At 36.2% G+C, this 120,142-nt stretch overlaps 1 protein-coding gene, 1 long non-coding RNA gene and 1 pseudogene across 2 annotated transcripts; 2 read left to right on the top strand and 1 right to left on the bottom strand.

Annotated features, from left to right (window-relative positions):
• Positions 1–43,656: 43,656 nt before the first annotated feature.
• On the bottom strand, positions 43,657–46,178 carry LOC149072919 (uncharacterized). The gene is made up of 3 exons (XR_016194436.1): positions 46,070–46,178; positions 44,323–44,379; positions 43,657–43,756 (listed from the first exon to the last, which is right to left on the bottom strand). It is a non-coding gene; the product is annotated as an uncharacterized LOC149072919 (long non-coding RNA).
• An 11,798-nt stretch (positions 46,179–57,976) lies between these two features.
• On the top strand, positions 57,977–119,804 carry LOC149072917 (SIN3-HDAC complex-associated factor). Its single transcript, XM_089246169.1, has 6 exons — positions 57,977–58,109; positions 70,887–71,086; positions 83,704–83,942; positions 91,958–92,090; positions 104,330–104,567; positions 110,404–119,804. Exons 3-6 carry the CDS (start codon positions 83,715–83,717, stop codon positions 110,618–110,620), a joined length of 816 nt encoding a protein of 271 aa, XP_089102295.1. The 5' UTR covers positions 57,977–58,109; positions 70,887–71,086; positions 83,704–83,714; the 3' UTR covers positions 110,621–119,804.
• On the top strand, positions 69,922–70,040 carry LOC149072918 (5S ribosomal RNA; annotated as a pseudogene).
• Positions 119,805–120,142: the final 338 nt, after the last annotated feature.

Here is a 120,142-nt window from a genome sequence, read left to right as displayed (position 1 = left end):
GCAATCACGGTAAGTTATTGGGGGGTTTCGCGCGTCAACTCTGAAATGATTTCTTACATTAGTTCCGGATTTTCATCAGTTCTGGTATTTTTTCTTTCGTCAATTCTGAAATTTCCTTAATTCTGGGGTATTTTTTTTCCTTAGTGTGAACTCTGGAATTTCTCTAATTCTGGGGAATTTTTTGCTTAGTGATTTCTGAATTTTCATCAATTCTAGGATTTTTCCTTCTGTTAATTCTAAACTCTCATCAATTCTGGAAATTTTTTTCTTTGTAAGTTCTGGAATTTTTTCCCTTCGTAAATTCTGGAATTTCATCAATATTCTGGAATTTCCTTCCCTTCGTAAATTCTGAATTTTCATCAATTCTAGAATTTTCTTCCCTTCGTTAATTCTGAATTTTCATCAATTCTGGAATTTTTCTTCAGTAAATTTTGAATTTTCATCAATTCTGGAATTTTTCTTCAGTAAATTTTGAATTTTCATCAATTCTGGAGTAATATTTAACATCAATTCTGAATTATCATTAGTGCTGGAATTATTTCTTTCAATTAATTTTTAATTCATCAAATCTACAATTCAACATCAGTTCCGGGAATTGTTTCTCTCATTAATTTAAAATTACCTTCAGTGGTGAATTTTCATGAATTTTTGTGTTAACTTGCATTTAATTGCGTGTTCAAAATTGTTTGCATAGATATTTCTCAGCATACCTGTATATTCTGAAATAATGGATGCCGATTCCATTCCCAAAATAAATGAAATCGAGGCAGTGGGTTCTAAAACTTTTTGGTGTCCTTAAATTGTTGAGACGCACCTCGCGTCGCCAGGGGCGGCTTAAGCGAGGGTGTAAGGGGTGCGGCGCACCCGGGCGGCAGGTTTCAAGGGGCGGCAGCGTAGACTTTAGTCCAGTAAAAATTCACATCACGCTTTAGAGTCATACCTCGACGACGGAAATGTTGAGAAAATAAACAGGGCCTTTGACCGTAAATACCAGAAACAAGAATGTAAGCTATAGGGCAGGCTCGAGATTATGCGCCTCCTGCCTATTCCCTCCCCCATAGCTCTACATCCTGCCGCTGTGGTGATCGAGTGGTCATAGTGACGGACTCGCATCGTGGGGACCCGGGTTCGAGCCCCACCGTCACCACAGTGGTGGTCAGCTGAAGTTGGTTTTCTGTGGTTCCCAACTTCGTGGAGCAAATGCGAGCCGATCTCCCCGTTAAAAAGTCTCGCCACAGAGAGCAACAGTCCTACAAACAGTACAAATATTCAGTCACTACACATCACTCACTTCACTTCTGAGATATAGATGGCAACACTGAAAAATCGTACACAACACTAGATACGCACCCAAAACGGTTAGATACACGCACTTACACTTCCGGCACAACTTACAACTGCCTATGGCAATAGACCTGAGTTGTGCTCGGTTTCAAAAAAAAAAGAAAAAAAAGCTCTACATCCTGCGTCAGGGCCCCTAGGCTGGAATCTTTCGCGTGGCCCAAGCAAGACTTTCCACGGGGTCCCTTCTACAGTTAATTTACAGTGTGAAAAAAAAAGAAAAATTATAAGGATTTAGTCCCGGGCCCCAATTTGGTGCCCTGTCCGTCCTACCCTTGGGGGCCCATGCCCCTCCCTTATCCAAATTCCTAAAAAAAATACTTTTTTTTCGCCCTTTCATCTCGGATTTTGCGCCCCTCCAGAGCAGACAGAAAATATTTTCTTTGATTTTTTTCGGCCAATGGAATTTTTTTTTACCCATTCACCCTCGGATTTAGCACCCCTCTTGAGAGGCACCCCGTGCGGTCGCAATGGGTCGCATGGACAAGAGCCACCACCCCTGTACTCTATCACATGGGGCAAGTGTGCATTTTGGTTCCCTCACCCAGAATTTGTCCCACAATAGTCAAATAAAAGCAAAGGAAAAGTTTGGCTTCTCACTTGTCCGGTAACTGGAGTACCAGAAACTAATTTGAAAAATAAATTTTTTAATAAAAATAACCTCGTTATATATACACTATCTACCAATAAGTATTTGTACACCTATGCAAATGACGATATCTGCGGTCCTGAGATACGTCACGCCCTCCACCGGTATATATCGTGTAGGAAACAACATCGGCATTAGTCGCATGCAAGATGCCGCGCAGTTCGGAGTTCTCTGATTTCGAGAAAGGTATAATTATCGGGTATCACAAAAATGACCGAACCTTAAGGGACATATCTAGCGAGCTGAAGTACCCAAAATCGACAGTGGCCTATGTGATTAAGAAGTGGAAGGTGAGCTGTGATTGTCGGAATTTGCCCCGAGTCGGCAGACCAACGAAACTGGGAGATAGAGACCGACGGGTGCTGTCCAGAGAAATTTGGAAGAACCGCACCCAACCGATGGCCCTCATCCGCGAGGAGTTTCAACAGGCATCCGGGAGTATTGTTTCAATGAATACCATCCGTAAGGAAGCACATCTGATTGGTTTTCATGGTCGTGCTGCTGCCCATAAGCCTTTGATCACAAAGTCCAACCGCGTTGCTCGGTTAATGTGGTGCAAAGCACATCGAAATTGGACCGTAGATCAGTGGAAACGGATTCTTTGGAGCGACGAATCAAGGTTCACCCTCTACCGTTCGGATGGCAAGGTCTGGGTCTGGCGTCTGCCTGGAGAACGTCTCCTGCCAGAATGCATTGTGCCAACAGTCAAGTTCGGCGGAGGTGGAATTATGGTCTGGGGGTGTTTCTCCTGGTATGGACTGCGACCCTTGGTCCCCATTCATGGTAAGCTCAACGCCGATGCCTACTGCACTATTTTGGATGACAATGTGCTTCCTACGTTGTGGCAGTTTTACGGGGTGGACCCCTGTTACTTCCAGGACGACAATGTCAGCTGTCATACTGCGAGGTTAACCAAGGCTTCGTATGGTGCCAATGGGGTTCATCGAATGGACTGGCCTGCCCAGAGCCCAGACCTGAACCCTATCGAGAACCCCTGGGACGAGTTGGATCGCCGAATTAAGGGGTGCCCTACCCGTCCAAAATCGGTGAAGGAACTGACATGTCTTCTCCAAGTGGAGTGGAAGAAAATACCACTAGCCGTCACACAAGGACTTGTGGAAAGTATGCCCCGGAGGGTTCACGCTGTAATTGCCTCTCGTGGAGGCTCTACCAACTATTGATTTTGAATAAAGTTAGTTTTTCTTTTCTAGCACAGGTGTCCAAATACTTATTGGTAGATAGTGTACACCAACTTTACAGGATAAGTGATAATGGCTCACAAAAATAAGTGTTGTTTTAAGGATTAAATTATCTGGCATAATGGTAGAATAATTCTGGAACAAAAAAAACGAGGGACAAAAAGTTTTCTTCAAAAAACGGGACGTATGGTCCGCACATAGCAGGTAAACAATCGTGTGTGGCTTTCTTCTCAAAAAAAAAACCAAATCACGTTTATCTCGAGGTCCCCTTCACTGAAGTCCTGTCAGCCTCCTGCCAGGGTCGCCACTAAGGGCGGCGGCATATGAGGCTGCAAGTAAGCTCGAGCCGCCCCTGCACCTACCTCACTGTTTCTGCACCACGCCCCGCATGTGGTAAGGGCGGTTTTGGTTAAAGGGAAAGGGAAATTTAGTCACATGCCTTTTCATTCTAGATTATTATTTACCTTAAATCCATTATTACCTATTTGAGAATGCTATTCTGAGAGATCCATATCCCATATCTCTTAAGTGCTAATGCGGCCTTTATCTCATTAACTGTCCGTCGTAGAGGTATGGTTTCAATTTAAAAGATGCTAAACAGGAGTTCAAAAACTACCCTGTTCCAGTTTTGAGAGTAAAAATACAGTGTATAGCAAAATTAAAAAAAATCTAAATTTTTGTACAGTCCCCCTGTCCACCAACTTCCAATTAGAAAGTTGTTCTCTTCAGAGGCCAACAAAAAAAAATTCCACGTTCCCAAGTGCAATATTCGACGATATATTGCAATTCAAAAATCGGAGAAAAGTTCGGAAAGGACAGCATTAATGAGTGAAAGGAGCGTTTTGTCAGTCAGAATTTTCTGTTCTTTCGTAACTTTTCTCCGATTTTCGAATTCAAATATCTTAGAGAATATTGCACTTATAGAAACGTGTGTAATTTTCTTTTTTTTGGCCTCAGAAGATACAGGACAACAACTTTCCAATTAGTAGGACAGGGGGGATCGTATAAAAATTAGAAAGTTGTTGTTCTATCTCTCTTGAGGCCAACGAAAAAAAAAGTTCCGACGAAAAAGTGGGGCCGTATAAAAATTAAGATTTTTTATTTTATGACACACTGTATTTTCACTCTCAAAACTGGCACAGGGTAATTTTTGAATGCCTTTTGAACATTTTTCAGACTGGAATCGTACCTCTACGATGAACGGTTGATGAGATAAAGGCCGCATTAGCACTCACAGAACACCCTGTATACAAAATTTTATGGGTTAGTTGGTGAATCTGATATCCTAAAAGGCGTTTATTGATGCTCATTTAGATTGTTTCATTTTTAAGTGTTGAGAGGATTAATAATTGGCAAGATAAATATTGCAACATTATACATTTTTACCTTTTTTTTGATCAAACGTATCACGTTCTTGTATTATCAATTATTATCTGTGCCATAATTTTTTTTAATGTTTCCACGAAAATGTTGCATTTTTTCGGCAGTTGCGTAAATTTGTGTCTTTAATTCGTACCACATTTGTTCCAATTATTTCTGCCTTGAATTTAGGTCTGTCCTAAAGCAATGTGAGTCATTTTTCATGGATTTCTTTTGGAGGGCTGATTTTCTGCTTATGGAATTCGGTTCTATGTACACTGACAGAATCCTGTTGCTCGAACTCAGTAATTTGATGTTGATTCATTTGTTCGTTGTTTCGTTTCTAAGAATGTTGAAATTAATCATTGGAATTTCTGAGATAGATTCCTGTCAGTTACTTTTTGTGTTGCAAAACTGTACATTTTTACATGGTGATTATGATGAACGTATGAAACGTATCGTACATTGAAAAAATGTCTCGTAATTCGTGATATATATATATACAGGGTTATAATAATTAAAGTTCTCGTACTCTCTCTAGTTTCTCTCAAAAACTGCTCATGCGAATACGGCCAAATTTTTAGAATATCTTAATGAGATCATGGGAGAGATTTATGAAATGAAAAAAAAGTTCAATTTTTGACCACCAGGTGAAAAAATTGGCGCTTTTTTTTATTGCATTTTACATTTTCCCATGGTCCATATAGCGTATATACCAAGTTTCAATGGAATACGTCTACCAGAACGGACGCTACATAGGACTGAGTTGTCTCCGTATACTGACACTGCTCAGACCAATGTAGCACCCGTCAGTATACTGCACTACTCCGACCAATGTAGTGCCCGTTCCTGAGGATGTATTCCATTGTAACTTGGTATATACGCTATATGGTCCATGGGATAAAAAAAAATCAATAAAAAAGCTCCACTTTTTCACCTGGCGGTCAAAAATTTAACTATTTTTTTTTATTTAGCAAGTCTCTCTCCCATGGTCTCATTAAGATATCCTAAAAATTTGGCTGTATTCAGATAAGCAGTTTTTGAGAGAAACTACTCAGAGCACGGGAACTTTAATTATAATCACCCTGTACGTACACACTAGTGAATTTTTTTTACTCAGACGCGTTATATTTGTTTTTGTGATCTGTATTTTCTGTGCCGGAAATTTTAAAATGGTCCTTTGAAATTATTGTCATTTTTCGGCAATTGCTTTGTTGTAATTTTAAAATTTGTGTCTTTCCTTCCCACCATATTCATTGCAATTTTTCAGCCTCAAATTTATGTCTGTTCATGGGCATTGAGTTTAATTTTTTTATGGATTTCTTATTGAACAGATTTACCTGCTTATGGAATTCAATTCTATGTACACTAATAAAATTTTGAAGATTGGAAGATTGGATTCACTAATTTAACTTAAAAAAAGACATTTTATTATTTCCAATGTTGTTCGTTTTTTGTTGTTTCGTTTCTAAAAATGTTAAGCAGATTAATAACTGGATTTCGGAATTTCTGAATAATAGATAAATAATTATTGCAACTGTGTACATTCTTACCTTTTTTGATCAGGTTTGTAATATTCTTATGCGATCTGTATTTCTGCGCCGAAAATGTTAAAAATGGTCTTTCTTTGGCAGTCGCTATGTCATAATCTTTAAGTTAGTGTCTTTTCGTTCCAATTATTCTGACGCAAATTCATGTCTGTCTTTAAGCATTGTGCGTCATTTTTACGTATTTCTTGGAGAACAAATTACCTGCTTATGCGGTTCTATGTACACTGACAAAATATTGTTGATTGAACTCACCGATATAATACAAAAAGACGTTTATTCGTGTTTGTTTTTTTTTTATTTCGGCTGTTTCATTTTAAGAATTTTGATTTTCGATTTTGAAATCTCTGACTGATAAATACTGTAATTATTGCAACTTTTTGTACATTTTTACTTCTTTCAATCAGATGTGTCATTTTTTTTTTTACGATTTGTATTTTCTGTGCCGGAAATTTTTTAAATGGTCCTTTTCTTTGGCAGTTGCTATGCCGTAATCCTTAAATTTGTGACTTTCATTTGTACCACATTCGTTGCAATTATTCTGTCTCATATTCATGTCTGTTCTAAAGCACGGATTCGGATTTCTTTATGGGTTTCTTGGAGAAAAGTTTACCTATACTTAGGAATTTTATTCTAGTTACACTGACAAAATTTTGCTGCTCAAATTCACTGATATAGTAAAAAAGATGTTTATTCACGTCCGTTTTGGTTGTCTCATTTCTTAGAATGTCGAAAAGATTAATGAATGTATTTTTTGATTGGAATTTCTGAGTGATACATTCCTGATAGTATCGTTTGGACTCTGCCACACGAAGCTGGGCTGGAAGAGATCTCGGCAACGGGATAAGTCCAGTGGCAAAGTTCTGGCATTCATTCATGATAGTGTCGTTTAAATCGCAGAAAATTTTTACATTTTTACAGATTACTAGCCGTTTTGTTTTTATTTGATGCATCGTGACGTGTTCTTCTTTAAAATGTGTATTTTTCATCACATAACAAATTTTTAAAATGGTCCCCGTAACCTTCGTAAATTCTTGTCTTCTTTTTTCGTACAACATTCCTTGCAAATATATTACCGTAAATTCATATCTGTCTACCGCATTACGCCATATTCTTCAAATGTCGTATATCGCATTATGTTTTTCTGTGGTTCATCCAGTGGCGTCGGAGCCGGGGGTACAGTGGGTGCCTGAGCACCCACAGTATTCTGTACCGACGCCTCTGGGTTCATCTTACGTCCAACCTGTAGGATTTTGCATAATTTGTCTTTGCTAATTTTTTTGTCTTAATTTTCTCTCAGAAAAATGTATTAATGGAATGTTTTCGTCATTGTATTGCTGTTTGAAAATGGCTCTCGTGCCTGACAAGGTGATCAATAAGTTTCTATAGTATTTTTTTTTTTAGATCAGGTGTGCCGCAACTGCAAAATTTTACAACGCTTCAAGATTTTGCAGGAGTACCACGAAATGTTTAAAATTCTAATCTCATTCCCAAAGATGCCGAGAACGTGAAAATATTTGTGAATTTCTGTTTTAGTGGCAACATTTTTGCGGCATATGGGTTTTTGCACTCGTCTGGCATTATATGAAACCTGAGTAAATATCGAAATAGAGAAAGAACATGCAGCTATTTTCATTATCACGAAAACTTTGAACTTTTGGTTTATGTACTCTATAAGCTATTTGATTGCACCATATCAGACCCGACACATATGTTATAGGCTGCCTAATGATGAAAATATTCGTAGTCCGGTGCATTTTCCGTTTATCGCAGTTTACACAGATATTAGTTCTATATATTTTTCTCAGATTTGAGCAACTTAGCCGTTAGCGCATGTTTCACAGCACGCAGTTTTTGTTTCGCTCTTTGACGAGAGAATCAAGTGCATGCATATTACAACAGTATATGATCAAGCAGGTGTTTTAAACCTATTGGGTGGTCCCCGATTCAACATGATCTCTCTCTCATCGGACCTCCGTTCAAAACAAACTAACGGGCGCGAGGTGTTAAATATTCATAGAAGTAGCCGCAGGTGTTTAGACAGAGAACTGGACGCTAATATTCAATTGTGGTAGATTTCTCACGTTTAGCAATAATCGCATTTATTCCCGAATTTTTCCGCACAATCATATAGATTCTTTCTCTTAGTTATATGCATAATACGTAAAGAAGGAATAATACGAAATAGCTTTTTCGGGTGTGATCTGATTAATTCACACAAAAAAGTTTGAAAATATTCACTTTTTCTAATAAAATTTGATCCTAATATCGTGATATTTACTCTCAAAAAAAATATTTTGGCAACAAAAATTATACAGATTAGCTGCTATACGAATTTAAATTGTTTATTAAATTATTCAGCGCCATCTATTGTCGATCTTGTCGTTACCCATCTATGATTCACCCTCATACAAATACAAATACAACGCCACAACAGGCAAAATGCCCAACGAGGTGGGTGATGCCACCTCGTTGATACAAATGTATCGAATTTTTTTTTTCAAATACTTATGTAAATTGGTGCTGTTTGCATATTTTTAATTGGAACACTACATCAACATAGCAGTTGGAGTGGGTTTTTTTATATATATGTTCGCATATGTGATAAAATCTTTCTTAGCAAAGTTGAATAGTTATCGTGAATTTTATTTTCAGTTTCCTCAATTTGGTGGGATTTTATAAATTTTTCAACATGTTAAATTTTTCAGCAGATCTCAAAAAATGACACGGACAAGGAATCAACTCTTTCTAGATAAAAAAGTACTGTACTCATACAGCCGTGTTTTGCACTGAAATTACACTAAAAGATTTCATTTCTAAAATAATAAAAAACCGAGAAAAGAAATTGGTATAATGGGATTTTTTTTGGCCATGTATTTGTCAAGAATATCAAATATACACCGGACCTAGAGGGTTAATTCACACAAAAAGTTTGAAAACATTAACGTTTATTCGTGAATTTTTACCAATACTATGATATTCGCTTTCAAAAACAATATTTTAGCAAAAAAAATTACATATTACTTTTTATAATAATTTAAATTGCGCCATTTATTGTCGATCCTGTCGTTAAAACTTGTATTTCATCTATTTTATGGTACGATTAATTTTTTTTTAAGTTATTTTGAGCGTTGAAGTGATCAATTTGATAAGGATTTATGGAATCGTACACTAAAAATATTTTTTTTACGTGATAAAAATCACCAAAAAATCAAATTAAAGACGATATAAGACGTTCCTGTTCGTCAAACTTCCACGTAAAGTATCTAATAACGCAGCGAAGCTAACGCTAAAAACAACATTTCCCTCAGATAATTGTACAGAAGATAATCAAGAAAAATAATTGTACATTGGAGTCAAATTTACAATTTTAAAATTACTTTCGATTCAAGGTACTGTCACGTTATTTCCATAAACGTGTATAAATTTGAAATGGAGAAAATTCTACTAAAAAATGGAAATATTTGACGTTTTTTTTTTAACTTGATAGATCACAAAATAATCTTGTTTCTTCCACAAGAAATAATAATAATAAAATTGTTTTTTTTTCAAACAAAAATATTTCGTAGGAAAGATAGTATGTGTCAGCAACCGTTTGGGATTCTTGTTTTTATGGCAAAAGTACTGCTCTTGGTATTTGAAAAATTCAATTAAAAATTCAAGCTTTCCGACAACTTGAAGTTTTGTGGCAGACAAAAGGAAAAATGCAATGGTAATAATAATAAAAGATTAAATCTTCAGAGCGATGAATTTAAAGAATTAGTCAATTTCATTAAGATTAGTCTCTTTCCTTTTAAGAATGATGAATTCTCTTTTGTTTCTCGTTCTTATTTTATTCTTATTTGCCTTCACTTTAAATTAAAAGATCAAATAGCGCACCCACGTATGCAAATTTGATAAACAATCAAATATGTGACTCCTTATTTAAGACAAAAAGAAAACGGCAAAAAAATTAATAATAGGTGTTAAAATATTGCTTGTAAATAAGGCAGTCTTATATAGTGTATAAAATGTGGTTTTTTAGTAAAATATGACTGAATGGTCTGGTGTTAAAGACGTTCTGTTCGTCAGTTATGTTTGCGTGTTTTTGATATCTATTTTCTAATACGGATCAGGGTGATCTTAACCTATGGGTCTGAGACCCAGATATTTTCTGGGCTATATTTGGTCATGATTTCATACATTTTTAGGGAGAGGTCGCATTTAAAATTTGGATATTTATTGTTACGGAATGCACACCAGGAATGTGTTGAAAGATATCTCTCTACGAAAATATGAGCACTCTGAACAAAAATTAATGAATATTTGTAATTAACGAGAACTTTGAATTGGTAGAGAAAGAAATACATAATTCTCTTTAGAACTAATGAAAAATAATGTCAGAATTAATGAAAGGAATAAGTGAAAATGAATGAATGTGTGTGAAATAAATAAAAATGAATGAAATAAATAAATAAAAATGAATGAAATAAATAAATAAAAATGAATGAAATAAATAAATAAAAATGAATGAAATAAATAAATAAAAATGAATGAAATAAATAAATAAAAATGAATGAAATAAATAAATAAAAATGAATGAAATAAATAAATAAAAATGAATGAAATAAATAAATAAAAATGAATGAAATAAATAAATAAAAATGAATGAAATAAATAAATAAAAATGAATGAAATAAGAGAAAATTAATGAAAAGAAGTGAAAATTAATGAAAAGAAGTGAAAATTAATGAAAAGAAGTGAAAATTAATGAAAAGAAGTGAAAATTAATGAAAAGAAGTGTGAAATTAATGAAAAGAAGTGTGAAATTAATGAAAGAAATAAGTGAAAATTAATGAAAGAAATAAGTGAAAATTAATGAAAGAAATAAGTGAAAATTAATGAAAGAAATAAGTGAAAATTAATGAAAGAAATAAGTGAAAATTAATGAAAGAAATAAGTGAAAATTAATAAAAGAAATGACTGAAAAAATTTTTTGTCAAAAAATTTTTTTTAATAAACGAAAGTTCAGAATTTACCAAAAAAAATATATATAATTTCAGAATAAGTGCAAACTTTCAATAATTTAAGGCCTCATTTAATTCAAGCTCTAGTTCAGGCCCCGCTTGCCCACCCCTAAAGACACCACCGATTAGTCTCAAAAATTTCAAAACCAAAACATTTCCCCTATTGAGGAATATTCAAATACGCATTAGTGTATTCGAAATAGACCCATGGGTCGCAAAGTTGATCGTGCTGTTGATTTTGTGCCGCGGCTAAAAAAGATGAAGAACCCCTGGTATAAGTGAACCTCGATGACTCTTTTATAATCCTTAATACGAGTGATCTCAAATAACGTATCATAATTTCCTGCCTATAATCCGTGACGTCACATTTTCTATAGAGAAATGTTGGACCTTCTACTCACGCAAACATCTGTGCAAAATGGATATGTTTAAAAAATTATTTTTACTTTTTTAAAGAGATAGTTGCAAATCATTGTCGATGTGTCATCATCATCAACCATTTGCAATCCACTGCTGGATGTGAAGGTCTCCTCCAAATTTTTTCATTTTACTCTGTCTGATGCTTTTGCCATTTATTTATTTATACAATATTGTTGACCCAAGGCCTATACAAGAGAATGCGGTTGAGTGGGACATAGATATTGTTTGATATTCTGCAAAAAAACTAGTGACAGTCGGGGAGTTGACAATAGAACTGGGGAGTTTGTTCCATTCACCAATGATATGAGGAAAGAAGCTGTATTTAAAACAGTCAGTGGAAGCAAAAATTGGTTTTGTTTTAAGGGAATGGTCGAATCTTCTGGAGATTTAGAATGGATTGGCTAGAATACCGGAGGTATCAAAGTTCAGATGACCATGACAGATCTTAGAAAACAGGGTTATTTCAATTTTCAATTTCAAATTTATTTTACAATTTGTGTGAATACATGTTATATGATACTATTGGCAACCAAGGAGACGAAATGTCCCATACTGGTTGTTACAATGTCAGGGTATAGGTTTATAAAATATAGTTCAGTGAAATTATTTTCAGATATATGATAGGAAAAAAACAATACAAAAAGAAAGATAGTAGTTACGAATAAAAATAGTATAATTAACAGAAAATAAATAAAATATGTTAAAGATAAATAATAAAGGATATTCTCATGCAACGGTGGAGGTGCTACTGTATAAAAATTAAATATGAATAATATCAACACATGAATTTTTAATAGACTTAATATTGACCCCAAATACACAAAAGAAAAAAAAATATAAATAAAATGTTAATGATGCACATAATAAATATGGAGCCAGCACATGAATTTGTACAGGATTATGGAAGGTGATTTAAAGATATGATTTAATGATGTAGATTTAAGATACGAGTTAATCGAGAAATAAGACGAAGAGTAGCAAGGGAGAGGAGATCAAGTTCGTTCTTAAGTTCGGACACGGAGACAAAGGATGACCAGCAGTCGTGGGACGAGCAGAGTACGGGAGAGATGTAAATGTGGTAGCAGAGCAATCTGATATCCCAAGTGGAATGTTTGAGGTTTCGGCGGAGGAAGAAAAGTTTGTTGAGACATTTCTGGAAGACGTAATCAACATGTTTGTTCCAGGGTAGGTCAGCTGAGATCATGACGCCAAAGTGTTTAATTTCAGAAACTTGGGATATGCTTAAATTATCGATTGAGTAAAAGTATTCAAGAGGAAGTAATTTACGGGTAACTCTCATGAAAACTGTTTTTGAAATATTGATAGGCATCTTGCCATAGTGAACACCAGTCGGAGATAGAAGCCAGATTGTTTTGGAGAAGTTCTTGATCAGACTGTTGGTGAATGATGCGGTAGATAACGCAGTCATTAGCAAAGAATCTAGTGGTGCAGTTGAGGTTTGGGTGATCCCTCAAACCCTCAGCATTGAATATTTCTTTCGTGGGAAAGACTTCTCAGCTTCACTCCACAGTGCGTGGAATAAGGAAGGCAGGGTCGTGTCTCCAGAGGTGTAGATGGTAGATTTATCAACGGTTAAGAGCTTCACTTTCGGCTTTCTGTTGTGGAATCTTCATTTCTCACGCTGAAAAACCAAGGACTGTTGAGGTGAAGTTTAAAATATTAAATTACGATCAAATGAATTTTTACAAAATAAATTTTCAACGGATTTTTCTAGTGCGAGAAATGAAGATTCCGACAAAAAGTGGAAAGTGTGGTTTGTCGTTGAAAACCAAATTTGGGAAAAGTTTATCGGATCGTAATACCGTATCCCATCAAAAACATTCCGTGTAAAAAATGAAGCCAACTCTCGAGAATTTTCACCCGTAAAAAGTTGCGATATCTCATGTAGAGCCAAGTCTCTCTCATGCTGTTATTAATTAACTGTGATACTTTGATTCATAAATCACTCGACGGCTCCACACTTTTAATTGACGAACATTTTGGGATTTGGCAATTACGCAGCACATGTTAAACCTCACCATGTTAAGTAAAATCAAGTCAACGTTGAACACCGATATAATTTGTTATAGGCTCTTTCAAAAGCCGGTGGAATGGAAAAGTTTTGGGTAAATTTGGCCGATTGTAGCTAAAAAGGGTGTTTGCGGAATCGGTGATTACAGATTTCGACGATCAGGTGACAATTCGATTTTGTACTTCGCCAATATTTCAGCGCTTGTAGCTCGCCAGATATTCTGATAAAAATAGCGTCACCTTACGGGATTTTTTTTTGTTCTTTCCAAATATGTGCTCATTTTGTGTGTAGATTTTTTCGAAACTTCACAAATTTTGGTTTTTAAGACTTGGCGCATTTTCCTTCTATAATTCATTATCCACCATAATTCGAAAACGGTTAAAGAGAGAACAGGACGTTGCTAGGGTGTTTCATGTTACACGTGGGCTCGTCTATCACCCCTTTCGGCAGATTAGGTGGAGTTCACCTTGTATTATCAATGAAATTTATTTTTGAAATCTCGGGATTTTTTTCTGTCGTGATTTCGACCTTTTTGGAATTTTGGCCTGTCGAAATAATGACCGGAACCGGCTACAAGAGACTATTATGGATGCTCGAGTACCGACAGCACTGTAAGCTCCAACGAGACAGGGAAGTTCCTGATCAGAGTTATTTTACTTAATCAAAATCACGAAAAAAAAGTTGATGTCAACAGTGTGAATACTAATTTTTTTTTACAGGGACAGTGTATCAGGATTTATGTCAGTAGTTCTTAGTTCCCATTTTCATCAATCAATAATCTTTGTGGCCTCGAGGCTCATGGGAATAAATAAGAGGTTCGAGGTCAAGGGCCGTATCGAACTACTAGGGCCACGTGTTGAATACATATGCTGTAGATCTTAGGGAATCTTCAATTATCTCATCGTAACCCTTCTGAAAAAGAGTTCCCATATTGCTCTCTTTCCTAAACCAACACATTCCCATGTTATATCTGTAGCATCTACAGCCCCAATGTATGATATCGCCCACTTTTTGGGATACTGCTTTAGATAAGCCTTAGTATCCAAATTTCATCAATTGAGTTATTTAAATTTTTGATATTTTTTGTAATTGATAACTATTGACTCGTTGATGTCCATCCTTAATTGCTGATGACAGCTGAACTAGATCAGTGTTTCATGCCCTTTCTTGCCCCATGACCAGCTTTAAACAATATCGTTTTCTCAAGGCCCTTTCTTATTGAATTTATTTTTTCAGTAAATTTAAACTGAAAAATATTTTATAAATTAGGTCAGTCTTCAAACCCCTGGGGGTTTTTTTAGAGTTCAATTAGTTATCTCTTGCTCCGTTCTATCCAGGGATTTCTTAACACCAGGGGTTAAGGGGCAAGGGATGTTCTGAATAGCCCCGTACATTGCTGGAAGTAATTCCACTCATATATATACTTGCATTTTCACATACTGACTCGGAATGGGCTACGGAACTGGTTCTATGGGCGGTTTTGCAGAAGTCTGATTAAAAGCTTTATTTATTTACTTTTTTTTCATAGCTCTGTGCCCCCCCCCACCCCCACTCCTCGTAAACACCTCTCATTGCCCCATTGATTTTTTTAGTACGTAGTCGGTTAATTTGTCGCGCGTCAACTCATCGTAGCAAAATTTTGTTGCAGCGTCGATTCGTTGCGGTACTATTTTGTCGCAGCATCACTCATCGTAGTACAAACTTGTCGTAGCGTCAATTCGCCATGATGTCAATTTATCACAGCGTCAATTCGCCATGATGTCAATTTATCACAGCGTCAATTCGCCATGATGTCAATTTATCGCAGCGTCCATTCGCCGTGATGTCAATTTATCGCAGCGTCAACTCGTCGCAGTGTCAATTCGTCACGACGCCGATTCTTCGTGGTGCATGTTCCACGTGATCATATACTAAGGTTTTCTTTTTTTACCTATGCGTGAAATAAGAAACATGAAGAAAAGTGTTCACACACAGTTTTAATAAAAATAATTCTTTTCACGGGTCTAGGGGTTCTCTTTAGACCACTAGATCCCCCCCCCCCCCCCACCAAGACCACAAGGACTTCAGGTTAAGAACTACTGAACTAGAAGACTCGAATTTGTAGAACATGTACTATAGACAACACTCCTGAAGATATCCCTTCCATTGATAAAACACACACAAGGAAGGTTCGAATTTCTTCTCCATCAGTAGTTTGTGGATAAGAACTTTTCGCAGAAATCACATTAGAATAAATTACTCTGCACACGAAACAACATAAACACACATAAAAACGATAAAACGAAACTCTGGAATATTTTGTGCTGATTTTTAATTCTTTTTTAAAAAACCAATCGATCATTTTCATCATCCATTTAAGAACATTAAGGATTCCCAATGGGGGAAAAAAATATATTTAAAAAAAATTGGTAAACAGAGTTTGGAATTTACATTCATCCGAGCAATATGATAAAGTCTAAGAATTGACCTTACATCATTTCTCTCTCTCTCTCTCTCTCTCTCTACCCATTTTTTTTTCTCAGCCAGTGGCATGCCATGTAAGTTTGAGCAATACACCAGCGTACACGTACTCTAAAAAGTCAGTCAGCAATTGCTACGAAATGTCGACGTCAGCAGCCTTGTACATGTATTCCATCGAAATGGCGGGTTCCATTATGGTCACGCTGACCAACGACGTTCAGAAAAGAAAAGTCCAAAAGTCAAAACTACACGATGTTTATTATCAGTTTTTTTTTTATTACATAAAAAAATCTGGAATAAGAAATGACCAGGAGGGGGGGGGGGGAGGGAGAAAAATTGACCTAATGAGAAGAGGTCAAGACATCGTTATATCTTTCTCTTCCTTTCATATTATCCGCCATCCATAGATTAGAATTTTGCTTCATTTTTTTATAATCTCTTATTATCTACCATTTTCTTTTTTTTTTACTTAGACTTTGCACCTAGAAGTGAGTTTAATACACTGCATATCCGCTAGAGGTCGTCGGTTTAGCGCGGGGGTTCACTGACTGAGGAATGAAATACCTTTCTCACTGTTTTCAATACTATCAAGTCCACGAGAGGTGTTTCGTATCTTTTCTTTTCTCTTCTCAGTCCTTCTTCGTCGTCTACATAATAACTCTTAATTTAGCGATATGCTATCAATAGAACTGTGATCTTTCTAGAGTTACGCTTAAAAAAAAAAAATGATAATCGAGATTATAATGAATGATCTAGAAAGTTCATCTAGAACAAATCACTTCCGTTGCAGAAGCATTCATTTTGAAATAAAAGATAAACGTTGGTGTGAATGGTAAAGTACTGAAAGTCCAAGTCCATAACCAGAGTAGTGTTATACGTTGGCAGCATCTTCTGGGGTAGAGAAGTGCTCATTTTTTAGGTTCTTTCACTTTCGGTCTAAAGCAGTGTTTCCTCAGAGTGGGGTATCGCCAACCAGTGGCGTCAGAGCCGAGGGTGTTGTGGGTGCTAGAGCACCGACGGTAATTTGTGACACAGGTTCTGACATCAACACTCACAGAAATGATACAGAAATGAAACTTTTCCTGGAAATGATACAGAAATGAAACTTTTCCTGGAAATGATACAGAAATGAAACTTTTCCTGGAAATGATACAGAAATGAAACTTTTCCTGGAAATGATACAGAAATGAAACTTTTCCTGGAAATGATACAGAAATCAAACTTTTCCTGGAAATGATACAGAAATCAAACTTTTCCTGGAAATGATACAGAAATCAAACTTTTCCTGGAAATGATACAGAAATCAAACTTTTCCTGGAAATGATACAGAAATGAAACTTTTCCTGGAAATGATACAGAAATGAAACTTTTCCTGGAAATGATACAGAAATGAAACTTTTCCTGGAAATGATACAGAAATGAAACTTTTCCTCGAAATGCTCAAGACGAGTGCCCGCAGCTTCGAAACACGTCCGACACCACTGTCACCAACCTTCGATGAACTGGAGATATTAATTTGTGTGACTTTTTATGTTTTGAAGTAGTTTTTTTATAAGTGAAAATATATCCACTAAATTATTTTTGGGAGCCGCAGATAAACCAGATAATAAATTGGCTGCAGATAATGAATTGAGTCAAGAAGCCTCTGGCGACAAAAATTTGAGAACCAATGGTCTTTAAAATGAGATCAAGATGGTAGCACTATGTCTATTTTCAGCCGAGTTATTGAAGTTTAAAATTACTTCGACATAAACTGCTGCCCATTCGGGCGTGATTGCTTACCCACACCCCCGCACTGATTTTGAAGACGTTATCACGTCTAAAAAGGACAATTTCTTTAAAAGCGGGAAAAATCAAGTACATTTCGTTGGTTACACAATGGTGTGCAGTTCCAGACGGGCAAAAAAAACATGTTCATCCTCAAGCTCCTTGGCTAAAGCCCTCTCAACCACCCACCAGACGGAGCCGCTACTGGGGGAGGGGCAGAGGGGTCTGCTGCCCCGAGCACTATACTAGAGCGAAGCGCAAATTTCACCCTTTAACCTCTCTTTCAACATTACAAAGGGGCGCCAGAATGCGTTCTCGCCCGGGTGACCAAGCACCTAGTTGCGGCAATGACGAAATGTAGATTGCAAAGGGACCACGTAAACCAACTCTACTTGTTACGAGTTGTCCATAGCAGAGGAACCATAAGAACCATGAACCATAAACTATGGATCACGAGGTGTTCATTGCATAGGAACCACGAGAAACACACTCTATCGATCACAAGATGTACACAGAGGTGCCCCTCCCAAAATTTTTGAGAGGCGGGCTCAAATGGACTCAGCCCCCAGTTATTTGCGCCTATTTGAGTACGTAGCAGAAGGACCACAAGAACCATACTCTATCGATCACGAGGTACATATAGCAGAGGGGACCACGAGGAACGCTACTCTATCACGAAAATCATACCCGATCTATCACGAGATGTTCAATAAATAGCAAGGACCACGAGAACCATACTCTATCTATCATGAGATGCAATGCCGCAAATAGGGGGTGCAGACGGTTGTGGTGCGCCCCGAGCACCGGGCCAGAGGGGGCGCAAATTTCACCCTTCGACCTCTCTATAACATCAAAAGGGGGCACCAAAATGCGTGCTTGCCTCTGCTAACTCAAGCATCTAGTTGCGACCCTGCGATGGTTGTCTTTAAAGGGCGGCATATGAGGTTTTGCCCCTCCCCCCCCGGGTTGCAGGCGAGCTAGAGCGACCCCTGTAAGTGAAACTTATAAAAATATAAGATTGTTCTCTTGATTGAAAATCAGCTATTGTTATTTTCTGATATTTTTCTATATAACCTACCCTTAGAGTAGTCTACCTCTCATTTGATTTCTTATTATTATATTATGTAGAAGCGGCAACCGTGATTGCACATTAATGAAGGACGATGAATCTGCTAGGGATTTCATGGTCGCTTAAAACAAACAAGATTTAAAATCATGAAACATCATAAGAACATGAAAATGTTCTCGTGACAGCTCAATTTTGATGCAAAAAATAGTGCAAACCTAGTTTCAGACTAGTTTCACTGTTTTTTCACATCCTATATTGACCTACGTAGTATCAACGAAAATCTTTGATTCTCGAGCGTTTTTTTTTGCGTACCACCTGAAATATTTCTTTCCTAGAAAAGTAAGGATGACAGTGAAAAACGGAACAAAAAAAAAAAATGTCGGTTTATCTTAGCCAATTTGGCGTAGTAGCCCAGGTTGATAAGATACTTTCCTAATGCTAAAGGGTGTTTAGGGATTGCGAGTTCAATACCCGATTCATCCTAGTCAGAAAATTTTCTGAAGCAGGAGTACACCAGAAAAAAAAAATGGCGACAGCATGACAAAACCGAAAACGATTGCTACCACAGGCTCCCTCACTGAGTGGTTAGTGCACTAACCTCTCGGTGAGTATAAAAAGGCAAAAAAATGTCGAACACTGTAGTTCGGAATCGGCAATAAATTGTAAGTTCCGGTCTAATTAGCCCTCGTGTGCGAAAAATGACAGTGATGAGACAAAAATGATCAAATGATCTTAGCTAATTCTTGTTAATAATTCGTTTCAATCGATCACGCAATCCACGTGCATATTAGCCTCAATCCTATCCTTACACTGAATGATGGATTGTTTGCGAATGATCGTCGAAGTCATCAGTTTTAATGCGATATCAATGACGTACGCAGATATATACTATATTTGTGAGAATGCCCTTGGTCCGAATTAACCATTGAACAAACTAAACACGTGTTTAAGCATCGTGAGAAAAATGAGAACTTTGCTCATTTTATCAAACTATGGTCACTTAATGCACTCTGACCAGCTATAATTAAACGCGCCCGAGTGGTGGAGTAGTAAGATGTTCGTCTTACAGCATGAAAGTTAGCGTCAAAGTCCACGGGCCCGAAACCGGGGAAGAACATAAGAAACACGTTCTTTACCTACCGAGCCTAGGGAGACCACAGATAGATGGCGCCATCATTTCCCACCCAACTCCACTGGTTGGAAATTGCCGAAATAGCGGTATATGACCGGAGTTATGTGCGGTAAAGTAGCTATAACTAAACCTCGACCATTTTAGAGGCGATTACGAACATGTGAACAAACACAACCATAACCCAGCTGGGATTCGAACCCATACCCAGAAACAAGAAAGGACCTTGGTAAGTGAGGAAGGTACGGCCGCATCAAGCCGTAATTTTCGAGGATGCTATGAAACTAGGCTGACTAAAGGTAAGCAATCCAACGAATTTGTACGAGCTAGAAATCCTCCTACGCATTTCTACAGGTAAGCAATCCAACGCATTTCTACAGATAAGGAATCCAACACATTTCTACAGATAAGGAATCCAACACATTTCTACAGGAAAGAAATCTTCCTAATCATTGCTACAGGTAAGCAGTCCTATACATTTCTACGGGTAAGAAATTCTCTTATGTATTGCTACAGGTAAGAAATTCTCTTATGTATTGCTACAGGTAAGAAATTCTCTTATGTATTGCTACAGGTAAGAAATTCTCTTATGTATTGCTACAGGTAAGAAATTCTCTTATGTATTGCTACAGGTAAGAAATTCTCTTATGTATTGCTACAGGTAAGAAATTCTCTTATGTATTGCTACAGGTAAGAAATCCTAACCATTTCTACGGGTAAGCAATCCAACGTATTTCTAAGGGAAAGAAATCCTTCTCCGCATTGCTACAGGTTAGTAATCCAACGCATTTCTACTGGTAAGCAATCCAACGCATTTCTACTGGTAAGCAATCCAACGCATTTCTACGGTAAAAAATCCTCCTATGCATTTCTACGACAGTACAAACATAGTGCACGCTGTTTTGCGATTATGAAAGTCGACGCCGTTTCTGATTGGTTGAAACAACCCGAATTTCAGGTTTTTTTTCAATCAATCTGCAACGGCGCCAACTCGCAGAGTCGGTAAAAAGCGTGCACTATTGTGAAATTTTAAAATTCAAAAATTGTGAAATTTTAAAATTCAAAAATTGTGAAATTTTAAAATTCAAAAATTGTGAAATTTTAAAATTCAAAAATTGTGAAATTTTAAAATTCAAAAATTGTGAAATTTTAAAATTCAAAAATTGTGAAATTTCAGAATTCTGGAACCATGGCGTCTTTTCACCCACCTTGACATACTTGTCCATCCGAACACAAGCACGCTCACTACTACACATACATTACTCTCTTGTCTATGGGACCCCAGCCCTTATGGTGACTTATGGACCGAAATAGGGCCAGGCATCACCTTTAACTTCTAATTCTGGTTAAGACAATCATGGGCCCTCTGGCTAAGTGATTTTTCCGAGGCCCCGTGAGGAAAATGTACGTGATTACTCCACAAAATTTCAACCAGATCTTATTTTAGTGAGCCCCCTCCCCCCCCCCCCCTCGAGGCCGCTGGGTCGTGCCCGGTCAGACCCATGCGTTAACACGACACTGGTTCGTACCAGCTACCAGGGCTGTTTCGTCTCTTTGAAGTCGCGTTTTTTGCCGCTTTGGCTCAGTGGGCGTGGTCTCAGAGCTACCGCGTGACGTCACTGCTCAAGCACTTTTTTAGCAGACGGGCGACGGCAGCACACGAAACGTGCTCTTTTTTACATTTAGTTGCTTATTTACTGTTTCAAGTGAGGGATCTCTCGTTCGTGGTGTTGTCACAGATATGCGCGCGTGCTATTTTTATAATCTATAAGCTAAGAAATGGATTTAATCCAAGAAATAGTTTGTAAGAAATCATATCGCCTTGATATTAGCATTCAAAATAAAAATAATAATAACTTCAAACATTTTATATTAGGACCTTTTTTTCACATTTGTTTCCCATATTATTACGTTGCAGTAGTATTGGTAATAACGACGTCCAAGGCTTCTAAAAGCTGCAGCTAATTCAAATGAAAACAAAAAGATAATCAAAAATTATTATAAAGTTGAAAAGATAATTGAAATTGTGTGTCTCTCTCGAGTTCGCTTCCAATCAACCCAATTTGAATTAAATAACGTATGTGATTCAACTGAAATGAATCCGAGAAAAATATTGTCAGTGGAAGTTACCTCATAAGCAAATACCGAAATTTCTCGCCTTTAAGTGTTTAAAATGTTAAAAGAAAACCAATAAATATCGATATACTAATGACAAAATAATCGGAAAGATAATTTTGGAAATAATTCAGTGAAATGGGCAGTACAGAGATTGCAAACTATCGTAATTGAGAGGGTAGCAGCAAAGCGGGCGCACTCGGTTCTGTTTGAGCAATGACGTCACGCACGATGTCAGCTGGTATCAAGGCGCCTCGATAAGCTATTTAAAGCAGCTATAGCTGGTACCAGCTGCGGCGCGTCGTGGAACACAGTCCTTGTTATATAGCCCTGGGTTCGTACCCCAACGCATCGCTACAGGTATAAGCGATATTATACATTTCTACCTGCAATAAATCGTCCTACGCATTACTACAGGAAAGAAACCCTATACATTTCTACGGTAAGAAATGAAATGTTCCTAATCACATTGCTACAGGTAAGATATCCGGATAGGCATTAAAGACGACTCTCGCGATCCACAAAGGTTGAAGACCTCTAATTAAAGGCCTCTATAGGCCTCATTTCCCAGCCCTGGCATGTGCCCACAATGATTACATATAAATCTCTTTAGTAATGGATCTATTACTCTTCCTTTTACTGTATCTGCATTCCTCAGTTCTATGAAAGAAAAAAAAGGGGACATTATATCATGGGGCCCCAACAGGGGTATAGCTTGATAGGGCTCTTGTCCGGGGCACCCGAAAAATCCACATTTATGGTTTTTATTTAAAACATTTATCTGATATAATCACACTAAATTCATGCAAGTGCTGAGGCATTCAGATGAGAGGGGTTTTGCAAAAAAATCTCGCCTAGGAGGCCCACTCTAGTGCGTATTTGAAGTCCCTGAAATATTTATTACGATCAGTGGCGTATTTGCAGGGGGTCTTAGCGAACTATTTCCCATCGGCAAGTTCAGAGGGGCGGCAAATTTGAGGAATAAGTGACCAAGAAAATTAGTAGAATGGGAGAAGGGCAGCAAAACTTGTATGACCCTAAATAAGTCCTTCCCTACAAAGACAGTAAGGGACTAGGTCAGTGAGTGACCTAGAGTGTGTGCAAGCATGAGAATGATCAAAAGAGTGAGCTAGAGAGTGTGAAAGCATGTGAATTACCAAAAAATTGACAGAGTATGTATAAACGTGTAAGTGATCAAAAGAGTGACCTATAAGGCAAGTAACCATGTCAGTGAGCGACCAAAAGAGTGACCTAGAGCGTATGCAAGAATGTGAATGACATAGAGCTTGTGCAAGCATGTGAGTGACATAGAGCTTGTGCAAGCATGTGAGTGACCAAAACAGTGTGTAAATAAGCATTTGAGTGACCTAGTGTGTAAATAAGCATTTGAGTGACCTAGTGTGTAAGCATGTGAATTGCTAAAGAGAGTGTGTGATATGAGTGAGTGTGTGTGAGCATGGGAGTGACCAAACGAGTGACTTAGAGATACAGTTGTACTTGCAGGAGGCGGGGGAGACCAAGTGGGTCGTAGATCAGGGTGGCGAATTTAAGTAATAAGTGGTCAGAAAAATTAGACTAGAGTGGGAGAAGGGCGGCAAAGTTCGTGTAGTCCACAGGTGAGAAAACCATAAATGCTCCCCTGACTACGATTTGTAGTATTTTGGAAGATTTCAGTTATACAAGTCGACGCTCGTTACAACGACCCCACGTTATCCCGGCTATTCCATTATACACTATCTACCAATAAGTATTTGGACACCTGTGATAGAAAAGAAAAACTAACTTTATTCAAAATCAATAGTTGGTAGAGCCTCCACGAGAGGCAATTACAGCGTGAACCCTCCGGAGCATACTTTCCACAAGTCCTTGTGTGACGGCTAGTGGTATTTTCTTCCACTCGGCTTGGAGAAGACATGTCAGTTCCTTCACCGATTTTGGACGGGTAGGGCACCCCTTAATTCGGCGATCCAACTCGTCCCAGAGGTTCTCGATAGGGTTCAGGTCTGGGCTCTGGGCAGGCCAGTCCATTCGATGAACCCCATTGGCACCATACCAAGCCTTGGTTAACCTCGCAGTATGACAGCTGGCATTGTCGTCCTGGAAGTAACAGGGGTCCACCCCGTAAAACTGCCACAACGTAGGAAGCACATTGTCATCCAAAATAGTGCAGTAGGCATCGGCGTTGAGCTTACCATGAATGGGGACCAAGGGTCCCAGTCCTTACCAGGAGAAACACCCCCAGACCATAATTCCACCTCCGCCGAACTTGACTGTTGGCACAATGCATTCTGGCAGGAGACGTTCTCCAGGCAGACGCCAGACCCAGACCCTGCCATCCGAACGGTAGAGGGTGAAACTTGATTCGTCGCTCCAAAGAACCCGTTTCCACTGATCTACGGTCCAATTTCGATGTGCTTTGCACCACATTAACCGAGCAACGCGGTTGGACTTTGTGATCAAAGGCTTATGGGCAGCAGCACGACCATGAAAACCAATCAGATGTGCTTCCTTACGGATGGTATTCATTGAAACAATACTCCCGGATGCCTGTTGAAACTCCTCGCGGATGAGGGCCATCGGTTGAGTGCGGTTCTTCCGAATTTCTCTGGATAGCACCCGTCGGTCTCTATCTCCCAGTTTCGTTGGTCTGCCGACTCGGGGCAAATTCCGACAATCACATAGGCCACTGTCGATTTTGGGTACTTCAGCTCGCTAGATATGTCCCTTAAGGATCGGTCATTTTTGTGATACCCGATAATTATACCTTTCTTGAAATCAGAGAGCTCCGAACTGCGCGGCATCTTGCATGCGACTAATACAAATACAAATATACAAATACAAATACGACGCCGCAACAGGCAAATTGCCCAACGAGGTGGCTGACTTAAGAACATCATGGATCCCCGAGCCATTTTTTGGAGGCCCTACCTACTACTGCTACACCCCAAATGCACCCCCCTCCCCGCGGAACCCCCCAATGATGTTGTTTTGCTGCCCTTCTCCCATTCTACTAATTTTCTTGGTCACTTATTCCTCAAATTTGCCGCCCCTCTGAACTTGCCGATGGGAAATAGTTCGCTAAGACCCCCTGCAAATACGTCACTGATCGTAATAAATATTTCAGGGACTTCAAATACGCACTAGAGTGGGCCTCCTAGGCGAGATTTTTTTGCAAAACCCCTCTCATCTGAATGCCTCAGCACTTGCATGAATTTAGTGTGATTATATCAGATAAATGTTTTAAATAAAAACCATAAATGTGGATTTTTCGGGTGCCCCGGACAAGAGCCCTATCAAGCTATACCCCTGTTGGGGCCGATGTTGTTTCCTACACGATATATACCGGCGGAGGGCGTGACGTATCTCAGGACCGCAGATATCGTCATTTGCATAGGTGTCCAAATACTTATTGGTAGATAGTGTATATAAGCATAGGGGGGCAAATTCGGGGAGAGAGTAGTCAAGAAAATTAGACTAGAATGTGAGAAAAGCGCGAAAAATTCGTGTAGCCCGCTGGCGGCTAAACCATAAATACACCTCTGTCTGTTAGAATAGCATCTGCCCCGCTTGGAGGTAGCTTGCGTTCTTGTGCTCTGGGAATTTGGCCGGCGATTGGTCAAAGCATGTAAAAATTTGTTGGGGGAAAAAGCTCACGCACACAAACACACTCATGTCAATGAAGAGATATAAATTAAGGTGGGGGAACAAATCCAAAAAAAACGAAAAAATACCGTAAACACATGAAAAGGACAAAAGGGCGAATATTCTAAAATGTAGGAGGACGCTTGAAATGACGTCACAAAAAACCCCAAAGGAGGACGCCTGGTAACCCTAAACAGAACAAAAATACAGGGCAGTCGAATTTTTTTTTTCACCCTGAAACATATCTCTTCATTAATATGACAGTTTGTGCGTGCGTGCGACAGCAAATGCCGTGTACTGAAGTGAGGAGGGAAAGGGGTATTATCTCTTCCATTGAGAAATGAAGGAAATAGAATGCAAACAACATTGAATGCTGAAGTTATTCCTATGGCATATCGCCTCTGGCGAAAAAAGCAACGCTCTCGAAAGAAAAAGAAAACCTTCTGAGAATAGACTTGGCATAAGAAAAGCCCGCAATGCTCCAGGAAAAGCAATAAAACTGACCAGACGGTGAGAACAATAATATAAGCGAAAGGAAACGGATCAGTATTTGTTTTTTTTATATGTATGGTGGCCGGTTTTTTGGTCAGTATAGGGGAAAGTGCACTAAACTGGGGAAAGTGGTCACCAAGTATGTGCACAGGCGTCTTCCTTTCTGAGTTTTTGAATGTGGTGACCCTAATGAAAGGCTAGGGGTGCACGATAATGAAAGCTGGGAGGGGGCATGATGATGATGCCAAATTATATACACTAGATCAATCGACTCTGTTATTGAAGCTGCCCCCTCCCCCGTATCTCCACCCATGATTACTTGGGGAAAGATGGCGTGTCTGGTGCCCCATGTGTCAAACCAGAGAAATGTAATGTACCCCGAACATGGACCAACTCACGGGTAAAGTGCTAATATCCCAGAAGGGCGAGCCCGGGCAGCGTTATTCCATCCTAGACATAGGTTTTTTTACATGGAGTTATGCTCACTGGCTAAGATCATAATTATGTCACCAAAAGCGGGTTGGGGACGTAATTATGATCTTAGCCAGTGAGCTCTTTATTATTAGTCCCAGAAAGCGAGGGAAGCTGTGGTTTTCGTTGATGACTATAGCACCATCTGGATTGGTTCTCAACTAAAACCTGTTTATACTATTATAGTTATAGCGTGCAAGTTCTTGAAATATGGGTTCTGACTGTTACGCATTCAAATAGGCATTGTGTGTGAAAAATTGCCCAGTTCAAAACTCTTCTTTACGCTGCCAAATAAAACCGGCGATTATGCATAATCACCGGATTTATCACGTTTACCACATAATATCGTGGTATATGTGATAAATACAGTTATTATGCATAATAACAGGTTTAATGTATAATCGCCGGTCATTGTTAAGTTAAATTGTTAAGTTTTATAAATTTACCTAAATGTATCACTTTTGCCGGCTATTATGCATCATGATATAATAAATCGTTAAATGATAAACCGTTCTAAATTCATTTCATTTGATAAATTTCAAGTATTTATCAAATTAACCATGTACGCTTGCGTATTATGCCCCTCTGGTAAAATTAGTGTCTATCAAATTTACCGACGATGCTTGGGTATTATCCATAATCACCGCAAAAGAAATTATCAAACTTACGGAGACGATCTGCAAATAAATCGATTAGTTATACATTATAACCGATTTATTATATTTGCTGTACCATATTAATTATATACTAAAACATTTTGAGCCCCTTGCCTGTTTAGCCCCGCCTCCCCCTCTTAGTGACGTAATAGTGATCTCGGCCAATGAGCGTAACCTCATGTTAAAATCCTATGTACTGGATGGAATAACTTGCCCAGGCCTTGTCTGGTCTGACGGGGGGGGGGGGGGGTACAAATTTCATCATTTAACCTCCAATTTAACATAGGGTTACCTGACGTCTTCCTTATTGATGTCATTTCAAGCATCCTCCTACGTTTTAGAGAATTCGCATCGAGCTTATAAGCTCGATGAAAATTTGCCCTTTTGTCGTGTTCCTTTTTAGGTTGCTGGAATCAGGTAGGGTAGCCAGACATCCCCCAGTAGTAGGGTGACCGTACGTACCGTATTTGCCGGGGTAGTCCCGGTTTTTTCTGTTTTTCTGGTTGTCCCTACGTTTTTGCAAAAATGTCCCGTTTTTTCACGCTATTTGAACGAAGCTAACTTGACTTCTATTCTTTAAATTAATGATTAAAATTATCTTTCCAACTCAGAAATTACATTATGGTGATTACGACTACAAATAAGAATATTTGTTTCACACATTTGTCATGTTTTTTTAATTCACTGCAATTTGAAGTGGGGCTTCATTTTCCACTCTTGCCGACTGTGATTTTACCATGAGTTGGCGACTTTGCTTACTTTTTGGGATCATTTTTGGCGATTGTCAGCAATGTCCTGTATTTTCCTCTATTTCGAAACCCAATTTCACGTATTTTGCTCGAGCAGATATGGTCAGTCAATCTATTAGGAACGTATGTTCGCTTTTTTTTTAATGACATTTTAAACTTCCTCCTACGTTTCGGAAAATTGCCTTTTTGTCCTCCTTTTCCGATTTTCAAAATTATTTCCTTTTTTTTTCTGAAGAAACTTTTTTTTTTTCCATTATGAAACATATCTCTTCATTAATATGAGCGTTTTTATGCATTTTTTCCACACGCGTTTACCAACAGCTGCCCGAAATTCCTAGAATATTTTCTGTTTTTGCTTTTGTAACGGTTTTGTTTTAGTTGGGAAAAATCGTTGTGCGGCCGACTTCATTAATCTGTTTAGTGGCGCCATCTGTTGTTGAAATTCGGGAAAGTGACGTTATTAATGGTGCGCAGGCATTCTCCTTTTTCAGTTTTCAATACTGGTAACCCTAGAATCAGGTTTCTAGCTGGTTTTTTTTGTCATTATAGTGACGCTATCTATGAGACTTTTTGGATCACGTGATATTTCCCTCTTTCTTGAGAGACATACGAGGTAACCAATATGGCGACTTCCAATGCGACTCATAAAAGAAACAAATCTAAATTAAAGAAACATAGAAATAAATCATTTGTTTTCTTTTTAATGGGAGCTAGATATTTCGAAATGCTTTTTTAAGTTCAAGTTATCGATCTGCCTGTTTTTGTTTCAAAAAATGATTGATTAATGCTGCGGAATTTCTTCAATGTAATTTATATGGGCACATAATTAATTTCAAAACATCCTAAACTATATGGATTGATACAATTGGATAAGAAAATGCGGAGACATTAATATTCTCATTTTCGTGCTTGAGAAGATATAAATAAAAAGTTGAAATCAATGTTATTGCATGTATATCCACCACAAAAGTGGGTCTGACTCATTATTTTATATTTAATTTTTTGGTCTTCGTATATCTAAGCGCACTCAATATTTCGAAAACCAAAAATTCAATTCAATTTTTAAAATTATTTATGTGGCGGGAACCCCCCCCCCCCCCCCCCGCTAAATTTCCGCATTTCTATGCTAAAATCTGCAATTTTAACATTGAACTCTATGGGAATCATCTACTGTTTGTCCCTCAGAGCGATGCTGATGATGATTATGACGTCTATTCGAAAAGCCTCAGAAATTGGGAAAAATGACGTTACCGACGATGCGCGAGCAAGCGCCCACCTTTCTCAGTCTTCAAATCTGGTAATCCTAGTTTACAAAGGGGTTGCCCCGAGGTCCTTATGGTGTTGTTCTCCTGATTATGATCCATAGTCATTCGAACTGTTTTTTAAGACCAGAATTAGAGTTTTTCCCCCATTCCCAGCTCCGTGTGTGCTGACTGTGGGATTACAAACGGGCCGTGAAGGGCCTATGAAGAACGAAAGAAATTGTAGTGTAGTTGTGCGTGTGTATGTACAGTGGAAGAAAGAAGAGAAACAAACGTGACAAATATTGGGAGGAATGGTCCTGGTCGGTCACTGCTAAAAAAAAAAAAAAAAAAAAAAAAAAATTAAGCCCAGGGATTTGGTCGTGTAAAATGCCGTCACAACTCTTCTACCTACGGAGAAAGAAATCCAGCATACATGGCAATGGGCAGTGGTCAAGTACATGCGAATGCAATTTTTATTTGACAAGCTCCATTAAACATCATTCTACATTAAGCAGTCCATTGACATATTATACAAAAAATTTTCACAAGAAACCCTCAAAAAACCAGATCACAGAAGAAAGCAGGTCGCACAAATACACACCTCAAACCAGCTCAGTTCGCCAGTATGGAGAATTTTTTTTTTTTTTTTTTTTTGATTTTGATTTAAATGCGGTTAAATGCGGTTAGATATGGTTAAATAGGTGCCAAGTACAAGTTAAATAGGTGCCACAATCATAACAATCATATGCAATTATCAAAGGGTGAAAAAACATAAAGGAGAAAGATAAATATTAAAAAATAAATAGATGCCAAATTGTCAGAATTATGTACATAGTATTTTACTTTTTTTTTTTTTTTTTTTTATTATCTCTCATTCTCCCATTGGAGATGAAAGATTTGTTGAGGCCTACGATAGGCCTTCCTCCTTGCCGAAATACGTGGAGTTGGGTCACGATGGTAGTCAACAATGTCACGTATATGCTGGTACTCCGAATCAGCCATGTTGTCAAATTGTGTTTTATTGAGTTCTTTGATATATGAAAAAATATGAGGAATACCAAGGTCTTTTTGTATATTTTCGTTTTTAACAAACCATGGAGCTCTTACAAATCTTCTGAAGATTCTATTTTGTCCACGTTGAAGGATTTTTATATTATTTTTGTTGGCATGTGCCCATGCTGGTGAGGCGTAAGTTAGCGTTGGCCGAAGAATTGACTTGAAGAGTAAGACTTTATTTTTCATGGTTAGCTTTGCTTGTGGGAAGGTAATTTTATTGAGTGCACCCATGATATTGTTAGTCTTGTTGCGTGCATTTCTAATTTGGTGTATGAATGATAAGGTTTTGTCTAGAATGCAGCCGAGATATTTAACCTTTGAGACTGGACAGAGTGTTGTGTTGTTAATGTGAATTCTTCTATTCTGGGGAGTGTTTCGGCAGTGTGTGAACCAAGCAAACTTACATTTTTCTTGATTTAAAACTATGTCTGAGTCGGTGCACCAGTCCGTGATGTCATCGATTGTTTCTTGTAAGTTATTGACCGCTTGTGTTGCACTTCTATTGCCACACAATACCACAGCATCATCAGCAAATAGGGCTATTATTGCATTGGAAGGTGCCGGGATATCATTAATGTAAATTGAAAAGAGCTGTGGGCCCAACACACTTCCCTGTGGAACCGATGCACGTACTATTTTTTTTGACGAATCTTTTTCTCCGATTCTAACCTCAAATGTTCTCCCAACAAGATAGTTATAGAAAAAGATTATTATATAAGGTGGTAAGTTGCAGTCAATAAGTTTGACAAGTAGTGTTGGGTGATCGCACTTGTCAAATGCTTTGCAAATGTCTAAAAAGACCGCTGCAACGTAGTCTCTGTTGTTAAAATGACTCGTAATATATTCAGTTACTCTCATTAGCTGAGTAACACAAGAGTGATTTTTTCTGAATCCGTGTTGTTCAGGTCTTACCAGATTGAGCTCGGTGCTAATTTTTTCGAAGCGTATTAGAACAATTCGCTCAAATACCTTGCTGATGTTTGATAAAAGACTGATTGGCCTGTAAGAATTTGGCATCAATGGGTCTGTGCCTGTTTTGTGAATGGTTTTTACAACCGAGTGTTTCCAAGAAGTTGGAAAATAATTAGCAAAAAGTAATGCATTGAAAATGTTAGTGAGTGAAACAATAACTGATGTGGGAAGATTCTTTAGTGCAGAGTTGGAGACATGATCGACACCTGAAGCTTTTTTGACGTTTAGCTTCGATAAAGTGTCCGATACCTCTATGATGTCAGTTGGTTCGAAGTGTTGAGAACCGTAGAGTCTATGATGTTGAATAAACTCTGCTATTCTATGTCGCATTTGAACTTGAGTTTCGATGTCCTGCACGTGATTTGGGGAGAATTGTCTCTCAAATGCTGTTGCAAAAGTCTCTGCAATTTGTTCCTCTGAGAAAACAATTCCGTTGTCCCCTTGAATTTTGTTGACATTGGAAATGCCTTTTTTTTTACATAGTTTCCAAGCACGCCATATGTTATTATTTTCTGCGCTTGCATTTTCAATAAAATCAGTAAATCTATTGTTAATAAAGTGAGTGACTTCCGTTTTTATTTCTCTTGTGAGTCTATTAAGTGCTATTTTGTCTGATCTTCTTCTATATTTTTGCCACAGACCACGAACTCTATTTTTGTGTCTGATTTTTTGTAATATGTCCCTTGGAAGACCATATTGGTTATCTGGTTGGATTATTTCTGTTGTATTTTCATGCAGTGCGTTTTTTATTGTCTGAGTTATCTGAATTACTGCATCATCTAATTCCCTAGCACCTGGATCTACCAAGATAATGGGTGATTCATTTTCAAGCATGTTCCTGTATCCTGTCCAGTTAATTTGTTTAAAAATACGTTTATTACGTGGGCACAAGAAATTGATCCGAAAAAATACAGGGTTATGTGGAGAACTTATGATAACTTAAGTATGTGTTTCCACCTCGTAAAGGATGTTTTTTGACAGACCAAAATCTATAATATCCGGCCTATATCTATTTTGAGGTGGAATATGGGTTGGCACCTTGGGGGAGTGAATACATAAAAACCTTCTCAAACAATAAAGGCGTAATATTCTACCACATCTATTGCTACCACGACTATGAAACAGTCTGTTCTTACAGTTCCAGTCACCAGCAATCATAATAGGCATATTTGTATCAAACAAGAAATCAAGTAAAACAGAATCAATAGAGTTCCTGAGAGGTTTATACATTGCACAGAATATCATATTAATACCATTGACATGGATTGTAACCGCTGTTGCTTCCATTTGGGATTCGAACTGTGGATTATAAATAGTAGGGTTTCTAGATTCGAAAACTGGAAAAGGAAGATGCCGGTGTTCACCAATTTTCCCCAATTTTCACTACAGATGGCGCCACCAAAGTTACAAAAATATGCCACTATAATACCGCAGTAATTTTTCTCAAATAAAACAGAGCCTTTAAAAAGATCAAAGAAGGAACAAATAACAATTCGTCTCCCCCTTCGTTTACTAAGAATTGTTCCCACCCTCTAGCTTATTTATTGCTATACCATGAGAGGTTTTTTTCTTTCCAGAGAGTGTTGCCTTTTTTTGCCAGAGGTTTTTTGTAAATCACCATAGGAATCAGCATTGCTTTTTTTGCATCCCATTTAGGAATACCGGATTCGAAAGCTGAAAAAGGAAGACGCCTGCGCGCGCACCCTTGGTAAAGTCACTTTTCCCAGTTTTCACAACATATAGCGCCTCTATACTGTCTCGCTTCGCTTATAATGAAATGGTCCTACTATCTGCTCAGTTTTATTGCTTTGAATGGAGCAATGCGAGAGGTTTCCTTTTTCCAAGAACCTTGTCTTTTGGTACATTAATTGGGATTTCCGAAAGCGTATATTGCCTCTGTGGTGCTCGTGTGGTCATAATGACGGACTCGCATCGTGAGGACCTGGGTTCGAAACCCACCGTTGCCGCAGTGGTGGTCGGCTGAAGTTGGTTTCCCAACTGCGAATGCAAGCCGATCTCCCCGTTAAAATGTCTCGCCACAGAGAGCAACAGGCCTACAACAATACAATTACTCAATCATTACACTTCCCTCATAGTTGGAAAATTTGATGGCAGATATAGCAGCGCTACACATGACAAGCATTACACAGAAACAAACTTCACGTTAGGTTCACAACACATACACGCACAGCTTTTAGCATGGCCCAGGTCTTCGATGACCAACTAAAATCTGTTCATTGAGACAGAGCGGCGAGTCATGATCTTCTGGTTAGGAAGGGGTGAAAACGTCTATAGTACTGTTAAGTTCTACCCTCAGAAGGTGTTTTTTTTAATCGCATTGCTTATTTGCCAGAGGCGATTTATAGACCACAGCAACCAGCATTGAGTGTTGTTTGCATCCTATTTACTTTACTTCTGATTCTGAATGAAAGAGATAACAGCCCTCCCCCCCCAATTCAGTATCCGGCAGCGTTACTCCATCCTATACACAGGATTTTAACATGGGGTTACGTTCATTGGCCAAGATCCTTATTACGTCACTAAAAGGCGGGGCTAAATAGGCAAGAGGTTCAAAATGCTTTAATATTTGTTACGGTAAATAAGATAAATCGGTTATTATGCATAACCGTCAATCATCTCCGTAAGTTTGATAAATTTATCACTTTTACCGGTGATTATACATAACACCCAAGCATCGTTGGTAAATTTGATAAATACTTAAAAAAAATAATTTTTACGGGTTATCATACTTAATACCCAAGTATACCTAATTAATTCGACAAATACTTGAAATTTATCGCTTTTACAAGTGATTATGCATAATCGATTTCCGGAGTCGTGACACCCCGCTTAAATCGGGGTAGGTCAAACATTCTTGACTCATTTGGGAATTTTTTTATATTTACCAAATTCATAAATTACACTATAGGGTGTATATAGTAAAAGTGCTAAATTTAAACTACTTATCAAATTAACCAGCATTATGTATAATCATCCGTAGAAATAGTAATTTTTTTAGTATTTATCAAGTTTACTACCGCTGCTTGGATATTATGCATAATCACCGGTAAAAGTGAAAATTTTATCAAGTTAAACTTTATCTCATTTCCACTTACAAAGACGATTGACGATTTATCACATTTACCGCAACGTAAAGCATTTTGAACCAACCTTTACCTCTTTAGCCCCTCCTCGTCTTTTAATGACGTAATAGTGATCTTGGCAAATAAGCGTAACCCCATGATAAAATCCTAAGTATAGGATAGAATAACGCTACCCGGCATTAGCTGTTGGTGACCAAACATCGCTCAAAATGAATATTACGGTTCCCTTCTTCTAGCGTGGTTTTCCAGACTGCAGTGCCGTCTTAACGCATGGGCCCACCCGGGGGCCTTAAGGGGAGAAAGGCCTCACAAAACTGAGATCTGATTGAAATTGTCGAGAGTAAGCATGTAAATTTGCCTGGTCGGGCCTCATGAAAATCACTTGGCCCGGGGCACATCATGCTCTTAAGACGGCCCTGCCAGACTGTCTTTTCATATTATCCAGGAGAAAACTGAGTCATGGTCAGAATTGAATCTGCCCTGCTTGGGGTCAACTTAGGTTATTGTACTCTGGAAATTTCGAGGGTGATTAGTCAAAGCGTGTTAACGCGTGTGGGAAAAAACACTCATAAAACACACAACACACTCATATCAATGAAGAGATACATGTTTCAAAGTGAAAAAAAGAAATTTCCCTGCAGAAAAAGAAAATAATTCTGTGAACCTGAATAGCAGGACAAAAGGGGATATTTTTTCCAAAATGTAGGCGGACGCTTCAAATGACATCAAAAAGGAGGACACGTCCTTTTAAAAGAGGATTTCAGGTAACCCTAATCATATTCTCTTTATTTCTGAATGGAAGAGGTAACACCCCTCTCCCTCCAAACTCCAGTTTATAGATGGCAATAGATGTTGGTGAGCAAACAATTGCATTCTCAAAATGTATATGTTGCGGTTTCAGCTGCTTTTCAGACTTTTTTTCATATTATGATGGAGCAAGCTGAGCCATGGTTGCAATAGCATCTGCCCTGCTTGGAGGCAACTTGAGCTCTCGTATTCTGGGAATTTCTGAGAATTTCGACAGCGATTGGTGAAGCCTGTAAACATGTGTGGGAAAAAAAACACTCATGTCAATGAATGACATTGAGTGTTCGTCCCTTTGAGTGTTGTAATCACTTTAAGTATCCAAATTTGTAATCTAATCTGTAATGTCTCTTTCTCTTTGTAATCTAAAAGCGACTACAGAGTAAAAAAAAATGCCCTCCTAAGGAAAACGTCTGGTAACCCTATAAAGAGAAGACAAATATAAATGAAAAACACTGCTGAAATCGATTTAATAATGTTATTTAATGTGCGAGATTTTTTTATGAACGTCAATCAATTTTTGTGAAGTTTATCAAATTCCATTCACAGGCGTAAACTTGCATTAGGACGGATACCGTATTCAGGATCGCCTTTAACAGCACCGTTGTCCCCCCCCCCCCCTCGGTGAAGTGATATTCTGCGCCCCTCAAGCTAGACTCGTAGTGAACATAAATATTCGAATTATTTCAGTTCCAGGTCGATGCTTTGGCCAAGGCCAATGAAAATAGTTATTAGCCCCGTTCACATGTGCAAGATTGGGGGTCGCTTTGGTGATAATTACCGGCATGGCAACTTTTTTTCCCTCGTGGGGAAAAAAAGGTGGGAGAGAAGAGCTCATCTCAAAAAAGCCCATCTTTCTTGGGGTGGATTGATGGTCGACACCGACCTTCTCTCCCATAACCCTTTGCTCCGCGAAAACTACTGTAAGCTCCTTCGTCAGCCATCTTGAATCAACCACTTCCGTTCAACCCACGTAACCAGTGACGACTTCCGAGAAGAAGAGGGGGATTACCGGCATAAACTAAACGTCATGTGAATGGTTTGTAGCGAAAATTCCCGTTACCGGGAACTTCCCGGGATGTTTTATTGCGCATGTGAACGGGCTATTGAGTATTATTACTTTCACATACTCTTTGATTCAATAAATTCATTTATTCTTTTTGGACGCCTATAGTAAATCGCCTGGCATCACGGAATCGCTTCGTTTTATAGCGTTGTATAAAAAAATTCACGTTAGAAGTATAATCTTTGATGTTCACAAGGAAGGTGTTTAAAGGAAAATTGAACGTTTAGATAGAAATTTTGTTTTGCGCAAAACACGTTTCGAGTGGTTCGTTATATAGAGACTCTACAGTAGTTTTTTATTTGATGTAGTATGCAGGGGCGGCTTAAGCGAAGGTGCAAGGGGTGCGACGTACCCGGCGGCAAGTTGTAAGGGGTGGCAGCGTAGACTTTACTTAAGACCCCAAAATTTAACACAGTAAAAATTCACATGACATCACGCTTTTGAGTCATACTGTACCTCGACAACGGAAACGTTGAAAAAATAGACGAGGCCTCCGACCTATTGCTCCCTCCATTGCCCTACCTCCTGCGTCAGAGTCCCTAAGCTGGAATCTTTCATGGAGACTATGCAGATTTTCTATGGGGCCTCTTCTAAAGTTAATTTATAGAGTGGAAAAAGAAAAGTTATAAGGATTTAGTCCCGGACCTCAAGCTGGAGCCCTGTCAGCCCTACCCTTGGAAGATCATGCCCCTCCCTCACAATTTATCCAAACAATTCCTAACAAAAAACATTTTTCGCCCTTTCATTTCGGATTTTGCTCCCCTCCAGAGCCGACAGTTTGATTTTTTTCGGCCAATGGAACCTTTTTTTTTCACCCATTCATCCCGGATTTAGCATCCTCTTGAGCGGTGCCCCGTGTGGTCACAATGGCTCACACATGGCCAAGCTCCGCCCCTGTACTCTATTACAAGGGGTATGTGTGCATTTTGGTTCCTTCACCCATGGCCCCCATAAAAGCCCGGGCTATTCTCACAATTTTATAGCTTTTTCACGCTATAAATTAACTATAGAAGGGGCCGTGAGAAATCTGACTGGGAGGGGGCCTGCGAAAGATCCCAGCCTAGGGGCCCATACTCTCACTCAGAATTTGATCCACAATACTCAAATGAAGGCAAAGGAAAATTTTGGTTTTCACTTCTCCGGCTCCTGGCAGTGCCGTCTTAACGCATGGGCCCACCCGGGCACGGCACGGGGGCCTCAAGAGAATAGGGCCTCAGAAAAATTAGAATTGGTTGAATTTGTCGAAAATTTGGCAGGTAGGGTCTCAAAAAAATCACTTGGCCCGGGGACCAATGATGCTCTTAAGACGGCCCTGGCCCCTGGAATACCCCAGAGAAACACCTTTGAAAAAATTTTCTTAATAAAAATTACCCCGTTAAATATCATCTTCACAGGATAAGTGATGATGGCTCACAAAAATAAGTGCTCTTTCAAGGATTAAGTTATCTGGCATTATTAAGAATGGTAAAATAATTCTGAAACAAAAAACAAAAATTTCTACTTCAAAAGCTGGACGTATGGTCACGCACATTTTGCACGGTAAACAATGAAGTGTGGCTTTCTTCTGGGAAAAAAAATTAGGTTTATCTCTAGGTGCCCTTCACTGAAGCCCTATCAGCCTCCAGGCAGGGTCGCCATTAGGGGCGGCACATGAGGCTTCGCACCTGGGCGGCAAGTAAGCTCGAGCCGCCACTGCTAGTATGAGTATACTTGCTTGTTGATGAACAACAAAACCATAAAGATGCAATGGATACCTTATCTGAGAGATACTAGGGATACATTTGATACTGTGTATATTCATAATAAAATTACAGTGAAATCTCGATATAAAACGATAATCTGCGGATGAAGAAAAATATCGTAGTAGAGGTATCGTCATTAAATCGAGAGACTTTGACATTGAATAACGTCCATCACGGCCGCGACTAAATTCTTGATCAGCTAAGCACATACACACAATGTACATAAGCACATATTTTGGCACCCCCTTGTAACTTTGAAGAGGTTATAAAAGGTGAATTTTTGCGCACCCTCTGGTCCGGAACAAGAAACCCGCTTGTCCCCCCCCCCCCAGTTGTGGGCCTGCCGACCGTGGACCACGATCACCATTGGCGTACGCAAAGAGGGTTTTGGAGTTCTAACCCCCTCACCCCCCTAGAGCCGAGATTATAGTTTTATTTTGCAAGAAAACACGTAACCCCCTCCAAGAAAATCATGCGTACACCTATGGCGATCACAAGTTTCAATGGGAAAACCATATCGCCTAACCAATTTGTTCTCTTAACCGGCCCATGGGGGAACTTTATTGTATATACATACAAATGCCATAATCATATCGAAATGTAATAATATTTATTACACATACAATTATATTTTATTATTTAGTTTAAATGTACAGTGAAACCTCGATATAACACAGGCCATTTTATAAGAAATTTAAATTGGTGGGCACTAGCAAAAAAAGGGCATTCGAAGCAGGATAAGCTCCAGTGTGTTCGTACAAATGGCATAGTAGGTGAAAATTTCAAATTTTAATAAAATTATTAATAAATAAAAATAATCATCAATAAAAATATTAATTAATAAATTATTAATTTAATACAAATATTAACTAATAAAATTATTAATTTTTAAACTCAATTTTAAGCTTAATTGATTATAGCTCTTTCTGTGTTAATGCTGCTAATGTGATTCAATTTTTTTAATTAATACTCTATTAATGTTATTAATTATTAAAATCATTTTTTGAATTAATCGGAATTATTACATTTATTTCATACTGATATTAAAAGAAACGAAAAAAAAAAAACTATTTTCGTGATTTACCATCGGTAGCAAGTAGAACAGAACAAACTAGGTTCAGTCACCACGGCTATATAACTTCCATGCCACAAGGGGTGTGGCCAGTTGAGTAATTAGTCCCATTCACATGAATATTAATGATATGATATACTAGAGAAGAAAAGGGTAAAAGTACACACATTGCATAACCTATGCAAAACAAGGAGGGCGGAGATGTACAAACTCATTAAAAAAAGCATAACAAGAAATGTATCAGAAGTTTACAGAGCATGCTGCAATCAAAAATTATGCACAATGGGGATAATGACGCATTGTGCTGGAATTGATTCGAAACAATATAAAAAACATATGCGAGGTAGAAAACTATTGCATGTACAAAAGGAAGTAAGATGAAATTGTATAGCATATGCAAAACAAGGAGTGTATAACATTTGCAAAAATATGTACATGAAGGTACACAAGGGTAAGGCTTACAGGGTTCCAGCCCGGGGGCTTCAAGACAAGTACTGTATTATTTTTTACTTTAAAAAAAAAACCCAGTAAATTCTCTATATATAAGGGGCCCGTGAAAAATCCTGGCCGGGAGGAGGGGCTCCGAAGAGGGGGAGCATGAGGTTGAGAGCCATTGTTCTACTCTAGACAAGGGTTTTCAAATAGTGATCCTGGGTAACGCATGAGAACTTCGAACTTTTAAAACTCTGCTCTTATTTAGCACTAATTTCGCAAATATAAGGTACGGATAGGCAAAGAAAATTTCGGAAGCACAAGAGAAGGCGTGTGCAAATTTTGGATGCTCTGGCAGCCATAGCGGTAAAAAGTTTGAAAAGCTCTGGAAAAGGCTATATAGATTTCCATTCAGTGTTTCGTGGACTTCTAAGGTTTCTTTATAGTTTTTTTTTAGGGGGGTGAGGGTGAGGTTCCGCTGCATTAAAAACGTGCAATTTTTCATTTGTATTATTATGAGAAACATCCATGTTTGTTTGGTTGGTTCAGCGTATTGTAAAATGTGGGAACCTCTGGCCAACAACAATTCAAATCATTCAATTTCAAAGAACCAATACCGACTTTACAGCTTTTTCTAATTTGTGAGGAGCTCAATATTTATTCTTCGCCCGGGGCCTCAACCGACCTTAATCCTCCTATGCCGGCGATTATGCATAATTTTATTACCTCTCATCTCTTGTACGTTATACATGCATTCCACTTATTTTACCATAAACATTTAATTTAAGGAAAATATATATTATGTAAAAAGTTAAAAAAATAAAAAATTATTATACGTATATATTGCAATGTTAACTTTCTTCACGTGTAAATCAAGATGTGCAAACCAAACCACCATTTCGATCAAATTTCATCATCATAGACTGAAGTTTAAGCACGATTCCGGTAAATTTGAGTAATTCATTAACGGTTTTTGTAATGTTTACCAATTCAACTTGGATAAATACGTAATCACCGGTAAATAGGAAAAATTCGCAACACACGAACATAATTTATCAAACTGGTCGGTGATTATGCATAATAACCGGCGGTTATGTGTAATGAACGGATTATACCGATCACATTAAGAGTAACATGTACACATATTCAAATTGGCAGGCAACTAAGTCAAGATATTTCATCGACCCTCTACAGTAATTTTTTTCTGTAAAAGTGAAACCACACTTACAACGATATTCGATATAATAATAAATGTGTATATAACGATATTTTTTCGTCTGGTTATTTAATAATAGACTACTAGTACACTGGAAATTTTTTTGAAAAGGACTAGACAAACAACTAGTAACTAGATGGGTGAAGCCTTGGTGTACACATAACACAAATTTATTAAACATTTTAGCACAAATTAACAAGACACAAATATAAGACAACTAAGAATCAGACAAACTGAACGTGAACATGCTTCTCTGTATGAGTCAGCGAGTGATACAGTATATACGAAAGATCTTCGTCAGGAGTTGGGGGGAGGAGAGTTTAGTTTTAGTTCCAGTCTCAAAGTCAAACCAAAACCAAAGATGTTCTTCGTGTTGCGGTAAACAGTGTCCGCCTCAATGGGTATTTTTTCCATCCAAATAGCCAAAAAAAAAGCCAGATCTAGTTGGAAAATACCTAAGTCGCACAACACTGTTCTGGCTTGAGCAAGCATTAAAGAAACACATGTAAACACTTAAACTTTAGAATGGAAAATATAATAACAAGAAAAAAAATTCTACCTTTTTTCCGATGCTAAAATGTAGATATTGATTTCTATCCTTTTTCAATGATTACAAGAAAACAATCCAAAAGGAGCACAACAAGAGATGAAAAACAAATACTCAACATGAAATTCCCGGTTATAATCGTCCCCAATTTCATCTTACGTTACACGGCTCCTTCTAAAAAGGCGTCGACATGATACTTCAGGTCTTGATTGGTATTTTTTTATGGTTTGTTATTACTGTATGGCCCAGCTCGAGAGTGACGATTGGATAGCTTCATCACAAAGATATACTGTCACCAACACATCTCCGAAAGACAGATGCCATGCCATTCTCCCCTTCCCCCTCCCTCCCCAGGGCCGTCTTAAGATCATCAAGGGTCCCCGGGCCAAGTGGTTTTTCTGAGGCCTTACCTGGTAAATTCTAGAAAAATTTTACCTGGTTTCATTTTTGTGAGGCCCCTTTTCGCTTGAGGCTGCCGGGCCTTGCCCGGGTGGGCCCATGCGTTAAGACGCCACTGCCCCTCCCCCGAACCCCTCTAATTTTTACAAACATTTGAGATTCAATAGTGACGGAATCGCTCTTCAAGTATTGTATACTCACATAGTAGGGTTCGGTATACACAGAAACACTCATAAAACCACAGTACAGTGGAACACTCGTTAATACGACTCTCATTCATACGACTTTTACTAATTTACTCCCTCATTATACATGTTTGGCTTCGGACCTATGCATTTTAGTGTTAAAATATTTAATTTATTAGACGCACAACATCAATTACACGGCGTTTTTGTTTCGACTTCGAACCCCGAAACTCGGTAAAAATTTCATTTCTGTCAACAGGATTTCAATTTTTTTTTTTTTTTTGTAGGTAGCAAAAGACGTCACTGAAATGAATATTTTTACGAATATTATCGCCAGAAAAGCCAGAATTTTTAGTCTGATTGTAAACGGATACATAAACATATTCAGCAAGCTGACGACCCCTTTAAAGCGGGCTCTAAAATGGTTTGTTTATTGTAAGTTTTTGAAAACACGGAAACGCACAAATATAACTTACGTTTATTGCTAGTGAGTTTAGAAGTACAGTCGAATCCCGTTATAAAGAACTTCAAGAGACCGGAAAAATCATTTCGTTATAAAGGAATTCCAGGTTTTAGCATTGTTCGTATGCAAACGTATCTAAGGGGATTAGAAAAGTGTTCGCGTTAAAACGATATTTTCGCTATAACAGTATTCGTTAAAACGGGATTCGACTGTATTGCCATTCATCTAATATAGCTTCTTTATTTATTAAATTACCTGCTATTCTCATCCTATACTGAAATTTTTCAATAGGATTTCTTTTTCTCTTTAAATCGTTGCAAGAACTTTTCCAATAAAAACTCATTGAACTGAAGTGCATCAAAACAAATATTTATTGTTTATTGTACAATTTTGTATAATCTTCTTTTTAATCAACAGCGTGAAGAACGACAATTGCTCACGCCACTAATGTAATGGTCTACGTACGTCCTATCCTCCGTACGGACCCTCGCGTACGCTGGCCAGAGGCAGGATGTATCAGTACTACTTCTTCCAATCAGCACCACTGATCAAGTCGGTATTCGGTAAAGCTACCCATCGGTAATCTTTATCGTGCATCAACTTCGAATAAAATTTTTTATCTTTTATAAAATCTGAGTAGGGAAAGCCTGAAAAAATAAAATTCAAAAACAAAACATGTATATTTCTGAAAATTTTCAAATAAGATCTTATATACGCTGTTGAGAAAGTTGAGATTATGGTTTATAAACTACTATCTATATGAATAAGGCCGGTATTACACTATAAAAGTTTGATAAAATCCCTTTTATACAACTTAAAAAATCTAACCAATAAAGATTATAGGTTACATTCGAGCAAATGGAACTGGTAAGCTTATTGGTTAAATTTTTCAAGTTTTATAAAAGGACTTTTAGAAAACTTTTATAGTTTAATACCGGCCTAAGAGACATTTTTAATCCCCATTCAATGATAATCGAGTCGGTATGTTCACAGAATTTAGTTTATTAATGCATTATAAATTTTACTACTAACTCTTAATATTTCAGATCCTCGAGTGTATTCAAATTTTTAGTCATTTTTTTCTTTGCTTTCGAATTTAAAAAAAAATAAAAAATTAACTTTTATTTTTATTGTGAAAAAAATTTCTTATGATACATGTATTTTACGGCGCTTCGGATTACTGAATATAATTTATAATTACTTTACATAATTTATAGTAACATTTACGAACACGAAAAATTTTATGAATACAAACCAGGGTCTATTGGGTCGGTTATGTTGATGTCATGTAATTGCCTTATCATTTTTAAGCACTTTTTTTTCGTTCCTTCAATGGGCATCGGCCGAGAAACTGAAAAGAGAAGAAATTGTAAGCTTATAGGTATCGACAGTTATGAAACGAAATGTATAAACTATATACCGTAATATATACATGGATTACAATACTTACAATGTACTTCTTCTTCTTAACCATACATGCACTTCACACGTATTCCTCTGCGGAATTTCTGACAAATTGGTACATGTCGGAATGCGTGTTCTGAGTGTATGTGTGGACATAACGTATTTATGTTGTCAAAATTATGTGCGTGTTTCGTGTTCTATCGAAGCTGCCACCTATCTTCTATGTTTTGAGTGAAAATGATAAGTGCTTGAATTTTCATGTAGTGTACCGACATAGTGTGCCAGGTTTTCCGATTCTGAACGGTGACGACTTTCAGAATCGGTAAACCTGCCGCACTATGTTTGTATCCTAAGCATCGTGTTGAAGATCTGCCTGCTGTGTCTGTGGGAAGACTTTTTTTAAATGTGGTACTGGCTCGCATTTGCGTCTTGAAGTTGGAAAACCGCAGAAAACCAATTTCAACTGAAGCAACTGCAGATTATAACAACTTACAATGCACTGCAAATACTTACGTGAAATTGGAGTAGGTCGCAAGACAGGTTGACATAACGGGTCGACTGTAATATATCCTAAACAAGAGAAACCAAATTTGAATGGATATCGAGAAAACAGATAATTTATTAACCCATTAAGCCATATATTTCAAAAATACAGCAACCCAATTAAAAACTAAAATTATAAACAATATATACACATGATAAAATACTATACAATGCCCATAAAGAATACTTATGGTTGTCTTATTCTAAGTATGGATAGCTTCTCAATATACCCCAACATGTTTATCGTATTTCTTTTTAAACGTGTCACTTGTGTTACAATTTACTACCTCCGGGGGGTAAGCTATTCCATTTATTAACGACCCTATTAGAGAAAAATTCCCTGCGACACCATAACCTCGCATTGTCCCTTACCAATCGATACTGGTGTCCCCTTGTAAAAGCAGTCGATTGGCGGTGTATTAAAAGTTCGTGGTCCATCTTATCCATCCCGTTGAAAATTTTGAACATTTCGATCATATCTCCTCGACACCTGCGTTCATTGCAGGTCACAATGCCATATGTATCCTTTTAAATGAAGTAGTTTTTCCTCCGATTTTCAGCAGGCGCAAAGTAAGGGGTGTGGGGGGGGGGGGAAATGTTTCATTGAGAAATAAACTTTACAAAATATCTGAGCTTGTCGATAATAGGCTTTTAAGGAGTCGAGATATCTCGTCAATACTACTTAAATGGTTAATACCCGGCAAATTAAACTATATTTTGACCAAAATTTAATTAATGAATATTAAAGCTATTGGTATATAGAGGTAAATTTTCATTTCCATACTTGATAATATATCCACGTACCTAGGTATCAATAAAAAGTTGAATTAAATGTAATTGCATGTATGTCCAACTCAAAAATGGGGATCCTGATTATAATTTTATATTTAATTTTCTCTCGTCTTCTTATCTCTAAGCAAATTCAAGGTTTCAAAACTTGAGAATTCAATTAAATCTTTAAAATTAGAGTTTCCGTATTTCCACAATAAAATTGGTACTTTCTTTATCATTGTTTTCAATAGGGATCATCCTGCCCTTGTCCTTCAAAGTGATATTTATGATGATTATGACGTCTATGCGAAAAAAGCCTCATTAAAACTAAAATACCGCTGATATATCGGAAACTTTTTTTTAAGTATGCTATATTTGACTGTATTTGTGTGTTCTATAATCTGATCCAGTTTAAATTTTAAATGAGCATGTAAAATTTACGATTGCAAATTAATGACGTCAATTTCTCAATGATGCAAACATAGTGATTATTAATTTTTATGCAGCTAAGTCAAGATATGAGTGCCGTTTTACCTGGTTGGTCTGTTGCCAAGTATTATGCATTAATGAACCCTGGACGAATCGTATGATCCCTTGGGCAGGGCCGTCTTAAGAGCATCATGGGCCCCCGGGCCAAGTTGTTTTTCTGAGGCCCTATAAGGTAAATTCTAGAAAATTTCAACCAAGTCTCATTTTTGTGAGGCCCCCGAGCCGGACCCGGGTGGGTCCATGCGTTAAGACGACGACACTGCCCTTGGGTTAATATCGGAATGTAGTATGTTTGTGTGTATCTGTGTTCTGTATTTGTCTTTATGTGTTAATTAAATTTCAATTTCAACACATACGGGGAAAATGAGAAAGAAAAAAATTGATTGAAATGTGTTGAACACAGCAAGAGAAATTGATATGTTTAAATTTCCGAATCGACAGGAATGAATATACTCACTACACGTGGCCGACGATGAAATCATTAACAGGATCGATAAAAGAATCACTGCAACTTGCATCTTTTTGCAGAGTTTGAAAGAAGACCTTGTTGAGTTCCGAGAGCAAATTGAAAATGAGATTCATCTTCGATTCCACTCTTATTTATATCGATCGAATAGTGCAGTTGTATCCTCTCTTTTGAAATTGTTTTCAGGTTTTCCTTCATTTTCACACAATTCTGAGAAAAGCCCTTTGTTTATCCACCACGTGGCTGGCGTACATAACTCACAATAACGTTGCATTGCTAATTTGCAGGTTACGTCATTGATGAAGTAAGAAATGAATTCCGAAGTACATTTACGGTGGATTTGAATTTTTCGATTAATTAAAACCGCTTTCGTACATTAAGGCTAGTAATAATTGCATTTGTTAGGCACAAAATATTATCTTATTTCTGTTGTGTGTGTGAAAATTTTACATAATGATGATTACTGTTCGAGACAGGTTCCGGTCCCCCTCCCCCACCCACTTTTCCGAAATATTATAAAATGGCTGATATTTATATGGAATCACAGTTAAATTTATTGTACTGTCAACTTGATGAATTAGATAGAATCGTGGTGAACGAGGAATTCTCTAATTGGACATTGGACAAGCGTCACAAGTGGAGTTCCTCAAGGAAGGGCCCTTGGCCCCGGGATCCGGAACTTTCGCCCCCGACATCTCGCCCCTGGAACGTTTCGTCCTCGTTACATTTGGCCCCCGGAAATTTCGCCCCTGACATTTCGCCCCGGTACATTTTGCCCCTGGTGCGTTTGGCCCCCGAAAAATTCACACCTGACATTTCACCTGCCCTGAACGTATGAGTGATTGACTGTATGAGTGACCGTATGAGTAATTGACTGTATGAGTGACCGTATGAGTGATTGACTGTATGAGTGATTGACTGTATGAGTGACCGTATGAGTGATTGACTGTATGGGTGACCGTATGAGTGATTGACTGTATGAGTGACCGTGTGAATGATCGAGTGACCGTATGAGTGACCAAGTGAGTGTGAAATGAACTGTAGGAGTGCGTTAGTGACCGTAAAAATGACTGAGCGAGTGCGAGTGGCAGAATGACTCACCACGTGAGTGACCGTATCAACTAGTGTGCAATTGACTTTATGAGTGAATGACCGTATGAGTGACCACGCGACTGACCGAATGGCCGTATGAGTGAGCAAATGAATGACCGCATGAGCGACCAAGTGATTAACTGTATGAGTGATCAAGTGAGTGATAGTGGGATTGACCGTGTCAGTGACAAAGGGAGGAATTGAGCGATGGAACGTTTGAGTGAATAAGTGACTGACCGAATGAGTGACTAAATTAAATACTGGTGTAAGTTTCCTAGTGAATGATTGAGCGTATGAGTGACCGAGTGGCTGACGGAATGAAAGACAGAGTGAATGCTTGAATAAATTTGCGAGTGACTGAGTGATTGAGCATATGAGTGATCAAGGGAGAGACCGAGTGATTAACCGTATGAGTGACCAAGTGACTGACCGCATGAGTGACCGAGTGGTTAACTGCATGAGTGACCAAGTGAGTGACTGTATATGTGACCAGGTGAGTGACGGTACGAGTGTTCAAGTGAGTGATCAAGGGAGTTACTCAGTGATGGAACGCATAAGTGAATGTGTGACCAAGTGAGTGAGTGACTGCATGAGTGACCGAAAGATTGATAAAGTGAATGACTGCATGAGTGACCGAAAGATTGATAAAGTGAATGACTGCATGAGTGACCGAAAGATTGATAAAGTGAATGACTGCATGAGTGACCGAAAGATTGATAAAGTGAATGACTGCATGAGTGACCGAAAGATTGATAAAGTGAATGACTGCATGAGTGACCGAAAGATTGATAAAGTGAATGACTGCATGAGTGACCGAAAGATTGATAAAGTGAATGACTGCATGAGTGACCGAAAGATTGATAAAGTGAATGACCGTATGATTGACCCAGTGAGCGACTGAGTGATTGACAAAGTGAGCGATTGAGTGATTGACAGAGTGAGTGATTGAGTGATTGACAGAGTGAGCTATTGAGTGATTGGCAAAGTGCGAGGGTGGAGTGTCTGCAAAGATGATCCTCCTCATCCCCTCCCTTTTTATAGGTGGTTACGTAGCACTGAGTGACCAAGTGACTCACACTTTAATGGATTCTAAGAATTTGGAATTTTCAGTTTAAGCGTAAAATATTTTGCCCAAATTTACGACTCACACCGGTGTGGTCACTCACACTATCATTCATATATTCACTCATACGGTCACGCGTACGGTCAAGGTAGGCAAAATGACGGGGGGTCAATTTCCGATTCACTTGATTACTCACTGAGTAACTCATATGATCACTCACTGGGTCACTCATATGGTCAGGGCAGGTGAAATGTCTGGGGATAAATTTTCAATTCACTCGATCACTCATGTATTCATTCACTTGGTCACTCATGCGATCAGGGGAAGGAAAATGTCACGAGTAAATGTCCAACTCACTTGATCACTCATGTGGTCACTCACTTGGTCACTTGTACCATCATTCGTATGTTCACTCATACAGTCACGCGTACGATAAGGGCTGGCGAAATATCAGAGATAAATTTCCGATTTACTTGATTACTTACTGAGTCACTCATATGGTCACTCACTGAGTCACTCATATGGTCACTCACCGAGTCACTCATATGGTCACTCGCTGAGTCACTCATATGGTCACTCACTGGGTCACTGATATGGTCAGGGCAGGCGAAAGGTCAGGGCGAAATTCCCGGTGTGAAATGTCCGGGGCGAAATTTCCGGGGGCTAAATGTACCGGGGTGAGATGTCAGGGGCGAAATTTCCGGGGGCCAAATGTACTGGGGACGAAACGTGCCGGGGCGAGATGTCGGGGACGAAATGTCGGAGGCGAAATATCGGGGGCAAAGGTTCCGTGAACCCTTGGCCCCATACTTTTTTCATTGTTTATCGATAAACTCGATCAGGGTATCGATGGGATTGATAGCAAATTCGCAGATGACGTGAAGCTAAGGGAATGAAAACGATAGGGAGTTGCTCTAGACCAGTGATTCCCAACGTGGGCGTTGGAATGTTCCAGGGGGGGCGGTGGAAGCTACGGATATAACACACGTTCCTATGAGTTAGATTGCGTTGGGGGGCGATGGGACAAAAAAGGTTGGGAAACTATGCTCTAGAGCTAGACCATAGTCTCCCAAACTTTTTGTTTCATCGCCCCCTTCATCAGAAATTTTTTCCTCTCATCGCCCCCCAACTCAAGCAAACCCATAGGATCCTATGTTAAATCAGTAGGTTCTATCGCCCCCTTGGAACATTCCATCGCCTACCAGGGGGCCGATATTGCCCACTTTGGGAAACACTGCACTAGACCAACTTAAACAGGATTGGAGCGTGGGCAAATGAAGCATGAAGTTTAGCGTTGACAAGTGCATGGTCGCTCATTTTGGATCGAACAACCCACGTTTCTCTTTCGAATTGATTGGTGTTACTATCCCGGATGCAACTAGGGTGACCGATTTGGGAATTCGCATTGACGAGCGGCTTAGGTTTTCTGAACATTGTTCAGCGGTGGTCAAAAAAGCGAATAGAATGCTTGGTTTTATTTTCAAAAAGATCTCTTAGCGTTCTCCTAAAGTCATTCTTCCGCTTTTCCGAGGCGCAGTTCGTCTTGGACTGGAGTATGCTGTACGGTTTCGGAGACCATACTTACAGAGGGACATCGACTTGGTTGAAGGGATGCAGAGAAGAGCTACGCGTGTTGTTATTCACGTGGGGCTGGAGTTATTAAGAGAGACGTCTTTTTTTGAATATGTTTACATTGGATGAACGCAGGTGTCGGGGAGATATGATTGAAGTGTTCAAAATTTTCAATGGGATGGCTAGGATGGACCATGAATTATTGTTACACCGTCAATCGACTGCTTTTATAAGGGGACACCAGTATCGATTGGTGAGGGACAATTCTAAGTTATGGTGTCGCAGGGAGTTTTTCTCCAATAGGGTTAATAAATGGAATAGCTTACCCCGGAGGTAGTAAATTCTAACAGAACTGACAGCTTTAAAAAGAAATACTATAAGCATGTTGGGGTAAATCGAGAAGAATAAACAAATATACTTAGAATAAAATAACCATAAGTATTCTTTATGGGCATTGTATAATATTTTATCATGTGTATATGCTGTTTCTAGTTTTTGTAATTGCCTTTTTATTAGGGTTGCTGTAATTTTGAAGTATATGACATCCAAAATTTGTTATGGGCAACTTTTTCTCAGCCACCTCATCGGGCATTTTGTGTGTTGTAGTGTTGTATTTGTATTTATCAGTTTGATCCACCTCCGAAAGAAATTCCTGGACGGCCCTGTCACTTTTATCATCGACAATAAGCAAACTTTTTAGGTTAGATTTCTCTCATATTAGTATGGCTAATACATACTCACTCACATGGTAAACAGTCCCAGTCTATCTTCAGAGAGGCAATTTATTACCATCCGAAGAGGTGGCACGAGTAGTGATAGGGGGAAGGGGTTTTGGATTTGCTGACTTTTGATGACGGGGGGGGGGGGGGAGTTTACTGATACTTACACAAAGCCGAGAAGAGTAAAAGTGGACCTGGCCTCGCCTTGTTAGACGGCTCATCTGAGCCACCAAGCTGAGAGAAGGGCCTAGCACCTGGGCTGGTCACTGTGACACGAAGGGCTCACCCGAGCCATCAAGCCAAGACAAAGCTTCATTAAGAGAGACCTTTCAAGCGGCTTTGAGCCGAGAAGAGTAGACGCGGTCCAGGACTTGGCTTGGCCACAATAACAACAAAGGGCTCGCTAGAGCTACAAAGCCATGATTATTACGAAAAAATACGGCGATAAACTCGAATCATGTCTTTACTTTTCGGACTTTGGCCGGGAATCTCCAACCATTTGTCGAACTGACAGGCCAAAACTCGAAATTCGGACGTTGGCTGGGCCAATTTTTCGCGAAACGGCCGATTTCGGGCTTTTGCCGTCAAGTTTTATAACCATTGGCGTACGCAAAGCGGGGTTTTGGGGTTCTCACCCCGCCCCCCCCTGAAGCCGAGATTATAGTGTTATTTTGCAGGAAAAAACGTAAAGCCCCCCCCCCCCTGAAAAGAAAAAAAAATTGGAACCCCAGAATATTCTGCGTACGCCTATGATTATAACTCATATCTTTTTTGGATGTCCTGTATATTGTATTCGTTTTATGCGCGCATTTGTATATATAGCTCATATATTTTTCTGATTTTCTGTCTCATATGATGTTGAGGAAGTTCTTGACTGGTGACGAGGGACTCATATGGCAAGTTTTTTCCGACACAGCCACGTTTTTCGGAACAATGTGCCTCCGAACACAATCAGGCTCTGTCAACGAAGTGACACTTCGATTACCGAGCCTGATTGTGTCCGGTTTACCCTGTTACCCCCTATATCATGTTACGAGTGAATCCACATCCAAAAAAAAAATATTATGTTAGAAGAGGTAGAGAGAAATACCACGAAAAGGAAATCTTCGTTAGAGCCAAAAACTTTGTAAGCCGAAGTATCACTGTGAATTGTGCAATAAGCATTTCCTAATCACCATTCATTGATTGATTTCCTTCACCCGTCATACGCCGTGTTGCGTACGTGACAGGTCGACCTTGGTCGACTCCCAGGTTGAGAAAATCTGAGCTTGGTAAATCACGAAGTTTCACTATAATTAAACTTGAATCATATTCTTACGCAATTTTCTCAGGAGGAGGGGGATTCATCAGTTGTTCTTCCCAAGGAGATTTTCTTACTGTATTAAGCATTTGGAAGCTGTAAACGAAAGCATGACAAAGGTCATAAAACCTCGACATTCCCTCCCTACCATATTTTATACAGGTCCGTAAAAATCTTATTTAAAATTAAATTTCAAATTTTAAATTCTGAAATTCAAAAAAATTTAAATTTAAAACTTAATTTTAAATAAGATTAAGTCAATTAAATCTCAATTTTTTGCTTCATTTCACGAATTGAACAGTTTCTTTTATATACAGGGTGGGCAAAAAGTCCGTAGAAACTTTAAAAGTTCATAAAAATCGGAAAAATAACCGAAATAAAACGGTTTGAGGGGTTTGCATCGCTAGGTCATGGAAATTTTTTTAAGACAGGAAAAAATAACTAAAAAACAGCCGATAGGTGGTGCTGACGTACACAAGTCAAAGAAAAGATACGCAAATAACGAACAGAATTTCTCCAAATCGTTTATTACAGCGGTATGTGTTCCACATGATCACCACCACAGGGTATAACACATTGCAGGCGAGTCACAAATCCAGCAACGGCAGAGTGCAGTAGACCCACATACACGGTTTACAACGGTTGTAGATTAGGAGCCGCTGAAGTCGCTCGTACCAGTGCCACCTATAGGCTGTTTTGAGGGGGGGGGGTTTCATGTCTTAAAACAATTTCCGTGACCTAGTGATGCTAACCCTGCAAACCGTTTTTTATTTCGGTTATTTTTCCGGTTTTTATTCATTTTTAAAGTTTCTACGACTTTTTGCCCACCCTGTACGTTCAATATTGTAGTTGCTTTTGTTGAAACTCCCACTGGCTTTCCACTGGCACACCTGTCATCAAGGGTGTCGTAAATCACTTAGGCGTGACTCAAACTTGTTGAAAGGCGGCCATTTTTTAAGAGGCATTCCTTTTCCTTCTGCTCCACCAGGTGTGGATTTTCGTTCAATTTCCCTTTCCTGGCAATCCAGACACGGCGTGAGAACTTTAACCAGATGTGTTGGAGGGCTATTTATGATAATAAGATCTAATGGTATGATTTTTCAAAGTATGTAAAGTTGGTACGCCCTCCGAATATCACTTTCACTGCTGTTGAAACACACTTGACTCCACATTTTTCCAAACATTTCGTGGAGGCACACGAATAATACTTAGTTAACTATTGGAGGATCACCCTTACCGGATGCAAGACCTCTTTACCAGTGCCCTTTGCCCTTGCAATTTTAGGGGGCCCCACAAATCGGATTTTCTTTCCTTTATTTTTTTTAACCTTCGTTTCCGTAGAATATCTCCAAACGTGGAATTTAATTTGAGAGTAACTATGTAAACTTTTTACATAATTATACTCTGTAACAGACATATTCAACCTGCTGCTCGCGGGCACTGTGGTGCTTCCAGAGAAAAAAGTTGCCTCAAAGAACGTTATATAAAAAGGGGGGGGGGGGAATTCATGTTTGCACAGGGCCTGAATTTATGAGGAACAGGCTGTGCCCTTCAGCGCACTAATAATCCTCGCTATTTTCTCAAAAACTGTACAGTTTTATGCATATTTTATTTTCATGAACATTATTAGAGCTGCAACCAGAAGCGTACGCAGGACCAACCTTTCGAATGGCACACCGAGTTTAGGGATGAAAGCCCAAGAAATTCTCTTCCCGAGAAATTTTCTGTTACTGACTGTCGAAAGTATGGTATTTCAATTTTAAAAATTGATTGAAACAACATACAAAATAATTTTCTTTAGATATTCTGATTTGTGTGCGAAAATATTTTAAGTCTTTGATCATCTTGGGGGGGGGGGGGGAGGCCACGGGTCACCACATTCTGCTACTATTTATTAATATGAAAATAATTTAATTTGGAAATTTGGAGTTTTTCACTTCTATTACCACAGATTTAGTGCTTTAGTGTATGAATAAACACTTGAGAAAAATAATGCCGCACTGACTATAATTTTGAACGAAAAAAATTATTTAAATACCTATGAGATTACGACTTAGCCAAATAAAAGTATACAGTTTTCTTAATTTCTTTGACTCGACTATATTCGGGTAAAAAGTTGACGAACGACTTGATTTAATTTTCAATTTATTTCGAAGTTGAGCAATTTTGAATGATTTCATCTATATATTCCGTCTTTTATAGAGCAATTTTACCTCACATATTTTCACGTTAAAATGTGGAAATTGCATCCACTGCGACAGGTGCATTGGCATCTAAATTGAAAGGTTTAGCCGTAGGTGTAGACAGAAAAAAGGCACGCCACTTCAGGCATGCGATAGAGTTCAGCGGTAAAGAAAAAAAAACGGGATTGAAAATTGAAAGCTGTTGAAAGAAGACGCACTAGTGAGGACATAGTTAATAGGGGTTTAAAACAATAAATGAAAGCAATAATTGCAGCACAGAGAAAATACCTTTTATATATGTATATAACCATTTGAATCTATTTCTGTTAATTTAAATGGTTTTTTTAAAGGTTGGTTACTCAAATTACTCGGGAACACAATTTTTTGGCCTCTTCCAAAGTTAAATCTTGCGTATGCCCCTGCCCTGGAATGGAGTGCTGCGGCATAGTCGTGAGTAAGGTTTTTGTCGCCCCCCCCCCCAACTTCAAAATTCGATCATTTTAGAACTGTGTTCTTTGTTCGCAGCTAAAACTCCCACCCCAAAATGTTACTGCCCGGGGCAGTTGCTCCTCCCCCGTCCCCCTCTAGTTCGGGGCCCTGTGCTGCGGAGCCATCTTTTCTTGGAATCTTTTTTTAATTGAACGTAACAAATTTTGATCACAATAAAAATTTCAAAATTAGACTTCCCTGAAAGTATGGTCAAACTTCTTGTTAAATTGAAATCAATTCCAAATTGTAAAATTTTGGTTCTAAAGAGATGCATCCATGGTTGGAAAAATTCCCATTAAAAAAGAACTATGAACACGCAATGTTTGTGCAGAAATGAAAAGAGCGAAACATGTCAGTAAAAGGCAGCGTGAAATTCCTTAAGCTTTGCCGTGATTTCCTCACAGTATATTTCTTCAGCTTTTCTCTCTAATAAACAACATTAGAACCTCTACTGGATTCCGATCATTTGACATTTGTAAGAGAAGACAATGAGATGCTCATTATTCTTAATACTCACTTGTATTTAATAATTGTATAATAGTTTCTCACACACACGCAACACAAATGATACAAATACCTATGCCACAACAGACAAATTGCCCAACGAGGTGAGTGGCTGAAAATGGTTGTCGATAAAAGTATACGTGGTTGTTAATCACAAATTATCAGTGTGGATCCATTATTTATGACATCCTAGAATTATAGATTCCTCCTATATTCGGCATGTTTTGTGCATAACAAATTTCAATGAAAGTGCGCCACCAGTCCAATTAGGGGGCAGCAGGCGGGTCTCGTGCCCCGGGCGCTAGACCTGAGGGAGCGCAAATTTCATTCTGAAACCTCTCCTTCAACATTAGAAGGGGGGCGTCAAAATGTGCGCTTGCCCCGGGTGACAAAGCATCCAGTTGCGGCCCTGTGCGCCACCCCTTTCAAATAAACTGGTTTCTATTTTGTAAGAAATACAGAGATGAAATATATATTGTGTGTGAGATGTTCATATATATCAGAAAAAAAATCTCGTGTCTCTTTTATAACACACGGCATTCCAATTCAAATCCACAGAAATAACAGATATTCAGTACAATAACATAAAAGGGAAAAAAACAGAAACCATGTTTCGATAATGGTAGTAAGCGATGGGCAATCGTAACGGTGTTTATCGGTTTCCTTAAAACCCAGGGGGTTCTCAAACATTTTCCACCCGCGCCACCCCTTTCCCTTATGAGGAGCAGTTATATATAAGCAAAGCATTTCTTCGAAATACCTTTGTCAGGACCACTGCGCCACTGCTCCGCTGACAAAGGTTGACGCGCACAGTTTGAGAACCCCTGCTAATCTATCAAAGTATTGACAAATCCCTACAAATTTGTTGAAATTCTACGAACATCTTCAGTTGAAAATTATTGTCGACCAGCAATTCTCAACCTTTTCTGACGCGCGGAGCCCATACGCTTCGTTTTTTTTTTTCATTCGGTTATAAAATTTCACTTTACTTTAATCGAGTGGACGCGGACCCCGTGGGAAGTGCACATGGAGCACTGGTTGAGAACCGCTGGTATAGACAGTATATAGATAAAGTTTCCTTACTACAAGATTTTGATGTGTTTGTGGGGAGACATATTTCAGTCCCACGACTGCATAATGATTTATAGTGGTATATAGCCTATGATTTTATAGCGGTTTTTCAGTTTCCGCCAGAAATTTGCCTCCCTCTACATTTTGCAGTCCAGGGCAAAGGCGTGTATTTAAAATATTGTAGAAATACTTCTAGTCCAGGTAGAACAAAAACTCGAACACAGACAATTTTAAATTCAATTCGAAACTGTGTTTTTTGTCAAAAATTTTCGTGCACGTACCACTTTAAAAGCAAAGTAATAGGTAGAAGAGTTGATCCACTTTGCCCAAGAATATTTAGAAGACACCAATGAATAAGGCAAATACACAAAAAATAATAAAAGTCCTAATGCATTTCAACACCAATGGGTGCCGTCTTCAGAGGAAAAATTTAACCACTAGTTTCCGCTGACCGAGTTTCTCATTTGGGTTACTCGGTTGCTCAGCGGAAGAAGTACGTCTGTTCACTTCAAACGTCGTGGTCAGAATGAAGCTGTGAGCCTGCGTGAGATACTAATGCAGCGTCCTGATTGGACATTTGCGGAATAGTGCTATCCGATTGGTCCATTCGAATTTTCACTATTTGCGGAATAGCACTATTAATTATTTAACGGATTAAGTCGTTATTTGAGTCGAGGCTCGGATCGCAGAAGAAAATAATTTGCCCTTAAATTAGGAAAAAAGGTGTAAAGTTTGGATTTATCGGGCCCTTCAGAAGTCTTGATCCCGGACGCGTTTGCCGTTAAATCCGCATCCGCCTCTGGTCTTAAGAACATCATGGGCCTCTGGACTAATTGATTTTCCTGAGGTCCCCTACTGACTAGAAGAGATTGCTTACAAATTTGCTCATGCTTAATCTCGAAAATCTTTACGAAATCTCATTATCATGTGAGGCCACTCTCTATCTGAGACCCCCCCAGGCCGTGCCTAGGTGGGCCCATGCGTCAAGACGGCACTGGTTGATAGGGCAAGGGAGCCGCAGGAGATAAAGTTTGAAGACCCTACGCTTTAAACCTATGATTCTATTCTATGTAGGCTACTGCCGTATAACATTAAACTTGCAGTTCCAAAACGTATTTCAACCATGCCCCCCCACACCCCACCACATCTTGGAGCAGGGCCCCCTAGACTGAGACTTTTAGCTTGCCCCCAGACCAGATAGCCTCAATGTCATCATTCCTTTCACGGGCCCTTCTAAAGAGAATTTATAGTGTGGAAAAACAAAAAAATGATGAAAATCGTCTCTGGCCCCAGGGCAGAAACCATGACCCCCCCCCCCACAAGGGTGGGGTTGACAGCGCTCCGGCCCTGGGGAAAGGGACGATTGTCATTATTTTTTTGTTTTTCAACGCTATAAATTACTTTAGAGGGGCCAGTGAAAAGTCTGGTCTGTGAGCTCGCCAAAAGTTCCAGCCTAGGGGTCCCAGCGTGGTCCAACCCCTCGGGGTAAAAGGCTTATATCCCTCATTGAACAGAGCCTGGGCCACGACTGGTCTTAGAGCCTAGGGATCCTGCTCCAGGATGTGGCGGCCATGGCAGGAGCCCTGTCAGTTCCACTTTTGTTGGGGGGGGGGGCATGATTTCAACATAATGAATTGTTTTTTCAAATTGCTTCGCGGGCCGGAGTTTACGCAACCATAACTTATTAATAGAACAAATATGCAAATAAATATCAAAATTCATTGGAATTGGAAAAAAAATAATGAGGAAATTTTATATGGGTGACGTGAATTAAAAAAAATGAAAATTTAAAAAAAATTAAAATGACAAAAATTTTGATTTTTTAATAAAAACAAATCGCAATGGTTCTTCGCCCCCACCCGGCCGTTCTATTGGCGATCCTTCCTTGTTCTAAATAGAGCCCAACCGAAATTTGGAATCGCGCCAAGTATCGTTCGCACGTTAGTGTGTGCGGGCCGGCGGCCGTACGTGCGTCGGCTTCGGCTCCCGGCGGCTTGGGGTGTTGGAGGAGGAGTCTAGCTTGGGTATTTGTCACAAGGTATAAATTAGAAAATTATTATTAATTTAAAACTGGAAAAAAATAATTGATATCCACATTAATCAGCACATAAATCAATTAATTTGTGATAATTCTAAAAAAAAAGAACATTGCATTGATTTCAAATATTGTTCCTGCAAAACCAAAACCTAAATTCACTATTAAATTGACTATCATAATAAATCAATCAACATAAAAATTAAGATATAAGACATGAAGCTAAAAATAATTTAATTTTTAAATTTATTCACTTGTTTTGCATACATGTGTGTATCATGTAAAACATTATTTGCATTTTAGTGTGTGAGGTTATATTTAACATTACCTATATAATTTTAAATGCACTTATTAAATTTATTAATTGTCAATGTCAACATGATAATAAATTTTATGTTCTTAAATATAATATGCATTGATTATCCATACTAAAATTTGTGCAGTTTCTATCTCATCCATTATTTGTTTTGAAAATACAAATATAATTAATTTTTTTAAATTTAAATAATGAAAAAGGCAAACTGTTTTTTTTTTCCTCGCACAGATGATCTACAAGATTCTTCTTCTCAAATAAAGGGAGAGTTTTAAAAACATATCTTGTTTCAGTTTTATCTACTACAGTATTATCAGAGTCAGGGTGCTCGAGCACCCAGGATAATTTGTAGAAATCATCTGAGCACCCAGAATCAATTCAAAAAATCAAAATTTCCTATATAAAACTAAAGAGGAGTGCCCACAGGTTTGAAACACTTCTGACACCCCTGATCTACTCATTGGTACATTTATAATTTATGAGGTGTCAATACAGTAAAACCTCACAATCAGGAACAATAGAAATATTTTTTTATTTTGCATGTGCATATTATAAGATATGTATAGATTTACAGGATGTATACATGACCAAAGAAACAGGGCAAATAATTTGTGAACTAATTTTGTCATTTTATGTAAAATTACTCAATAGAAAAAACGTCTCTACATTGCTTAGTCTTCATTGGCTTCTTTGAATTCAAAGCGCCTTTTATTTTAGCTCTCTCACATCTCTATGAAGGTATTTACTCGTGAATTTGGATGAGCAAAGTTCATTTGTAATACACATGAAATTTGATCACTATCCAAACATTATGATTATTTTTAAACAGTATACAGTGGAACCTGTATACTGTCGGTCGGCTGAAGTTGGTTTTCTGTGGTTCCCAACTTCAAGGCGCAAATGCGAGCCGATCTCCCTGTTAAAAAGTCTCGCCACAGAGAGCAACATTCCTACAACGATAAATCATTCAATCATAACACTTCACTCATATTTAGAAAAACTGGTGGCAGATGGCAGCACTACACATAACAAGCAGTACACAGAAACAAACTTTACGTCAGGTTGCACTACACGTACATTCCCGCATGTACCGATTCGTTGGGGGGGGGGTGTAGCAGTAGTAGGTAGAGCCTCCAAAAAAAAAATGGCTCGGGGATCCATGATGTTCTTAAGTCAGCCACCTCGTTGGACAATTTGCCTGTTGTGGCGTTGTATTTGTATAACCTTGATAGCTGAACACCCCAAGGAGATGAAAAACACATGAATTTAAAGGCATAAACGGATATGGGGGAGGGCAAAGAAGACGATTGCCCCCCTCAATGAAGAAAATGTATTATTAGCACAGGCCGAGGTAGAGATTTAACAGCCCCCGCTCACTATACACACCTTCAGTGTCCCTCCCTCCCATTGTTTGGGGAGGGAGGACCACTTATGCTTTAGGGGATATTAAGTTTGTGAGGTTTGATTCAATCTCACCAAAAAAAGTTTTTAAATATCCCTCATACACTTGCATTTACCTATATACACAGACGAACATGACAGCCCAGAGAAAGAATCTGTAGATGGTTTACGCTTATCCTCAAGGGAAGGAACTATGCCCCCTCCCACATGCTTCAGCACATGCTTCTAGGGATCTTCACAGGCCTCTCTAGTATGAATTTCTATATTAGAGCCTCAAAAATCTGAGCCCAGAAAGTTTGAGTTTCCAGATAATCTGAAGCACAGAAATTTTTTTAATTTCCATCTTGAGACCCTCTTTCCTCTGTTTTTGTTTTTCTTTTCCTTCGAGAACCAAACTTCTTTATTTTTTTTCCAGGAGACTACATAGTATTCACATATTGTACAGTAATTTCAGTTTGAAAGGGACTATAATGGGTGTAATAAAATATTAGACTCCCTTTAATGGATGTAGACAATTGTAACTTTTTGGGGTTCGCAGAGAAAGAGGCACAAGCTTGACCATTTTCTTCATAATTGTGGACAGTGGCATTGTTCTCTAATTGTTTACGTAAAATCATTGGAAAGGCAGTTGAAAGCTACCAGTGTCTCAGCTTCATTCACCATCTATCCCATCCCCAACTCTTTTCTCACTCATCTCTCATCTTCCCACTCTTTTCACATTCTTCATTTTTTAAATACATTGCATGTGGCATCTATATCTTATTCCAGTACAAGAATGCTGGTACTGCTTTTTTGGTTGTGTCTTTTTTTTTAAAATAAAACCAACATTTAAAGCATTTTTTATTGTTTTTGGGATAGCGTTACCAGATTCAAAAACTGAGAAAGGAGGACACTTGTGTGCACACCCTTGATAATATCACTTTTCCCAATTTCTCAACAGATGGCACCACTATACTAACCAAAAACCTGCCACCACAATAAATTTTCCCAACCACAACCACTAAAAAAAAGAAGAAAAAACATATGCCTATTCGTTCCCCTTTGCTTTTAATGAATTGTTCACACAGTCTGGTCAGTTTTATTACTTTGCCTAGAGCAAGGTGAGAGGTTTTCTTCCTCTACCCTGGCAAGATTTTTTCTTTTGGGAGCGTTGTTTTTTGCCAGAAGCAATTTGGACATAGTAATTAGCAATGAATGTTGTTTGCTACTTATTTTCTTTATTTCATTATGGAAGAGGTACCCCCCTCTTCAGTATATATTATTAGCTGATTCGTTGTATAAAGCTGTTGGTGAGCAAACAATGGTATTCTCAGAATGGATGTTGCAGTTTTGTTCTTCCAGAGCTGTTTTTCAGATGGTCTTTTTCATGTTATCCTGGAGCAAGTCAGGCTGGGTTAAAATAGCATCTGCCCTACTTGGAGGCAACTTGGGTTCTGGTATTCTGGGAATTCCAACAGTGATTGGTAAAATGTGTGAAAAAACAATAGATATATATGTTTAAGAGTGGACATTTTTTTCAGAAAAAAATAGCTCCAGAAACCTAAAAAGGAGGACAAAAGGGCAAGTTTTCTAAAACACAGGAGGATGCTGAAAATAACATAATAAAGGCGGACGTCTCGTAACCCTATTTTTGGATAATTCCAAGTTTTTTGATTGTCCAAGGTGACCTCGGTCCCCATCCACCACAGATTATCAAGGCTCTACTGTAGTGTGAAAAAACAAAATAATGATGAGAATCGTTCAGAGGGCCCCTCCCCAGGGCCACAACTAGATGATTAGTCAGCCAGTACAAGCATGCATTTTGATTCCTCCTCTTAATATAAATGCAAATACAAGGCCACAACAGGCACATTGCCCAATGATGTTGCTGAGGAAAAGGTGCCCATAACAAATACGGATGTCATATAACTAAAAAATACAGCAGCATAATTAAATATGAAATTATATATAAAAACTAAAATGTATGTACATGATAAAATATAATACAATGTGTGCCTATTAAAATATTTATGGTTTTGTTATCTGAGTATGGATAGATTCTCGATTTACCCCTATATGTTTATCGTATTTCTTTTTAAACATTGGAATTGTGTTTGAATTTGCTACCCCCGGGGTAAGCTATTCCATTTATTCACAACCATAGGCGGAGATAGACTAAGAAGTCTGGGGTGGGGGGGCACGATGATGATGATGTCAATTCATTAGATCAGTCGACTCCACCTTTGACGCTGGAGAGGCAATGCCCCCCACGCTCCCTGTATCTCCGCCCATGTTCACAACCCTATTAGGGAAGAACTCCCTGCAACACCACAACCTGGAGTCATTGTCCCTTACCAATCAATAGGCCTACTGGTGTCCCCCTTCGTAAAAAAGTCAATTGATGGCATATTAATAATTTATGGGCCATCCTAACCATCATGTTGAAAATTTCTAACGCTTTGATCATATCCCCCGACACATGTGTTCTTCCAATGTAAACATATTCAAAAAAATGAAGTCTCCCTTAATAACTCGAGCCCTGTGCTCCAACAAGGGCATGCATAGCTCTTCTATGCAGCCCTCAACCAAGTCTATGTCCCTCTGTAGGTATGGTCTCCAAAACCTTACAGCATTCTGCGGTCCAGGACAAACTAAGCCTCGGAAAAGCAGAAGAATCACTAGGAGAATGCAAAGAGACCTTTTGAAAATGAAACCAAACATCCTACTCTCTTTAAATGTTATAGGAGAGGTTAAAGGGTGAAAATTAATTAGATGCTTGGTCAGCCGAAGCCAGTACGTATTTTGGTGCCCCCTTGTAATATTAAAGGGTGAAATTTGCACCAACTCTAGTCAGGTGCTTGGGGCACTGAACCAGCCTGTTTCACCCTTTATTTGCGGCACTGGGGCTATGGGAGGAACAGTATCAGATAAATCAATTGTACCCTCTTCTGCAGTACATTTACTAAAATTGGAATGTTACAGAGACTCATCAATTAATTCAAAGGGTTAATGAATGTAGGTTAAAAAGCATTAATTCAAATGCTTTCATGTTCACAAAACTATGGGAAAAAAGGAAAAAAAACAACTTCAACAAATCAGTTGTCTTGATCAGATTCCAGTTCAACCTCAGATGATAATTTGTAATCACTATTCTGTTCATTGATGGAAAAAATTTCTTTAAAATTATCATTGAAATTAATCAGTTTTTCATCAGTGGATACTTGTGCTATAGTATTCTTTTTTTTAAACAATGTGTGAAAAAAAGAAACATGCCAAAATATACCAATTTGGTGTTGAAAATGTGTGGCATGGTTATAACAGAAGAGTACCTGTTCTACTAACACAGTGGTTCTTAACTAGGGGTGTATTTTTCGGGGTGCGAGATGGAGAAAAAAATTATAACATATTGAATGACTATTCAGGAAAACTGAGAAATGAGAGAAAAAATTCTAATTTTTTAATTCTTTAAAAAATACTGACATTTTGACACCTCATTTTTTACCTTTCAGTCACATGTCACACGAAATTTGAATGTTTCCAGTTTGAAAGGATTTAGAAGATACACTCTTACCTGCAGTTTTCAGTTGTTTTTACAAAAGTTTCTTTTCCTGTTAGCAATACTTTTGATCCATTTTTTTTTTCAATCTTGATTCTATGAACAATGGTAATTTTATAAAACAGTCTTATTGAGAGAAATGCAAAACAAGCACATATATTCACACAAAGTTTCAAAACTCTGATTTAAAAAAATTCTGGTGTGCTCAGCTGGTAACATTTCCAAAAATAGAGAAGATAGCTTTGCAAGCACTTCTACTGTGTGCTAGAGGCAAAGGAATTGTGACAGAGTAAATATCACTGTCCAACAGCATGATTGATTGGACCCACATTGGGACACTCAAACCAAACATCCATGGCAATGAGTACAGGTTATATTACTAAAATTAAGCAGACAGTATACAACTGTGCGATTGTAATTAATGTATAACAATTTTAATTACATAGCTGTAAAATTGCAAAATTATTTCATTAAGTTAATAAGTTGCAAACAGGGCTGTCTTAAGAGCATCATGCAGCCCCTGGGCAAAGCAATTTTTCTGAAGCCCCATGCCTGGCTAGAAATGCCTGCCTCTATTAATCCACATGCTTACTCTTGATAATTTTCACCATATCCCATTTTTATGAGGTCTTCTGCAATTTAAAGCCCCAGGCCATGCTCTGGTGAACCCATGTGATAGGAAGGCACTAGTTTCAATGAGAAACTCTAAAATGGAAAGTAATCTCATTCATTGATTCTGATTTATACAGATCTCACTCAACATAAAAAGGCCTGGTAGTTCTTTTCTATTGAATGACCATGGGGGCTTGACAAACACAATTTTTTTTTAAATTACACATTTGCTATAGAATGGCCTGGTTCCAAATTATGGCTTGAAATTAGATATGTGATGGTATATACAGTGGATCTCACTTATAACGTTCCCACTTGGCACGACTTATTTTTGTGATCCCAACGTTTACTAAATAGGCCTACTCATAGATTTCCTGTTCAATGTTCAAAGCGTTTCCCTGTTTACAAGGTTTCCTCATGATGATTTTTTGAGAAAAAACTTATGAGCAGAATTCACTGTACTTATATGTAATTCATAAAATATGATTATTTAAGCTATACTGCAATTACATAGAATTATGAAAGTTAGACATAGTTTTATAGTATAATTTATAAAAAAGCTGCGAAATATGCTCTAAAAATATGCAAATATGCATTTTAAAATGTCAATATATGCACTAAAAAATGCCAAAACATGCACTTCAAAATACCAAAATATTATCTTAAAAATGCCAAAATGTGCATTAATAAATCCAAAATATGCATTAAAAACCCAAAATATGTGCTAAAAAATTCTAAAAATTTTAAAACTTCCAAAATACGTACCAAAAATGAGAAAAAATGCATTAAAAAAATTCATATTTTCTACTCCTTAGGGCATATTAATTTACAAAAAATATCCCCATATATGTGTATACTGTATGTGCAAATAAGTTCTATTTCTAATAATTTCTAAATATTTTTTATTTCGGAATTTTTAATTTCTAGTTTGTTGCAGCTATGCTCAGTAACAAAATACCAAAACCAAAAAAAAATTTGACATTATTTCTAAAAAATTTAACACTATTTCTAAAAAATTTAACACTATTTCTAAAAAATTTAACACTATTTCTAAAAAATTTAACACTCTAGAAATAGCGGTATAATAAAATGGTTGATACTTGGAAAATACTGTATTTTACAAACATCTCTATTAATTTTCTAAATCCTACCTCTGGTGTGTGTGTGAAAAAAAACCGATGGTATGAAAATATTATTAGTAATTTTTATTTGAAAAATTATGTAAAAAAAGTGATTGAGCTTAAATAAAGCTTCAAAAATATGTACTTACTCTGAAAATTCTTTGATTTTATGCATTTATATGCATTAATGCTAAAAAGGGCCAAAATATGCAAATGCATATATAATCCAAGCTCTATTTATAAAATTAAGTTATTTATGATAACATGAAATTTCCTAAAATTTCAATATAATCTTACAACAAAGTCAAATCACCTTCAATTCGGACTAAATAACTGAATAAAACAGTAAACCCCTACAGAAGACACAAGGAAATCACTGAGAAAACTTAAAATTATTTATGAAAAAATTGTGAAAAAAATAAATAAATACTGCGAGCAAGAAAAGTTTGTGAACTTTCTGAAATAGCTCGTGTTTTAACAATCAGTTTGAGATTCAACGCGAAGAGTATATACTTAAAGCTCAAAAAAGATAAAAATTTGTTTTTCTTTCTTTTGTAATGTATAAATTTTGTAAACATTGTAATTTTAATATATATGTTAATTAAATGCCATATTACTTTTAATTTATACAATTTTCACAATAGGGTCATTCCATGTGAAATCAACACAATTTTTATATAAATTTTAACTCACCATCTCAGATTTTGATGAAACTTGGCACAGAGGTAGCCTACATGTAGATAAAGAAAACTACCCAATTTCATTAAAATATGTCAACCCATTTTGAAAATATGGCGATGTGAAGTTGTCAAAATTCACTAAAAAACACCCCACTGCCATAATTTCAAATTGCTGTAGCAACTCTCCTAATTAAGCTAAAATGATGGGACAGGTGTCATTTTGCAGCATTTTTTATGGGCTTTCCTATGATATACAACATAATATGGGCTTGAGATAAAATGTTTTTTTTAAATTAAAATTAAAATTAAAATTTTGAATTTATCAAAAAGCGCATCTTCAAAATTTTTCAAAAAATTATATTCAACACTTCACATTGTTGTTAAATAATTCCCTAAGTATGAAAGTGGGACTGTCATGGGTTTACTACTTTATAAAATTTCAAAAATACATATTTCACTAAAAAAATTGACATTTTTGTAAAATTTATAGATTTAAGTGGAAATATACATAACTTACCCATAAATAAATCTTGTCTTTATTCTTAATATATCTATGTACACATTGAAATTTACTCTTAACACATACATTCAAATGTCACTTGCCTGGGATTATTTGAGTTAAAAAAAAATTTGCTACTTAAATCACAAGCATGAATAGAGCTCTAAATTGCACAAACGTGAAAAAAGCATGTCAATATCAACGGGTCATTCCGTGTCAAGTCAACACAGTGATTTTACTCCCCATCTCAGATTTTGATGAAACTTGGCACAGAGGTAGCCTACATGTAGATAAAGAAAACTACCCAATTTCATTAAAATATGTCAACCCATTTTGAAAATATGGCGATGTGAAGTTGTCAAAATTCACTAAAAAACACCCCACGGCCATAATTTCAAATTGCTGTAGCAACTCTCCTAATTAAGCTAAAATGATGGGACAGGTGTCATTTTGCAGCATTTTTTATGGGCTTTCCTATGATATGCAACACAATATGGGTTTGAGATGAAATGTTTTTTTAAATTTAAATTAAAATTTAAATTTTGAATTTATCAAAAAGCACATCTTCAAAATTTTTCAAAAAATTATATTCAACATTTCACATTGTTGTTAACTAATTCCCTAAGTATGAAAGTGGGACTGTCATGGGTTCACAACTTTATAAAATTTCAAAAATATATATTTTACTAAAAAAATTGACATTTTTGTAAAATTTATAGATTTAAGCAGAAATATACATAACTTACCCATAAATAAATTTTCACTTTTTTCATAAATTTATTTTTAATGTGTTTAAAATGCAACTAGTGACTATGATGGGTGATTATTTTATGGTTTAACTGGTTTAAACTACTTTAAACCAGTCCAACTGGTTCCAACTGCCTGTGGGCATAGGCAGACTGATCAGTCTTCATACTGATTCATTAGCAGTTGGATGTGAATATTGTTGGTGATTAAATGTGATGGTAATAAGTTTCTTTTTTAAATGTTAATATTTTGTGAGGTGTTGGTATTAGTGAAAAAAAAATATTATTTCAGCGCCCAAAACACTGCATTTTAGCAGGACATAGTGGAACACACTCAGTATGTGTTTGCACTACACATCAAAATGTCAAACTTATGATAGAAAATGCTAAGCTCGGTATGTTAACCAATGGAGAATTGGCCTCTTATAAACACTGTTTAGCAAAAATGCTGTGCAACCCAGCATCAATTCATTGCATTATGGGAAACTGTAGTTCTTGCCCAGGAAGTGACCCAATAAAAAGTACACTACAAAATTCATTTGATAATAATATGGTTGAGAATATCACTTTTCGACAATGGGTTTCAGTAGGCAGATGTAACTTAGAAACCATACAGAAGACCTCATTGGAGTTTATCGAATTATTTTCTGAGAAATTGACCACACTGATACTCCATGATTTTCTAGCTACGCAGCAAAGCTCTTTTGTAAATGAAGTCAAGGAAAACTTGAATGAGGGTGAATATGTTGTTACATGTGACTTCTCCGAGAATTACACTTTTGTGATCCAAGATGAGGCCCTGAGTTATCATTGGTCAAGTGATCATGCAACAGTGCACCCCTTTGTAATGTATTACAAAGGAGAGAAGAAAACAGAGCATATGAGCTATGTCATAATTTCTAATTGTCTAGAGCATAACACTATAGCAGTTTACTGTTTTCAAAAAAAGCTAATTCAATTTTTAAAAACCAAATTTCAAACTGTACAGAAGATATATTACTTTTCGGATGGCAGTGCAGCCCAGTACAAGAATAAAAAGAATTTTATAAACTTATGTTTCCACAAAGAAGATTTTGGCATCGATACAGAATGGCATTTTTTTGTCTCTGCACATGGAAAAGGACCTTGCGATGGTGTCAGTGGCACTGTTAAGAGATTAGCAACAAAAGCAAGTCTGCAGAGGCCATATGAGAACCAAATTCTTGCTCCACAACAACTTTTTTATCAGGTAGTTAAAAACATAACATCTGTACACTTTGAATTTTCAACACAAGAAGAGTACATTGAAACTGAAAGATTTCTAGAACAACGCTTTAGTCAATCTGTTACCATCAAAGGAACACAGAGGTTACATGCCTTTATACCGATAGCATCAAGTACATCAAAAATATTAGTAAAAACTTTTTCAGGTACAACAGAATCTACTGTTGAAGCAGTCACAAAATCTCCGGAAAAACTGGCTTTAAGAGATATTCATGGATATGTTACTGCCATCTACGACAGGAAATGGTGGCTAGCTTATGTTTTAACAAAAGACGAAGGTCTTGATGAAGTTAAAGCTACTTTCCTTCACCCAGCTGGCCCATTACTGTCTTATACATATCCTACAAAACCTGATATTCTATGGGTATCTGTAAATGATGTTCTTTGTAAAGTAAACCCAGTAACACCAACAGGAAGAATATATCAAATTCCTGGGGATGATACTGTAAAAACAAATGAAGCGTTCAAAAAGACAGTGTAAATCTTAAAAAATATACTGTTTGTATCAGGTTTGGCAAGTGACATTTGAATGTATGTGTTAAGAGTAAATTTCAATGTGTACATAGATATATTAAGAATAAAGACAAGATTTATTTATGGGTAAGTTATGTATATTTCCACTTAAATCTATAAATTTTACAAAAATGTCAATTTTTTTAGTGAAATATGTATTTTTGAAATTTTATAAAGTAGTAAACCCATGACAGTCCCACTTTCATACTTAGGGAATTATTTAACAACAATGTGAAGTGTTGAATATAATTTTTTGAAAAATTTTGAAGATGCGCTTTTTGATAAATTCAAAATTTAAATTTTAATTTTAATTTAAAAAAACATTTTATCTCAAGCCCATATTATGTTGTATATCATAGGAAAGCCCATAAAAAATGCTGCAAAATGACACCTGTCCCATCATTTTAGCTTAATTAGGAGAGTTGCTACAGCAATTTGAAATTATGGCCGTGGGGTGTTTTTTAGTGAATTTTGACAACTTCACATCGCCATATTTTCAAAATGGGTTGACATATTTTAATGAAATTGGGTAGTTTTCTTTATCTACATGTAGGCTACCTCTGTGCCAAGTTTCATCAAAATCTGAGATGGGGAGTAAAATCACTGTGTTGACTTGACACGGAATGACCCAATATTGTACATTAAAATTGATGGTTGGGGACTGACCTACACATAAGACATTTATTAATTAATATTTTATATTTATTGACACATGACACAAATATTAAAATGAAGCTGACAACTGAACATGTTTCTATATGTGAGTCAGTGAGTGTGATACAGTATATGGAAGTTCTTCCTTGAGAGTTGGTGGGCAGGTGGAGTTTAGATCTAGTTCGAGTCTCGAACCCAAACCAAAACCAAAGATGTTCTTTGTTTGCTGTACAGTGTCAGCCTCAATGGCACTTCAATTGAGTCATCACTCTGCTTAAGCCATCATAATTTTCTCATGCCGGGACTGATGACATCAAGGTTTTACTGTATAATATATAAAATAATGTAAATTTTTTTAATATTATACAAAAACGCTTGGTCACACAAAGTGAAGTCTGTGATATCTATGTGTGTTTATATGCAAAAGAAAAAAACTTTTAAAAGGTCATTTTTAAAAAAATGACCAGTACCATTTGGAGCCAATGACCATATCATGCTGAAAACACTGGTTCTCATCCGATCACAGAAGTTAAGTAGCATAGAGTGCGGTTAGTGCTTGGGAGGGTGATCACCTGGGAATACAGCGTGCTGTTGTCATCCCTTCACCGTCCGAGTGGCATGGTGGTAAGATGCTTGTCCACCACCATGCAGGTTGCTGTCATGGTCCTAGGTTCAAACCCTGGGAAGAATGTGGATAAGATATTTTCCCTAACAAGAATGAGGCAACCACCAACGCATGGTGCCTTCATTTCCAACCCAACTTATTAACGGCAGTAAATTGCAAAATGGTGATATGGTCAGAGTTGGTGTTTGATGAAGTTAAAACATTTGGAAATGCTCTTTATTTGATAATGTCTTAAGTATTTTTGTAGCAACACAGAACCTTTTTCACATAAACTTTTGTCAGACCTATGGGCCATCAGTTTATTAATAGAATGCAAAATTGATTTGCTATTCCGCCACCTAGAATTTTCGAAAACATTTCCACTGCATTCTTCTGAGAACATCTAATGAATTGTTTACATGGTAGAAAATGTTGCTTATATGTATTTCCTATTTTTATATATACATGAATATCTGAGGTGTGCATATTATGTGACCACATAAAGTGGACATCTATCTTCCCAATTGAAAATGATAGTGGCAGGTGTATGAATTTTTGTTTGTGATTGTAGTTTTTATTTTGGTTTGGCCTGCTATCTGTGGATATACTATTTTAAAGAAAAAGCTGACTTGAAAATGGAGAACACTACAGAAAACCAACTTCATCAGAACACCACAGTGCAATCTTATAACTGTAAAAATGATTCTATTGTAATATTTAGTTTCTTCCCCCTATTTAGTATGAAATACATGTAGCATGTAATTTATGTTGAGATATAATCAGTGTTAAAAATAATTTTGCTAATAATAATATCTTTTGATTTATTATCTTTTTTGAAGAAAAAGAAAAGAAGAGAAAATGGTTCTATACTGCAGGATAACAACAATCAAACAGTAGTTGGCAATTTAATGATCTTTAAGAGCTGTACAACTGAGCTCAACTCATGCTCTACATGTATCTGAGAAGACGGCAATCACTCCGGCCACTGCCAGATTCATGAACATAAGTAGGGGGAAAACACAGAAAGAACAAAAAAAAAGTAAGACCACCTCCTCTTCTAAAAAAATATTCATGGCAAAAAATGAGATCCATCATAGTAGTAAATAGGGCTTGATGAATCATATGTACCAGGTTATTAAAAAATTGGCCTCTAAAATTTTATTTATTTATTTATTTATACAATATTGTTTGGCCGAGGACTACACAAGAGGATGCGGAATTATATATGGCAAAAGTGTCGATTGATGGTACGAGAAAATTCAGAAATCGTAGTGCAATCTACATACAATATTTGATGGTAGGTTGTTCCAGTCGATAATAGTTCTTGGGAAAAAGCTAAATTTGTGACAATCTGAAGAGGCAAAGATGGGCTGTAATTTTTTGGAATGATTGAGTCTAACAGAGAAATGTGAAGGTTGGATTAGAATATTGGATGTGTCAATATTAAAAACCCCATGGAGGAGTTTGTAAAGAAAAGTTAAACGAGAGATAAGTCGAAGAGAGGAGAGCGGTTGGATATTGAGTTGTCGCTTGAGTTCCGTTATAGAGACATGTGAAGACCAACAGTTGAAAATGAAACGAGTAGACTTATTTTGGATAGATTCTAATTTGTCCATGTTGGTTTGGGTGTGGGGGTTCCAGGCTTCACAGGCATAGGAGAGGGCAGGGAGAATATATGTTTGGTAGCACAAGTGACGAACATGACGAGTGGAGTATTTTAGGTAACGGCGAAGGAAAAACAGTTTTTGGAGTCATTTATTAAAGATATAATCAACGTGAAGGTTCCAGCGGAGATCGGAAGAGATTATAATGCCCAGGTATTTATATTGGGAAACCTCAGAGATCAAAGAGTCGTTTATAGAATAGGGGAATTCGTGAGGGATTCTTTTACGGGTCACTTTCATAAAAACAGTTTTTGAGAAATTGAGGGGTAATTCCCAGGTTGAGCACCATTTGGAAATAATATTAAGGTTGTGTTGGAGAGATTCTTGGTCAGAAAGATTGGACACTGTTTTATAGATGACACAGTCATCAGCGAAGAGTCTAATGCGGCAGTTTATGGAGTCGGGTAGATCATTTATGTAAATTAAAAATAATAAAGGCGAGAGGACCGAGCCCTGGGGTGTGCCAGATTTGACATGAAGAAAAGGAGAGTTCTGGCTTTTGTACGAGACAAACTGGCTACGGTTAATAAAGAAGGCCTCCACCCATTTCAGCAGTTGAACATTTAGTCCAAGGTATGAAAGTTTTAGTAGAAGTTTATTATGGGGCACCCTGTAAAATGCTTTGGAAAAATCTAGGAAAAATTATGTCGGATTGGAGGTTTTTATCAATGGAGTCTGTTAAGTCATGTATGACAAGTGTTAATTGGGTAGATACTGATAACGATGATCGAAAACCATGTTGGTTAGGGAAGAAAAAGTTAATTGAATCGAGGTGGGTACGGATATTCTTGCCAATTATGTGTTCAAAGAGCTTGCAGCAAGAGGAGGTGATTGCAATAGGTCTAAAGTTGAGAGGGTGGGAGAGTGAGCCAGATTTATGGATAGGAATTATTTTATTAATTTTCCGGTCATTGGGTAGGTTAGAAGTATTCAGTGAGACGTTGAATATAATGAGGAGATAGTTGCAAATTTCATTGGCACAGAATTTTAGGATATGGTTGGGGATCCCATCTGGGCCAGTAGAGTGGGGTTTTAATTTTTTTAGGAGATTCAGGAGACCGGCTTTAGAAAAGGAAATGGGACAGGAGTTATGAAGTGAATCGAAAAAGACGTATTGGGGGGGGGGTGAAAGATCAGAGGAAAAGACAGAAGAGAAAGCCTGGTTAAATTCGGAGGCAAGATCGAGGGGAGAGGTTAGATTCGAGTTGGAAGTTTTGAGCGAGGAGGTACCTGCTGATTTGGGGCGAAGAAAATTCCAAAATTTTGAGGGATTAGTTTTGAGATAGGAAGGCAATGAGTGGGATAAGTAGTTGGATTTATGGTGAGAAATAAGGTCTTTGAGGTTACGGGTGGAGATCGAGATTTTGTTTCTGAGAGTAGAGGAGTCGTTAAATTTGAGTTTAGAGACGTCACGTCGAATTCTTCTTTTGAGATGGATAATGTCACAGTTGATCCAAGGGTTAAAGAAGCTTTTAGACGAAGAGCATTTGGTAGGAACAGTGGTTTTACATTTATCGATAACAGCTTTGAATTTACTCCAGAGACGTTGAATATCGTTGGAAGAGGAGATGAAGTCAGGAAAGTGGGTACGAAGGATATTTTGCATGAGGGGGTAGTTGGCCTTGTTGAAGTTAAGTTTTCTGGCCCGAAAAAAGGGAGGGATGGTATGATGAAGGAAGAAATCTAAAAAAGGGATTTTGTGATCGGAACAGCCATCAAAAACTGAAAAATTGGAAACCGGAATTTTGTTGGAAACTGCAATTAGGTCTAATGTGGAGAGTGGAGATTGAGTGATTGGATATTCTTGTGGGTTCCAAGATGGTTTGGACGAGGTTAAATTTTAGGAAAATGTCGAGAACTCTATTGTTAATACCATGGTTTCCCGAGAGGGACTGCATTTTATGCCAATCAATGCCGGGTAGATTCCAGTCACCGGCTAAAATTAAAAGATGAGAATTATGAAATCGGTCCAGTATTGTTTCAAGTTCAATGAAGTAGTGAGGGTCCGAGGCAGGGGGTATGTAAAGGGAGAAAATTGCGATGGGAGTGCCGTTGTGATGGTGCCATTCGGCAGCGATAATTTCAATATTTGATTCAAGAGGGATTTCAATTAGGGGTATAGAACTGTTGAAAACAAGGGCAACGCCTCCTCCACGTGTGTTTCTATCTTTACGAAAGGCAGAGAAATTCGGTGGTAGAAATTCTGTGTTGCTGATATTACTGTGCAACCAAGTCTCTGTAACCGCAAGAAAGTTGGGATTATGAGCTAGTAGGATGGATTCGAAGGATTTTGTTAATTATGCTTCTTGTATTAACTGTTCCGATTCTGAAGAGATTATTTCAGAGAGGAGAATGGGAGATTAAGGAGGAGTGAGGTTTTGAGGGGTGGGGACTAAAGGGGGAGGAGATTTTATATCTATGATTACTGAGTGCTGTAGTGGTGGGTTGGTAAATTACGGCGTTTGAGATGGGAAGAGTTCAGGGTACATGGGTTCAAACCCACCCACCACCAAATGATTACACTTTTTTTGCCGCTGTGGTGGTCGAGTGGTTATAGTGCGGACTCGTGATGCGAGGATCCGGGTTCGAACCCCACAGTGGTGGTCGGCTGAAGTTGGTTTTCTGTGGTTCCCAACTTCAAGGCGCAAATGTGAGCCGATCTCCCCGTTAAAAAGTCGCGCCACAGAGAGCAACAGTCCTACAACGGTAAATCATTCAACCATAACACTTCACTCATAGTTAGAAAAACTGGGGACAGCACTACACATAACAAGCATTACACAGAAACAAAACTTTACGTCAGGTTGCACTACACGTACACGCACATTCCCGCATGTACCGATTCGTTGGGGGGGTTCCGCGGGGGGGGAGCATTTGGGGTGTAGCAGTAGTAGGTAGGGCCTCCAAAAATGGCTCGGGGATCCATGATGTTCTTAAGTCAGCCACCTCGTTGGGCAATTTGCCTGTTGTGGCGTCGTATTTGTATTTGTATTTGTATAAAGATAGCAATGCAAAAACTTTGCAACTTTGTAAATCCTATCAGTTTGTTTAGTAGCACAGAAAGATCCCAAAAAAATGGAGAAAAAATATTTTGTACAATTTTTCTGAAAATAAAATGTTGGGTCAAAAAAATTTGGCTGGCACAATACAGTAGAGCATCAATTATCCAAAACAATTGAGGACTGGGGGTGTTTGGATAACCGATCATTCATGGTAGACAATTGTACCAGTGTCATAAAAGCAATATGAAACAAAGAAACAGTGATATTAAAGACTAAACTGTATATATTTTATATCACACGTCTTACAAATAAGGGAGGGGAAAAGCATGAGCAGCTGCTAACGGAACTTCTATGTAGCACGAAACTTGAATTTGCCGACTGGAACGCTTTTAGTTAACCAATATTTCAGTTGGTCTGTATTCAGATAATCGATGCTCAACTGTATATAAATTGTAGTTAATATATTGTGCCACAGCTAAATTATTTTACTATATATTTTTAATATAATCTTTAGTATATCTAACTAAAGATTGTTATTAATATTTTATACAAATAGAAATACAAACTGAAAGGCCACAAGAGGCAAATTGCCCAACAAGGTGGCTGAAAAAGATGCCCATAAAAAATATGGATGTCAAATATAATCAAAATACAGCTACCTAGTATAAAAATATGTATCAAGAAAGAAAAAAACGAATAATTAATACTATATAATATACTGCCCACAAAAAAGTTTATGGTTGTCTTAATATAAGTATGGATAACTTTAATTTATCCCACTGCTTTATAAATGTGCCAATTGTGTTGGAAACATTTATTAACAATCCTCTTAGAAGAAAACTCCCTGTGACACCACAATCTGGAGTTGTCCTTTACTAAACGATACTGGTGTCCCTATGTCGAAGCAGTTTATTGATGATCATGGTCCATTTTATCCACCCTGTTGAAAATGTTAAACACTTCAATCATATCCCAGACACTCGTGTTCTTCCAACGTAAACATATTCAAGAAATCAAGTTTTTCTTCATAGCTCAAGCCTTGTGTGCCAACAAGAGCAACACATGGATCTTCTCCGCAACTCTCTCAACCAAGTCTATGTCCCTCTGTAGGTATGGTGTCCAAAACCTTACATCATTCTCCAGTCCAGGATGGACCACGCCTTGGAAAAGTAGAAGAATGACTTTAGGAGAATGCAAAGAGACCTTTTAAGAATAAAACTGAACATGTTATTAGCTTTTTTGACCATCGCTGAACAGTGTTCATAAAACCTAAGCCACTTGTCAATGAGAATCCTCAAATCAATGACCCTAGTTGCATCCGAGATAGTAATACCATTCAACTTGTATGTGAAACATGGGTTGTTTGGACCATAATGAGCGATCATGCGCTTATCAACACTAATGGTTATGCTCCATTCATTAGCTGATGCTGCAATCGTATTCAAGTTTGTCTGGAGTATCTCTCTATTCAAGATTCATCGAAAGACTGGTTATTTGTGGAGATAAAGATTACAAGAAAGAAAATTCATCTCTGCCCCTGCTGAGACTCGAACCCCGGTCTCTCACTTGCTGGACGACTGCTCTACCATCTAAGCTATGGAAGCAGATAGAATATTTCAATCTTGGAGCGTATATATATGTTGTCTGACAAGCGAGAGACCGGGGTTCGAGTCCCCGTGGGGGCAGTGATGAATTTTCTTCCTTGTAATCTTCATCTCCACAAATAACCAGTCTTTCGATGAATCTTGTATTGACAAGTGGAGAGAACATTCCTATATGCATATCTCTCTATTGCCTGGATTCCATACTACCCTCCATTACAAAGGTTTTAACAACTGGCTGTTGCGAAGATGAATTTTGAAAAGACAGAAAATTCAACTGCCTTTGCGGGGAATCGAACCTGCGTCTTTTCACTTTATTTGGATTCTTACTCCCCATTAGCTTTATGTCATCTGTGAATTCACTAACAATCCCGTTGATACCCTGATTGAGTTTATTGATAAAAAGTAAAACAATATGGGCCTAAGCACACTTCCTTGATGGACTCCACTCTTTTCACCTGTCCAATCAGTAAATTAGATAGTAGGTATTTCTGGCCATATAGGGGGAGTTAAGTTCAGGTTACTCAAATAAATTCATCAGTTTGTGGTCTGCATAATTAAATTTTTATATACTTAGATTTCTTGGTTTTCTCAGCCACCTCGTTGGGCATTTTGCCTGTTGTGGCGTTGTATTTGTATTTGTATATGATCAAAATGAAGAAATTTTGGAAACAAAAAAATGACAAAAACATAAAACACATCCTCTTGTTACCTCTTCCCACCATCATCTTCCTCTTTATATATTTTTTGCTTTCTGTCTCTGTTGGGTACCTTTGCACCTTGATGGTCCTTTTATTTCCTTCACAACACCATCTTTGCCAAATGGGTTCTTTCGGTAGATTCGAAGCTTACAGGGGCCCTAGAGAAATCATTTTGCCCGAGGACTTCTGATGCCGTTCAGATGCCCATATATATATATATATATATATACGGGGTGATTATAAAAAAACTATCCCGACATATGGGCCTCTAACGATCATACCATTGACAGAAACTGAATGAAATTTTGGCATAAGGTATTTTGAGGTATGCGCTCAAGAATGATATGGAAAACAACAGTGTCACTTTAACAGTTACGGTTACAGTGAGAAAATTTTGAAAATATCAAATGGCAACACCAAGTTTTTTGTATTGGAATGCGATCTCCATACTGAAAAACACTAAATAGTGTTGGAATGGCACCTGTAGCACGAAAATCCCCGGAGGTAGACAAGGAAAAAGTAAAAAAGACTTTGCCGTGCACCAGAGCCAGGGTTGGTAAAAAACCTGGTTTTTTTGAAAAAAACCAAAAAACCAGGTTTTTTTGGTTTAAACCGGTTTTTTTATTTTAAATAGTATTAACATTAAAAACAATGAAATTTCTGAAAAATCATTCAAACTTCCAATAATTAACAAAAATAAAATGTTTATTAATGTAATTAACACTATTCCCATGCTAAATAATCAATAAATATTTATTAAATTTTAACAAAAACCAACTTTTGCCATTTAATTATTTTTTGCTTAACTCAATGGATTACTGTGTGTTTGAAAATTCTTTTAATGCTATTATTAATCATATAATATATAAAGGTTTTTCTCCAGTTACTTTCAGTATACTTAATTACGAAGCTATTTTGCAAAAAGTAATAAAAATTTAGTGAATATAATGCATTTAATGAAGCATAAATAATGCAGATTAATTAACAATGATTTACGATATACAGGGTGATTATAACTAAGGTTCTGATTTCAAAACACTGTAAAAAAAGAGCGATTGTCAGAATGACTTGAAAATTGACATGAATATTCCTGAAAAAATTCAATTTTATTTGATAAAGGGGAAAAAATACTTAAAAATGTAAAATTAATGACATCATCCAACATGTGGGAAATTTGCTCGCAGAATGGAAACGATAGCCAGTCATGGCAAAATTATAACTTAATTATAGCATTGCACGAGTCCATAATTCACAGAAACATCACAAAAAATGAAGTAATTGAACAAATAACTACAACTTACTCAAAAAATGTTAAATACACTCATTGCCATAAAAATTTGCGCACCCAGAAGAAGTCGTTGAAATGAAACGAAATTTTACGTGAAGTGATTAGAAAATCCAAGAAAAAGGATCATTTATTGCAGAAAAAAGTACAGATGAACAGAAGTTTTAGTACTCTGTTGGACCCCCTCTAGCGCAAATGCACGATGCGATACGAGCGGGCATTGAGGCATACAAGTTCCGTATGATGTCCTGAGACATCTCGTTCCACAGTTGCTGTAAATGCGCCTCTAGTTCGACCAACCTCGTAGGGTGTCCAACTTGCCGTCCCAAATGATCCCAGATGTGCTCGATTGGTGACAAATCTAGGGATGGAACAGGCCAGGGAAGGGTGGTAATGTGGCGGAGGCAGTCTTGTGACATCCTTGCTGTGTGTGGCCTAGCATTGTCTTGTTGAAAAATGGCTCCTGGGAGCCCTGCCATGAGTGGCAACACATGTGGCTGAAGGATGTTATGGACAACATTAAAAGACCAGTCGTCCTGGGTGGGTGACATGACCGCTGGGCTGTCATTGTGCCATGGATCAATATTAGGGGTGACCGTGTATCGTAAGCAATGGCACCCCATACCATGACACCAGCTGTGGGAGCGGTGTGTCGCTGTAAAGCAAAGGCAGGATTGAAGCGTTCACCACGGGGCCTCCACACACGAACACGATTGTCGTCACTGCTCAAGTTGAATCTCGATTCGTCGCTGAAGACGACCTGGTTCCATTCCGTTGCAGTCCAATCCCGTCGTGCTCGACACCACTCCAAACGGAGGCGTTGGTGGGTGGGTGTCATTGGCAGCACACGTAATGGGCACAGCGATACCAGATGTCCTTCAGCCAGGCGCCTTGTGATGGTTCGGGAAGACAAAGGGGCCCGTAGTGAAGCTGCTGCCTGTGTCTGGATAGCGGCCAATGAGGCAGTTGGCTTTACGCATGTGTTTCGGATGATGTGACGGTCTTCTCGACGACTGGTCTGTCGAGGGCGTCCTGAACCTGGTCGCCGTGTAAATGACGTCTCTTCTGTCCACTGGTCCCAACACCTCCTCACAGTAAAATCAGAACAGCCTAGTTGACGAGCTACTCGCCGAGCTGACCACCCAGCTTCCATCATCCCGATGATTCTTCCCCTATCAAACTCTGACAACTGCTCATATGGTCTTCGACGGCGGTGTAACGGCATCTCTACCTCAGCATTTCCTTTGCAAACGATTAAATACACTCCAGCAAGCTCTGCTTACCTGTTTTATACTCCAAGGAGAATGAAGTTCAATGCCCTCTAGTGGCATTACACAATCATGCTGCATTTCTAATCATTTGCATATCTGCCCGACATGTACCTTCAGGCCAACTTTCGTTTCGATCCCACAATTATTTCTTGGTGCGCAAATTTTTATGGCAATGAGTGTATGTTGTCCACCGCGTGTTCCGGCTATGAGGCTGAAAGCACAAAAATTCTTGTTCAACAGCAGAATCGGAGTATGCCATGGTCATAATGTGAATGTGCTTGCAATTCAGCTTTATTAAACCAAACGCGCCCCCTTTCCCCCGTTGCTAAAGATAGAGCATCAGAATGTAGCCAAAGGTTAGAAAATGTTGTAAGAATGAGAAATTTTGGCGTTTATATATAACTTTAAATGACTAAGATACTTCATATGAAAAATATATATATATTCTGGCCACTTTTATGAGACTTTTTGAAAAAAACCACTCATAAAATCTTATGTCATTTAAAGATATACTGTCAGAATGTACCCCAAGGATATAAAATGAGGTAAAAATGAAGCATTTTGGCTAATAATAAACAAATATGATATTTTTCAGGGAAAAAAAATGATATTTAGGCCACTTTTATCTGATTTTTTGAAAAAAACCAAAGTGGTTTTTTTAAAAAAACCAGTTGGTTAAAACCAAGGTTTAAACCAAACAACCCTGACCAGAGCATTAATGTTCGTTTCATTCGTCACACCGTTTCTTCGGCTGAGAAACCAGCCTGATTAGTCCTCCACAAGGTCATGTGGAAAATTTGTGAAACACAATAAAATGCTTTATTTTATGCTGCTTCTCTGTCCTTATTGGTTGTCCTCACTTTTAGCCTATCTACCGCCGGTGATTTTATGCTACAATTGCCGTTCGAACGCTATTTAGGGTTTTTCACAATGGAGATCACATTCCAATACAAAAAACTTGGTGTTGCCATTTGATATTTTCGAAATTTTCTCACTGTAACCGTAACTGTTAGAGTGACACTGTTGTTTTCCATATCATTCTTGAGCGCATACATCAAAATACCTTATGCCAAAATTTCATTCAGTTTCTGTGAATGGTATGATAGTTAGGGGCCCATATGTCGGGATAGTTTTTTTATAATCACCCTGTATATATATATATATATATAGAGAGAGAGAGAGAGAGAGAGAGAGGCTTGTACAAAATACTTTTTGACTTGTACTGTATAATATGCATAACAAAGTGTTCTAACTTGATTAAAAAAACAAAGAAAAGGTGTCTCATAAAAGAGTATAAAGAGACAAACTTATAAAAAAAGTTTTTAATTGATTGCAAAGCATTCATGTGTGGCCCCTAAAAAAGATTCTTGCGTGAGACTGACAGGGCTTTACCATAGGGGTTCCTGCAAAAACCCTGCACAATGGTTTACCAAGCGGAATGTTGAGTGATCACACGTCCCACTTTTGAAAAGATTGTACTGTTTTTTGGTTTAGAGTCATTTTGCCATTTTTAATTTTGCCAGATAACTCAATTCACATTACAGCTCTGGTTGATGAGTTATCATTAGTGACACTCATCTTGTAAAAAGGAAGTATAACGAGGCAACATTTATTTAAAAAAATTATTTTTAAAGCCGTTTCTAGTGCACTAAAGGTCAGACAAGTAAGAAGCCGAATTCTTAATTTGCTTTCATTTGATGGTTCCAGAAAAATTACTAGATGAGGACATCAGAACGCACACTTGCCCCTTCTAATAGAGTACATTGTTGTTTCTGGTATTATTGTGCCAACTGTCTTCTCCCTCAAGTTTTGTCAACATCTTTGTCAGCAAGGAATAGCTCAAAAAAGCATGATCTCGTGTGCAGAGGCATATTTACAGAGGGGCTTCGCAGGGTGATAAATTTGAGAAAAGAATGGTAAAAAAAATTATTATTATGGAAGAAGGGCACCAAAATTTTCAAAACTATAAATCCGCCTCTGCCTGGAGAGCAAAGGACTAGGTCAGTGAATAACCAAATGAGTGGCCTAGAGTTTGCAAGCCCTTGAGTGCCCAAAACAATGTGCCAGCATGTGAGAGACCAATAAAGTGACCTAGAAAGTTTGTAAGCATGTGCATGACCAAAATGTGACCTAGAGAGCAAGGGACCAGGTCAAGAGTGGAAAGAGTGATGAAAAAAGTGACTGAAAACAGAGGCATGTTTACAGGCTGAGCAGGCTATAGCCGGGCAAATTTAAGAAACAAATGGTCAAAACAATTAGACAAAATTTTTGTAGCAAACAGTCAGGTAAACTATAAATCTGCCTCTGGTCATGTGAACTTTTAGTATTGGAAATTTTATCAAAATTGGGTGGGCCTAAGCTGCTACCCTTGCAACCGTTGGGTTAGACAAAGGAAAAGAAAGAAAGGAAGAAAAAAAAAGAAAAACAGTATAATAGATAAGTTGATAAGAGCGTATGTACAAAGTAAATTTCTTTTTCCACCCTCACCTTACCTGTTCTCTTTCGCTCTTATATGTATATAGTAGAAGAATACATCATATATGGGGAAAAATCACTAATAGGAGTACAGAAATAAACGGAAGTAAAAAGAACAACTTTTTCATAGGGTTACAACAAAGCTTTGCGATGATGAGGAGAGAGAAAAGAAAACAGAGAGGTTTTGAATTTACTTGTTTGAATTTATTCCACTGACATTTGGACACAACATTACGTCCTTGATTGTAAAGTGGTTAAAAGATGTTAAAAATGTCTGGGGTTTGATACCCAATTAGTCCTTGCCAGAATCTTTTCTAATGCAGTGGTACAACAGAAGCAGGGACAAGATGACCACGCAGGGCACATTTCTATGGCTGAAAGTTCCCTTCTTCTACTGCAGGGTTTGCCTTCTAATTTCTCATTAAAACAAGATAGAAAAAAAATGTAAAATGTTGGAGTTTGGAATCAGCTATTGACTGTAGGACTCTTTCTAATTAGCTCTTGTGTGCAGAAAATGACAGTGGTGCAACAAAAATGATGAAATTATTAATTTAGTTTTAAAATGCCAAATGATGTTAACTTTTCTTGTGAAGAGACAATAAAAGTCAGTGGGCAAAATGAGCAACCATACCTACATATTAATTTTTTTTTGGAATTTTTTCTAGTTTCAGTTCCTCAAATTTCTTTTGTCCTTAGCGATTTTTTCTTTGATTTTGGGTTGATGTATTAAGAACATCCATATTTGTTATGGGAATGACTTATGATGAATTTTGACAATTCAGCATAACATACTCCCTTGTTGATTTGGGATGGGGGGGGGGGGGAAGGGAACCAAAAACATGTTTGACTGAGTAGCACAATTTTCAATATCTCTGTGCTTGTGATTGCCAAAATAAGAGGTCTCTAAGGAGGTGAGATAGTTCTGCATTCTCTCTCTCTCTCTCTATCATTGCCAAAATGTAAAGCATTAGGTAAGGGGAGATATCTTGTAAATGCCAGAAAAAAAAGTTAAATACAAAATAGGATCCCAATCTTTATGTCTTCCTCAAGAGAAAAGGCTGGAATAAAGTTCACACCTAATGAGGGAAAGAAATTGCCTAAGGGGTCGATAGTTTCACTCTTGTATATTTCTTCTATATTATCACCAGCTGAGTGCTGAAATATAGTAGATTGTCACTTATCCAGCACAGGTCAGACTACAGTTTTGCCGGACTCCCAAATTCCCTTGATTACTGTAAATTAGTTTTAAAAAGCCCACTTAAATAATATAAACTTCTGCACAGAGTCGCACAGTGGCATTTTTTCTCTACTATGCTTGAAGGAAGCCCACCTAAAAACATTGGATTACTAGACGGGCCAAACTCCTGTATGACTGGATTATGGAGAGAGAGAAGAATCCTAATATATTTCGAAATATATTTTATAATTTTCAATTTTTTTTACTTAGTCCTCAAAATAGATTGAAAAATTTTGAAATTAATCAAGTAATTTATTTAAATTCAACAAAATTGAATTTAATATTAAGTTTCTGCACAAACCTTGTTTTTTCATTGGCATGACTAGTAAACTTAACACTAATAAGCTTTTTATCAATCAAGGTTGTGTGTGCTTGATATGATAATTTTCTTATATTGATATGTAATTATTTTTGTTATAGGCAAATGAGGTATGTTTAGCTTTCACAAACCAAAGATATATCGTTCAGTTCATGGTTGCTGCATATGCAAGGCTAAATCATCTAGCTCAAGATTCACAGACAGCAAAAAATATGAACCAGAATTTGAAAAATGCTTTCGCATTGGTGAAAAAAGATCAGGTGAAATTTGCAATGCATGTGTCCTTCTGGTCAAACGATGGAAAAAACTGCCTGCTGGAACAAATAGAGATTGGCACCATGTAAGTATATGGTTTATTATTTAATATTTTAACTTTACCTGTGTTGATGATCAGAAACAGGCAAAACCCAGTGATCTAAGTTCGTAAAAAAGTTATCCATTCTGAATAAATTTAACAAAAGTGCTTGGATGATAAGTGAGCTACAGTGATACATCAGCTAATGAATGCAGATTCAGCTAATGAAAATTTTTATTTATATAGATGCATACTTTAACCCAGTGTTTCCAAAAGTGGGCAATATCACCCCCGATGGGCAATGGAATGGTCCAGGGGGCTATAGAAGCTATGAGTATAACATAGAATCCTATGGGTTTGCTTGAGTTGGGTAATGAGAGAAACGAATTCCTCAAGAAGGGGGCGATGGAATAAAAAGTTTAGGAAACTATGATCTAACCCGACACAACCACGTTATGAGCTGAATTTTTACACCAATCATCATTGAAATTACTATCACTAGATTCGGATTAGTTTATGTCAGCCTTAGAAGCTCTTTCCAGATGTCCCTCAAATTTTCTTTCAGAAATTTTTATAACCATTTCATGCCAAATGAAAGATTGAGCTCAGAGAAAAGGCATGAAAGAAGGGGAGAGCATTGGAAGTGTTCAGGCATATATGAGACACAGAAATGAGCTGACCACATCACATAAGAGGACACCTACAAAGCCGACTGGATTGTATAGATAATCTAAAATAAAAAGATCTTCAATACCTCATCTTCCTGTAAATTCTCATTTATTCAATTGTTAAGCTGTTCATTTCAGCCTTTGGTTTTTTATACTGCTTCTTGGTGTTTTATAAAATTTATCTTCAAAATTTAAGCACAACCTGGGAACAAATTTCCCAGTTCCATAGAAACCTATGAAAAATTATGTTTCCACTAACAAAGATTTTGGTTAACGAATGTGATTCTGTAATGAATTATCTTAGTTAGCTCTGATGTATCACTCTATCTCTGATTTTGATTGCCAGTGTCTGAAAAATTCAAAATGCTAACTTGAAAATTTTTAGTGTTTGTTTGAATATTTTTTTTCATAACTTAATGGCCATTTAAACACTGTACAGCTGGAGTGCATCAAAAGATTGTGTACCACTTGATATGAATCATTTTGTTCAACCTATGGATCAAGGTGTGCCATTCAAAATGTGAAACATTTTATTGTCAATAAGAGTATAGAAAATATAAGAAAATACAAATTGTAATATTTTTATTTATTTATTTCTTTATTCAGGCATAAAAAGTACATATACAATTGAAGGAATTGAACCCAGGGAGCCAGGAAAGGCACATACTGGATACTTAATACATACACATATCGATGAACATAAAGTATAAATGATACAAAAACAATAAAATAATTATAGGATTGAAAAAAGAAAGGGGGATAACAAAATATATCATTAAGCTGTGATAGCCATGGTGGTGGTGCTTTGCGTAGTTAGCGTGGGGGAAAAATTGTGAGGTATAAAAAGTACTGAAGACATAAGCTCGAGGTGGAGAAAAAAATATATATACATATGTAGGTACACAAAAATAAATTCATTGGGAACAATTTCAAAATAAATATATACAACAAAATTAATTTCAAAAAAATTCAAACGTGTTTTTCCATATTAGTCTCAGATAAGAGATAGGATTTAATTAATTTTTTGTAGGTAGGCAGAGAGACATTTGTATCGAAATTTAAAGAAATTCAATTATAGAACTTTAGAATACTATATGTAAAGTGTTTTCTAGCTATTGTTTTGTGAATTAGAGGTAGAGTGTAAGTACTATTTATTCTTGAAGATGAATTAGTGGTATTAAGGTTAAAGGGAAACTGATTTTTGTGATTGAGCAATAGTGATTTGTAAAAATAAAGATGTCGTACAAAAATCATTAATGAAAATAGTAAACAGTAGCGGACCAAGTACTGAGCCCTGAGGAATACCTTTTATCATGTTCATGGGATCACTAATGCTTGCAAAACATTTAACAGATTGTGTTCTATTGTGCAAGTAAGATTTAAAAATATCAATGCATTACCTCTAATACAGAGTTTTTCAAGTTTGTGCAGAAGGATTTCATGATTTACGTTATCAAATGCTTTTTTTATATCTTAAAAAACTGCAAGTTTTTCTTGATGCATCTAAGTTATGTACAACAGGGGAAGCTAATTTAAGGAGGGCAGATTCAGTGTTTTTATTTGACAGGAAACCATACTGATTTTCAGAATATAACTTATGACTAGATAAAAAAAAGAATGGAGTCTAGTTTTTAATATAGTTTCAAAGATCTTGGAGATAGAAGATAGAATAGAGATTGGTCTAAAATTATTAAAATAATTTTTATCACCTGATTTGAATACTGGGAAAACAGTAGCTGATTTAAGTGAATCTGAAAAAATACCACTTACAGTTACAATGCAATTGTTAACCAAGTCAGCCAGGAGCACAATAGTGTCACCCAGTAGATGTTTAAAAATTTTAGAATTAGTTAGGTCAGTACTGAAAACTGTTAGATAAATTATTTATGATCTTTTGTACTTCATCGGATGTAGTTGGGTAAAGAAAGATGGAATTGCTGTTATTAGAAGTACAGTTTTTGAAATCATCAGATATTAGGCGGTTAATCATAGTTAATCATTAGGTTAATCATATCAGATATGAGATAAGAAGAGAAATGTTTGTAAAATGTGTATTGAATTCATTTGCTATTGGAATGATATTAGTACCTGAAGGCAACATGACATGGTTTTCATTTGTTCCTAGCATTTTGTTAACAAATTTCCACCGTTTGGAAATATTCAAATGTATTGCAATTTAAGAACTGATTTTTAAAATAAGTGCATTTGGCTGATTTTATGTTTGATTTAACAAATCATGTAATACTACGATAAGTTGTTTGTATCAGAATATCAAATGGATATTTTTAGATTTTAAATAAAGTTTTTCTTTGGTCTTAATATAGAACTTGAGTTCTTGTGAAATCTAAGGCTTAAAAGCAACTTTCCGTTTAAGCCTAGTTGTAATATATATTGTGAAGTTGTTGATTATATTCTCAAAACAATAAATAAATTGACCAAATTGAGAATGTGCAAGATTATGATGAAGAGTAAATTTATAATTGTTTAAATAAGATGAAATGCCACTATACTCAACAGTTTTTAATTTTTTATTACAACACTTGGGGGATATTTTATTTGAATTATTTATAGTTTAAGAAAGTTTACATAAAATAGGATAATGGTCAGTGATATCAGTTAAAAAGACAGATGAATGAATATTAGTTAAGCGATTAGAGTTGCAAAGAAAAATGTGTTTGATACAAGTATTAAATGAAGGTCTTGTTACATGTGAGATTAGAGATTAAAAAAATCCATGATTTGTTAGAGTGCCAATATATTTGGAATTAGTATTAAGTGTTGAAGCTAATAAGCCTCCAATGAGTAAGGTATCTTTATATTTAAAGTTATGTAAAAAGTGATTTAATTCATTGACAAAATAGTTGACTGTTGAATGAGATCTGTAGAGACAAATGATATTTAAATTTAATGAAAGATGGCGTAAAACAATTACCTCGGCTGACAGAAAGGAAAATGAATGTGATTTATGAATATATACCACAACACCACCAGAGTTGTTGTATTCTCTACAACATGCAAATAAATCAGATCCATCTATATTATAAGCACATCTATAGATGATAAATTTTCATGTAAATATGTTATTAATAAATTCAGATTTTTTCTGATACTTCTGATATTAAAATGTACAACATTAATATCTGTACTAGGTTGAGAATTGTTGTTCTGAGAATGGTTTGAAAAGCTACCAAACTCCTCCAGGGTACTAAGATAGTTAAAGTTTATTTTAGACTCGAACGAAATAATAAAAAAATGTAATGCATAATATGTACCCCAGACGGAAGCTCAGCAGTTGGCAATAGATGCTCAATAGCACTACAAATCTTATAATGATGGGTGATTAAGAATATGGGTACAGATTTTCTGTTTATGTTAATTTTGCGATTCAGAAAAAAATTTAAATTATCAAGAATTATTAAGTCATTCCCATTTATAGTACTTAGAGTAATTTGATAGTTCACACTCGAATAACAACAATAATAATTCTTGCATTCAGCAGGAAAGATTAAAGAATATGATTTACATACATAAAATGGTAAAAAATTGAAACGTGACCGAAATTGTACATTGTATAACTTGCACTGTAACGTGTTAGTCACACTTTTGAAAGTAAAGTATTGGATTTAACGACAAGGTGGTAATTAAACCTGAACGTGGGAAATAGGAATAAATCACAATTATTCTGACAAAAATATCTGTCCATAAAATAGATACAGATATTGAATATGTTATATGAATGTGATAAAGCTAGTAGTTGATGAATGAATGACCAGCATAGTTGTATAACAGTGCAATAATTCAGATATTGATGAATAGTTAATAATGTGATTATAGATTTTGCATTTGCATGCATTTTGATATAAAGTACCAAATTCACACACAAATTATCATAAACATTCAAGCCATCAATTCTTGTAAATTTGAAAGTATTTAGATATTTCATATTCAGGTAGATAATATATCTAAGCTTATCATAGAATAGAACATATTTATTAACATGAACTGAAAATGGATTAAAATATAAGTGAAATTTTAATATACATAAACAGTAGTGTAACAAGTTATGCTAATGAAGATCGTCACAGATTTTGGCATATTCTACTTTGGAGCATATATATAGGAGGCTCCTTTTGCAATATGCCACTGAAAATGACTGACTTTCCTAGACAGATCATACAGATTTCTTCGAAATACATGAGGATCATGTTATTAAAAAAATAAAATGCATGAAGAATGGAAATCAAAAAATAAGCTCAGTATTATAGAGATAGCTATTGTAAAATGAATTAAAAATGTATAAAATGTTTTTTAAAACTGATTACAAGTTTTCTCATAAGATTTGATTAGCTTTCCATAAGAATGAAGACAGACAGTTCAAATAATATCAGACGGTGATGAGTTATATAATTTAGGAATTATATGCAAGTACAACACTTTCTTTTCACAGTTTTATAAACAGTAGGTAATGTATAGATTGAATCAATTCTGGAAGATGGAAACATGTTAATATTGATTTGTTTGGTATATGCCCAAGTTTGGACAAATATTGGCTAAAGCATGTAAGGAACATACAGACTTACATGCAGAAGAATGTGCAGTAAAAAGAGGCCATGGAAAAGAGCCCCATTAATAGACAAAATTTTCCACATCTTCTGCCACAAATAAAAAAAAAAGGAAAGGAAAGTTCAAGAATAAGATTGCTTGCTGCTTTTTAAAACCTTCTAGATCATATGATTGTGTGAGTTGCTTATATTTTTTGCCATGGTTATGTCATTTGCATTCTTTATCTTATCTCTGTAATAGTTTTTACCTTGAATCAGCTTGAAAATACACGAAGGGAAATGTAATATGTTGAGTTTTGAAGCGATAGTGCATCAATCACAAGAAGTCTGAAACAGAGCTGCTGTTCAAGAAAAATGATGCTGACAGCATTTAATTTTATTTAAATGCTGATATTTTTTTAGTTCTTGAATGAGAATTACATATGGCATATACAGTGAAACCTGTATGAAACGGTATGTCAAGAGGCTGAAATAATATTCCGTTTTAGACAAATTTCTGTTTTAGACAAATTTCCGTTTTATAAAGGTGCAAATCAAAGCACTAATCATTGAATATACTATATTTTCCTTCCGTTTAAGACAGGTTTCCATTTCCAACAGTGTCCATCTTAGACAGGTTTCACTGTATAAAGTTGTGCTATATTAAAAATCTGCAGCATATGAAAACTTTTATATCCAGTCATTTTTTTGATTGTTGCTTACCTATTGCATAATAGGTAGTAGTACTTATAGGTACATAACTTATAAAATGAGCAGTTTTTCTGAAAAGTATTGCAAAAATTTTGAAATACCTATCAGAGTAAACTCTATAGAAAAATAATCAATATCATCACATTTAAAAAATATTGATACAAATATTTCAGAAGTGCAACAAATAAATGATAAATATATTTTGCACAATTTTTATTAGGTATGCATCTTGATTTTCGGCTTCTTTCACTAAATTTTCATAGTAATTTATAAAAATTCTTATATTTAATCTTGGGATTAAACCCCTTTCTTTGTACACAATTATATTATCTTTCAGGGAAGTGTCACATTCTGATTTGGGAAAAGAGGGTTGTTTCAAGTTGATAAACTGAACGATACTTGTATCGACATCCTTGACAGAGTATCAACCATTTGATACTCACAAGAATCTGAAGAGGTGATATTCTGAAGGAGCAAGGTCAGGAGTATTGTGGAAGATGATCGAGAACAGAGCAAGACCGAGGATAAAACTTAACTAGAATTTATTACATAATGAGGTATAGTCAGTACAACAAACTGAAAAGGTAAACTATCAGGTTAACATAACAGATTGAATAGTAATCTCATTTGAACTCAATTACAATATCTCTCTCTAAGATGGGGGGGGGGGGTCTGGCATCATTTCTATGCAAATTATATAAAGCAGGGCCGTAGCCAGAAATTTCTTTTGTAGGGGGGGATAACTGATTTTTCTAAAAAGATTAAACTGATAGTACAGGAAATTTAATCATGTGAATCTATAAGCCTATATATCAGTCATTTTCTCACATTTTGGTGGGGAGTTGGCTCTTTCTCCCTTGGCTACAGCCTTGATATAGAGTGTTATGAGATCATGATGAGGAGGATAGGTGGGTGCATTGTGAAATTTCCCAGCCCAAGTCAGTGATTATGTTTGAAGTCATTTTTATTCAGTGTGAGAGCATGTTGTTTTGAAGCAAAATGTTTGCCCTCTTCATGGTGATAAGCTTCTAGTCATTGAACCAGGGTTGAAATCAGTCTGTCAAATCAAGGCCTTATTCCTGTGCTTCTTCTGTTTTAGTGCATGACTAACAAGAATCAGTTGCTTCTGTTGATGCTCAACAGAGAACATTCATTTAAACTGGTTGAAGCAAACCATAATGTATGTCTCCTTGATCCCATCTTATCTATGAAAACACATTCTTAACATGGATATTGAATTTTTCAGTAATGACTTTATAGCTCACTACAATTTTTACCTGTTTGGATTATCATTGATGTATTATGTTTTGTTGCACAATTTTGTGCAGCAAATCCATTTGTTTGAATCTAAAAGCAATATTACAGCAACATCACAGTGCTTACTTTGGTTTGCAGTTTTTCCAGCTTGTCCAAATACATGGAAAAGGTTTTTCATATTACTCAAAGTTTCTTTGGGAACTCTGACTTTGTGCAACAAGAATCTTCTACCAAAAGGTGTTCCAGTTTCTCGTTTTCCATTTCTTTTTCTGCTTCAAATACTGTCTATAAAAAAGAAAATGTAGGGGTCAAAATACTCTCCAACCACTAAAACCATTTGTGCAAGGAAGAGAATTGGTGTAAGATTGGCTGAGAATATCTTATGCCTGGTGCAGCTTTAGGTGAGCATGCTGTAACACCCTAAGATGCACAAGGCATTTTCTGAGCTTCATCTGCACCTTTTTTCTCTTGCAAAGCACAAAAAGAAGCAGAGACTGAAATGTTATTTCTTGAACAGCATTGCTTCTATCACTGTTTTCTTATGATATATCAATACTGCTGCTAACTTTGTCAGCATCAAAGCTTTCAAATGAAACTTCAACGTGGCTGTATAGCAGGAAAAAATAATAAATTTTCATAGTTGCTATAATTACTTTAAGTTAGGGGCCAAAATTAAGTTGCACATCTAATAAAACTTATAGGCTAGTCATGATAGGAGTATTATTCGTAAAGGTCAAAATTTTTTATTAATTGCATAAAAAGTGTTGTAGAAACATTGAGCAAAAAATCAAACCCACGACAGCCTAAAGACTGGAGGTGAATTTAAATGAAAATTTATTGTATAATGTTCTAATTTGTCAGTTTTTATTCAATGTTATTTCAGGTTGTAGATGCTAGAGCTGGACCTGGAACAAAATGTGTAACCAAGAATAGAACTAGAATAGAAAGAAAGCCAGTCAAGAAACTTCGTTTGAGATTGTGCAGAGCAAAAGATAATTTATCAGATGATATTGCAGGTAAAAAGATGTGTTTCAATAAATTCTGATACATACCAAGTAAAGTATCTGCTGACAATTAAAGTTATATGTATGTCATACGGTATGGTCTGATGAAAAGAGAACCGGGACTGCTGAAAAAATGCACCACACATTATACAAAAGCTAAATATTATGTGTACATCGCAAATTACGTAAGCATGACCTCACATGTTCAGAAAGAGCAATCTTTCATCAAAGAAGCAGCATTATGAGTAGGCTGGCTATCAAGTTCACTCTCATGTTAGGCTGTGGCTACATGGGCAGTTTCTCAAACTAGAAATCAAGCCCATTTTCATGCAGCTTATACCCATTGTACCATGTGCATGATTGTTACCATGGACATGGTAGTCTATAATTGAATACCATGCGCACAAGCCTTATTTACGTCATACTGTCTGCTCCTATTGGTTGTGCTATCATAATATTACCTCAGGATATTTGGGGAGATGTAGTATTTCGCTTACTCTTTTTGATTAACTTAATTTCTACCTTTTTTACTCAACTCTGTGTTTAACTTTAATTTACTGTCTTCTATACTACATACAGATTGATTCAAATTGTTTGTTCTCTGGACTATCTTTGTAATCTTTGATTTTAGAGGTGTTCCAATTACAAAAATTTTTCAAATGATGTGCAGTTGCTTGAAGTGTCATAATTTTTGAGGGGGCTGTATACATAAAAATTATTGTATAGTTGTATACATAGAAATTTTTTTTTCCAGTCTTTGTGAGCGAAAACTTTGAATGTAGAATCCGCTTTTAAATGTAATAGTTACTGAGATATTTGATTTTTAATTTTTCAGCGGTTATTGATAATGATTGAAGGTGATTCACAAATTATGAAAACATAAATTAAATTCAAAGTGTTGTAAAAAATACTGCAAAACCGTAACTATCATTGAGACTTGAAAGAAATTAAATTGTTTAACTTTTTAGTAATACCCATAAAAAATGATACCTTTTTCAATGACTAATTTACAATTGCTAACAAATAATTTTAATAACAACTTTATAAATATTTCATAAAAAAATCATGAACATGATGATAGTTTTGGGCAATTCATTACTCACAGTGATAAATCCATTTTTCTAGCTCCCACTAACAGTAATGAAATCATAGAATAACAAAATCACTCAAAGACAATGCTTCTTGTTACAATACTTTCACTACAAAAATTCTCAAACGTCTTCCTGAATGTATGTTTCAACTACTAGCAGACCTAATTAATAATTACATTGAAAGAGGAGAATTTCCTGAATCACTTAAATCAGCTATTGTTATTTCTATTTTTAAAAGTGATGAACATTATAACAATAGCAACCCAAATAACATTAGCAACTACAGGCCTGTCACCTATCTCAAAATTAATTGAAACACTAATTAAAGACAGGATTTATTCTTTTTTAAATAACAATAAATTTTTTTCCAATAATCAGCATGGTTTTCTCCCTAATAGAAATACATAATCTGCTCTTTTAAACTTTTCTGAATACGTCTACAGGAATATTGATCAATCCAGAAATACAATAGGCATTTTTCTTGACATAGGAAAAGCATTTGACAGTGTAAATCATAAAATATTGTTATCAAAACTGTATAACTATGGAATAAGGGCAATGCTTTCGATTTTATCAAATATTTTATTTAACAACAGAACTCAAAAAGTCAAATGCAATCATTATTCAAGTAATGCCATGGAGATAATCAGAGGAGTCCCACAAGGATCTAATTTAGGACCATTATTATTATTTATCATTTTTATCAATGATCTCTGTAATTTAAATATTAAAGGTAAAATCACATTTGCTGATGATACTGTTATACTTTACTCAGAAAAAAAAGATGACCTCCCACCACTTATCAACAATATAAATACTGACCTAATAACAGTTTGTGATTGGTTCATTGCTAATGATCTCTTAATGTGTCCAAAAGTAAATTTATCAACTTTTCCGTTATAAAATATTCCACCTATTGCCTACAACATAATTTTGCATGAACCAATTTGTACTATCTATAATTCATGTGACTGTCAACGTCTAGAGCAAATATCCACCATAAAATACCTTGGTATGTATATTGATCAAAATTTAAAATGGCTCTCGCTTTGTAATTATTTAAAAGCAAAACTCTGTTTCATTGTTTACAAATTATACAATCTGAAACCATATGTAAACCAATCTTTTTGTTGATGTATTATTATTAAAAGTTCCAATCACGCTTACTTTATGGTCTGCCACTCTGGGGTAGTGATTATCTTACCACTATTGCTCCCTTAATTTCCTTACAAAAAAAAGCTATTAGAATTTTGATGGGAAATTACATCACTCCCTTAAATGCACTTTTTCTACACCTAAATATCCTACCCTTAAGGCATTTATATTTTTTTAGATCCATACTAATAATCAAGAAAAAACAGTTTGCTTTACCTTTGAATTCATCACGCACATCCAATAGACATAATTTCATATACTCTCTGCCTTTAGTTCATAAAAATATTCTCAAAAAACATTTTAGCTGCCTCATTCCTAAATTTTATAATAGCCTTCCAAATGATCTTATACAGTCATCCACATTTTCGATTTTCAAAAACTTCTTAAACAATACTTATTTCAAATAGTCAATATTGAAAACTACTTTTGATTTTCTCCTCAAATTCACACTCCCTTCTTTGCTTCAGATTGACTTCCCGCTCCAACTGGTTAATTTCTCATTTAAAATTCCCTTGTTGTCAACTCTGCTGTACTATTTCAAATCATATTATATAAACTCATGTTGATTTATAGATTTTTTTATATATGTAATAAAGCACCCCCTGCCCTTTGCATCATTATATTGTATTTTATATATAACTTACGTATCATATATGTGTGTGTATATTTTGATTTTTTCATTTTATCATGATTTTTTTTCTCTCTCTCCAAAATTACTAAACACTGTAATTATATTTTAATTGTGAATTGTAGAGTTTATAAATTAATCTCATGTAAGAACCAGTATGGGACCTAGGTGTCTCCTTGGTGGTTTTAATTAATGAAATGTAATATTTTTATTAACCTTATATATTAATAAATTGATAAATTCAAAAACAATTTTTTCATTTGTGTTTCTCATGTAACCAAGTGGTTTAGTTACTAGAATTAGAACTGCCAACATTTAACGCATTTGCTTATTTCTGCTGAAAATATTTACAATTCATTGTTTTTTTTTGTTTTTTTTTAATTTCACTTTCTAGTCCTAAAGGTTGAATAATTGATTTTTTTAAAATGAAAAATAATTTTTTCCACGAGAGGATAAGAAGTAGCTGCCATAATAATAAAATAATCTAAGTAAATTGAAAACCAATAAGTTGTGTTCATTCCCTTTGTGTACAGCCCCTAAAAATAGAGACGCTTTAAGTTAATACAAACTTGCAAGTAGAACAGTGAATTGCCAAAATATGGTAATTTTGCAACTTGATAAATATTGTAATTTTTAAAATATAGAATTTTTTTGTAAATGGCTTCTTTATTTCACTAATTGGAGGTTCTGGCATACACAGTCTTTTAAAAAGTTATTCATTTTATTTTTTTATTTATATAACCCCTCAAAAAAGTGGCATTTTAATAAATTTCACATCATTTGAAAACTTTTTGTAATTTGAGGTATAAATTATTTTTAAAGTCAGTGGTAGAAAAGAATTAGTTCATAGGACTATCTGATTTTCCATAGGATATGTACAAACAATTTAAAGCAGCCTGTATAAAAAAATGGTGAATACAAAATTTAATTAGATAGTAGTTTAGCTGTTGCTTGTTCTGCATAACTTGTTCATCAGTGACGCCATTAATGGCAGAGAAAATAGTAGATTCATCTGATATCAAGCAGTAACTCAAAAAACTGGAAAATTTTTCTCTTGCTTAAAAAGATAAAAAGAAATCCTAAGAAATTTCTTAAATACATATTATCAAATGTCTTAAGTCATTTGAAATACTTTTGCCTGCAGTAAAGAAAAATATAATCCTATATGTGAGGTGATGTAACAATGCAAATGAAAAGGAAGATTATTTACGATGAGCAGGGATGTGTATGTGGCTGTGCAACCAGTGTTGCGACACAGGGCACCACTATAAAAGGGGCATCAAATGAGAGATAAGGAAAAAATTATTTCAGAAAAAAGTTGTAAAAAATGATTTGTCTATAACATTCAAACTATGAATGTATTGAATGGGATAATTAGTTTTTTGAAAACTGTAATTTTTTAATTCATTGCATCTAGCTGGAAACACAAGTAAAAGATAATCAGATATATTATATGTCAGTTTATAAAAAAATACAGAAATATTTTGTTTGATGAGCTCTCAAAAGAAGGCAAAAGGTGAATTCTGTGTTTGCCCTGATCCAGCACTTGGGTCACAATTCACCTGCCCTGTGAAAAATTCTAGCTAGAGAGAGAGAGCAACAGGCCTACAATGGTAGAAGAATTCAATCATTGCACTTACTCACAATTTGAAATATTGATGGCAGCACTAAACATTCACTCACAATACTAAATAGGAACTAGATTGTTGGGTACAACTCACTTGGTAGTATATTGCCCATTTCAATAGAATTTTATTGCAATTCTTGCTTGTAATGAACCTAAGCCACTGCAGTCAGTGGTGTTGATAAAGCAATCACAGCTCTGTGGCTTATGTTCATCTGTGGCTTGGGTTCGAACCCCACTATCGCCACAGTGGTGGTCGGCTAAAGTTGGTTTCTCTGGTTCCCAATTTTGAGATGCGAGCTGATCTCCTTTTTAAAAACTTGCACCACAGAGAGCAACAAACCTACAAACAGGTACAAATGTAATTCAATCATTACACTCCACTCATTTCACTTCTGAAGTGATTTCTCAGATGGCAGCACTGAGAAAAATCAGACAGACACTCAGATATGCACTCAGACTGTTAGGTATACACACTTACACTTCTGTCACAACTCACTAGGTAGTAAATTGCCCATAGATGGCGATAGACCTGAGTTGTGCTCAGTTTGAAAAGAAAAAGAAGAAAGGTTAAGTAGTAGTCAAAACTGTCCAGCAAGGATTTCATCATTAAATGGGTGGTCACAAAAGCAAATAGAATGCTCGGTTTCATTCATAAAAAGGTGTCTGCATTCTCCTAAAGTGATCATTCCACTTTTCTGATGCTTAGTTCATCCTAGACTGGAGTATGAATTAATGTTTTGGAGACCATACCTGCGGAGGGACATAGACTTGGTTGAGAGGCTGCAGAGAAGAGCTGCGTGTGTCTTTGTTAGCACACAGGGCTTGAGTTATGAAGAGAGACTTCATTTTTTGAATATTCATCACAAGAATGCAGGTGTTGGGGGATATGATCAAAGTGTTCAAAATTTTCAACAGAATGGATAGGATGGATCATGAGTTATTGATATACCATCAGTCGAGTGTTTCAACAAGGCAACACTAGTATTGATTTGTGAGAAACAACTCCAGATTATGGAAATGCAGGGAATTTTTCTCTAACAGAGTTGTGAATAAATGGAATAGCTTACCCATGGTAGTCGTGAATTCTACCACAGTTGATATGTTTATAAAGAAATATAATGTTTATAATGGGTGGAATCAGTAAGCTATTCATACTTAAATAAGACAACTATAATTTTTATGGGCAGTGTATTTTATTTTATCATAATCATTAGTTTTTATTACTTTTATCTTAGCCTGTATATTAGTTTTTTCATGATAACTGCTCTTATTTTTGATTGCTGTATTTTCATTATATTGACATCCATATTTTTTGTGGACATCTTTTTTGAGCCACCTCTTTGGGCATTGCCTGTTGTGGCCTTTGTGTTTGCATTTGTATATTTGTAGTAGACAATGTATATGCATTTTAACCATGCTCTATGCAGCAGCTTTTACACTAATGTTTCATGCTATGATCTGACTGAAAAATTCTGGAGGGATTGCCCTGCTTGATAGCAGATCAATTTCTCAGAAGTTTTCAGTGATGCTACCTTATTCTAATTAACCTCTTTCCCAGAATCTAGTTGGTTGGCCAGTAAAAGTGGGTCTTTTATTTTCCTTTCTTGCTGGTCCACAACTACAGTCTATCACCATTAACCATTTAAGCAGCTCTTTGAGGAGATATCTCACCTCCTTAAAAAGCATCCTATTTCAGCATTTACAAACCCATATATTTTGTAAATTTGATTTCTCAATGGAATCATTTTCCCTAAACCCTGTAGTTTGCACTTGCTGAAAATAGAAAAAAGCCTACTTCATCGAAAAAGATATGGCATTTTGAAGGGGGGTTTAGTGGTTTGTGCTATGCCGCTGACTTAACCCTTTAACGGTTTTTTAAAATTTTTCCTGGTCCACGTTATAACGGCCACATTCGAAATAAAAGCATATTAAGAAACCAAGATAGTTCTGATTGACTAAAATAAAGCAAATCAACTTCGAGGAGATATCTCTGGATTTCTATCGTAAGTGTTAAAGCAATTAATTGCTGCATATTTAAGATTTTAATAGGAGATCTATATTGTGCTGGTGTAACCTAACAGTGTGCTTGCATGTAGGTGGCACCATATATCCTCCAAATTGCCATTGTGTGAATATTGAATGTGACATATTTATGGTGTAGATTTGCTGATCACAGTAGCGACCTCTTTTTTTTTTAAAGGGATAGCTCATTCAAAGTTGGAAAACCACAGAAAGTCAGATTCGGCCAGTCATCACTGTGTGGTCAATGGTATCAAAGCCCCCATCTTTGTTAAGTGAAACTATCACATTTGGGAACACCAACAATAGTCTCAGGATTGCATAGTGGGTATATAGCAAAATCACAGATATTTAGCTTCAAAATATGAATAATAGATGGTAGCACCAGAGTATAACACAAAACAAGCATAACTCTAAAAATATAAATACATTAGGGTAATATGTTTACACACATACAATATGTTCCTGCATGTACCAATTCATTAGAAATTCCCCAGAGGAATGTTAACGAGGTGCATGTATGGTTAAGTAATAGTGATAGATATTTACTTAAAATATCAGTTATAGCAGATTCAGGTTTTCTCCCAGAGCTTTGAAAAATATTGGCAGTTTCAATGGGGGAACCAATTCTTTATGCTTTTTCATAAAGGCACATGTGCAACCTAGTCAGAACAAAGAAAATTTACAATGTAGAAATGTAGGTTTTTAGAGAAAATTTTAATAATGATGAAAGATGTCGCTCTCCCTTGCTAATACTACAGATACAGAAAACTGGCTGAGTGAGGAGATATATATCCATGTTTCAGGAAAGGAAAATTCATCTTTGCCCTCAAAGGGACTCGAACCCTGATCTCTCGTTTGCCAGACCAGTGCTCTACCAATTAAGCTATAAAGACAGATAGAATTTCCCCTCCTTTGAGCGTATATATATACTGAATGTCTCCATGCAATGGATGGTCGCAACATTCTGCTAATAGCTCGCAAATGATATCAGGGCCACCAGATGGTGATATATGATGAAAGACGTCACTCTCCCTTGTTAATATGACAGTTTAGTCATATCGTCTTCATAGCTTAGTTGGTAGAGCACTCATCTGACAAACGAGAGACGGGTTCGAGTCCCCGTGAGGGCAGAGATGAATTTTCCTTTCCTGAAACATTGATATCTCCTCACACAGCTATTTTTCTGTATCCTGTATCTGTCGTATTAACAAGGGAGAGTGACGTCTTTTGTCATATACCACCATCTGGTGGCCCTGATGTCACTTGCGAGCTATTAGCAGAATGTTGTCTTTGTCCATTCACCATATACATACCTTCCCAGAAGGGGAAATTCTTTCTGTCTTCATAGCTTAGTTGGTAGAGCACTCGTCCGGCAAACAAGAGACCAGGGTTTGAGTCCCCGTCTACTCATTTACAATAAGTACATGTATTTCGTTCATTTATTGAATTAACCCCTCACAGCAGCTATGATAAGATAACTCGCTTAACTTGATGCCTTTTATTTTGGCAATGCATAGATATCTTGCATCTTTAAAACCCTTTTATTTTGGCAATGCCGAGCCCAGATACTGTGTTGTGTTTTTTTTACAGTAAAACAAGTTTTCCATTCCCCCAACCTGTGAGATCAATTGCCAGGAAAAAAATATTATTCTCAAAACAGGTGTGGAATTTAAAGAAGATTCAGTGATTTCCACTGTGGCAGTTTAATGCAGATCAAGGAAATTTTAAAAACAGCTTAAAGGGTTAAATAAATGTAAAGCTTAGTGTGTATGCTAAAGTTCCTGTCTTTTTCAGACTTTGAATTGTTGAATGAATTGCTTAATTAATTAAATTTTAACTGCTTTTTGATAAATTTCCAAATTATGGAAAATTTCTGAAAATTATAAACCATTAAAATTAGAAGCATGGTTTTGACGTGAAAACGTCTTTAAAATCGATGCTGGGTGTAGGGTGGTTATCGCACCAAAATGAGCTACAGTTTCCACCAAAGTAATTTCAAACTCCAATAACTCGGCTAAAAATTAAAATAGCACCATCATCTTGGTCTTGTTTTAAAGTGGAAAGATGAAAATTCGTGCCAGTACCACTCTATTATCTGATGTTCACAGCAGCTGGACGTCGTGAACTGTGCACTCACAAAATGAACCCATGATTTTTGACATTTCAGATTCAGCATGTGTTCATAAAGGGGGATTGTAACGAGACCAATAAATTTCTAGATAAGTCTCTGAAAAATAATTATTCTTTATTAAATCAATGTTAAAACAGTTTGAATTGTTTACCTGTTGTACCTCTGATTATTGGTGATTGCAGGCAATGATCACGTGTGCATCGTGACCAATCTGTCCCAGTATTGTTTCCCAGATTTTTAAGATTTTTCTGTTATGCAAATTTGTTAATTTTTGGAATATAACAATAGGATATGTAAATTTCTTTATCACTCTGATGGCCATATTCACCGACAGAGTTTAAACTACAATCGCAGGTTAAATGATTAGCGATCAACACGGATTGGTTAAAATCCTCAATTTAACCAATCCGTTTCGATCTTCAATCATTTCACCTGCAATTGCAGTTTAAACTGTGTTGGGGAATACAACTGTGATTGGTGCTGGCGATTTAGCTGGAGCAGGTGTGTCTTTATATATTGTTTATGCTGTAATTGTTCTGCTCTTGTTTTTTGATTTCATTCTAGTAATGAACTAATACCTCACCCCGAAGATAAATAGTTTGATATTTGGGACTCATTGATTGATCGTTGATTTAGTATGGGATAACCAGCCAAAATGAGATGCTGATTGTTAGATGGAGAGAATGCAGCATGCTTGGTTTGCTAGACATGTTGTCCACATGTCACCCAACATGAGAATGAGATGTTACCGCACGAGCTCCAGTGCCTTAAAACGAAACCACAAAAAGAGGGGCCTCACAAAAATGAGATCTGGTTGAAATTTTCGAGAATTTGTTTGGTAGGGCCTCAGACAAATCAATTGGCCCAGGGGCCCATGATACTCTTAAGAAGGCCCTGATGAGCTCTCTGGTTTTCTTTGGTCTAATAAATTGTCATCTGACACAGGAATGAGATGCTTCAGCATGGACTCCCTCATTTCCTGGATAGCTGTGTGTGTTTTGGGTTTGCTGATTCCGGAAAGTGACGAGATAGATGTGGACACAAAGATGTTTTTATACGAACTTAACACACTCGGGGGTGCAGGAAAGAAGACTATTTTCAATACTCCCAAGATAATGATGTCATCTGGTTAGTGAGACTATTTAGAAAATGTGATGTTAATATTTGTTTCAATTATTAGATCTAGAAATTTTAGCTCTTTGAAAAATGTAAAACATTTAATAAGTGCAAACTTTAACGAATTTTAATAAAAATAGGTTCAGGTTGATAGGGATTTCTTAGTGTGTTTCCTTGTGTTGTCTGCGGGTAATTATTAAGGTGTCAAATGAATCCGGGAATGCAACGACCATTGTTGCAGGATCATATCTCAGAGACTAATTATTTGATTTGAGTGAATCAAGTGTTGTTTTGAAGTGGAGTGTAAATTTTACAAATCACCTTAGGTTCTAAGTCTGTATCTCGAAAAACTCAAAGAATTCCAAAAAAGAATAACACTGAAAACCCTGAGCTCGAATAAAAAACAGAAGCACAGTTATTATTTTGTAATGAATAAACAGGGTGAGAGCCTTAAGTCCCTTTGTCACAAATTACTGATGAACTGTTGATCATAGAGGCATACTTCCATTTAGGAAAATTATCCAAATACCATGTTGCAAGGGGTGAATTTAAAAAAATTAACTTTTTATTTGGCCACCTTTTTTGTCTTAAAAACCCAATTAGAAAGTTGTTGTTCTGTCTTTTCTAGGCAAAGAAAAAGAATTCCATATTTCTAACTGCAACATTTTTTGAGATATTTGAATTCAAAAATTGCTGAAAAGGTAGGAAAGATCAGCATAATTAGCTTGTCCTTTAGTTCATGTGGTTATCCCCTTATTTTCAGCAATTTTTGAAATATTTTTCTCCTAATTTGAGATTGGATTGCTCATGCTAGAGTAAAAATTGTTTGGCGTGCCAAAAATTTTAAGTATATCACCATACTGTTGTCCCGATTAGGAATTTTACTCCTTCATCCGAGCGCTTTTCACACATTCATGTTGATATAGTGGGACCACTACCTCCTTGTAATGGTTTTCGATACGTTTTAACGTGTATCAATAGATATACAAGATGGACAGAATTTTGCCCAATGGTCGACATGACGGCTCAAACCGTTGCATCTAAATTTTTATCGTGCTGGATAAGTAGATTTGGTGTGCCGGACAGGGTGACAACTGACCAGGGCAGACAGTTTGAAAGTAATATTTTTCTTAACTTTTAGGCAGCCAACTTAAGCGCACAACTTCATTTCACCCAGCTGCAAATGGCATTATAAAAAGGAAGCATATAGATCTAAAACTGTCAATCTGATGAAAGTTATCAGAAACCAATTCCTGGTTGGATACATTGCCACTCATATTGTTGGGTTTACTCACTTGTCTTCGACAGGATTCTGACATCATGCTGGCAGAACAAGTGTATGGTACAACACTGAAACTTTCTGGCTGTTTCCTGGAGCAAAGAATAGATGAAGCGATCAATGATGGATATGTGGAATTGCTTTGCCAAAAGTGCAACGAGATCGATCCAGTTGAGGACGATCACCATAGTCAATGCAGATAATTAATTCAACCCCATGGCTTTGAACACTTGCTCACACGTTTTTGTATGTCTAGAGGGCATTAAAAAATCCTTCCAACCACCGTACAATGGACCTTATAAAGTTCTACTGCGTAATGACAAATTTTTTTTACAGCTTAATGGTTGAGAAAGCAATATCTCAATAAAGAGGTTGAAACCAGCTTTCTTAACAGAAGAGCCTCGAAGTCTAGCTATGCCGCTGCCTTCAGATCCAAGTGATGTACATCGATCTTCAAGGATTGCTCAGAGACTTTTGCTGATTTCCAGTACGCCTCCTCTGGGAGGGGGTGGTGTGGCATCATCGCAATCATGCAAATGAAACTGAACTCATGATGTCATGTTACCAGATCTACAAAAGGGGATCTGCCGATCCAGTTTTGCTCTTGTTCTTTATCTTACTCACTATGTACTAAGTTGTTCCTGTTAATTGTTAATTCTCTGTTCATGTAATCGGTCAATTAAAAAATATTATAAAAAATATTTATTTAGTTGTGTGTTTATTTTGCGCAACTACAATGTATCTAAAATCCATATATATGCATTATTTGGATAATTTTCTCAATTAAAAGTATGCCTCCAGGATCAACAGTTGGCCAGGAATTTGCAGCCAAGGGACTTAAGGACTCTGTAGGCAATGGAAGCACATTTGTACAACTCAGGCGGCATCTGACAAGCCTGGGTCAAGTATGGATGTGGATTACAATTTTTTATCGCTCATTATCTAAATATAAGCTATGATCTCCATCACAGCATCAGTACTGAAAATTTAATTCAATTTCAATATTTACTATGCACGATTGACATTTTCATGAAAATAACTGCGACACTGTCTGACACTGCCTATTATTTTTAATACAAGTTTAATCTATACTTTTTGCATAATTGTTCTTTTTTCATAATAAAATGAATGTATTGTAAGATAGAAATATCAAGTTACTTTTCTATTTTGTGATTTTACTTCCTTTTATTTATTTTACTCAGGCTATGAAGATAGTTTGAGTGAATCATCTGGTCTTTCAGTGTCTCATAGCAGAGTGCCAAGCCCTTCTCCTAGCAATTCATCTGATGATTCAGAAATCTTGGAAGATCCTGATGATTTGACTGGAATAGTTATAAAAAAGCGGAAAAGCAGTAAATTATTCAAAGTGAGGAAGCACAGAGCTGCAGCATGCAATGTTCATAAGATATCTTCATTTTTGGATATGTCATTTTGGAGAGAGTAAGTTCAATTTGAAAGATAAAACAAAATAAAAGAAATCTGCTGTGGTCACAAGTGTAAACTTGCATTGGAGTCACAGGCTTGAGCTCCAATAATATCTTTCTCACCATCTCTATAACCTATATTGAAACACTAGACCTGTGACACCCCCAACCACTTTACAATCAAGAACGTAATATTGCATCCAAACGCCAGGGAAATTAATTCAAACAAGTTCTCTCTGTTTTCTTTCCTCTCTCCTCATCATAACGAAGCCTTGTTGCAACCCTATGAAACAAAGTTTTTCTTTTTACGTCTGTTTATTTCTATACACCTATTAGTGATTTTCTTTCACATATGATTTTATCCTTTTACTCTATACATATAAGAACGAAACAGGAAATCTACTTCATACCTACTCTCTTATCTGCTCTACTGTTTTGTTTTCATTTGTTTTTTCCCCTGCCTTTTCTTCTACTTTTTTCCCTTCCCCTTCTTTTCCTTTTCTAACGTGTGGTTAGGACAAGGGTTCTCCAACTGTTCACCTCCAACCTTTGTCAAGGACGCCACAGAGTGGTGTGCAGAAACAAAAAAATGATGAGAATCATCCTAGGCCCCCTTGTGGGGTTCATAGTGTTGTTCACTCTTTATCAACATTTTTCCAAATGACTTTCCTTTTACTCAAATTTCCCCCAGCATAAGCTGATTGTGTTGGATTCCTTGTTCATCTTCCGACAAATACTTCTTTCAGCCAACACCATACTAGAAGTCTCTCTAATGTGGTGCTGTTTCGGCTCTGGAATGTTCTGACTGCCCATTTCTGTATATCTGTATCTGTTCTCTATATCAGGAATTTGCAATGAAGGAAAAAGTTTCTCATGGAACCCTTGATGGGTATACAGCAAATGTCTTTGAATGCCGATAGATAGCCATTAAAGTACTGTAATTTCTAGTATGTAACCCAAAAGGAGAAAAACTCAGAAATTGGAAAATTTGGTATACTGCCCATCATTCGGGGATACAACTAGATACCTTGTCATCTTATCCTTCAACAACCCCTTGGGTATTGTATTGTATTTATCAATACAATACAGTAAAATGCTTCATTTCTACTTCAAAGTACTAAAACTACTTTTCAAGGTCATGCGATCATGATACATGATAGAATGTAGAAAGAAAAGGTTTGGGGGGGGGGGGAAGCTTTTTCCCTCTGTACTTTTTTTTCTTCTTGGAACTGGGAAAGACGTGTCCAGTGGGCATGTGAACAGATTAACCATTAAGCAAAATAAGCTCATGCTTAGGGCACCAGAAAAAAACGGGGCACCACAAAAAGTTATCAAAATGTTTTTTTTATGCATACTTTTTTCCAGCACCAATCATCTGGCAAAAAATCCAAACGAATGGCACAAATGCAGAAAACTAATAATGTTGCAAAATAAGGATCATGCTAATGCTGAGTTTTTGGAATGAGATTTCGTGCAATTTCCATAAAGTATGCTTTATCCTTCTTAACACAGAATCGTAGGCCCAACTCTCTTGGGCAAACAATTTTTTTTAGGCCTCCCTACCTAGCTAAAAATATCTGCCTACCAATTCATATGCTGACTCTTGCAAACTGTGAACACATCTAATTGTTATGAAGTCAAGAGCGAGGGAAAGAATTTCAATGTCCATGCTTAAAAATATTAAGTAAAATAAACTTGTGGGGACCGAGATGTAGGGAAGGGGGCACCAAAACCATTCAAGTGCTGGGCCTTCAAACATCTTAATCCAGCCCTGGTGCGAACCAAATTTTTATGCATCCTTTTCCGAAATTCTGTATATTTGCCAAGCTATATAGTGCCTGTCAGGGGCACTTCCACTATTTAACAAATCAATTGAAACCACTAGTATTCAATGTTACAAAATGTTGTTACACAGTTTTCATAAATACAAAGTTTTCATCCACAGCAGGCAAAAGAAATCTTGTTAGTATATCATAGCACAAATAAATGAAATTAAATTTATATGTGCCAACTTACATCAACACAATACATTTCGATTATTAATGTAAAATTTATATTATTTTAAATACCGGATTTAGTAATTAATCATAACTAGAAAAAAAGGTATGGTATAATTATTTATCTATATTGTTACTCACTTTAGAAGTATACGTACGAACACGGAAGATACCAATATGAACTGTGAACTTTAAAGTTAGAAGACTTGGCACTAATTCATAACAAGAATTTATATTTGTGACCGTATCATTCAATAGATAGTAAAAATAAGACAGTGGAAAATGCATAAAGGAAAACAGACTCGCACATGACACTACTTTGTTCATTTCTGAGTACAAGAGATACTTGCTTCATTTTTATAATAGGACTGCAAGCGATATTAAAATTATGTTCACTTCTACATTTGAAATTATGTTCACTTCTACGTTTGAAATTATGTTCACTTCTACATTTGAAATTATGTTCACTTCTACATTTGAAATTATGTGACTTGGTCGCTGGCATTAGCAGTACAGATGTTTTTAGGTTACAAGAAATTTGACAGATTCCTATTATTGAGCTTTCACAACATTATTTTCTTCAGGACATTCACTGGTAATGGTTGTCCATATGGGGTATAACAGTGAACACACAAACAACAGGGTTGTCATAATGAGCACATCCAAGTACTGCCCAGGGCTTCTGGTGCATATAAGAGGGCATTAAAATATTCTTGCCTAGCAGTTAGGGCCATAACTAGGCTGGGGCAACCGGGCCACCCAAAAAATGTACACTTATTTTGCATGATAATAACCCTGTCAAGAATGGCCCCAACGTGCCATGGCCGTCTTAAGAGCATCAGGGGCCCCCAGGCCAAGTGATTTTTCTGAGGCCGGAGGCCCTACAAAATTTTCAAAAATTTGAACTGGTTCTAATGTCTGTGAGGCCGCTCTTCCCTTGCGTTAAGACGGCACTGCCCATTGCCTCAAAAATGTGCACTACGACCCTGCTGGCAATTAACACTAATTGTAACAGGATGAGTTGCATTGCTTTGTAGGGGTCCACAAGAGAGCATTAGAGCTGTGTGAGTTTTATGGGGAAGAATACAATTCCTCTCCTACATTATTTAGTGTTTGATGAATTCTCAAAACAGCAAAATACAATAAAAAAATACTAGTTTCAAGAGATGAAACCAGACATACGTTTCCTACCTTTGCAAGAAAATGAACAAGGGATTTTCAGTGAAATTCTGTGGGGGTAAACACCTACACTTCTACTTTTTACAGACACTGCAGGAAGCTTTGGTTCCAGAATTACAGGAAAAGATTTTTTCTCTCTCTTGTAGGGTTTTTAAGACTGAAAGATTTGAATAATGTGTACCATAATGGCAAAACAAACCAAGTATTTTCGTAAGTACTATGTAAAAACTGCATTATGTATTTAGGTTAATTTTTTTTCAGCCAGATACATTTTTCTTGCAACACTATAGCAAAACAAAAAAGACTTATCTTTGTTCCATCAATAAACACTACTAAGGGTGACCAACTGCTGGCCCCCGAGTTGATTTTGTGTGGCCCAAGACAAGGTGAAAAAACTATTATATTTTTTGTATTAGTTTCGATTGATGAAATTGTGGTTAATGTAGGAAAAAAATGTCTGATTTGACAAAAACAATTTGTATTTTTAACACACAAACACAAAACCTCCTTAAACACACATGTCACATGATTAATTTCAAAAACCTACTGTGGAAGTTATGGAAGTAGCAGATTTTCTTGTACAATCATCAGAAGTCAGTGATGGTAATCTCAACGAGAAAAATTTTCCTCCTTTTACGTTTATCATAAAAATTCAAAACTAATGTGCTGCTGTCTGTTGGTAAAAGTTCAAGTCTAGCATTTATCTGGCAAGAAAAAAACAAATTAGAAAAGTATTGCGTGAAATTCTGATTAATAAATTTCAAAATATCAAATTTTTTTTTGTTCGATAAACTTTAAACGTTTTGTGAAGCAACATTCTCCACTCTGGTTAAAGCATCAACATTCATAATTTGCTGAAAGAAAATAAAGATGAAAAAAGTTTACTTAACAATAATTCATTAATAATTATTTATAATCAGTATTTAATTAAATGAACAGTTTAGTTAATTAGTTAAATCCCATCAAAATGTTTGCAGCTCGCGATATCATATGCCGGAGTTCTCTCCCCTTGTGCCATGTGGTTTATATGAGTTTTGTCCTTGGTATGGCTGTGACACTGCTTTTGATCATTATGTCGGCCCTTGAAGAACAGAGAGAAGTTTGCCACCCCTGGACAATTTTCCAGAGAAGCTAAATGTTATTTTTTTAAAATGTTCGATATAACAACCTCTTAATAAAACGTCTGTTTTTCATGAAAAGAACAGGAGTTGTTATAATGAGCATAGACTGTATATCTATCTATTTACTATATAATTGTATTCCATAATTTAATCATTTTAAATCTTAAAAAGTGGTAAAAACCAAGAATTTCAATCAATGATATCCCAGGGAATTTTTGTCTAAATGTTACGCAAGGTAAATTTTCTTCAGTGTAATAAAGATAGCCATAAATTTTAACAATCAACATTTTTGGAATGCCCCTGCCGCCATCCATTGCAAAAATGTTATTATTTAAATTTTCTTTTTCCCCCTCCAATTATTATTTTTACACACTGTTTTTTTATTGCATGAGATAGGGCATGGTCACTCTACTGTGCCATTGTATAAGTTACGTATAATAGTTATAGCTCTCCATTTGCAACTTATTTTAGACAAAAAGGGCTTTTCTATGCATTCTGTATACTATATATAATGTGTCCAGAAAGTTGCTACCCAGGCTATTTTCTTCTCAACCATTGGTCATAGACCAGAATAAAAATTAAAAAAATGTTTTGAATGAGATAAATATTCATGGTAAGGTACTTTTATGTGAATGACTCAATTAAAAAAAAAAATTTAGCTTTTATCCTTTTTATAAAAAAAACAGTCCCTTTAATTATACCTAGAAAAAGTTTGTGCTTTCAGAAATATGTAAAGCTAAACAAGTTTCAAGACCGAACAACAATTATTGACAAAGATATTAAATTGTAAAGTTTGAGAGAGTATTCAGGGATTGTTTACAAATTAAACAGCAAAATTGTTAAATTTTGACTGTACCAAATAATGAGGTAGCAATTCAAGCAGGTCTCTGATATGGATACGTTGAGCGATTATAATTGATATTCTGCTGTTTTGAAATTTTTTTATCAATAAAATTAGATAAATTACTTGTTTGCCAAACACATAATTAATTTACTTTGTTAATTTTGATATATGACGTGTTGCAAAATTATTAGAGAATTTCACTTACTAGAAAACCACAAATGAGTAATACTGAGTGACATTAAAAGGGAAAAATTTGATGTCCAATTATTCCAATTTATATTTCTTACATGACCCATGACATCTAAAAAGTTTTGAAATCAAATATCTTGCTCAATTTTTTCTACATGGTAGTGAAACTTATTTTATTTGCCATATTAGTGCAAGGACAAACCTTATATATATGACAATAAGGCACTTGGTTAAATAAAAAAAGTTAAATTTTGTATTTTTTTTTTCTAAAATTAATTTGTTTATATATAAAAGCATCATTATATGTAAATATTTACTTCCTTTAAAACAATTTTTCTAAATTTTTGTCTAAGACCAACACTTGAGAAGGAAAAGGTAAAGGCTTTCTGGACACACTGTATATATGTATGTTTATTAAATTTTTTCTTCAATGTTTAAGTCAGTGTGATTTTTTGAAACATCATTATTTAATTGTCAGTCACATGAGGCTACATGTTTGGATCTTATTTTATTATTTTTCAGAGAACGAATTTGTTGTGGAATTATATTTAAAGGCCCTTGTGGAGAAGCACTTATCTACCCAAAGCTCCTCCGTCCATGTCATTGCCGTAAAAATGGAAAAACATACAATGATAGGTTGTCTCAGGAAGCAATGCCAAAATTGTCACAGATCTCTACCGACACTGCCACACACGTTGCCTGCTCGAACAGTTTATACCCTAGCAGAATAAGTCCTTGAAAACCTATCATATAAGAATTTAATGCTCATATGAATCCATGCTTCAAGTGTGTTCTTTGTTTTTTTTTAAGCGTGAGTGTGTAAAATAGAAAACTTCATTACAATCAGGGCCAACACTGTGTTCATGTATATGTGCATGTTGCACTTTGCAATAATGCAAACAACTTGTGCTTCCATTTTCTCTCATGTGGAAAGTCATGGAAGTTTTTTGCAACAGCTAGAAAAATGTGTTGAACATTGAAAGTATTTATTTCCTGTATTGTCTTTTTGATGTGAAACTGCATTAGTACACGTGTTCTTTTATTACATGTGTATCATCAAAATGTTTTCACTGTTTGTTGTAATTGTCAACAAACTCCTATCTTCTTACACTTGAATGATGATGAAACATACGTTTCCCTTTGTTCAAGAAGTCCTAAATATGTACAGCATACTTATATGTTATTCAATTGTACATTTTTCTTTCTTTGATCAGTTATATTGATGTGCCCAGATCTTTGTTGATAGAAAATAGATTTCTCTAATGGAAGAGAAGGGGAAAAAATACGAGAACACACATATTCTAAAGTTTTGTGTTAGAATATCATGTTGAGTATTTGAAATTATAGGTTATCAAAAACAAATATTTCATTAAATCATAATATATACAGTCAACTCTCTGTATCTGAACATTTAACCACTCACAAATGCTGAAATATTAAAAAAAATTCCTTTTATAAAATTTGGAATAAATTTTATAAAAAATATAGTGTCTATTGGTGTTGAATACATACAGATTTTTTTGTTGTCAACTTACCTGAGCAATAAATAAATGCATATGTATTTGAGGTTTGCAGATCACTTGCAAATACTACACCATTTTGTTTAAGATGCTCTGTCATGCATGAATTTTCATTTGTGCCGGTTTTATGTGGATACAAAGGGATGACTATACCCAAATTATGAATCTAATCTGCTTGAAGCGCTAGTCATTGGGCCAGAATCAAAAATGCTTATTCATAAAAAAAATCTTTGAGAAAATTTGATGATATAGAATATATATATATATACGCTTGTTGTTACACTGTACTGTGAATGATATTGTCGTTTATGTTTTGTTGTTGAAAATTTTAGCTCTTTTGTTAATTTGTGCTGTGGTATTTCTATGTTATAAATAGGATGGAATTATCTGTTCTTGAATGTGCACCTTTTTTTGTTTTGTAAATATTTAAATGTGATTCTACTTTCACTGCCTACTGTTTCATAGTCATATAATGTAATGATTGGAAGTGCTGTGATTCTAAGAGTGGTATTGAAAAATACAACTCTGTATACCCACTGCCAAAAAATCCTTAGCTTGGTTGCAGAAAACAATCAAGCAGAGGTTTTGGAAATATTACACATCTCCATGTTAACTGTTTGTTCTTAGTTTAGTGTGATGATAATGAACTCTTTGAGCTACCATTTTCCAGTTTTTTATTCTTGCATTTTATTAGATCAAAGTACACTATACTTTTATTTTACATTTGACTCTGGTTGGCATCATATCTAATTGTACAGTTTTTATCGAGAACTTGAGAATAGATACTTATAGGAGAATTCTAGGTGCAAAGTGAATTGTGTGTGGTATTCAAGTTTTTTAAAACATTGTTGCAGTCAGTATAATCACGTCTTTAGATATTCTTTTTTTATTTGGAATATCAAATGTTTTCATCCACCATGCTGAAATTTGAAATTGCATTTATATGTTTGTTGGCTGAATATTGTTATAAAAGCTTTAACTTTATGGATTAACATTTTCTAAAAGTTCCTGTCATGTTTTGTTTGATCTTTGTTTTTGTGTTGATAAAAAGACAAATAAGGTGGGTATAGGAGCTGTTAATAATGTAAGTTGAACCTTTCAACACATAAAAAAGTGTGTTTTTGATTTTTTTAATAAAATTGGCTAAAAGAAATTTAAATTTGTTTGGAGGAAAATGAAAATTTTTGTGGTTCTGAGAATGTGTCAAATGTATGTGGGCATGTAATTTTATTAGAAATTTAAAAAAAAGATTTTGTTGGCTGTTTTTTGGTGTAGTTGAAAAAATAACTTTCCTGAAGTCACAGCAATATTAAGCTAATGCTCATAATATTGTGGTACAAATGTGAAAAAATAGCTAATGACCTTTTTGAAAGAAAGGTTTCAGAGGGAATTAATTAAAAAGATTAAGAAAGCTGTGTAATTTATTTTAAGGATTTTTGAAAAACATTGAAAAATTGATGCAATAGGTTACACACACATAGTTAATTCATAAATATACTTTCTCACCATTTACATATAATCAATACAATGAAATAAAAGTTTTTAAATGCAGCTTTTAAAGACTTTAATCCGATTAAAAACTCAGTCAAAAATTTTTTGTCACCAAGCAGCTAAGTTATTAACACATCAACTTCTGTACAGATGTTCATTTGCAAACCAGCTTAGGACTGAATTTATACTTGCAGCCATTCAAAATTAGCTTTAATATTCAAAGTCCTAGTCAGAGCAATCTTCATGCATGACCCCCCATCCAGGCATGGCCTAGGGACCTCAAAATGCATAGGAGGAATCTCACAATACTGAAATTTGATAGTATGGTTTTGAGAGTATGTATGTAAACTGGTAGGTAGGGACTTCCATAGTATTACTTTGCCTGGATCCCTGATGCTATTAAGATGGTCCTGGTTAACCCTTCTTGGCTTGTTTCATTTCCAGCCAATAGATGATAGTATTACAAAAGTGGCACAAATGATTTTTTTTCTGTGTGAGAAGTCTGGCTCACACACACACACACACATTAGCTGAATTTCAGAATCAGAAAATTATGTAAATGTACAGGAAAAAAATAAAATATATTGTTCTCAATGTCAAACTTGATGATATAATTTTTTAGTTAGAACTGTTTTATCTAATGACTCCAGTACTGAATGACTGTGAACTTGAGCAGGAAAGCCAACTCTACTGATGAATTTCATTGTAATAGTTTTTTCCAGACATTTTTTAGGAAAAAGTGCATGTCAATTGTGCTATCATATTAAAAAATATCTGATCATAAAAAAGCAAAAAAAAACAAAAAAAAACGGGTTGTCAAATCCAGGATGAATTGAGCCTGGAAGGGGCCAAACTTGTTTGTAAAATAGTGTAAAATGGAAATAGCATCCCAAGTTAAAAAATGTTTCTTGAAAATGAACCATGTAATTTCTCAACAGCTGTTGACAATGATGAAAATTTCAGACACTAATTAAGTCTGACCCATGGCAAATTTTAAAGCACATTGTAGAGAAATTAGGCACCACTATTCAGCAATTTCCAGACACTTATAAGCATTTGCTGAAATAGAGAAGAAGAGCATTGAAAACCCTATGAGCAACAGTTCAAAAATTATGTAGCTTGTGCTATCAGTCTCTTCACACTCACTAAATACACTCCAGATTTCTTGCCAACTGACTCACTTTTTTAGGCATTTGACAGGAAAGAAGTTAAAAATATTGAAGAGCTTCAGTCCAGAATCCCATACTTTGATGCAAATAGCATGAATGCACTGGCATTTTGATGGGAGACTGTGACTGATGGGTTTTTTTATTTGTATTGCATCTAATGGTTTGGTTCCTATTTTGATTGGTCAAAGTTTTGATCATCGTTTGAAGTTTCACACTAAATCCAACATTTTATGTGCAATAAATGTTTGAGGTAATTTTAGAATTTTTTAGATAGTTTTTGATTTTGTGTTAAATTATGTAGATTCATATATACATGGTATGTTTTGTGTTGAGTGTATATTTGTGTAAAATTAATATTTATGAGTATTGTGTAACTTGGACTGTGTTTTTATATGTATTAAGAATTTTCATAACACTTGACACATTCCTGACAAATTATAGGTTTCTGTTTCAAACCAAAGAAGAGTAATCTCTGATTTCTTTAGATTTTCAGGCCAGGATGCTAATTTATTGGAAATTGAAAGCATTAATACAATATATTCTGCAAATTTCATTGTATTAATTCTTCTTTTTGTGCTTACCCAGTTGTTACCAGAGCAGTTTTTAATATTCTTGAAATTCCCAGAGAGAGTTTCATCTTATATTCAATTATTTATCAATGAAAATTTCAATCAATATTACCTTAACTTTATCTAAGTATTATATACTTATCTAAGTATCACTTGTGATTAAATTAAATTTGAAGATTTTTCTGATTTTAAGTCAAGGTCGTTTTGTATGCAATAAATTACACAATAAAATTCCTTTGTAAAGGGCTAAATTTTAGAAGCTATTTAGATTAGAATTTACACACGTTTGATAGGATATCCATATACTGCAGTTGGAAGACAATTTCAGAATGAATTTATTTTAATGTGCCCTTCACAGCAGAACAAATTAAGTCCCTTCCGTTTCAAGAAACATTTAAAAATTTGAAGTCTTTGAAGAAATTTCAATTTAATCAAATTAATTTGTTGTGTTTTACAACTTTAAATTTTAAAATGCCAAAACATCAAATTATCAAAGTATATTTTTAGATTTTTGTAAAAAATATCAAAAATCATTCTCTTTATTTTCTAAAATTACGATAGAAAGAAAATCTGATGCCACAAAATAAAAAGGATTATATTGACTTTTTTTTTAAATTATTTCTGCTGTTCAAGAGAAAAAAAAAAAATTATTTTCAATATTTTGGTGGAATGTTTATAATTGAAGAGCAACTAATACTGTAATTCCTAAGAGTACAAAATGCTTTATTTGAATTTCTTATAGCCAATTTTCTTTAATTGATTGTTACTACCATAATGAAAAAAAAAAGTATCCCTCTCTGAAAAATGTGATTATGAAGCTTTAATGAGACTTTTTTTGTAGTTCGATTTTAAGTAAAATGATACATATATTTTAGTTTTTCTTATCTGTGGTTTGTCACGTTTAATGGTGACTTAAGAAGGTGAATGCAAGACAGTCAAAAAAGTTTTCATTAAGTTCAATTTATCATAAATTTGTACAGTTTGAGTGACTGAGAAAATTTATATACATTGGTATCCTTACACATTGCCTTGATTGAACAAAGAAATTTATTGCTGATTTGAATGGATTGAATCAAACATTGGCAATGTGAATCATATATTGATTTTACAAGCTTTGAAAAACATTCATTTTCATCAGAAACTTTTTATCCCGGTGATGTTAATGTCTTTTACAATGGCATAAAATGTGATAATTTTTCAAAATAAATGAATCTATTTATATCTTGGTTTTTTTAATGAGCTTTCACTGATATTGTATAACATTATATACATGCGTTGAACATATTTGTGACTTCATAAGAATTGATTTATTGTAAGATATAGTATTTTCTGGAGTGATAAAATCATGGGGGGGATTTTCTAAGTATCTACTTTTGACTGAATGTATTAAAGAGTAAACTGAAAAAATTGACGTTTTTCAGAATGTTAAAAATATATAACAACAGTTTTACATGTAACTTATGGGATTTGGTTGAGCATCACTTAACTCTTCAACATTCAGTAGTAAGATCTACAAGCTGGACTTGTTCAAATGTTGACAACTTTAAATTATGTACTTATCTTTCCTGTCCCCACCTGGCACAAGAGCTTTCACAAGAATCTCTAAATATATTCCTTAAATAGGTCCTCTTCGGTCAATCCCAATGTTAAAGGGGGTAAACATTAAACCATTACTCAGCCTTAAAGTCACAACTAACTGACTTTGATCTTGCTCTATAAGACAAATTTCAGCATTAATTTTTTTTCAGAGTTTGCATTGTTGTTAGTAGTTGAATCTTATATGAATGGAATTTTGGTTTACTGGAGATGATTATTTTATAATTTTAAAATGTAGAAGCAACCTTTGTTGGGTATAAAAAACACATTTGAAAAGTATGGAGACTTGTTAAGCAATTTTGGGTGTGAAAACTAAAACTCCAGTAATGACAATTTACACCATCTACCATCATTAGAATTTTCTACTTTGAGTGATACATATATATATATATATATATATACAGGGTGTTCTGTTAATGAACAGACAAACTCTCAGAGGGTTGTTATTAAAGAGGGTGAAAATCGCAAAAACCGCATGCAGGTGTCGATGTCACGCTGGAACGACAAAAAGTACACTAATAACTACAAAAAGATTTATTTGATTCCGCATATTGTTTCCCGTAGGCTTACTCTAAGACCGGCGATTTTCTCGTTTGGAAATGGAAAACAAATACATATAGGAAATTAAAAATCGAGAAATCTCATTGCCTGTCTTTTAAGTCTCATTATTGAAACACGAGAAATCTCGTGAGCGGTCATTTAAGTGTTAATTATTACAAGAGTTGTTGGAAGTGGTGGCCGCTGACGTCATTGCACAGTCTACAACAACTTAAAAACAATTCCCGGACACACTCGAAGATACCAGGTAAGGTTTTGATGTCTGCTGCAGCGACGACAATCCCTGCTACGAGATCCGCCGGTGTGTCCATGGGCGTCGCATAAACGAGTGATTTAGGTGATCCCACAGGAAAAAGTCACATAGATCTGCTTATGTCAGATATGGGGAGTGAACCCATGAATGCATTCAGCAATCAACTGGCATCCACCTTTCATCTCCTCTGAACTCAGAGGCTGCATGCATTTTTCGTAATTTTCACCCTCTCAACATGGTTTGCAGCACCATGTTCCATTGCAATTTTTGTTCATATCTTGATGCTTACTAACACCCCTCTGAGTTTGTCAGTCCATTAACAGAATACCCTATATATAGCTTAGTGAATTTGGAGAAATAAAACTTAGAAAGCTGGTATAAACTGTTTTTAAAGTAGAATTTGTCACTTAGTTCAGCATTTGTGCTAGATATTAGAGAGTATCATTTTATTTATTCTTTATTAAAAATATAAAGTTTTGTTCTTTGTTCTGATTTCTTTTAGGTGTTAGCAACTTTTAATCTTTAAACTACTTGCATCATGTATAAGTGATTGGTTTGATATTGTAAGGCTTGATGAAAATTTAAGTTTTATTCAAGAAAACAATGTGCTTCCCAAAAAGTTACATACAGCAACTCACCGTAGAATGATGCGATTCCTCAATAAATATATTTTAAACCATTTTCCTCTTAAATCAAAAATAATATTTATAAATACATTTTAGCAACTGCTGAATGATATTATTACGAAATCACAAAAAGAGTCAACGTCTCTGACATCATAATTCCTTCAGCTCGGTGCACTACATATGCAATGGTCCCATCATTGAATCAAGTAGAGAGGGCTTTTTCTGAAAAACACCTCAGTGAACCCTGTACACATAGGCGGAGATAGACTTGAAAGTCTGGGGGGGGGGAGACATGATGATTGCAGAGGGGATGATGTCAATTCATATGCATATATATATATATTAGAGCAGTCAGCTTCATCTTTGTCGCTGGGGAGGAGCCGTCCCCCCCCAGCGACAAAGGTGGGCCTAATATCTCCGCCCACGCATAACATCAGCATATTCACTAAATTTTCTGCCACGGAGATTCTCCTTTAATGACTGAAACAGCCAGAAATCACATGGTGCAAGATCCGGACTGTAACAGGGTTTTGATATAATTTCTCTCAAAATTGCATTTACTAATCCTAATATTGCTGAACAGAAGTAGCAACGCATGGATGGGCATTATTGTGATGTAGTGTCCATTTTCCTACCAGTTCACAACGAACATTTGTGTAGTCTCAAAACTGAAACATAATATGTAAAAGTAATATTAAAACCATTCCACAATCCCCTTACCGTCCAGATCTTGTGCCATGAAATTTCTATCAGTTTCTGATGATGGAGAAAAACAGCTCTGTGATAGAAAACCTTATGAAGATGCTGAGTTATTTGAGCTGTGTAAGGTTCACTCTCTCATACAGTTTCTCTAAAAACCTTCTCTATTTGCTTTGAAAAGTGGATTGAACAATGGGACTATTGAATATCATCTGAGAGAAGATATTTTGAAAAATAATAAATTATACTTAGCTATATCTATATTTCTTGATTTTTATGATTTTACTCTTAGTTCTTATGGAACACAACTTGTAAAACAGGACATATATATATCATAAAAAATATTTAAAATTTTATTCAGTTATTTACCTTATTCTAGATAATTCTATATTTATCAAGATAAATAACCGCATCTTCATCATATTTTTTTATGTTTTGTTATTCAAATATTGTCATAATGGTTTTTTTCAGTAATCTTTTGTGCTTGACACAATCATTTTCATAATAAAAAGATAGTTTCATAAATAAAAAGGTTAGTCTTTTGTTTTATGCATTAAGAGAAAGAGTAATTAAAATTTAAAAAGTTCTATGACATGATTGAATTGAAGCTTGTTATATAGACTTACAAAGCATTTTATGTTCTTAAAAAAAGTGAAATCTTGATATAAATATACTCTGCAGGCAAAGAAGATATTACAGTATTATTGTTAAATCCTTCGTATCACCAAATTTATTCTGCTGTTGACATTTCCTCTAAATCTAAGTTACCACCAGGCAATGTATCGATGAACATTTATTGGCTGTACAAAAAATTAGATTTATTAGTTTAATAAGTGAAACTCAATTATACAGGGTGACTACTCAATTGCTCTTGCCACATCTTACTGGTGAACTGTTGATCCTAGAGTCATATTTTCAATTAGAAACAGTATCCAAATAATGCGTAGACTTCAGTTTAGGCATTCATATTGCAAGGGGTTGTATAGTTATTTACAATTAAAAAATTAACTTTTTATAGAGGGCACATTGTCCTCAAAAACTCAATTAGAAAGTTGTTACCCTGTCTCTCTTGAGGCCAACAAAAAATCTTCCATGTTTGTAAGTACAATATTTGCAGATATATTTAAATTTAAAATCCAAGCAAAGTAAGAGAACAGCATAAATCAAGGAAAAGTGTGTCTGTTAGTTTTTATGCTGTTTTTCCCCAACTTTCCTCCGATTTTTCAGTTCAAATACCTCTGCAAATATTGCACTTACATGAAAGTTTTTTGTTGGCCTCAGGAGAGACAGGGCAACAACTTCCTAATTGGGTTTTTCAGGACAGGGTATCCACATAAAAAGTTTATTTTATTAACTATACAAGCCCTTGCAACATGAATGACAAATCTGAGTTGTACACATTTGGATAATTTTTCTTATTGGAAGTATGCCCCCCCCCCCCTCTCTCTCTAGGATCAATGGTTTGGCAGTAAGATGTGGCAAGAGAATTAAGAAATCACCCAGTATAGATATTTCACCCTATAAAGGAGTCTACCGCACAACACTTTTGTGTCTTACAGAGAAAATAGCAATACCAGCATTAACATTTTTGGGAGGCAGGTGGATCAAAATACTGATGTGACTAGAAGCCTATGATAAACTAATGATACTCTAAAAAAACTTGGTTTTAAAAAAATATATATTGAAAGAAATTTTGACTACGATTTTTAAAAATATTATTGTGACAGTTTCAAAATCACTTTAAAAAGTATTATTACAGGTCTCTTTTTTTTTTCTTTTT

Source organism: Pholcus phalangioides, unplaced genomic scaffold (genome assembly GCF_987345545.1).
Source record: "Pholcus phalangioides strain wild (caught in Gottingen) unplaced genomic scaffold, Ppha-v1.0 ptg000017l_1, whole genome shotgun sequence".
Taxonomy (NCBI): domain Eukaryota; kingdom Metazoa; phylum Arthropoda; class Arachnida; order Araneae; family Pholcidae; genus Pholcus; species Pholcus phalangioides.
This window is presented reverse-complemented; position numbering and strand designations above follow the sequence as displayed.

What these genes read in the sequence shown, in the direction of transcription:
- LOC149072917 (XM_089246169.1), top strand. Translation starts at nt 83,715, where the DNA reads ATGTTTAGCTTTCACAAACCAAAGATATATCGTTCAGTTCATGGTTGC. An exon ending in CAAATAGAGATTGGCACCAT is followed by an intron (nt 83,943 to 91,957) that starts GTAAGTATATGG and finishes ATGTTATTTCAG; the next exon opens with GTTGTAGATGCTAGAGCTGG. An exon ending in TTTATCAGATGATATTGCAG is followed by an intron (nt 92,091 to 104,329) that starts GTAAAAAGATGT and finishes TATTTTACTCAG; the next exon opens with GCTATGAAGATAGTTTGAGT.